Source organism: Notamacropus eugenii, chromosome 4 (genome assembly GCF_028372415.1).
Source record: "Notamacropus eugenii isolate mMacEug1 chromosome 4, mMacEug1.pri_v2, whole genome shotgun sequence".
Classification (NCBI taxonomy): Eukaryota; Metazoa; Chordata; class Mammalia; order Diprotodontia; family Macropodidae; genus Notamacropus; species Notamacropus eugenii.
In genome coordinates, this window is record NC_092875.1 from 179,096,826 (window position 1) to 179,241,004 (window position 144,179).

Genomic DNA, 144,179 nt, shown 5'->3' on the forward strand with positions numbered 1-144,179 from the left:
TTAGTAGTTTTTAATTATATTTAACTTATAATTTTTTTACTTAGTTATCTAATTCTTTCCTTCTTTTCCCCTCTCAGTTAAGTAAGATCTTCCTTTCTCTCTTCCCCTTCGAATTTTTTTCTTTTCTGTACTTTTTTTTGAAAAAAGAAAAGATTTCTTTTTCTTGTTCTCTTCATTCTATCATTTTCCTTTTTGTCTATTCTAAACTTTCGTTCTTTGATTCATAGTCCTTAGTCTCTGCGTTTCTCATAAAATAAAATCTTCTGAAATATCTATTTTGAATCCCCTCTTCTTAACAATTTCTGTTACTACCTTGTAGGTAATGTTGTGTTTCACTTCTAAGAGAGGTATAAATTCCTATGGGAAATAGATAGAAGGGATAAAATATTGCTCCCTCTCCCACTAACCCCCGCAGAGTTTTTTTTCCTATTACTGATTGTGCAGTTCATTTCTATCCACTGCCTTACCCCACGATCATTGTATTTTCCCTTTACCATGAAATCTCCTCTCTAGGTTCATGTATGCTCACCCTTCTAGATATCAGTTGCCTTAGGACCTCTGATTCCTCTTCTGGTGAAGTAGGATGCTGTCCATGGAAGTAAAACATGTCTGAGAGGTAGTAGTCTTTCTAAGATCAAATCCCTGCTGGTTTTACCCTTTGTCCAGTTCCATCTTCCATTAAAGAATGTCTTTCTTCCCTTCCCCCTAGCCCCCCCACCATGGGAGGGTTCTTCAGTTAGATCTTCTCCCATCCCTGAATTGAGATTTACCCCTTACATTTGACATGTTACATTCCTCTCTTTGCCTCTTCACCCATCTTCCTATAGCATCTTTTCTTCCTGAGAGACTGCAGGTCATTTTTTCTTCATCCATTCTTCAGTTTAGTACCACAAAAGCATAAATATTGACTCATCTGTAGGTGAGATGTTGTGAAGTTTAAATCTATGCTGTTTCAGGCCAGTTCTTCCACCATCACGTCTACTTAAGTTTTGATTCATCCATATTTCCTTGTGTATTTTTTTTAAAATCTAAATGGTCACTTTGTTGTTAGTTTGTTGTCACTGCTTTTAATTCCATAGGTAATACTCTCTTTCTAGAGTTTTGTTTTGGTTTTGGTTTTTTGTTGCTCTTTATTTTTCTGGGGTAGTTTATTTTTTCACATGTACTTTCATTGCTAGTTATATTTATAAGAATAGCTAACATTATATAGCACTTTAAGGCACCCAAAGTGCTTTACAAATATTATCTTATTTGATCCTCCTCCTAACTACCCTGTGATATGTAGGTGCATCATTACTCCCATTTTTTATAGATAGGGAAACTGAGGCAGACAGATATCAAGTGACTTGCCTAGAGTCACACAGCTAGTAAGTATCAGAGAGGCTGGATTTAAATTCAAGCATCTATGACTCCAGGTCTAGTGTTTTATCTACTGTACTATCTTGTGTTTGTGTTGTCTGTGGTATTTGCAAAGCAAATAACATGTCAATGTCTTTTTTTTTAAGTTGCTATTAGAATGCTTTAAATACTTCTATTTCACAGAACATCTATTGTTTTTTCATTAATGCATTTGTTGTTCAGTTGTTTTTCAATTTCTTCTAACTCTTTTTGATCCCATTTAGGATTTTCTTGCTCAAGATATTAGAGGGGTTTGCCATTTCCAACTCCAGCTCATTTTATAGATGGAACTAAGGCAAACAGTATTAAATGACTTGCCGAAGGTCATATAGTTAGTAAGTTATCAAAGGTCAGATTTGAACTCAGGAAGATGACTCTTCTTTGTTCCAAGCCAATATCTATAAAACAAATATAGGCTTATATAGCTTTGTACTCTCTCCACTAGATCCTCCATTCCATTCTGGGACCTCACTATATTGATGGTAGACTTAGTGTGGCTACCTGATTGACCTTAGCTACTATGGCTTAGAGCTCCCAAACTCAAGAGAGCCACAGGTCTTAGCTAGTGAAAAGGGATGGGGATGATTACAGGTCTATACTCCACATTTTGCTAAAGGAACCTTTTATTGCAAACATTCTTTATGAATGCTATATTGTTGTGAATCAGAATCATGAGACCCGACATTCTTTAAAAACACTGAGTGACCAAAATAGCAAGGAAGAAATAAATGATGAGTACAAATATGTTATAGCGTATTACCAATGACAGCTTAAATTGTAGCTACCCAAAAACTGAATGAACTGCCCCCTAAGTTTGTGAGTTCTCTATCATTAGGAGCTTTCTGTAATCACCCGGTTGACTGCCTGGCAACAGTGTGACATATGGTGATCATTGATGATGAAGGTGGCTGTACTAGGCGATAATTAACATCCTTTCTAACTGTGAGATCTAGGGAATGATTTTGATTTTTTATATTTTTGATATAGTGAGAACACAAATGCTCCAGGATAAACTTATTTTTTTTAAGGAGTGTTAAACTGGTATAAATGAAGCATGATGATAACTGGATAGGGCATTAGACTTGGAGTCAGACAGACCTAGGTTACAATCCTTCATCAGACACAGCTAACTGTGCGGTTCTGGGCAAGTTACTTAACCACTTTGTGCTTCAGTTTCATCATCGGTAAAAATGAGATCTACCTCAACGGCCTCTGTAGTCCTTTATATCTCTAAGTTCCTACATTCCTGTTTTACCACAGATCAAGGGAATGCTGTTTATAGAATTTACCTGTATTTTTAGCAACAAAGGCAGCATGGAAAAGTGCAGAAAGAGCTGACCTTGAAATTAGAAAAATGTGAAAACAAGTCCCATCTCTTGACACTTATGACTTTATGACATAGGGGGGAATCATTAGCCTCTCAGTGCTCGAGTTAATGCTCTGTGATTATAACTTCAGGGAAGGGGCTGTTCCAGGTTGGTAGAGGGAGTTTCTGTACCAAAAGATTCTGTATATCAGTGAAATCACAGTCTCAGTTCACAGTTTCTTTGTCTTTTTGTAAAGCATTTGACAAAACTTCTTTTGCTACAACTGTATGTTTGTACTTGTGTGTGTGAATGTGTATGTTTGTGTACACACAAGGTAGAAGTGTAGACTAGGAGATACTACAATTTGATGGATTTGGAAGTGATTAGATAGCTAGACCCCAAGAATAGTTTTGTCAACTTGGAAGGAAGTAGTGTCCCAAGGATCTGTGCTTGGTTAGGTGCTTATTTAACACTCTAAAAAGTAATTTGGATAAAGGCATAGATAGAATACTTATCAAATTTGCAGGTGGCTAAAAATTGGAAAGATCAGGTAACATATTAGATGACAAAGACAAGGTTTAAAAATACCTTCCTTGTGTTTATTGTTTGATTACATACATATGTATGTGTATGTATGCACATATATCAATATCTATTTGACAAAAATGACCATACATTTGGCAGATTTATGATATATGTGAGGTATATAACATAAATAGAATCAATTATCTATTAATTATATACATATATACCAACATGTGACTTGATTTATAGATATATATATAGTGTTCATATGTCTATTGTATATGGATTACATATACACATATGTGTGTGTGTGTGTGAATGTGCAGCTAGGCAGCACAGTGGACAGAGCACTAGGCCTGGAGTCAGGATGACCTGAGTTCAAATCTGGCCTCGGACACTTACTAGCTGTGTGACCCTGGGCAAGTCACTTAACTCTGTTTGCCTCAGTTTCTTCAACTGTAAAATAAGTTGGAGAAGGAAAGAAGATTTTGTGATTCCATATCAAGTAGAGTTAGACCAAAGTTAACCCAGAGTATTCAAGATATTGCAAATGTTGCAAATATTCCACCTTCTCCCTCTTTCCCCCTTCATTTAGATAACAGAAATTGAAGAAGAGAATGAATATTTGGTCAAAATCATCCAAGTGAACCATGAACAGAGTTAAACTTAAAGAAATAATGGCTGGCTCTGGTCCAGATCCATACTGCTCCAGAAAGTCAAAGAGGAAAGGGAAAGGAGGAGAAGGGAAGGAAATAAGCATTTACAGTGCCCCTCCCTCTCTCTATGCACACATATAAAGCACATATACGTACATGTGTATCTATGTATAGATGGATGTAGACACTTTTCTAAATACTATCTCATGTGATCCGCACAACTCTGAGAAGTAGGTGCTATTATTTTCAGCAGCTTACAGATGGAAAAACTGAGGCTGACAGAGACTGAGTTGTCCAGGATGGCACGAGTAACTATTTGTGGTCAGACATGAACTCAGGTCTTCCTGATTCCAGGTCCAGTGTTCTAATGAACAAATCTCAAGATTTCTGTTGTGTGTTAATACAGGAGTGCCAGGCCTAGAGGCCTGAGGGCTACCCGAGTCTTACCTTACCTGTCCCAGGTCTTCGGTTGGCCAAACCGGATAAACGTATGAGAGAAGAGACTTTCCGGAGTCGAACAAGGGTTAAGCTTTATTCAGGGTCCTGGTTACAAGTGCAGGAGAATTCTTCCTTAGGAGGGAGAGAGAAAATCTCCCAAGGAGGCAAAGATCTTATAATAAGAGATTGGAAGCAGAAGTGTAAGGGGGGAGAGAGGGGGAGGGGAGAGCGGAGAGAGGAAAAGGGAGAAGAGGCCTTCTGTCTGTCAGGGCCCCTCCATGCTAAGAGCGCCTTCAGGCTTTCCTGATTCTAATTAAGCTCTCCTGCCGCATAGTTTGAACCTGAATACCATGCCTGTTAGATAACAATAGGTGTGCCCAGATCCGGGACAGTCTCGAGGGGGATGCTCCTCCCATCACGTTTCTCACGGGAAGAGGCGGAAATACACGAGATTGCTCGGTCTCACTCCTCGATTCCCTGCTGTTTTCTGGGGGGCCTCATGAGAACTCTAAGATTTAGAAGTTCCCACCTTTACCCGCCCGAGACTGTCCACATGGAATTGAGCTTCCACCCCCAACACAGGAGTCTAGATGTAAGAACCTGCACACCATGCAAAAGCCCATACAATAGAATTGGCAATGTAAAATTAATGGGTATAAAAGAAGAACTTAAACCCAGCCTGTAGGAAATAGAGAAAGACCCAGTGTGAAGACTGCTAGTGAAAGGTCTAAGTAGTGTGGAGTCCCTCCAGCCCCAGTGCAGTCTTTAGCTTTGGAGTCTCTGGAAGGAAATAGACTTGCAGAAGAGCTCTCTGGGTAGTTTTAAGTTCAAATTCATATAATTGTAATGAAGCTTTCTGACATGACAGCAGGTTCATTTGCATATTCATGCCCATTTGGGGGATGCTGTTTGACTGTGTAATAACAGTGAAGCTTTGCATCTGTTTAGAGAAGCCTGGCTGCTTCACAATTCTAGTTTTGCATAGTGCTTCTTCAGAATACATACTGCTTATCATCTAAAAACCCAAAAGGGTTGGGGAGAGCTCAGAAATTCATGTTTCTCAGGCCCTTATTGGGAAATTAAGTCGAAAAATCACATCTCATCTTTAAATCAGATACAGCTCCAAGAAAAAAAAATCAAGCAGACTTAACTTCTAATCCTAGATCACTACTCCTCTCTCTCAGGTGCACATCATTTCATCATCTATTTTTAACAGGGAGGGATATTTTGATGAATCTGTGATGTCTTCACTGTACAGTAATCCCTCTGATCATGCAAATTATAACCTATTCATGCCTCTTCTCTCTTTTAAAAACATGTTTTAATCATCAAGGATCTGTTTTCTCATCTTTTCACCTTCCTTGCCACACAAATAAGAGCATAAGAAAAACAAAACCCATTATAAACATATATAGTCTATCAAAGCAAATTTCCACATTGACCATGCCAAATTTTTTTTTCATTCTGCATTCTGAGTCTTTTGACTCTTTGTCAGGAAGTGGGTAACAGGTTAGTCTTTAGTTTTTTGGAATCCTGGTTAGTTAATATATAGATAAGAAGAGTTCAGCACAATAGTATTTCATTGCATTTATATACCATGATTTTTCATCCATTATGAGCATCCCTCAGATTAATCTTTCTTTTAACCTACTCTTTCTAAATCCCCCTTTTCCTTTTCCCTTATTTTTCCCCTTTGAGTAAAATATATTCCTGTGCCCAACTCTCTCTCTCTCTCTCTCTCTCTCTCTCTTTTACTGTCTGTCTCTCTCTCTGTCTCTGTGTGTATGTGTGTGCATTCTTCCTTCTTCTGACCAGATGAGAGTAAGGTTGAGTTTCAGTCACTTTCCACACTGTCTCTTTTTTCATTTGTCTAGCTGTCTACTTATGCACTCTGATTATGTGAAATAATTTCTCCTAACTTTTCTTTTCCTTTTCTCCTCCCCACTTGTGTTTTCTTCTTCCCTGTTCTTTCCATTCTTTTCCTAAGATCATTAAGAGAAAACAGAACCACTCCTAGGTCTTGTCTGTCTATGAAGCTTGATGATGATAGGGTAAAAGGGAATGCATGAGTCATCTCCCCATATATGAATTTAAGCAGTTTATCCTTGCTTAGTCCTTTGTCATTATTCACTCATGTTCATATAATTATGTTTCTCTTAATGTGTGTGTTTGAACTTCAAAGTTTTTATTCAGTTCTTATCTTCTTCAGGAATGTTTGGAAGTCTTCTATTTCATTAAAGATATTTTTTCCCCATGTTGTATTATATTCATTTCTGCTGAGTAAATTATTCTTGGCTGTAAGTCCATATTTTTTGCCTTCTGGAATATCATTTCAAGCTCATTTTCATATTTCACTGCTCATTTACAGTGATGGCTGCTAAATTGTTTGTGATCATGACTATGGCTCATTGGTTCTTGAATCCTTTCTTTCTGGCTACTTGCATTTTTTTTTTAATGACCTAGAAGTTCTGGGGTTTGGCAATGATGTTCCTGGGAGTTTTAATTTTAGGATTTCTTTTAGGAAGTGACCAGTGAATTCTTTTGTTTTCTATTTTGATCTCTGATTCTAAGAGATCTAGGTAGTTTTGAGATTTCTTGTTCTACGATGTCTAGACTCTTTGTTATGGTGTTCAGGTAGTGTTCAGGTAGTTCAGAAATTCTTAAATTGTTCTTACCTTCAATTTGTTTCTTACTATTTAAAATTTTTTCCCCCAGTATTTGTCTTTGTTTTAATAAATATTTTTATTGCCTTATGGAGTCATTGGCTTTGATTTGACTCACCCCAATTTTTAAGGAGTTGTTGCTTGGGCAAGGTTTTGAACCTGTTGTGCCCAGCTGCTAACTCCCTTTCCAATTCTTCCATAGTAGCTCTCATTTTTTTTCCATCTTTTCCCTCAAGTGTTATCATTCAATTTGATACACACACACACACACACACACACACACACACACACACATGCACACAATTGTTTTCTAAATTACTGCTTCATCTCTTTCAGGAATGTAGTGTAGCTGCCTAAGTTGTGTTTTCTTTGAGGCTTTGCTTATAGATGTTTTGGAGTCATTCTCTTCTCCATTTCTATATTGAATGTCCCTGCCAACATAAGAGGTCATTATGTGGCAGGGGAGGGGTTTCCCGATTTTTTACAATCTACTTCCAGTCTTTGGACTTGATTTTAGGGCTGGGTTCTTCTACGCTTCTGAAGGGAAGATCTAGGTCGGTCCTACTGCTGCTTTCTTGGGGTCACTGAGTATTAGTTATTCCAGGATCTCAGTGACAGGCTAGGTACTTGTAAATTTTCATTGCTTTTAATGTGGTCTTATTCAGACCAAAATCTGATTGCTATCTAATCCCCCTTCTTTCCGCTCCCTCTCCCAGATATAAGTTCTGCAAGTTAGTGACCTAGGTTTGGGTCTGTGCTAGAGTACACTGGTGCTGGACTCCTCCCTTATCATCCAACTGGAAAGCTATTTTGGTTCAGAGCAGCAGAACTGTAGGCTTACTTGTGGTGTGAGATTCTTACCTTGGTTATTCCTCTGCAGGTTGGGCTAGAAACTGGAAGTAAGACTGACACTGAATGAGCTCTGATCCACACTATTGCTATGGTTACTGACTCCTGAACTTCCTACATTGCCCAGAGCCTCCCTACTCAAAATGCCATGACCCTGTGCAGGTCTCTTTCTCAGTCTGCCCTGGATCTGTGACCTGGAACTGGGTAGCAGACAACAAAGCTGCTGGTTTACTCCTTTCCCAGTGGCAGTGCCCTGGTGCTGGTCTGGAACCTCTTTTTGCTTTGGCTCACATCCTCTCCCTGGATGATGGGAGTATTCACCTGCAGTGTGCTCCTGCCTGACCCAGGCTCCAGTGCACACAGATCCCCCTTCTGTCTCCCTCTGCTCTGCCGGGCTGCACAAAGCACTGCTTTTAGGTTTCCACATCAGGATTCATTTTAATGCATTTTCTAGATCTGTTTGGAAAAGTTTATGAACAGCAGCTCACTGTACTGCTCTTACCACTATGCCATTTTAACCTCACCTGTCTCTGTCAATGTCTTCTTATTCTGTACAACTCTCATACATGTTCTCTCATCAGTCCTCACAGATGGTCCACCAGTGTGCTGGGGGCCTTTCTGCCAATCCAACCAACTAGGTTGCCACAAGTTGGGCGGAATCAGGAAGACCTGATTTCAAATTTGACCTCAGACACTAGGCAATTTGACCCTAGGCAAGCCAATTAACTTCTGTCTTCCTCATTTTCTTCAGTTTTAAAATGAGGAAAACAATGACACCTACCTCAATGTTAGGATCAAATGAGAAAATATGTGTAAAAGGCTTAGCACAATGGCTAGGACATAATGGGTGCATTGTAACTGCTTGTTCCCTCCCCGTTCCACTGTTTCCTCTTATACTTATCAAGAATGATGTTACTTACCTAGTTTATCTTGTATATTTCTTCATGGGTAAGGGGCTTCAGAGTACTCATATCCACCAATGTACCTCTCCATATTCCTTTGGATGACCTAAATTTTTAATTCCTTAGAAATTGTGTTTTTTGTAGTCCAAAGAATATTAATATATTAAATAATATGGGCCTAGAAAATAATTAAAATATTAAATAATAAGTAAGATATTAAAAAATATGGGCCTAGAATTAATTTTGTCTTCTTTTTATTAGAGAGGAAGCATAAGAATGATTGATCAGAATACTGGACTACGGGGTTTGGGTTCCCTTCCTTCATGACCCCTTAGGGTGGCAGATAATGATACTGTATGCTCCTACTCCTCATCTTATCTGTCCCCCCAAACATCTGTGGCATATATAATGAAAAAAAAAAAACCCCTGTACATGTCTCTCTGCTTATCTGTTCAAAAAGAATTGCTTTGTATCTTTGCTAAGCTATTAGAGAATTTCTTCTTACTTTTGGATAGGCCTGCATGAAGGAGGAGGAGGAGATTTTGTTTCAGCATCTGGCCATGTGAGCTGTAGGCTTCTTTCTATTCAAAGAAACCATCCCTTCCCCCAATTGCTCACTGTCCTTTCTTTTCTGTCCCTTTATCTGCCCTTTCTCCTTATATAAAACATTTGGCAGCTAATAAAAAACAAATAAGATGATTTTCTAGGCTTTGGGACATTAAATATAGTATGAAATTTCCCTATGCAGTCCAGCCTATTCTCCTTTACCTGTTAAATTCTGGTCCTGTTCTTTGCCCATCTTCAGTATACAAATAGTCCTACTCTGGTGCTTTATTGTGACATGAAGGTGACACTGGGTTATTCTGTCATGCCCTAGAAAAGCTTAGAGTACACTTCACACAATAGACCATGGCTTCTTAAACTTTTTCCACTAGCAACCCCAGTATTTCTTCAACTGTGGGTTGCAACCCCAGTTGTAGCTGCAATAGACTGTCTTTGTCTTCTGAGGATCAGTCTCATTGAGTATGGAACAGCTCATTGCCATTAGAATGAATTATTGAATTATTGGCCATGGCAAGCCATGGGACAAGGAGAAATACAAAATGGTCTTCAAGTCTGTGTGGCTTCTTTTTATTTGTACATCAAAAATGTCAAAGTGGTCAAAAATGGACAGATGGAGTTAAGAATCATAAAGATTTTAGACTGTAAGAAATACTCTGCTGAAACTAAATGTGAAATCCTGGTATAGTGAATAAGTAGTAATTAGTCTACTGTAGCAACCCTTCTGGACTTATTCCTTCAACTGGGCACTAACATTCACAGGGATGCAGCTATTGCTGCTTCTCATAAGGGGAACACTGAGCACCCCTAGGTTTTTTTTTCCTGTGGCTCATCAGCTGCCAGTGGTACCAACCCTAATACTGACTCCTGGCATCACTCATGGCCAGAAGTAGCTATGTTCCTCATTAACAACCAACCAGTTGAATTCCATTAGCTTGCAAGGTCCTGGGGAGAGTGAGTTCAAACTTAAATGATATATAGCAATAGGTACCTCCTGACTCCTGACCCTGGGAGCCCTTTTCACCCTTTGTGGAGTCCTTATGAAGTCCCATAGAAGTAACTCTTGGTTCTGAGGTTTAGTGTCTTTAGTCCAGAGCTTGCACTTCTCTCAGTCATGAGGGGTCTTACTCTCTAAAGCTGTCATAGTCTTCAGGTGACATCTTTTAACATCCATCTGCATCAGTTTATCACCAGTCATACTGTTTCTGCACTACTGCTGTGACTTGCAGTCTCTGGTGGGACCTCTACATCTTTCAAAGTCATCAGTTTAGTAGAGCCATCTCAGAATATTCATTTGACTATGTTCAGGAAAGAAACAGAGGCGTAATGTGCTCACACACATGGTGGCTAAGTGGGGTAATGGAGCCAGCTGCTCTTTGCCACCTCCAATCCGGTAGCTCATAGTCAACCTGTCTGACTCTCCACTGAAAGGACAAGAGGCTGAGAGATGGATAGGCTACGGCTTTTGTGTGTACAGACACTCAATTTTAGCTCAGGAATTCTTGAGATATCAGTTCTTCTGGCTCCCCATAATTTTCATCATCATAATCTGATCCCCTAAATTGTTCTTGGCCAGAAGTAAGCTCACCAGTTTCTGTGTGATTGGATTGAATTTAGTCAGTATATAACTGCATATGCTCTAAGGACTGACCCTCACATTGGCCAGCCCAATCCATTATACTACAGAAGTACTAAATTACTAGTATGAAGCTTTTCACTATAAATGAAAGCAGAAGACAATAGAAAGTTGCAAGTAAATTGAAAGCTAGTTCAGCTGTTCTCCTTGGAGAGGAAAATAAAGGAGTTGCAAGAATTAGTTTTATTGTGCATCCAAAGGCACATCATTTGAAAGAAACATCATTTCAATTTACTCTTGATAAACTCATATTGATTTCTTGCTTTTGGAGAGGTAGAACACTAGTAGCTAGGGGAAATAGGAAAGGCTGTACGTAGAAGGTTACATGAGCTGAATTTTAAAGGAAAACAGGGATTCTAAAAGGCAGAGATGAGCAGGAAGTGTATTCTAGGCATGGCGGACAGGAGGAGTATTATTTATAAAGAGCAGAAAGAAGGGCTGGATCTATGAGAGAGGCAATGTGTAATAAGGCTGGGTAAGCAGGTTGGATCAGTTGTGAAGGACTTTCAGGGTTAGAGAGAGGAGTTTATATTTGATCCCAGAACGAATAGCAACTACAGTTTACTAAATAGGAAAACAACATGGTCACATATGTATTTTAGGAAAATCCCTTTGATAGTTATGTGGAAGATGTATTGAAGAGTAGAGGCTTTAAGTATGGAGAGTAATTAGGAAGTCATATAATTCACATGAGTGGGGATGGCAGCCTCAACTAGCTCGATGGTTTTGTGGGTAGAGAGAATGGGACAAATGCAAGACATAGCCAAAATGATAAGACTTGGCCATTGATGACATATTTGGGGTAAGAACAAGGGGTTGAGTGTGACTCCGAGGTTATGAACTTAGGTGATTGGAAAGATGGTGATTGGAAAGATGGAAAAATGGAAATATGGAGAAAGGGGAAAAATTTAGGTTTGGAGGTAAACATAATAAGTTCAGTTTTGTACATGTTGAGTGTAAGATGCCCATGGTATAGCTCGTTCAAAATGCCTGATAAGGAATTGTTGATGTTGAACTGGAATTCAGTAAAGAGATTAGTCCTGGACTCATGACACTTAGTAGGCATTTATTAAATAAATGTTTGTTGATCAATTTTTCAGTCAATTTCAATTGTTTTCAACAAATTAATTTAGAATCTTAGAGTTGGAAGAGACCCTCGAGACAATTTAATTTAGCTCCTTCATTTTAGAAATAAGGAAATTGAAATCTAGAGGGGTTAAATGATTAGCTTGAGATGATTCACCAAGTTAGTTGGTGACCAAGTCACTAGATTTTCTGACTTTAGTAAGCATGATCTAGAATACAGTGGAGATTGAAGAGTGGCCAGATAGGAGGAAAACCAGGAGAGAATGATGACCTGAAAACCTAGAGAAAAGACAGTATCAAAGAGAAAAGGGTAATGATTTAATGTCAAAGGCTACAAAGAGATCAAGAAAAATGAAGACTGAGAAAAAGTCATTGGATGTGGCAATTAGGAGATTGCTGTTAACTTTGGAGAGAAAACATCCAGTTGAATGATGATGGGGTCAGAAGACACTGTAGAGAGTTAAGAAAGTGAGGAGAGGAAGTTGAGACACCTACTGTAGATATCCTCAAGGTGTTTAATCACAAAGAGCAAAAGAGATTAGGACAATAGTAGTGATGGGGGGAAGGTTAAATGAATGTTTTTCAAGGATGGGGGAAACATGGGGATGCTTTCAAGTAGTAATGAAGCAGATGGTAGACAGAGGTAAGTGATAGAGTGGGGATGATAGGGGGTGCAATCTGCTGGAAGAGATGTAATGGAATTGGATCACTTGTGCAGATACAAGGATTTGCCTTGGCATGGAGTATTTACTATATTTATAGAACTTAATGTAAGTAGATTAGGACATAAACAATGATATACGTTAATGTAATTCTATTTGGACATAATAATAGCTCAATTTAAGACTGGCAAAATGCTTTCACATAAATTATCTAAATTGATCTTCCTAACAATTCTGTAAGGCAGATAGTTGGGTAGAGCAGTGGACAGAGTCAGGAAGACCTCAGTGCAACTCTTGCTTCAGACACTTACTAGTTTTGTGACCCTGGGTAAGTCATAGCCTCTGTTTGCCTCAGTCTCCTCATCTGTATAAAAGCATCTAATTGTGAGAATACAATGTGTTATTTGGAGAGTACTTTATAAACCTTAAAGCACTATATGAATGTTAGTTGTTATTATTAGGTAGGTGATATTATTTATTAACCTCATTTTATAGATAAGAAAATTAGTCTCAGAGAGGTTAAGTGACATACTCAGGTTTACACTGCTAGCAAGTATTGGCAGGATATGAACCTAGGTCTTCCTAGCTGTAGGTTCTGCACATATCCATTATGTCAAAAAATGTTTCCAAATAGTATTGTGTGTTAAGATTTTGTGTTAACGTTTAAACAATTGATGTAGTCATCTTCTATCCTCCCCTCACACTGTGGTTGTCCTTTGAATAGAAAAGTGAGAGACCAAAACTAAAGAAGCTGCCCTTTAGATGACCATGCGTCTCCATCCTTATTTACCCTCAAATCACTGCAATAATGGCAGTAAGCATAGAGTGAGAAATTATTTATGTTTCTGAGATTTGGTGGTTGGGTATATTATATAATTAACCATTGAATGACATACATTTTAGGCATAAACTCGTGGAAAATCTGGTAAGTGTTAAGGTGAACACTGCTTTGAAGCTTTCCTAAGCCCTTGTAATAGGGAGCTCACTCTGAAGCAACAGGAGTTCACTGAAGTGAATATTTTTTCATAATGTCACTACACCATAGCATAAAAAGTATTCTAACTACATGCCATGAAATTAAAACAACAGACCATGACTCATGGTGAATTACAGCTTTATCTTACATTTACAAAGACTTTTTAAAAATAAGTAACACTAACATTTATACAGAAAGTAATGAATACCAAATCTTTCAAATATTTGCGATGATTAAAGAAGTCCTTTCATTTATGCCAGCAATACGTTGGGAGCTAACAGATAAAAACAGAACACAGAGATTGGGAAATACAGAAATCAGGTTTAAGTGTATGACAGACAGATGACAGATTTAAATCATACAGATTCACCTAATTTTAGAAATTCTGATTGTCTGTATTCTAGAATCCCAAAGATATCATGGTAGTATGGGATTGGGGAGAGAAATCTGCTATCATTTTTAAGAAGTTAGAAGATTAAGAAAGTTTTAAAATATTTTAAAGGGCCAACATATTGCTAATATTTAAAAGGGGAGAAAAGCAAACTTGGTATTTAGACTTGTCAACCTAAATCCTAAACTGATTGGGGGCAGTTTAAGGCAGGGCAGTAGTGTCAAAAATCATGTTAAATCCTTGATGAGAATATGGGGTTACCAACTAGACAGGCTTCATAAAGAGCTGTCATGCTAATCCAAGCTCATTTAAGATAAAAATGACTGACCTGTTAAAAGTCTAGACAATATGTAATCTATATTGACTTTGGCAAATTTCATTAAGGGCTAATATAAAATACTTTTTAATGTCATTTAGCTTCATAGATTTAGGACTGGATGGGATCTGAGGTACAATGTCCTCATTTAACCTAGAGGTTAAGCTCAAGATAGATTTGAGTCTCAGTCTTCTAACTTCAAATCCAGTGTATCTGACATTATATCAGAGTTAGGAAATATATTGAAGACCATAAAAGAGTGTTTTTGGTGGCTCTACCTCAAAGTGCAAGGGTGGGATGGAGGGATAATGGTGATATTTTGGGAAGGGTAATCTCTAGCTGAATATCACTGACATTTTCTCCATGATCTGGGTCACTGGCAAGAATGCCTATTAAACCATTCTGAAGATGCCACCTTCCAGGGCAGGGTTGGGAAACAGGAAATTGAGTCAAATTTTACATTATCTTGATAAATAGTATAATCTAATGAAAACATTTATTAAGTAATTTGTTATTTGCAAAGTATAGTGCTAGGTTTTGGGATTTAATGACAGCAGTCCCTTTCTCGAGGAGCTCACTCTCACACACTGCTATAACCTAAAAACAAATAATGTAAAGTAATTCAGGGAAGGGGAAAGCATTTAACAACTGAGGAGACTGAGGGAAGAAGGTGGCACCTGAGTCAAACTTTGAAAAAAGAGAAGGATTCAGAGCAAAAAAAGCTGAGTAGGCAGCTGAAGGATCAGTAAGTAGAGTGGCTCAAGAAGGGAAAGCCAAACTGTTTAAATACACGATACAGAAAATGGGCCACGTGCTGAAAAAAAGCAGAGAGAATCTAAAAATTATAATGGATATACTGATGTGATAACATCGTAATTTCAAAGAAGTGTGGTACAGAAAGGACTGAATGCATTACTTAAAGAAACATGATATATTAGCTGAATTTAACTCATTAATGTAAATAAGAGAATAATGCAAACAAGGTTACAAGGGCAATTTTTAACCTAATTGGATAAGAAAATGTTTTCTAATATTCAATATTATCTATTTGAAGAGATATTTCATTTTTAAACTGTAAATAAATCTTAATTATTCATTAAAGTAGTTATGGTAAGACCTCTACCTGAAAATTTGTAAGTCTTTAATTAGTGCTACTGACACAACTGTAATTTCTTTATTGGCAATGACACAACTGTATTTCTTTAAAAATATCCAATCTTTTAGATTATAACTTTATATCAGTATTTCCCATAGTAAGTTTGATTTCATGAGGCTTTACTCTAAATAAAAGCTGTGAAAAGGCAGGACACTTTAACTTAAGCAATTGGGCATGATAAAAGAAAGAATATTTTGAAATTCTGCAACAGGTTACTGGGTATTTGTGTAATCAGCTTTTTTATTAGGCACTTTTCCCCAAAAGGACAGTTTTATTTATCCATCTTCTAAGGCAAAAAGGGTGTAACTGATGATTTTTCAAGGTTCATTAAAAAACAATATGATAAATTTACAAATCTATGTGTTGTCATCTTGCTTTTTGATATGGCAATTAGATCAATTTTAAAAGACTAGAATTTAACTTTTCAACCCACAAGTGATTAATTTTAAAAAAAGATAAAGTCTTGAAAAATTGGGTGATCAGTTGTCCTAACTTCCTTATCCATTAAGTAACTATCATTGGAAATAAGTGATAACCATGTAACAACTGATAAAGTTAAAAATCATATCTAATATGTTGCAAGGCCTCTTGATTTCACCTTTGCAATGTCCTTCTTTCCCGACATTGCCATCATATTGGTGCAAGCCCTCAGTACCTTCTGTGTGGTCTACTACAATGTTTAAATAATAGTTTGTGTACCTTAAGTCTCTCCTCACTCCAATCCATCCTCCATTTAGCCACCAAAGTGACTTTTCAAAACCACAGGGCCAACCATGTCAACCTCTCTCTCCCCACTTAATGAGCTATAGTAGTTCTGTCACCTCTATGATCAAATGTAAAATTCTCAGGAATTCAAAGCCCTTCATGACCTAGTCCTGCCCCTACCTTTCTAGTCTTTTTACTCCTTACAAATCTACATACTGTGATATTGGCCTCCTGACTGTTCCTGGAGCATGACACACCATCTTGGCTGAAAGCAATTTCTCTGGTTGTCTCCCATGCTTGGAATGCTCTCCCTTCTCATCTCTACCCTCTGGCTTCAAGGCCCAATGGAATTCCTTCTGGGTACGGGCAGCCTTTTCTAATCCCTCTTAACTCGAGGGCCTTCCTTTTCATTACTTATTTTTCCTATACATAGCTTGTTTGCTTGCTGTCTCCCTCACTAGATTGTGAACTCTTTGGGAGCACGGGATGTTCTCTGCCCTTTTATTTTTGTATCCCCCCTGCTTAGCACAGTACTTGGCATATGGAAGGCGCTTAATAAATATGTATGGAGTGACATCTAAGAAACCTATGGGAAATAATCTAGCGGAACAGAATTGATTTGATCAATATTATTTGTATTGGGAAATCAGGTTTGGTCACATATCAGACATTTGAAAAGCTGTTAGTATAATTACAAGTGAATGGCTAAAAAGTCAGATTACTCTAAATATAAGCAAATTGTAAGAGGTATATTATTTCAACTTCTACTTTAATGGATAGAATACCTGGGCTTGGAGCTAAGAACACCTACTCAAGTTTCATTCCTGGCTGCTGATGCCACTTATGGTCTGTGTTCCCTCAAGCAATTCTCCTGCTATATGTTTCAATATCTCTCTATATGACTGGCTTTGTAATAAAACAACCTGGGTTCACATCCCACTTCTGATACTATTTATGTGACCTTGGACAAGATACTTATTCCTGTTCAGCCTTAGTTCCTCATTTGAAAAAGGAGAGAGTTACACTTTGTGATCTTCCAGCTGTGACTCTGTAATACTATGAACTTACCTATTAAGAAAGGCTGTGATCTGTTGGTGGACACAGTTCCCTACGTCTTTTCACCAATACTTTAATATTATAAAATATGAATGATTCCATTTACACTTTGGTATAAGTTCTTTATGACTTGGGGTGGCAAATCTTTACCCTTGCCCCCACCAAAATGATGTGACACTCCAAACATAGTGAGGCTGGCACCTGGCCCATGGGCATAGCCCTTCCCCCTTTTTGGACCTAACAGAGTTTGTACCCTGCTGGCATTGCCTTCAAAAACTCAGGGTCATCCCAAAGTTACACCCCTATTTTAATGACACATTAAAATAGCATTTTAGTGGAGGTCACTGCACATTAAATAGCCCAGAAAAATCTTTTTCTTCTATGTAAAAGCCTGTACATTATTTTTAATACATGAAAAATAAACCAAACTTTCAACTACTTTAACTTCACTGTATCTTTTATTGTTTCAAAGCTGACTCACATTTTGTGAGAAAAGCAAACTATAATCATTTTTCTACTTTAGTTCAGTGAATGAGCCCTTCTGGGATAGTTTAATTATTCATAACTGTCCTCGTGGGCAAAAACAATTCCTTCCATTGATATGCATTTAACTGTTGCATAAAGGTAACTCTTATGTATATCCTAGGCACATTTCACAGAGTAATTAAAAGGCATGCTGTCATTGGAAAATAGAGTTTTAAGTTATAAGTGAGAGAAAAATCCCCCAATTTTTTGTTTCATTAAAGACAATCTAATTTCCATTTTCAACTTTAATACATAATTATATTAAGACATTACAAATCATTAAATATATTTTATTTAAAATAATCATTCTCCTAAGACTTTAAGGTATAAATTTGGTCACCAGTTATCATAACAATAGAAAAAAACTAGTTTTAATAACTCAAACCAAACAACCAAACAATAAAACAACCAAACAATAAAGACAAGACAATCTACAAATTCCGTATCAATGGTATTTTAGATATGACATGAATATGATATCCAAACTGGTCATGGTCTTGCAATGTCCTATTTCCAATTTCCAGTAGAAATTCTCAATAAGCTGCCAAGTACTTCGGTCCTTCATCTTGATATTTCATTCTCATTATGTGCTACACACTGGCTTTGTTGAATGTTTCAAAAGTAAAGTGAGTTCAAGTGCTCTGAAGAGAAGGTTGATTTCATATAAAAATGTTCATATTTAAGCCACAATATGCAGCTTGCCTCCTACTCCTTTGGTTTTTATAAAGATCCCTTTGGAAAGTGAATTGATAATTGTTCCATAAAAAAGTTCCATTCAGACAGTGTAAATTACTGCCTACACTGTTTGTGCCAACGTCCTTGTCTTTCTGTCATCCAATTTTTTATTTAGTAGGTTAGATAATGATGGGAGCTTGATTTTGTCCATATTTTTGCTGTAAACATTTAGAAATATACCAAGTACAACTAATAAACCAGACCACACATACCTAAGAGGGAACAAAAAGAGTACAAGAACATCAATGTAACAATTCATTGTAAACAAAGGAACTTGGCTACGCACACATAATAATTACTTTCAAAGACAGAAGTTTACTAAATTACTATATTATTTGATATTATCATTATATATTTGGTATTACTTTTATTATAAAGTAACTTCAAGGGATTGGAAAAAGAAAAGGCATCTAAGCCCCTCAACTTTAGAAGCTTTGTGACTTTTGGTAAGTCACTTGCCAACCTGGGCCTTGGTGTCTTTTTATGTAAATTGAGGGGTTGGGCTTGTACCAGAGCAATGGTAAAGGAATTTGAAGATCATCCCTGCTTCTTATTAGGCCTATGTGACCTGCTTTGAGCGCTGGCCCAGCCCACAGCTTGAGTCAGATGGAGCCCATGGTGGGAAGAGCTTGCCAAATGGGTAGAGTAGGAAGAGAGAGTGAGGCAGAGTTCAGGCAGAGCAGCTAGCATGATTAAGAAAGGATGGAATTTTGCTTAAGGGAGTTTGTTTGTGGGGAGGTCTAACAGAGGGAAGGCTTGGGGATGTTGGTGCTCCTTGTATTGGTAATATGTACAAACTTCCTTATTACCACGGTGGAACTGGCTTTCTGGTATCTGAACAAATATTTTGGTTTTGTCTTTAAGGAAGAGTTTATATTTTGTGAATTTACCCTGGAAATATGCCTGCATATAAATAGCAATTGCTGTGGGTAACACATTGGTGTTACAACCAGGACTCGAATTTAAGAATACCTCAAAGATTAAATGGTTTCAACTCATGTAGTACATTTTTTTATTCATAAAGCAAAGAAAATGGAGATAGCAGATGAACTATTTTGTATTTCAAAGCAAAATTATAATTTTTTCGTGTCTGAATTAATTTGTCTGGTTCTTCTAGTGTCCTAGCTTCTTCTAGTGTTCAGGTTCCTCTAACTTCAGTTCTAAAATTGTGACTTCACTTACTGAGATCTCTATTGTACTGCATCTTTTCTCTCATCTACAGAGAAAAGCCATTCTTTGTTTTTAGTGCAACATTTAATTTTGAACTTTTCAGAACAATGGTTTGAAGTTCAAAACCCAAACTTTCCAGGAGGTCTGGAAAACATAATCAAAGGATGTGCATGGCCTCAGAACTTAGAAATTGGTCACAGGTCACTTAAAGCAGAGCTTCTTGAACTGTGGGTTGAAACAAAAAAATGTGGTAACAGTAAAAGGTTTCTGAATGCACAATGATCAAAAAGTAATTAAAAATCGATCTGAGGTGTTTCTGATCAGTGCATGCTCTCAGGTCACTCAATGCCAACCAATGCTACCCAAATGCAGGAAAGGGGTCAGGAGTGGAAAAAGTTTAAGAAGCCCTCACTTAGAGAATCTAAGAAACTACTAGATAGGACGTTAAAAGACATGAAAGAAGGTATCTTTAGGAAACAAAGAGAAACCAGGGAAATTTCCAAACACATTGTATGCTATAGCTATTTTGCTCAACAGGTCTGTGTTTGTGTTAACTGACAACCGAAGTATAAGAAAATTTGTATTTCTGCATAGATAGAAATATGTATGAAGGCAGCTAAATGATGCAGTGGATAGGGTGCTGGGCCTGTAGTGAAGAAGATTCATCCTCCTGAGTTCAAATCTGGCTTCTGACACTTACTAGCTGTGTGACGCTGGGCAAGTCACTTAATCCTGTTGGCCTGTTTCCTCATATGTAAAATGATGGTAATTCATTCTAAAGGAACTGAAACAGATTTAAAATTCAAATGACTATGATGTCTAGGAGTTTCAAGTTGCAGCTTCTGCTTCTATGAGTAGGTTTAAGACAATGCTGATTCCAAGTGGGATCAAGGATCACTGGTATCACTGATATAGATACTTCCTACACTGACAAGTTGCAATGTCTGTACAAGACACTTCTTGAGACCAGCCTGGGGATGAACTTATCTTGGCTGGGTTTCACATAACAGATTTAGTAAGAAGTGCCAGAGCATTCCTCTGCTGGCTCAGCCTTCAAAATCTCAGGACTGCTGCCACACCATGATGAAGTATTAAAAAGTGACTCAAATGAAAGATGAGCATGTATTCTATATAACAGAAATCTACTACCAAGTCAATCTTTTAGGCACTTCTACATAATTTCCCTGCACTAGGAAGAAAAATCCTGAATTCTTGCTTTAGAAAACAAGCACTTATTCCTAGTAATATATATAGCATACATTACTAGCATTCAGGATTTCGAGTTATGCTCACTACTTTCAATAGAACCCATTTAATACAAAAAGTGAATTGAGTGGTAAAGAGATATCTCGACATAAGAGGTTCAAGAAAAAGAGTTCATTAGAAAATACTTTCCAAAGCATAATAAAACACTATTAAAATTAAGACACCAAAGAAATTGAGAAAAAGTACAAAAGAGTTAATGTTATTTAGGAGAAAATTTATATTATACTATAAAGAAGCTGAGAAAACCATAGAAGACAAAAGTACTTACTGAAATGTGAATGGCTTTGCAAAGAATATAAAGGAAAGCACAATGGTCATTGCTTTTCTTCCTGTTGTTACTAGAGGAAAAACAAAAGATTAGTTTAATATGCGCCCACTTTCTTGCCAATGTCTTACACAACTTTCACTGAAACTGTTATAAGAATACAAAACAGAAACTTGATATACAGAAGTATCTAACAAGGTCTCCATTGAATGATAAATATAGATTGTTTTCTTCTATATGACCTTTGAATATTTGCTCTAAAACAATTAAATGATTATAAACATTCTAAAATGTAATTTATTTACTTCTACATGATATTTCTTAAAACAGATTATCTTTTAACAGGTAGGAAAGGAATTATATCATTGATGTGGAAGTTATCTCTAAGTCAGCTATCTGTATATAATCAGAACAGTGATTCAGAACTAACAGTAAAAAGAAAAGAAAAATAGGGGAGAAAGATGTGAAGTTAACTCTGATATGACTTACTATGAATTAAAGAAGGAAATGGAAATTTTAAAAACAGGAAATGGACAACAGAAATGACATCATGATAATTTCTTTCAGAAGTTTAGCCAAGAGAATTAATTGTAACAACAGATTAATTGTAACCATACAATAATAGTGACAATAAAGAGATCAATGATGGAGTGAATATACTGTGGTCCATGAATGTAATGCAATAAGAAAAATTCATTATGAAGAATTCAGAGAAACTTAGGAATCCTTTCATGCATGAACTGACACAGGAGGAGGCAGGCAAAGCCAACAGAACAATTTATATAATTGTAATAATGTAAAGGAAAATGAGAGATTTTTTTTTCTTCTAATTTCTGGTCAATGTAGAGACCAATTTTTAGTCTACCTGCTCTCAGCAGACAGGAAAAGGTGGTGAGATCTACTCTGTAATGAGGACTACGAAGTGAGACATAGACAATGTGTTTGTTTTGCTTTACTTTGTTAAAGTTGCGTAACAAAAAAGGCAGAAGACAGGGCAGACTGGGAAGTGACATTAAAAAGCAACATTTTTTTTTAAAGCCCTGCCAAGGAGCAGCCCTCTTTGTGGTTAGACAAGGTCATTATCAACATAACTGAAATCCCCTTTATTTATTGTAGAAGCTGCCAGGTTTTTTTGTGATCCTGATTTTGGATTATGATATTTATTGGACTTGTACTTTGGGGGTTCATTTTACTCTTTCTAACTTTATTTGCTTTCTTGCCACATCTACTGATTTGGGCATTATTTTTCATTCATGATTTATTAAAATACAGAGTTTGGGCTTTTAGAAGTTAAGCTTTTCTGGGAGTCCAATGACTTAAAAATTATCTCTTTGATTTATCACTTGTTTTTGTTATCAGATAACTTAAACATCTATTTTTCCTAATTTTTCAACCTTTTGGCTTTGTTCTAATATTCACTGCTGAAACATGGACTCACTGATTGTCCTTTGTTCTATTCTATTTTTCAGTTATTCCATTTCTTGGATACAGTTTACCATTTTCTTTTTTAAGCTAACTTATCGTCCTTCAATTCTTTCCTCCAAAAATTTAAAGATTTTATTTCATTTTTTAAATATCTTCCTATTTTTTTTCTTTCTGGCACTCATGTAGTCTTTGTGGAGAAATCCACTTAATTTTTAAACCTTTGAATCTGCAGTTGTATGGAATTACTTGTCCATTTGGGGGGAACTCTAAATTTGAAAGAATTTCTTTTTTACATTTTGGTTGCATTTTCCTTGTTCTACTCATGTCTCCTTTCATAGTTCTGAGATTGGGCACTGTACCCTGCCCAGACCTGACCCTTTTTGCCGGGGTGGTGAGATTTGATGGTTCTTACTCTGGGTTCTAGCCTTAACTTCCACCTTCTAGGACCCAGTCCACCCTGGATCTTTGAAGCTTGAAGTACTAGCTTTTCAGGGGCCTCTTTAGAGAACTCTGAGGCTTTCTGACCAGCCTGGTGGCTGGTTCCCAGAGGAGCCCTCTGCTCTTGCTGACTGAACACAGAGCTTTGCAAATTCTACGTGTTCCATCTCTGTTCATCCTCATGTTGGTTTTACTGGAGGGACTGTTTTTCCTATTGCCTGTAGGCTTCTGGCTAACTTTTTGTGAGGTTCTAGGGTAGAAGTCACTGTAGTTTCTTACTGGATTTCTTGATCATTATTTGGTGTAGTGTGAACTTTGGAATTTAGCTGTAGTAGGTATGTGGGAAGTGCATGGTTTACCATTTCAGATAGCCATTTTGTCAGGAAATCCAGACAAATTTTTCATCAAATCCAAGTGAGAAAGAATGTACATGTACAAAAATATTTATAGCATCTCTTTTCCTAGTAGCAAATTATTGGAAATTGAGGGGGTGCCCCATTAACTGGGGAATGGCTGAAGAAGTTACAGTATATTAATGAATGGGACACTATTGTACTATAAGAAATAATGAGAGCATAGATTCAGAGAAACCTGCAAAGACTTGTATGAATTAAATATAATTTTAATTAAATTAAGTGTCCACTGATGGGTTGAACATATTGTGGTCTATGAATATAATATAATAAGAAACATCCAAAGTGAAGTGAGCAGAACCGGGAAAACAATTTATATGATAATTATAACACTATAAAGACAAACCACTTTTATAAGACTTAGGAACTCTGATTAATATAATAACCTACCACAATTCTAGAGGACTCATGGTAGAACATACTTTCTACTTCCATGTTAGTCTTGAGTACAAAATGAAGCATTTTTTGTAAGCAGGGCTGGGAGGGGGTAGCATTGCTAATGTGGGAACTTGTTTCCCACATACATTTTTTAACAGGGTTCATTCTCGAGTCTCTTCTCTCCTCACTCAACACTCTTGGTAATTTCATTCATAGGGAACACAGGTTTAGATCTGGAAAGGTGGAAAGACCTTCAGAAATTGTCTAATCCAATCCCTTTCCCACTCATTCTCCAGTTTTACAGTTGGGGAAACTGAGGTCCCAGGCAGTTATTTAAATTTTGAAAGGTCACAATGGAAGTGAATAGTGAAGGAAAGATTTCAACCTAGATTCTTGGACTCCAAGTTCAGTGTTCTTTCTACTGAACCACAATGATACTTCACTAAGCTTCAATTAATACCTTTAAGCAAATGACTCAAAAAACCCAAAGTTAGCCTTTATTTCTCTCCCAACAGCCAAATCCAGACTCACATTTCTAATGCTTACAGAACATCACTGACTTGGCTTACTGGAACCTCAAATTCAACATGGCTTAAGTTTAACTTAAAATAGCTCTCCTCCCAAATCTGTCCTTATCTGATGTGAATATTTCTTTAGTGGTACCATTGTCAACCATGCTCTCATGTTTGAAATATTGATATTACCTTCTTTTCCCTCCACCATTCATGCCATAATAGTGACCAAGTTCTTTGATTTTTGCTGCTGCAGTATCTTTTACTCCTATGCCCGATTCTCTGTTGCTGGTACACTACAATAACACAGGACCTCATTATTATCTACCTGGGTTATTTCAACAGCCACCTCCCTGACGTATGTTCCTCTTCTACTCTACTTGCTTCCCTCTAGGGAAGCATCCTATAATGACAATCATACTTTTTACATGCTTTCCTCTTGCTCAAAAATTTTCAAATACCTCCTTAATACATGCCACATGTATACACAGACACAGACACAGACACAGACACACTCCTTTGTTTGGTTTTTAGGGATGTTTACAATCCAGGACCTTCCTACTTTTCTAACCTTAATTAACTCCTCTCCATATACTCTGGGCTCTACACTGATTATTCTCCAGTTTTTATGTAAGATGTCCAGCTGGTTTCTGTCCTGATGTTTGTTCATGTTGAATTGATCTACACTTCAGTCCTTTAACAAAAATGCTACTCCTTCTAGGAAGTCTTATAAAATTTCCAAAGTAGGTAAAGACCTTTTCTACTTTGCTCACATAGCACTTGCTTGTGCCTTTTTAATATATTTATAATCAATTATTGGCCACTTAATGCTAAGTTTTGCTGTTATATGTTATAGAAATTTGTGTACCTCTATTAGTTTTTGGGTCCCAAGAGGGCAGAGATTCTATTTTTTCTAAACTTTGTATCTTCCCCAACTCCTAGCTTCCTCCTCTGCATATGGTAGGTACTTTATAAAAGTTTGCTGAAAAGAATGACAAACTGGTATTTAACAATGTAGGCAAATACATATTCAAAAGTTTTAAAAGCAAATAAAATATTCCCTATGAATTTTAAGTAGAGTGGCAAATTATTTAACTATAGACATTTCTCAGCAACATTTTGTACCCTAAAATTTTTATGATAATTCCATGTAAAAAATTCTAATTGCAGAACATTCCTTGCTTATTCATGGTATGCACCCAATAATTACTTATTTTAAGGTTAAGTAATGTTTTGTAACACTGTCTGAATTTATGTATATTAGAAAAAGATTTTTTCCATTATATGGAAAAAGCAAAATAAAAAAGCATAGTTTTAATTAGAAAATTGAGTTTACAGATGAATAATTTAAAAACACTTAAATTACTTCAGTTTTTTTAATTAGTATTACTTCTACTCTTTCACTAAATCAGTTATTAATTAAAATATTTATAACTATTTCCTAAGTTAAATGCCTTTTGTTCTTTTTTTCCAATTAGGTTTGATAAGTTCTTACTTTCCTAATAGAAATACAATTTCCATTAAACATTTTCACCAGTCCCCACACTCAATAGGTGAATGAATAAGAAACAAGGGAATATTGTTTCATAGCACAATAAATAAACATCTTCTAATTTCTGTATTTTTAAAGGACTGAATAAATATTTAAGATCAGAGAGAGAAAACCCATAAGAAAAGTTTCATATAAAGGTAAACCTTAAAATTTTCATATGTGAAATGTAATTTTTTAAGCTTGATTAAATATTACTTTACTGAGCTGAACTGAAAATAACTTACAGAAATAAACTAATGAAAGACTAATTTTTCTTACTTCTTTTTATTATTGTTAAGTAGGTCTTTTTGCTGTATTTGTGTATGTATATATGAATGTATAAGTGGATATTTGTACAAATATGCACATTCACATTTGTATTATTTTCCATATACATATGTATATTGTGTAGACACACACACATATATATGTATGTATATATATATATATATATATACACAACTATATGTAGGTATACATACATACACATGCATCTTTCATGATTGCCACAAACATGGATAAGGAAAATAAATTAATAGTTTCTTATTTATTTATTTTGAAAAAATAATCAAATACTCAAAGAGGTCTATGATCTCATCTATGTGGATGTTTCTTTTAACCAGACACACAGCAAGTAATCCATGACTGCCCATCCTGTACAACTCTTACCCATGTCATCCCCTAAGTTTATTACTGGAAGTCCATCCAACATGCTAGTTGTGGTCTTCTTTGGTTCTCTGACATCATGAAAAAGTAGGAGACTATATAATATGCCCTGTTCCTACATGTTTGGCCTATCTTTTATTTGATCATACATCTCTTTGATGGCATCCTCTATTCTAGTTGTCCTTCATAATTCTTTGTTTAGAGTATTGATATCTGTTCATATACAAAACTGCATTTTTCTATTGTCCCTTGCAATAAGCCTTAATTTGAATTCATTAGAACTATAGTGTTCAATGATGTGCAGCAATACAATATCACTAGAAGGATGTTGATATGTAAAAAAAAAAAAAATGGGCCTTTATTTCAGGGAGCAGCTCAGCGTAAACTTTCACAATTTCTCAAAGGTAATCCAGCCCATTCCTCCTTATAGACAATGCTGAGCCTGATTTATACACACATATGTATATAATACTGGACAAGAATGACCATTTTTCATTTAACTGAATATCAGAGAAGACAATAGGCATTCTTAAATTACTTGGTTTTTCTGATGTGAATAGTTAGGCCAAATTGGATATCACCGAGAAAGCTTTGAACTGTTCTAGGCTTTGATGTAATCATCATATTATCATCAACAAATAGGAACATCTGGGAGACATCACTATCTATGGGAATCCCTCTTCAATTTGGACTTTGCATTATATCTCCTTTAAGAAAATGGTTAACAACTTTCACAAGCATAAATTTCCTGTTTTATATCTTGCATGATAAAATTGATTACAGACTATGAACAAGATTACTTTAGTTGTTACTTTCAGGAAATAATATGATTTTGACATATGCATATGAACCTGTAGGAGGAAAGCCTTTAAGGTGACTACTTGTGCTACCAAATTACACTTTTTTGTAATCTACATAGAAGTACCATAAGATCTTTTATTCTATAGTTCTTTCAGTCAACTCTGCCATGAAAAAGACATGGTTTATGGAATATCACTCAATAAAGTCTGTTTCTATTTCTCATCAAGGGTGCATCTTGATATATGTAGAGATTATACATTTATCATTTTCATAACAACTACACACACACATATATAGGAGATAAGGAATATGGGTCATTAGTTACTGTTGTTCTCTCTAACACTTTGGTGTGTGTGTGTGTGTGTGTGTGTGTGCGTGTGTGTGTGTGTGGAGATTTTCCACTCATGCATAAAATCAAGTTTAGGCAATTACAAGCACTTACTAAGTGTATACTATGTGCCAGGCACTGTGCTAAGTACTAGTATCTTATTCTTAATCTCTTCCAGATACTTTGAGAATTAATTCCCCCAAACTCTCAAAGATGCGTCAACCTCAAGACAAACCACTTTGTCTATCTGATACCACCTAGCTGCTCTTCCCACCTTTGTTGTAATTTTTTCCAGTGTAGTGTGGTACAGTGGAAAAAATGCTAGATCTGGAATCAGAGAGCCTGTATTCAAATCCTGCCTATCATTACTCACATCCAGTATTTGCTGATACCTGATATTTAATACCTATATGGCCTCAGATAAGTAACTTAGCCTTCTTGGGCCTCAGTTCCCTCATCTTTAAATGAAAGGTTTAGCCTCTATGACCTTGAGATTCCTCCCAGCTCTGGAGCTATGATCCTATTATTTATTTCTGTTACTGCGTATACTGATTAAGGGATATGAAACAATGATGTCAAGGGTTAAAAACATGATGGTCTTGCTGCCCTTGATGAGAAAAAGAGTTCGTCTGCAGATCTTTTCCATCTTTCACTTGTTGTCATCTTCTTTCCACTTTCACTCTTAAATGCCTTCAGGATGATTTTATTTAGTTAGATCTCTAGTCCAGGTTTCCTTAACCTGCTTCTCCACCCTCTATAGGGTGATACAACCCATAATCTCTCACCAGGCTCTGTACAATTTTATAAATGAGAATATATTTTATACCAGGGTTATACTCAGGTGCTATAGCAAAGTGAAATGATTATCAACTAATAAATCTCTAGACTTTTTTGGTCTCATTGTTATGGCAACTGATTTATTTTAAACTTCACAATGTCATTATTTAAATACTGTTATGTCTTTACCTCCATCCATTTTTCATGTCAAGAACTTGTTTCAATAGGTCAAGCTAAAATTGTTTTAATTGCATGTTGAGTTCAAAGGTAAGGTAAGGATTTTGAGACATGGTGATGAGGAGGCAGTATGTTCTCAGGTGTCAATGAGTCAGCACAAAGTCATAGAAACAAGGGAAGGAGTGTGATAGGTAAAAAAGTTTCGTTGGACCTAAGAGTTTATCAAAGGGCAAAATGTGTAAGAAGGCTGGTAAAGCATAGCCAGACTATGAAGGGCTTTAACTGCCAAAGAAAAGAATTTACATTTAATCCTTGAGGTAACAGGAAGCCACTGGAGCATATTTTTCATTGTTGGAACTCTACCATCTAGGCTCTGTCACATGATTTTCTCCCACAGTGATTTTCTCTTGCCAGTTTTCCTATGTTATCTTGTGCTTTTAGTAGGAGAAGGAAACCTGTGAAGCAGTTGTTGCAGTTTCAGGGGCTGCCATGAAGACTGTATAGTGTGAAAGATACTAATCTATCTCACAGAGTTTTGGTATGGAACCTAGAGCTATTTGCAGTTTTTCACATTTGTGAGAGTCTAGTGCCCCTAACCCTGCAAATGTGGAGGGAAGACTATATAACCATAATTATCCACCATAATGTAGCAAAGAAGACAGAAAGGTACAATTAGAGAGGCAGTAGTAGAATAAAGAGATAACCAAAAAAAGCAAAAAAAAATAAAAATAAAAATAGAAAGGAGAGGGACTACTTAGGAGAAGAATGGTCAAATGTGTCAAATACTGCAGAAAGATCAAGAAGGATAAAGACCCAACACAGGCTATCAGATCTGTCAATTAAATGGTCTCTGGTAAGTCTGGAAACAGCAATCTTATTTGAGTGATAGGGTTGGAAGCCAAATTGCAAAGAGCTGAGAAGTAAGTATTAGGAATATTAGCAACAGGTACAAACTTTTTATTCAGAATTTGAAAACTGGAGAAGGAAGATAGCAAAATAGCTTAAGGGGATAGTAGTATCTAGTGGGAGGTTTTTAAGATAAGAAAGACTAAGGTGTGTTAGCAGGAAGCCAGGAAGGAACAAGGAGAAAATAAAGACAGAGAAAAAGGGGGAGGGATGATGATGATTAGGGGGGACACAGTCTTCTAAAGAAGAGGGGAGAGGACAGAATCAAATGAGACATTATCAAGTAGTGGATAGTAGAGAAGTAGATAGGGCAATGAGTCACTTGGAGTCAATGAGATCTGGCCTCAAGTGCCCCCTCAGATACTTACTAACTGTGACCTGGGCAAAGGTGCTTCAAGCTTTCTGCATCTCTTATAAAATAAGGAAGCTGGACTTCATGATCATGAACATCCCTTCCGCCTCTAACTATGATCCCATGAAGTAGTGGAGTTGGTTTTAGGAAGAACGGCCATGTTTTCTTAAGAGATAGAGGAGAAGAGAATGGAAGATGAAGTCAAGGGGCTGTGAAATGGAAAAATGAGAGAAAAGGGGAAGCTCGTGAAGAATGGCTTGGCTTAGAAAAGTGTTAGTTAAGGTCTTCAGTAGAGAGCGCAGGGGATAGGGTGGTGTAGAAGGCTTTTAACAGTCACTCTAGGGAACAGGACTGAGAATCAGTTGGAGGGAGTAAAGGATTACCTTGTCATAGTGAGGTATCAGTTAGACTGAGATGAGAAAACATATATTTACAGTGGACTCAGTCAAGACAATTGAGTGGCTTCCTCCAATTTTGTCTAGCAGTGTGTGAGTAGGAGTAGAGGAAATAGATAGAAGGGGTAAGTCAGGGCTAGGGTCATACAAAGAGATAAATACATTTCCTAACCTCAAGAAACTTATAATCTAATGAGTACACTGGAAATGAAACACTTAGCATAGTGCCTAGCACATAGTAGGCACTTAAGGAATGTTTATTTATTGAAGGGATATCAGTTAGTGAATGAATCCTGAAGAATGTAAATTGGAATAATAAACAAATTTTACAATAGGTATATTTTTAAGGTTGATGAACAAAGGAGAGGGAGAGAGTCCCTACTATGCTCCAGAGCTACACTGCTGAGACATTATTCAATTTGTATGCATTTTTCCAATTAATTGATAAAGTTTCAACTCCCATTAAATTCAATTATCATCAGTATGGAGATGATTCTCCGATCAATTTATCTAACCTTAACCTCTCTCCTGACTTTCAGTCTTACCATCTCCAACATCACATCTATTAAAGTGCCTACTATGTGCCAGGCACTGTGCTAAACACTGGAGATATGACACAGTCTCTGCCTTCAAGGAGCATACAGTCTAACGGAGTAGACAACATACAAACAAATATATACAAAGCTATACCCAGGACAAATAGGAAATGAGGAAGGCTCTAGAATTAAAACAGGTTGTGGAAGTCTTCCTGTAGAAGGTGGGATTTTACTTAGAACTTAAAGGAAGCCAGGACATCTCAAACTGCATGTCTCACCCCAAATCTTCCCCTCTTCCAAACTTATTTATTAATATTGAAGGCACTCCTTTCTTCTAGTCATACAGGCTTGAAATCTTGGTGTCCTTGTCTCTTCAGTCTCTCACTCCCCATATCCAATCTGTTGCCCTGCCATTTCTACCTTCATAATCTGTTGTGTAAATCCCCTTCTCTCCTCTGACACTGCTACCCTCTGGTACAAGCCCTCATCACTTGATGCCTGGACTATTGCAATTATTTGATGGTTGGTCTCTCTTGTTTCAAGTCTCTTCCCATTCCAACCTTCCTCCACTCAGCCTCCAAAGTGATCTTCTTAAAGCACAAGTCTGATCATATCACCTCCCTTAAGTCAATACAGTCCACTGCCTCTCTTTTACCTTTAGGATCAAATACAGAGTCCTCTGTTTGGCTTCTAAAGATGTTTATAATGTAGTTTCTTCTGTCCTTTCCAATCATCATATTCCTCTCTATATACTCTATGCTCCAGTGACACTGGCCTCCTTGTTGTTCCATCTCCTGATTCTGTCCCTTTTCACTGTCTGTCCACCTCTACCCATGCTTAGGATGTTCTTCCTCTTCTTTTTTCCCTCTTGACTTCCCTGGCCTTCTTCAAGTCTCAGTTTCTGCAAGAAGCCTTTCTTAGTTCCCCTCAATATGAGTGCCTTCCCTCTGAGATCTTTTCCAATTTACTCTGCATATATTTTCTATATACATTTGATTGCATGTTGTCACGTTAGAATGTGATCTCCTTGAGATAGTACAGTGGTACAGAGTAAGTGTTGGAGGTTAGTTCACTGACTGAATAGCACACAGTGAATGCTTGTTGACTTGATCTGACTTTACTTGATTTTTTGATAAAGGTAAAAGAATGACAATATAAGAGTGGAGAAGAAAATTTTAATTGATTGGTTTGTAAATTACAATGATATTTTAATTACTTTGATGATAGAAAGGGATTGACTGGCTTGAAAATATAATTCTATTATCTTTAAATCTTAAAATGTTAAAATACACAAATGATAATACATCAACAAAATTCCATGATACATGGTGTATATGTATGTATGTTTTGGGGAGGTGGGATAGCTGGGAAGTAGTATCTCCTTCTGGTGATAGAGATGAGCAATAGTCTATAGATTACAGTTATAGAGAAGCTGGGGCACCAAGAGGTTAAGTAGCTTGCCCAGGTTCACACAGCTAATATGTGTGAAAGGACAAATTGAATTCAAGTTTCCCAGACTCAATAGTTGGTCCTCTCCCCAATCTGCTATATTGCCTCTCACTGACCATTTAACATGACATTTTAGTAAATAATATCACCCTGTTTTATTTTCAAATATGGTAAGATTTTAAAAACATATGAATTATATAAAGAGCAAACGTAGCTTTCTTTAGAAAGCTGAATCAACAACATATATTAATCACTCAAGAAAAAAGGTCAAAGGAATTAGTTATTTCTTTGTGCTACTAAAAAGTGGATACTACTCCAGCTTTTGAAGAATAACATTTAGAAATCTGTTAAAATTCTTATATTAAAAAATCAAGCATATAAGCTACTCATACCTGTTACAGCAAGAAGTGCACCAAAAATTTTAATCAAAGCCAGAACAAAGGAGATTCCAAAATACCCAGTAAGGGAGAAAAGGAATGCATAACCATACGTCTGTAGTGGATGCTGCAACAACAAAAAACCTGTTAGGAAAATGCAAAACAAACCCTGAGGTATTACAATATGAAATAAAATACAGATTTTAATCAACTGCTTGAGCAATAATAAGCTGTTCAACAATGCATTCAAGCAAAGATTCTTATTTAATTTTGATTAAAGAATGAAAAAACTATAATGAAATTAAAAATCTACAACTCTGGCAGTGATTGAAAAAAATTAATTTGCTAGGTTGTAGTAAGGACAAAACACATTAAAATATGAATCATTCAATCTAAATTTTTGACGTCCTAACACAGGTCATGGCAAGGTTAGATTAAAGGAATTTCCAAATTACATAAGTAGCTGTCTTTTCCAACAAGGGGAACTTTAAAAGTATACAGAAAACTATTTAGTGGCAGATGTTTGTTTAAAAAGTGACTAACTGGCATTTACCTTTGAACAAAATGCTACTGCAGGGCTTAATCCAGTAGTGCATGTCAATCCCAATAAAATGTACACAAAACCTATTGAATAGGAATACAAAACCTGGAATGGATGAAATAAAGTGGATTTAAAAAAAGATTACCTAGTGATAAGATCAAACCAAAGATAGGAAATTAAGGCCTTTCAATATGTGGCTCGATTAATTTATTCAATTAAGTCTACAGCACAAAACATTTTGAAGCTAACGCATCAATGTTACTGCATAGACTAACATACTAAAAATGTTGATGGTTGATAGTAACTCTTTATAACCTTACAGACCAAATTAAAAAACAAAACAAAACCCTGCAGTACCTAATCTCTTGTATGTATTTAATAATAATATGTGGGAGCAGCTGTTGAATTAGAAGATGACATCTTGGAATAGGATACCAATATTTAAAGAAAAATATACATAGCAATGTTAATCTTTCTAGAAACACTTTAAACTGATATTCATAACAAAAAGAAAATAGCCAAGCACTGCATGGCAAGACTTCATACAAAAACTTCTCTATTCCTCCATCGACCTATATAAAAGCTCAAGGTTTGTCTGCCTAACAATTTCAGTTCTTATGCAACTGGCTGCTGCTTACTCATTCCTTCTGGCCAAGAATGCCCTATCTTAAGCGAGGAGGATGATGAACTACAATTTATTCTGAATAGAGTTTATAAAAGTTTGGCCAAAGGACATATACTATTTAGTAGCTTTTTGTGCATAATTCCAAAATTATACTTATTGGCACCAGTTTTCCTATACTATTTTCCCCATCTCTTCTTTGCCCTGCCCTGTATGTCCTCACATGAAATTCATATATGCAAAAAAAACCTTAGACCTGGGAGGGAACTTGGGGCTACAGTACTCCTTGTATTACCCCCATATTACAGCTGATGAGACAAAGGCTAAGAGAGGCTAAGCAGTTTGCACAAGGCCACACTCCTAATCAGTAAAACTAAGATCTCCCTACTCTCAATTCCATGCTCTTTCCGTTGTGTCACACTGTTGGAAATCACTATTCCATCTACTATTTCTTTTACTTCCATCTCTACTCCTATTAAGATGAGGATAATTGTAAGTCATATACAGTCAAGCTTTGGTCATACAAGCAGCACAGATTAGAACAGTTCAGAATTCATGGTTCCTAATGGTTCAAACTTATGAAATTTAATTCAGTATTTATTAGGCTCCTATTGTGTGCAAAGGACTATGCTAGGCATATACTAGAAAGGTTTTACTGGTCTGGTCCAACAGAATACTTGCTGATTGCTCTTTCTCTGCTCCTTTGCTGGATCTTTATCCATGTTAAATCTGCTAAAAGTGCGGGTCCCCAAGGTTCTTTCCTGGGCCTTCTTTTCTTGCTCTATATACCACTCCCTTGGTCATCTCATCAGTTCCCACTGTTTCAATTATCATCTCTACCAAGATGACTCTGACTCTGGACTACTTGTCCAGCTAGCCTAACCTTTCACTAATTTCCAGTCTTGAATCTGGAATGTGGGCAGCCATCTGACACTGGGCCTGGAGTCAGGAAGACAAGCTCTGGCTTCAGACGTTCATAAGCAGTGTGACTTACATGATTTACTTCAGCTCTGTTTCCCTCAGTTTCTTCATCTGTAAAGTGGGTAATTATAGCACCTACCTCTTAGAGCTGTTGTGAAGGTGGAATGAGATAATAATTGTAAAGTGCTTAGCACAATGCCTGTCACATAATCAGTACTAATTACCTATTATTAGTATTATTACTTCCAACTGCCTTTTAGCCATCTTGAGCAAGATATCCCATAGAAATCTTAAACTCAACTTGTCCAAAACTCAGTTCATTACTCTGCCTGTCCCCCAACTCATCTTCCTAACTTCCATTCCTATTGAAAGTAACACTATCCTTTCAGTGACCTAAGCTTACAATCTAGATAGCATCCTCATCCTTCCCCCTCCACCCCCAATATCCAATCAATAGTCAAGTTTTGTCATGTGTACCTTTGTAGTATCTCTCCTATAAAGCCTCTTCTCATCGCCTGACATTGTTACCAGCCTTGTGCCCTCATCATCCCAGTGCTAGACTACTGCAATAACCTGGTGGTCTTCCTGCCTCACCTTACCATATTTCAGTTCATCCTTCACTCAGCTGTTAAAACATTCTCTCTAAAATTAAGTCTGACCGTATCACCCATCTATTCAATAAACTCCAGTGGTCTTCTGGGATCCAATATAAAAAGTTCTGTTTGGTTTTTAAAGCCCTATATAAACTGACCTATTCCCACCTTTCTGGTCTTCTTACACTTTACTCCCCCACTTCTACACACTTTCTGTGATCCAGTGACACTAGGCTCCTTGTTGTTTTTGCTGGCTGACCCCAGGCCTGAAACACTGCCTCCTCTTCTCCATCTCTTAACTTCACTTGATTCTGCATGCCTTAGCTAAATTCTAATTTCCTCCTTAATCTTAGGGTCCTCCCTCTGAGATTACCCCCAGTTTATCCTATATATCTTATCTGTACCCAGTTTGCATGTTGTCTCACCCATTAGACTAGATTGTAAGCTTCTTAAGAGCAGGGTTTGTTTTTATGTTTTTGTTTTTGCCTTTCTTTTTATCCCCAATGCTAAGCATAGTGCCTGGCACATGGTAGACATTTAATAACGTTAGTTGACTGACTTACTTATTATCTTTCACAATAATACTCAAAATCAATTAATCAATTAATTATGTAAGTTGGTTAAAGGGTTATGGTTGTTACTTGCAAATAAATTTATTTTAATTCTGTCAACACTCTGGAGGTTACTGGGGGTTGTTCCATACTGTACTTAACTAATTTATGATGCCTTCAAAATCTACCAGAAGAATCTCATTTAATGTGTTTATTCTCTGGCTCCCATTAATGAATTTGGTCATTATTTTGTTTTCTGGCCAATATTAATTAAAACTCCTACTGAACCTATCATTTATTTAAAATCATTTCATTCTTCTGCTCTAGGATTTCTAGATGCTTTCTTAATTACTAATATTCTCAATTATTAGTGATGCTCAATGCTAAGACAATTTGTACTTTATTTTCTTTTTGGTCCTGAAATATGTTAACAGGATAGCAAATGCTTTAATCTTTGTATCTATATCTCTCCAGGTACTTGGAGAACATGGAGACTGTAAAAGCTGGTGACTGTTCACTAGAAAACTATGAAGAGCTTCTGGGCTTTGTTCAGCTTTTGAAATCCCATATTGCTCATTATGATAAAGCACTTAATTTTACAAGCTCTGATTATTTTCTAAAGTAATTTCTAATGAGCTTAATCACCCAATTCAGTTCAGTACTAAGAAAAAGCTACTAACTCTGATTAGCTAAAATTTTAATGACTATGTTTCTGTTACCATTTGTATATAGATGAATTTTTATCAAAATAAAAATCCATTATAATTTTCCATTTTGTATAGAAACAGGCCCATTCTATGCTGTACCTTGAGACCATATCTTATACTAACCACTTGTATCTCTGTACTTAGTTACCTTCTGTTACTATTCTTCAGAATACTGTCCTGAAAAAAATCTTTTCTACTATATATTTTTTTGAGTTACCCAGATTGATAAAAGGTTATTTGGGATTTTTCTTCTTATTATTATGTTGGTCCTATGTATGTGAAATAAGGGGCATAATACTTAAAATATCTGAATACCCTCAAATGGAAATTGTAAATCAGGTTTTAATAACATTTAATATAGTTTTCAATAAAATCAGAAAAGAACTCTTCTACATAAAGAATGTTACAAGTGAAGTTCTTTTGAATGCTTTGAGCTTGTGCAAGACAAAAAAAAAAAATTCTGCTCTTTAGAAACATCCATGTAGTCACACACTGGCAAACAGTGCCAGAAGAGGTCACACAACTGAGCCAAATGAGTCATGAAGGCCTCAATTGGGCCCTCACTGCTGCAAAGCAATCTTTTGCTTCCACCCTGATTCTCTCTCCCACTCTTCATAGTCGCTATTCCAAATCTTCTCTTCTGTTCTCCTGATATTTCCCTCATTACCCCCTCTCTGACCCTCTCAGCTGAAGACTTTCCCTCATACTTTACTGAGACAATGGAGGCCATTTTCTGTGTGAGCTTACTCTATATCTCAGTACCTCTTGACATCACCCTCCTCCCCCTTTCCTCCTTTAATATTTGTTGAAGAGGTAGTCTTTCTTCCCTTTAGAGCTGATTTCCCCTAGATCTTCTCCCATTCTATTTCTTCTGGTAGAAATGCCTTTCTTCCCTGTCTCTCCAATCTCTCTAATCACTTCCTATTGACTAGCTCATTCCCTACTACCTACAAACGCAACCAGATCTCCCCATCCTTAACAAAACCTTCATTTAACCAGACATCTATATCTGCAAGTTATCATCCTATATCTCTCCTCCTTTTCTCAACTAAATGGCTGCAAAAATCTGTCTATACTTGTTTCTACTTCCTCTTCAATCACTCATTTCTCAACTCCTTGATGTTTGGCTTCTGACCTCATCACTCAACTTAATATCTTTCCAAAGTTACCAAAGATCTGCTAGTCGACAAATCCAATGGCATTTTTTTTAATCCTCAGTATCTGATAAAGTTGACCAAGCTCTCCTATGAGAGACTTCTGCCTCTTTGGCTTTTTATGACACTGCTCTTCCTGGGTTTTCCTTTTACTTGTCTGATTTGTCCTCAGACTCCTTTTCAGGACCATCATTTATGTCACATTCAACTGTGGACATGACCCCAAGGCTCTGTTCTAGGCCCTCTTCTCTTTAACACTCCTCTCTTGGTGACCTCATTATGTCCAATAGATTCAGACCTATGTACCAGACCCCAATCTCACATCACCAACTGCCAATTACCTATTGAATATTTTCACTGGATATCCTACAGGTATCTTAAACTGACTGTCTAAAAGTTAATCCATTATTTCTATCTTCCAAGTCTACCTTTCTTCCTAATTTCTAATTTCTAATACATATATACTCATGACCATTGGGTCATTCTCAACACCTCCTCCTTCCTCTCCTCCCCTCAATAAGGTGGTTGCCAAATCTATTTGCTTGTACTCCCATGACATATCTTGAATATGTCAACTCTCTCTTTTTACATAGCCACTCCCCTACAATTCCTGGCAGAGAGTAGGTACTATACAAGTATCAGTTGTCATCATCATTATCAACACCACCACCACTTCTTGCCTGGACTACTGCAATAACCTTCTAATTGATCTCCTTGTCTCACCTCTTTCATCTCTAATCCATCTTTCACATAACTACCAAAGTAATATTTCCAAAATACACACCTGAACAAGTCACTCACCAGCTTAATAAGCTCCAATGGCTGCTTATTGCCTCTAGGACCAAAGTTTTTATCTTACGCATTTAAAACCCTTCATAACTTTGTTTGAACCTACTTTTCCAACCATTTTATAAATCCTTCCCCATCATGTACTTCTTTGTACAAAAAACTTGGCTGTCTTACTTTTCTTTAGATATGACTTTCCATTTCATCTCTTCATCCTTTAGCATGGCTGAAATGCCCCACAGCTAGATAAACTCCCTCCTCACCTTTGTCTTTAAAAACCCCTTATTTGCTTTAAAGTACAGCTCTACTGCCACATCCTAACTGGCCTTTCCCAATCTCCCAGCAGTTATTGCCTTTTTTCAGAAATTTCCGTTAACTCAGGAAGCAAGTGTTTAATTTATACTTGAGCAAATACAATTATTTTTAACCAACAATATCTTTATACTTATTGGTTCATTTTTACATGATACAGTACAATTGGTATACTACAGGATTTAGTCCTAACATAAGATTTCACACAATTAATTGCCTGGTTTCTGAGACTAAATTTGTTTACAATTGGAAGATCTGGGTTACTTAACTTGGGAATGACTTCCTTCTTCTGACTATTTGTTCATCAAGATTCATTTACACCAGTCTTAACATTTTATATGTGTATGTATGTATGTATGTAGTTTGCAAACATTTGCTTCTTCCTTCCCTGCCCTCCCAAATATATATTCTTCCAGTCACATTTCAATTAAAAAATATTCAGTGGTAGTTTGGTTAAAAGTTACAAATTATATACATTAAATCTCTCCCCCCTGGTATAAATATTTATAAAGTTTAAATGTAGCTTTATAAGACAGGGGGCAGAAAGAAGGTCTTCTCTATGACTTTCAAAGAGAGCAAAGATGATGTAGATTCCCTGCTTCTAAACTGGAATCCCAGTACTGCAAAAGGAGGCCATCTGAAATTAAAAGAGATACATAAGATCTCTTTCTATTGGTAAACCCCCATGATCCTCATCCTAGGATTTCTGTTGAACACTAGGGGATAACAACAATAATAATGTCCAGTCTTAAAAAACCAAAGTATTCCTTCTAATTGTCATTTATGTTTAGATGATTATTCTTTACTTCTGAGATATATAATTTCATAACTACCTTGTAAGCTTATGAGGCTACAGAATTATCATCTAACATTTCCAGCTATGAAAGACAAACGAAAGGAGCTCCAATATCATATCCAAATATACACAAAGAAGCTTAATGATGGATCAGGAAAACAGGATTCAAGTGTTTGGAGATCTAGTCTAGCAATCTAACCACAAAGCATACTGCCTTTCACTTACATGATGGTGTAAGCACATATATCAATTTTCTTTTTCAAGCTATAAAAAATAAAAAAAAATACTATGTTTTAGGAGTAAAAACAATTGTAATTATAAATCCAAACATCTTTCAAAGAGAAACATTTACAGACTTTAGGAGTTTTAAAGACAATGTAATAAATATATTTCCAATAAGATAAACTAAACAGGGGTAGACTATTTACACAGCATTTTTTTTCTTAACAAAAAGACTTATCAGAGTTCCTTTAAAATGGTTAGTTTCCCAGTGGATTTAAAGTGATCTGATCTAGTAAAAACAAAATTCACCAAGAACTTTTCAGTAAGACAGTTACTACATAAACCAAGGTACATTCTTACATCTGACTTTTTAAATTTGAAAATACAACAGTTTGAGTTCAAACTTACCATTTCTGAATTTGAAGCATTGTGCATCTTCATAGCTTTTTCCTGTACATTTCCTATAACAGCATCTGCACAGAGGGCCAGGGAGATAAGGACCACACCTTCCAGAAAGTAAAAGATGAACAGAAAAGTCTCCTTACTTCAATATAAGAAACACAATAAAGTATTCAGGTTTTAAAACTTGTCCTTAAATTTGAAATCTCACATAAAGAGAGAATAGTCTTGCCATGCCATGTCCATTTAAATCTCATGTAAAATTTCCTTTACATCCAGTTTAACAGCCACACAAAAAGACTAATCTCCTTACTAAAAAGCCTATCTTATATTGGACCTAAAATCATATCTTTTGGCTTGAATAATGATGACATTTAAAAGAATTTATAACAAAAATGATTCAAGCAATGATAAGATTTTTCTTATGTATCTGGCTTCCTAAATTGACAACATTATTTGAAGGATTAAGCTCTATTTTTAAAAGAATAAGCAGCAAAGCATAGTAGATAAGTGGGCTGTTCTTGAGCCAGTTAAGACCTGGGTTTGAGTCTAACCTATGAATCATACTGGTTGTAAGACACTGGTCACTTAACTTAGTGCTGCCTAGGCAATTCTCTAAGACTTCCTAATTTGTGGTCTGTGAACTTGTTTAAAAATATGTTTATTTTGATAACCATGTTTTTATATTGTTAGTTTCCTTTATAATCCTATACATTTCATTTTATACATTTAAAAATGCTATTTTGAGAAGGGTTTCACCAGACTGCCAAAAGGATCCATGACAAAGGAAGGTTAAGATCTGCTTTAAGCTGCAGAGGAGATATTCTAGCCTGCACTTACAGGGAGCTCCTCACTGAAAGCCCTTATATCAGGGAGTGAAAGCACAAGGTCAGTCTCCATCCCTGTTGTTGAAATAATGATATTATTTAATACACTAATATAGACTTACTGTCTTGGAAACATTTTGGGGTGTGTTCCTCTTGAGCGGGCATCTGTATGCAGACTGAATACTTCTACGTGATATGAGCTAGGCTTCTCCTCACTCTGCAATAGCCCCATAGCACTAACAGTGGCCTCTAAACAGAATGAATGGCTTTGTACATGTTTTAAACGATGATGATTTTGTTTCCCTGTAAGGAAATTGTTTCACTGAGAACAGACAAAGAGGGAAGGCACCTCTTGTAAACGGAACTTCAAAGCAACAGCACACCCCTAACAATAACTTCCTTTTCTAAAAACTGTAGTAGAATCAAAACCTAAAGTCTCTGAAGTTAAGTGACTACTTTATGGAAAGCCCTGTGCTAGGTAGAAATTGAGGAAGAAACAAATTTCAATTAATATAAGAGATCTACCCTAATGGAACTTACAGTTTAGTGGGGGAAAATGATACACACACACACACACACACACACACACACACAGAATTACAATACAAAAGGATACATTGCTCCATGCATTAAGAGAGAAATTTAAAAAAAAAAGGATGGAGGTCCAATGGCAAAATGATCCATACTGACTAGGGGACAGAGTATGGCATTTGGTTTGCATTTGAAAGGATGTGTAGGATTTCAACAGGGGAGAAAAGGGGGACATTCCAGGTATAAGAAGCAGCAGTAGTAGAAGCATGAGAACAGCGACTTGAAAACTGGGTTAAAGAGTTTTAGCTTTACTCAGTAGGCAACATAGAGCCAATTAAATTTTTAGAACAGAGTAACATGACCAGAAGTCTCCTTGCAAAGGACTTAATTCCACTCCTAAGCACAGAAATTTAAAGCAGGCAAGTGCTGGGGCTTTAGTTCCTGGGGACATACAATATTATTTTTGACTATTCGGTGTCTATACGCTATGATCCTAAATGGGCAACATATCCATTTGTGTAACCCATTTTTGTTGCCAAGACAAGCAAGCAATCTAGTCAGCCAAGAGACTTTGAATACTGATTTTAAAAAAAGATAATGAAGTTGATGTAAATAATTAGAAGTAACCTAAATAAAATACTTTTTAATTGTTGTCCCATTAAAGTTTATGCCTATATTGTTATTCCTTTGAAATTAAATTTTATTTATTTTAGACTATGGATTGATCCTTTTTCTCCTGGAATTCCAGGAGCAAACTTAGTTGTGAATTCCTATTTCTGTCAGGCATATCTTTTTTGAGGCTAATGTAGGGGCACTTAAAGGAAAAATGTTTCCTACACTCTGTTAGTAAAAGTCTAAAATTCAATACTTTCCTTTAAAAGCAAGAAAATAGAATAAATACGAAAATTAATCCAGAATAATATTTTAATTCTTTTATAATATTCTTAAAACATGAATGGGATTTTGGAATCATTTTAGAATGCCTATTTATTTCTAAATATACAATAACATTTATCCCAATTCTTCTTAAGAAATTATAAACCTAATTTACAGAATTCTATATAGCATGATAAGGGAAAAATTGTTCATCCAATGAAAATACTAAATTCATTTGGGTTTTATCATCATATGTATGAGACACCAAGGAATTTTCATTCTATTTAATCTTAAAGATTATATTCTCTTTCTTAGGCAAACTAGTAGGATGTAAATACATTTGTCCTTGACAATGTATACATTTAAAAAATTTTTATTAAATCAAGAGGGCAAAGGAAGTTCATACTATTAACAGTTTGTGTGTATTTGTTTCCAGTTATCCCCAAAGTATATATGTATATGTATACATATATACACACACATAAACATACATATATACATACATACACACATGGAAACACACAAAACTTAAAAAGTAATTTAATATATAAGCAATAATTATGGGATTATGACCTAAAATTAGAAAGGCAGCAGGTTGTACTGCATTGATGTTGGAAAGGAGTCTGAATGACCTCAGTTTGAATCTTAGTAGCTAAGTGACCATGGTCAAGTCACTTAAGTTCCCTGAGCTCCATCTTTGTCCTCTGTACAGTGGAGATGATAATGTCTGCTTTGGTAACTACTTTACCCTTGTAGGGTTCTTGTTCAGTTCAAATGAGATCATGCATATAAAACAATCTGCAAACTTTAAAGTTCTATAGGAGAGTCAACTATAATTATGAACGTGGGGCAAAACTGTGGTTCACAAGAGGTCAGAATCCAAAGGCCACTGAAACAATTACATTATTTCCAATGACCTTTGTAATCTAATTCTTTAATACAGAGCATACGACAAGCTTATATCAGAATCATGTGAATTATTGTTCTGGCCCTCTACCTGACCATCATCCAAATTTCTTATAAAATTTAAATAACTGTTAAGCAAAGGCAAAAATGATAATGAAATACAAGAATACAAAGAGTTTCTTACCTGTCAAATTGAAATTTGGTGCAACTGTGCTGTCAGCTAGAGTAAACCATATTAGGCCAAGACTCATACACACTGCAGCAGACACATCTGCAATATTGTAACGCTTTCCTATATGGAACAAGAGTTCATAGATATCAGACAGTCCCATTTTAGGCATATATGCTTAATATAGTTTTGTGCTTTGAACTCAATAAAGTCTTTCACATAAATCCTTTGATATACTATCATGGATCTTCAAGGCTATGTCAATGGAACATAAGCTCTGGCAGGCCCTTACGAAGGGGGCTGAGCAGCATGTATTTCTGTCATCAAGGCCCACCCTAACTAAGTTCACAGATATTTATCAGCAGAGGGTTAACTACTAATTGATGAATTGTATTTGCTGCAGCAACTTAAAAAAAAATGTATATAAAGACCTGGAAAGGTTGGAATGGAATACAAGTGCATGAAATACTATACTGTATAAAATATAGCAGATATCCATTTTCCAAATTCAAATTTCAAATTTCAGATTCAAAGACTAAGACCTGGTTTATAGTTCAAATTTGGTCACTACAAAGTATGTGATCTTGGGCAGTCACCCAATGACCACCAAAGTCCCTTTCTAACACTGAAATTCTGTGATTCTCTGTTGAGAATAAATAAGACACAGCTCTTTTCCTCAAGTCTGCAATCTAGTAGATGGAAGAAAAGAATTTTCAATGACCTTAAAGGGGGCACGTTACTATTAAGTGCAATGATTTCTGAACTCTGAAGAAAACAATACATATACATACATGCTTATATGATTCTTCCAGGTAGTCAATTCCAGAGATTACTGGAGTGATGATTTAGGGTGGTATGGCCGCTAAAACATTAAAATCCTAGAGTCACTGAGCTTCCAACTATATGTGATATAGCTGCATGATGTATTTATTAACATGATCTTAAAAATATTACTCAAACATTACCTATACTTTAACATCTACATACTAACACTGAGGTGTTAGGTAGGGAAATTAAATTTGAGTTTGGACACTGACAAAGACATTGAGTATTAATGGTTTTACCACATTTAATCAATCAACAAACATTTATTAACCACATACTGCTTATAAAGAAAGCACTGTGCTGGCTTCTGGGAGGACAGAAAATTTAGACAAAATATAATCCTTACCTTCAAGAAGTTAACTGTCTAATAGGAGTTAGACACCAATATGGATAATTATCATATTCAACATTACAAGAAAAGTTTATTAGAGAGTTGCAAAACAGAGTACTATGTGAAATTAGATTATTAACACTCAGGAGGATAAGAAACTGCTATGCTACAGTGTGAACATAAAGCCAAATGTTTTATTATTTATGTCTCAGTATTTTGGGATAAAACATTAGTAGCAATGTGGCTACTTATATATTTTTAATCATAAATTCTTTTTCCAGAAGCAAAAATAATATGTAAAAAGTAAACCTTTATAAAAAGTTTACTTAACACCTAATTATCTTAAGGTAGATTGTTCTTAGAATATTTTATCTGAAACAAATAGTGCCTTAAATTTCTTAGCACTAATACTTCCTTTATTAACTCTTATTTCCACATATAGTTCTATAGGGACTAGAATGAGTCAAAAAACAAGCTTAGGGAAAGAACAGCTTTATTTGGGTTAATTCTTTACTCAAGTGTCACACCTTGTCCATTTCCAGCACTGAAGAGGGGGCACTAATGAGAGTGGACTGATGGGGAGAATAGGATAGGATAAATAATTGTTAAATTCACTGTTTTTTTGAAATATGGTGAATTCCAAAAGGAAAAAGGGATATATTTTGTATATTGATGTACTTCCCCACACCATCAGGACAGATAAAATTCTTTTGGCTACATTTATTCTCCTTTAACTGAAAGAATAGAGGGCTCTACTAATGTCTCCTCTTTTTAATACCAACTTTTAATAATGTAAAAAATATAACATTGTATTTTTATAAATTGTACACAATTTAGGAACAAAAGGGAATAATTAAAGAACAAGTGAAAGCATTCTTCTAAATTTCAATTCTGAACAATTCTTATTCATTTGGTAACTGGTTTTCCTTATCAGACTGTTTTACACATAATCAAGAAAAACTAAAATTCAAGAATAAGGATGAATATGAATTCACTCAAATAATTTAATAAAAAAAACATAACACCAAAAAGTTTTCTAAATTTAGGAAAAATCCTGATACTTGAACTGCCTGCACCCAGGTTTGAGAGGTATGTCAAATACTTCAGGGAACGAGGAACATAATTGTCACTTTGTTTTGATAATTATGCTCTTTTTGTAATATAGCAGTTATAATTTAAAAATTGAAAACGAACATTTACCATGTTTTAATGGAAGCTAAATGCTTTTTTTAATGTCAGGTACTATTTAAAAAAAACTCTAATGGACAATCTTTAATTAGCTCTAAGGAATATTAAAAATCAATCACTACCTTGAATAAAAACTCCTCCGAGCATAACCGGAATCAATTTGCAGCACTTGAAGATGACTTGGGTGGGGTAATTCAGGTAGCCTAGGGAAGTGTTTGACAAACCCATAGTACCCACGGTTAGAAAAGCTATTATCGTATAAGTTTTTCCTGGTATCCTGTGAAACACAATTAACATTAAAATGAAGATTGGGGATGAAATTAATAATGAGACAACTCAAGATGTGTTCACAAAAGGGAAATGATTTAGTAAATAATTTTCTAATTTTTGCTAAGCATTGCTAAAAAGTATCATTTATTAAGCCAGGGCATATTTTTTAAAGCTTAAAATTATGACCCTTGTATCTTTGAATCACTTTATGGAAATATGTTGGAAAAATAATAAATTTGATTTTCATTTTAAAATTATGAAACATTTGTGAAAAATTGCTTATGAAGAGGGTTTTGTAAAAACAAAATATAAAAATTAATTTGCTTTTTCAATGAAGGTATAGATATGCCTTAAGTTATATTCTTCAAGACATAATACTTTTGTTTACATATATATATGAAGTGTGACAAAATGCAGGAAAAAATTACCTAACTCACTAAAATTTCTTTTGTTGTGGGGTGGTTCATAAAATGCCAAATAACCAATCTAGTATTTTACTTTTAAACTTCAAATGGGCTTACTATAGATATATATAGTCTAGTGTAGGTTCAGAGTACATTTTTGCCAAGAACTGATAAATACAGAATTAGAAAATCAAAACCCCAAGTTTATATCAGGATAACTAAACTATCTAATTCAACATCTTTAACTTATACATTTTTAATGTGCTTTATCTTTGGTAAACAGCATCCAGAAAATAAAAGTATATGCCAGCCAAGTTGTTTATTGATTTCATTTACTTTCATAAATTCTTAATTCTTGGGAAGATGTTTTAGTTGAAACTTTTACAAAGTCTATATTGATTTTACAGATTTCCTTTATTAAAGGACACGTGATCATATGTTGAGCAATGACACTTATAAGGTAACTAGGCTGAAAATATAATACAAAATACAGTCAGTTCTCAATTATACTGGTCAAAGAGGCTTCGGGTAGGGGAATAAATAAAATAGTCATCAAATCTATCTTAAAATATTTTTAAACTTTTCTTCACTAAATATTTAACCATAAAAAAAAAAAATTCCTCTCTTCCTTGCTTCTCTCTTCAGCCTTTGGTCAAAATGCTTAATAATAAACTAGTTCAAAAAGAGAATAATAAGAAAATTACAAGGAAACAAAAGGCATGCAACATCCATAAATAACATTTTTGGTTCAAAGAACAGCATCAGCTTTAATAAAAACTTAAGAAATAACACATCTTTATTTTACAAATATCTAGAGAGGTGCTGTAATTTAGGGGCTGTACGTGTCTTAATGTTAAGTCCAATTTTGGATAGTCTTATTTTTCAGCCATAAAATATACCTCGGGTAGACATTTAATGAAAAATTATAATTCAATGTTACACTTATTTAGTTGATAAACTAGTTTATTTATTTATTAGTTTACTTAGTTTACAAATTCCTCTCCCCAACATTCTTCACTTGTACTTGAAATATGAAATCAAATACTCTTATTTTAAAATACATAACCTGTGGGTTAATGTAGTCCTACCAAATGGATGATACTTAAAGGTTATGAAAACTAAGTCTTGAAGTTCTTAAAATGCCATTTGTAAGGCTAAAATTGGCTACAGTAGTTCTTTTGGAAAGTTAAATGTTAAAATTTGAGTTAGTAAGACTTTCATCATCTACATGTCATGTTTCATTTAATAAAATAGCACCAGTGACTTTCTATCTTATGAGCAACTGGGAAACCAATGGCTTTCAAACATCTCCAAAATATTTCAAATAGTATCTCTAATTCTCTGTGAGAATTTTGTTTTATTCTTTAGCAAAAATTAATAAATAAAAATAGAAAGCATCACTTTGAGGTTCTACAAAATCAGCAATGGAAATCAAAAGGGCTAAAATTTTTGCAACTCTCTTAGCAGATACATCTGTAATGTTTCTACTTCATCAACTTCAGATGAACCCTTAACAATACATTGCAGCTTGGGAATTTTATATATGGAACCAACAATAAACACAAGAAGCCTGAAGAATTTTGATAATTATTGCTGAAATCTATTTCCTACCATGCTAATTAATTAAATATGCACGATTTTGGAAGGAAAAAAAACTAAGGAAAAAAGCTGTTCTTTTGATATTAAGTACTGTGATGTATCCAGCTACATTAGTAATAAAGTTTTGTTTTTACTTTAAAATTAGATATTTTTATCAATGTTAGTAGCAGAATCTATGTATTGACTATCAAACACCAATAATGACTGGCACATAAATGAATTACAACCTTCTTAATCTAAAAATATACATTTAAATATAAGGATATATGATAACAGAAAACATCAGAGAACACGTACTTCCAAGATTATTTCACAAATCTGAGACTGCTAGAAGCGTGATATGTCTTAGGAATAGTTTATAAATAATATTTGACAGAATTTTAAGATTTTTTTTCTAATCCAGGTGGCTGTGTGAAATAAAAACAAAAAATTATGAGTATGAAAATAGTAGTTTGAACACACCCTGTCAAATATAATTTAATCATCACTGTGAAAAATGAGTGATATTCCACGTTATCATTTTATTAGCAGTTTTATGTACTACAGACTTCAGTCTATGATTCCACACTTCACTGAAACTTTTACACAAACAAAATTTCATTGAAATAGATTATGCCTACTTAACATATACGAATTTGAAACTTATTGACTGTCATTTTATTTTAAAAAAGCAAAATGAGTCAGGAGTCAAATCCTATTAGAAGTATGCAACAACAAAATTTTGTATTTCTCAGTAAATTTCTATAAGAATTACTTGAGGAACAAATATTTTAAAAAGTGAAATAATGACAGAATTGAAACAGTCCAAAAAGTACAGAAAAGCAGGTAATTAAAGCCAATTGCTATTAAGAAGCTAATAATTGTTTTGAAAATTTTATCTTATATTCTTGGGTATCAAATGTAACCCTTATATGTAAAATTCTTAGAAGACTAATGGAAACAAAATTTCATCCATAATTGAATTAGAGAAAAAAAACCATACCTTCTCCTTTTGTCCTGAATAAGCTGAAGTTCTATTAGTCCAAATATGGAGTAAAAACCAAACTGAACTAAAGTAAGGTACCAGCCAAAGGGTTTAAAACCTTCCACTGAAAATATCAGCTCCTGTCAAGAAACATATGAAATCATTTAAATTCAAATATGATTACCCACAAAAAATTAAAATACTAGCAACTCGAGACGCAATATTAAAAAGCAGAGCTCAAAGAAAATGAATGACAACAACAAATAAATAAGACTATAAGACTTCTGAAACAGATAAGTCAGACTGAGCTTAATCAAACACAGAACCTGACAACCACTCTACAGAAGACAGTAGTAATACTGTAGAAAACTACTCTCCATAGAACTGATATTGGCTGATACACAGGTAAGTCCCCAGTCAAAAAGAAGGAAAGGGTTTATAAAGAAAAATATCCCTGGCATTTCATTCTTCCCTCTGAAAGGTTAATATTATATAATTACTGCAACTGAAAGAATCGCCAAAATGACAATCAAAGTTACCTTATTCCAACATTCCCAAGACACTGATTAAATGGGTAGCATAGTTTATTAGAATACAAGTGTGAGCTCAAACTTATTATAATGATGCTTCTCTAAAAAGACACATGAGTTCAACTCAATTATTGCTAAGACATATCTTACTGATCATGCATTTTGTAAAATCTTTTGATTTGAGTCCCAGTAACTTAGAACTGAAATATTTTAGATGTGGAGTGAGATTTGGCATGTCTTTTACAAATATCAGTATACTAAGTAAGTTAACAGCATAAATAATTCCCCTTGGAAGGGGGATGTTTAAACAGCTTAAGAAAGCTGTATTAAAGCACTTTAGAAACACTTAATTTATACATAATAAATTTACTCATTAGACAGGTCTCCTCTTGTCATCAAAACAGTTACTATAACAAAATTAAAAAGAATTTTCTTTAAAACAATCCTATAATTCTGACTTCTTAACAAACCAGACTGATCTTACCATAATTTGTCTGATCTGGGAGATCTGTATGCTCATGACTCAATCTATAAGAATGAGATTTTGTTGTTGAAAATAAGCTTAGCAAATGTGAATACTCCTTGCTTTAAATATCCTCAACAAATAAATAACTATGCTTGAAATAAAAAACAGAAATCAGAGAAGAGCATTAAAGTCTTTTTGTTTAAAAACAAAAACTAAAGCAACAAAATACTGAATTAGATGGCCACTGATATTAAATAGATTTTAAAGTGCCCTTTGGCATTACTGTTGAAAAGGAACCATTAATTCCTTTGTATGCATCAATCTGTAAAATGTCTTGGTTTCTTCTGGATGAGAGGACATAAAATGAAATCATAGCTCTCAAAAGTATGGTTTTGCATTCAAAATAAAATATGACTGTCACTATGTGTAACTAAACTATCTGATTTATCATTACCAAAGACTTTAAAAAAAGTCTTACACTATTTCCACATAAAAGTATTTTCGTAGGAATATGAATTTCAAAAACACAAATGGCAAAAATGACAATCTATGATTAGGAGCTTTTTAAGTAATTTTGTTGATTTTTGTGTATGTTACTTTAAAGTAAAGGAAGTCACATTTTATTTCTATTTGTTATTTAAACAAATGTTTCCTCAATAAAATTTTTCAAATTGCCAATTCCTGTTCTGCTGCAATAATGGTGGTATAACTCATTACATAAAAATGAGACTGTAGTTAAAACATCCTCAAACTATACAGAAGCCTTCACATTTTGCTGCATTTAACCATGAAGAAACTAATAGCAAGCTAGTCATGTAATCCTTCTAACAATAGCCATCTTTGAAATATCAATTTTAATCAAACCCATGCCTTAGTGGTAAATTTCTTGTGTTGCATATTTATCTTCTAAGAAATGCTAAAAAACAGATTCTGGATGGAGCAGGTAAGTGAACTTATTCTAATAGGGTTATTTTAATGATACTTTTTAATGCTTCTTTGGACACAGATTTCATTATGGTGAAATTACTATAAAGTATAAATATTGAAGATTTTAAAAAGGATTCGCTAAACATTTTGCTATGCCTGACAGGATACTTGCTCTTTGTGCCTCTGCACAGATTAGTTGACCTATTTTCTCTGGCCTTATACCTCTTAATCACTTTTTTTCTTTTAAAACTGATCAAATATCACCTTCTACATGAATCCTTTCCTGACCACCCTCATTACTCCCTCTCTTAATGCCTCCTCAGATTTACTTTGCATTTATTTTGGATATGCTTATTTGTAAACAAGTTGTCTCCCCTAATAAGACTATAAGATCCTTCAGGGTAGAGATTATGTTTCTGTTGTGCAGCTCTAGAGAGTAGCACAGTCTTGTAAAAGCTGTCCCTTATGCTTAGGACTTTCCTCTGTTGGATCAACACATATGTCATACCTGCTATACTGTCCTGAACCCTCTTCACTTCCCCATTTATAAGATTTCACTTGCTGATTTAATCACTTTCCATGGATTTAACTATCGTCACTATGTGAATGATTCTTAAAAGTATTTATCCAGCCCCAACCTCTCTGATCTACACCTGCCTATTAGACATCTTGACTGGATATCCTGTAGACACCTTAAACTCCACATGTCTGAAACTTAACTCATTTTTTCCCTCTAAACCCTTATCACTCCCTTCCAAACTTCTCTATTATTACAGAGACAAGGTTCACAATCTAGGTATCATCCTTGAGTCACTCACACCTCCATATACAATCTGTTGCCAAGAGTACTTTTAACATCTTTCAAATATTCCCCTTCCCTCCTCTGACACCACCACCACCCTGGTGGAGGTTGCCATCATTTCATACTTGGATTAGTTCAATAACTGACTAGATGATTTGTTTAACACAGTCCATACTCCATGTATCTGACAAAGTGGTTTTCCAAAAGCACATGCTCAACCATGCCACTCTTCTACTCAATAAACTTCAATGGCTCCCTATCACATCCAGGGTCCTGGATTAAAATCCTGTTTAATGTTCAAGGCCCTTAGTAAGTAACTTCCACCCTCTCCTTTCCTTATCTTTCTAGTCATTCGTCTTATACCTTACACCTCAAAAATCCTTCAGTTCAGTTACACTGACCTCCTTCCTGTTTCTTGAACAAGAAACTCCATCTTCTGGCTCCAGATATTTTCACTGGCTGTCTCTCATGTATGAAATGTTCTCTTTCCTCATCTTTGCCTTCTGGCTTCCCTGGCTTCCTTCAAGTCTCTGCTAAAATCCTACCTTCTACAGATGGTCTTTCAAAATCCTTTTAATGCTAATGCTTTCCCTCTGTTGACTTATTTCCTATTCTGCATATACTTTGTATGTAATTGTTTGAATGTCTTCTCCCACTAGATTATGAGCTCTTTGGTGGGTAGAGTCTTGCCTTTTGCTTTTCTTTTTATCCCCATGGCTCAGCACAGTACAGTGTATAGTAGGCTCTTAATAAACATTTACTAATTGACTGGCTTGTTAATTGATAATAATGATCCTGAGGATACTCAGGTTACAAATGACCTCCTTATTACATTTACTTTAAACCTATTCACACCTCCAAAGAAATTTTTAAATCTCTAGCTAAAAGTAGTTTATTAAAATCAAATTTTAAAACTTTTTCTATCATTAATAAAAATCAATGCAAAATATAGCTCAGGTTTTTATGAAAATCATAATGTTCCTTTACTTGAATTGTAGAATTAACTTTTTCCTATCAGAGACAGCAGGAAAACTAATGTAAAAAGTAGATTTGACAAACTTTTGTCTACTTAAAATCTAGGATTTACTAAGTCAGCAAAATGGTGTATATATATATATACACACACACAAATATGCATGCAAGTATGTATATGTATGTACTATCCTATCCCATAAGAATAAGTGGCATCTAGCATTAAGAAATAAATGAAAATGTGATTTTTTTTCTTTACCTGCAAATATCCATAGATTAGGTAAAATACAAAAACTCCTGTAACACATATGAAAAACTGAGTGGGTTTGTTAAATTTGCTGAGATTTATGCCAAGGACTACAATGTCATCTATTGACTTGATGTGGGGCGACATAGTTTGGGCTTTGGAAGAGATACTGATAGAAATATATTTCTTGGAGTTGTTGAATTTCAGATCCATTGTTCTTGGTTTGATGCATTCAGTGCTTACGGAGCTACCTTCCTTATTGCTGAAGTCTTCCTTGGAATGCTGACCAAAGTCCTAGAGAACAAGACAAACAAGAGAGGTGTGAAATTCAGACCATATGGTGAAATTATATTTCTATTAGGCCACTAGATTTATTTTATTTTATATTAAACATTATATTTAAGAATTACATATGCTAGTCTCATTCACTCTCAATATAAAAGTATTTACCCTTCATAACCATCAAAATAAGTGTGCTTATGTTCACAATTCATCTTCTCCTGTTTAAGATGATGATGAAATCACAATATTAAACAGCTTATGTCATACTCATTTCCATGGCAACAAACCAATAGCTAACACCAAATTACTAACTTAATTCTAGGATTATACATTTCAGATAGCAAATGATACACATATGTATAAAACTTGTATTTTTAACATTATACCAAAATAAGAGTCATATTGTTAAATACACTGTTTCCTATATCTGTTTCAAAATGAAGGACAAAAATCATATTTTCATTTTTGATGAAATTCTTTTTAAAATAAAAATATTTGAGGGCAGAGCCAAGATCACAGAGTAGTAGCAGGGACCTCTATAGTTCTCTCCTCAAGCCTAGCCAAATACCTATAAAAAATGACTCTAAACAAATTCTGGAGCTGTAGAACCATAGAATGAAGGATTGAATCAAATCTCCAGCCTAAGACAGCGGGGAAGGTTGATGGGAAGCATATATCACTCTGCACTGGGAGCAGAGCACAGTCAAGTGTGGGCCACCTGAGCAGGCTTAGGGGAGAGGACTGAATCTCTGGCACCTGTGGCAGTTTCCAGACTTCACAACCCCAAAACACAGAGGACAAATTGAAAGTTCGGTGGAAAAAAACCTATCCAAAAACCTACCTGACCTATGTGAGAGAGCAGAGTGGTATGGCCTCAGCCCCAGGAGAGGGGGGAGGATCCCGACCATGGCAGGGGAAGCAGCAGCTGCTGTCTCTGTAGCTCTAGGCCCACAGATTGTGGGGGGGATCAAGAAGCTGATAGTATACAACCCCAAACCCTACTGGAAGCAGAGAACTACCTTCATAAAGAGTTCAAAAATCAAGTAAATGGCTGGAAAAATGAGCAAAAACCAGAAAAGAATCAAACAGCGGAATTTACTTTGGTGACAAGGAGGACCAAAATATACAAACAGAAGAAGACAAAAAAGTCAAAGCTCCTACATCAAAAGCCTCCAAGAAAAATATGAATTGGTCTCAGGCCATGGAAGGGCTCAAAAAAGATTTTGAAAGTCAAGTTAAAAAACAGAGGGAAAATTGGGAAGAGAAATGAGAGTGAGTCAAGGAAATCATGAAAAATGAGGCAACAGCTTGCTAAAGGGGACCCAAAAATGCTGAAGAAAACAACACCTTAAAAAATGGACTAACCCAAAAGGCAAAAGAGGCCCAAAAAGCCAATGAGGAGAAGAATGCCTTAAAAAGCAGAACTGGACAGATGGAAAAGGAGGTCCCAAAAGTCACTGAAGAAAATAATTCCTTAAAGATTAGAATGGAACAGATGGAAGCTAATGACTTTATGAAAAATCAAGAAATAAAACAAAATCAAAGGAAAGGAAAAATAGCAGACAATGTGAAATATCTCACTGGAAAAATAACTGATCTGGAAAATACAACCAGGAGAAACAATTTAAAAATTATTGGACTACCTGAAAGCCATGGTCAAAAAAAAGAGCCTAGACATCATCTTTCAAGAAATTATCAAGAAAAACTGCTCTGATATTCTAGAACCAGAGAGTAAAATAGAAATTGAAAAAATCTACCAATCACCTCCTGAAAGAGATCCCCAAAGGAAAACTCCTAGGAATACTATAGTCAAATTCCAGAGCTCCCTGAAGAAAATATTGCAAGCAGCCAGAAAGAAACAATTCGAGTATTGTGGAAATACAATCAGGATAACACAGGATCTGGAAGCTTCTACATTAAGGGACTGAAAGACTTGGAATATGATATTCCAGAGGTCAAAGGAGGTAGGACTAAAACCAAGAATCACCTACCCAGCAAAACTGAGTATAATACTTCAGGGAAAAAAATGGTCATTCAATGAAATAGAGGACTTTCAAGCATTCTTGATGAAAAGATCAGAATTGAATAGAAAATTTGACTTTCGAACACAAGAATTAAGAGAAGCATGAAAAAAAGTAAACAGGAAAGAGAAATCATAAGGGACTTATTAAAGTTGGACTGTTTACATTCCTACACGGAAAGACAATATTTGTAACTCTTCAGACCTTTCTCAGTATTAGGGTAGTTGGAGGGATTACATACATAGAGACAGAGGGCACAGGGTGAGCTGAATAGGAAAGGATGATATCTAAAAAAAAAAATTGGGAGGGAGAGAGGAATACACTGGGAGAAGGAGAAATAGAATGGAGTAAATTATCTCTCAAATAAAAGAGGCAAGAAAAAGCTTTTTCAATAAAGGGGAAGAGGGGTGAAGTGAGAGGGAAAGAGTGAATCTTATTCTGAACGCACTTTGCTTAAGGAGGGAATAACATGCACACTCAATTTGGTATGAAAATCTATCTTACACTACAGGAAGGTAGAGAGGAAGGGGATAGGCGGGGCTGGAGGGGGATGATAGAAGGGAGGGCAAATGGGAGGAGGGGGTAATTACAAGTAAACATCTTTGAGGATGGACAGGGTCAAAAGAGAGATAGAATAAATGGGAGGCAGGATAAGATGGAGGAAAATATAGTTAGTCTTTCACAATATGACTGTTATGGAAGTGTTTTGCATGACTACACATGTATAACCTATACTGAATTGCTTGTCTCTCAGTGGGGATGGGTGCGGAGGGAGGGAGAGAAGTTGGAACTCAAAAGTTTTAAAGACGAATATTAAAAACTGTTTTTACATGCAACTGAGAAATAAGACATAGAGGCAATGGGGTATAGGAATCTATCCTGCCCTACAAGAAAATAGAGGAGAAGGGATTGAGAGAAGAGAGGGCAGATTGGGGAAAGGGGTAATCAGAATGCATGATGTCTTGAGGTGGGCGGGGGGGCAGAGCTGAGGAGAAAATTTGGCACTCAAAATCTTGTGGAAGTGAATGTTAAAAACTAAAAATTAGTTAATTTTAAAAATTTGAAAAAAAATATTCACCTAATTTTTAATGTGTAAATTTTCAAAGGTACCACAAAGAATACAGAAAATAACTTTTGGGATTATATAGTTATGTAACTTTTTTAAGTGGCACAATAGTCCAAGTCATGAACTATTTCCATGAAAGATTCTTTGTCAACATCCTCAGTAATTGGCACCAGAGAGAATCCTACAAAACCTACTTTTGACAAATGCTACCTGTGTGACCCTGAACAAGTAACATTGTCTATGATCCTCAGTTCCTCATTTTAAAAATGGGCATAATAATGCCTTTAGTACCTACCTCATAAGGTTGTTGTGAGGTTCAAGTCAGATAGGGTATTTAAATGTCAGCTATTTATTATTTTTATTACTACTTTTTAAAACCTACTAAAAAGAACACTGCATTGTAACACAAGTATCCAGCAATTATTCATTCATAATATTAATTACACTAATTTTTAAGGCAAATGAAATAATTAAGAAATGCATATGCTGATTGAAATCTTTGGTCATGCCAACCTATGGAATTGACAAAAAACTCAACCAGTCCTCAGAGATTCCCATTTACTTCTATGGTAAGAGTATCAGAGGATGGGTAGCTGAGGACTACCCATACTCTGGGTCTGTGCACAGTCAAATTCTTCTCTTTTTTAGAATCTATTCAATCATGAATTTAACTTGGTACTGTAAAAGTGTTATCTTTCTTCAATGCCCAACAAGAAACTATGCTGCTGCAGAAAATGAACCCTGAATAACTCATACTTTCATCATACTATGAAAGAAAGCGGTAGCTAAGTGGAAGAATGGCTTGTAAGATTGCCTCTGAAAGTAATTGACAAAGAGGCAATGAGAAGCATTACTTAATAGTCTACTTTGCTAAGTTGTCTTATGGTGAGTGTATATAAAAGGTAGCTGTAGTTTATGTGGCAGCTTCTGTTGTACTGGATAATTTAGGGGAAATTATATTTAAAAATATGTATTTATATATATTTTTATATTTGGTAAAATTACATAAAGGTAGATAAAATAGGTAAGTTTAGGAGTAAGAAACCTCATATCTGTATATCATAAACATTTTTTTTACAAGGGAAGTTGAAAGACATAGCAATTACCAATTACTAACATTAAAAAAAAGAATCTGACTTCATCTTAGGAAACAACTGGTTACAAATATGGGAGTAATTTGTGAATTATCTTTGCACAGTTAAATCATCAGCTAATTTGAGCAAAGGTCAAAATTAAGAACACATTAAAAGAAACAACAGACATGAAATTACAGTGTTCATCTGCAGTAGCTTCAAGCCAATCTCCTCAAATGAGGCATTAACTCTGAAAAATGGAAAATATATAAAAATAAAGATAATTACTGTAGTTATAAAGTATATCATAGAGATACAACCAATATAAAAGAATTATAATGAGGTCAAAAGAGCTCTAAGAAAAGAGCTGAAAAGTGCTGGACATGGCAAGTACTAAAATAACACCACCAAAAAAATCACACTGATTATTTTTTATAGGTAGGAAACAACTAGTTACCAATATAGGAATCAGTACAGATCTTAAATATTTTAGTCACTTAACCCATTCAGAATCCATCTTCCACATAATAATAATGCTTTCAGCTGATCAATAAATAAACATTTATTAAGTATCTACTATGTGCCAGGGTACTGCACTGGGCCCTGGGGATATGAACAAAGGCCAAAGACAGTCCCTACTCTCAAGAAATTCCTAGTCTAATGGGGGACACAATATTCAAACAACTATGTACAAACAAGCAAAAAAAAAAAGGTTAAAACTGGAAATAATACAGGGAAGATACTAGAATTAAGAGGAATTGGAAAAGACTTCCTATAGAAGTGTAATTTTAGCTGGGACTTAAAGGAATCTTTGAGGCAGAGAACAGGAAGAGAATTCTAGGTATTGGGGACAGCCAATGAAAATGCCTGCAATCAGGAGATAGTACAAGGAACTGAAAGAACAGTATAACTGTGCAAAAGAATAAATGGGGAATGAGAGGGCATAAGGTGTAAAAAGAACGGAAAGGTGGCAGTGAGCAGGTTACAAAAGGTTTAAATGCCACACAGAGGATTTTATATTTGATCCTGCAGGCAAAAGGGAGCCATCAGAGTTTACTGAATAGAGGAATGACCTGGTCAGCCCTTCGCTTCAGAAAGACAACTTTGGAAGTTGAATGGAAAATGGACTTTAGTGAGAAGAGACTCATGTCAGGGAAACTAACCAGCAGGCTACTGAAATGGACTAGGTATGATGTGATCAGGGCCTGCATCAGAGAGGTAGCAGTGCCAGAGGAAGAAAGTGGGCATATATGAGAGATGTCACAAAGATAAAATTGATAGGACTTCACCACTGATAGGATATTGGGTGGGGGGGTTGAGGAGTCTAAGACAACATCTATTTTGTAAGCATGAGTGACTGGGAGGATGCTGGTACTGTCAACAGTAATACAGAAGTTTGGAAGAGGGAAGGGTTTGGAGTGGTGGTGGGAAGTAATGAGTTAAGTTTTTTACATGTTTAGTTTAAGATGCCTACAGGACAATCCAATTCAAGATTTCCAATGGGCAGACAGAGATGTAAAATGGGTAGTCAACAGATAGGTTAAGGCTGGATAAGTGGATGAGGCATCAGTATAGAGATAAATGAAACCATGGGAGCTGATGGCATTACTAACTGAAATAGCATATAGAGAAAAGATAATAGTACTTAGATACAGCCTTGTGGGTCAACCCCAAAGCAGGTAAGACTTGGAGGAAAATCCAGCAAGGAAACAGGGGAGGAAATAGAGGCTGTGGGTCTTAATTGTGAGGATAGTGTAACTTTCAACAATGATAGGGAAGTCTGAGTTGGTGGTGTCTTGGGGGAAAAATTATGTTTTTTTGGATATGCTGAGTTTGAGAAGTCTATGGGACATCCAGTGTCATAAATCTGCAATTATATATAAACAGTCCAAGAGGGGTACTAAGAGCCACAAAATAGGCAAAGTCACCAAAGAAGGCCTCCAGGGCTTTGAAGAGATATCACAAAGAATAAGTAAGAAGATATGAATCAATTATAATCTCCATTGATGGAGGGGGTAACAAATCCTTGAAATTATTGATTCATCTAAATATTAAAGGATTTTTAAAAAAATCAATAAATTGATAAAAATTATATAGTATGGGGAGATTTAGGCAATGCAAAAATAAAAGATCAGTAAAAATTTTTTTTAAAAACACATAAAAAAGCTGTTTTCAGTAGGGACGTCTGAATAATAACAAAACTTTCAATAGCAATAGCTTCTATAGATGTAAAAATAATTTTCTTCCCTTTGTATGAATTCATTTTAAATTGAAAATTCACTTAAAAATGAGAACATATGAAAGCTTTTTTTTAGTTTATGAATAAACAGAAGAAAAGTCAAAACAAAGTCAACTATGGAACTCAATTTTTTAACATTCAGCATGTTGACATGGCTAAAATAGAAACACAGAATTTCCTTTAAAGTACCTTCAGAGGTCACCTAGTATGACCTACTGCCAGATATGAATTGATCTCTAAATTTCCAAATATGCTGACTACCCTTTTCTCCTGGATATTGCCTCCTCTCTGGTTTTCTGACACTTCTACTAATTTTCTTCCTAACTATCTTACTTTTCTTTGTTACCTTATTAGGTACATCATGCCACCTAACTGTGGGTATTCCCCAGGTTTCCTCCTAGACTACCTTTTCTATTTTTCCCCCTATAATATAGAATCTATACTCTCTTTCTTGATAACCTCATTAGTTCCAATGGGTTTAACTTTTATCTCTATATGGATAACTCTCAGATTTACATAAACATTCTCAGTTTCTCCCCAACTGTTAGTTCTGCATCACCATTTGCTTGTTGAACATTTCCAACTCGATGCCCTGGACACATATCAAACATGTACAACATGTACAAATCTTAACTATCTTTACTCCAAAACCCTTCCCTTTTTTAAACTTCTTTCTCTCTGTTGAAGGCACTATCCTTCCAATTTCCTAGGTTTGCAATCTTATCATTATCCTGGATACCTTATTTTACTTCACCTCCCAGATCCAATCAGTTCCAAATCTTGCTGTTTCTACTTTCACAACATCACTTCTATCTGACCCTTTCTACTCACAAGAGTTCCAATCTTACTTCAGGTTCTCTTCACTTGTGGCCTAAATTATTCCAAGTCTCCTAACTGATTCCCTGCCTTCAAGTTTCTTTCCACTCTAGTCCATTCTACAGATGTAGGCCAAAAGTAATTTTCCTTAAGTATAAATCTGGTCATGTAACTCTCCTGCTTAATCCCAGTGGTTTCCTATTACCTCTAAGATAAAATATAATCTCCTCTATTTAGTTTTTAAGATTCTACATGTCCTAGACCCAGCCAATCTATCCAGCCTCACTGGTCATTATTCCCTACACTACCCTCTGTTATCCAGCTAACTGGCATCTGGTTGTTCCTTACTTATAACACTTCATCTCCCACCTTTATGCCTTTGCACTGGACTTCCTGAAGTCTGGAATGCTCTTCCTCCTAACATGTACCTCATAGAATCTTTCTCAAACTATGCTTTTTTAACTACTTCTTATATATTTGCATCCCTTAAATTTATATTGTGTCTATTTTAAAATATTCTTGTCTACTGTGCCCTCTGAGGGAACTCTCACTTTATAATTAAACTTCATTTGAGACATCTTCCTTTTTTATACTTCTTCCATCTTCTGGCACTCACTGAGAACTGGTTCCCTCTGGAAGCCGTTACACTCTTGGCCAACTTTTTCAGTATTCTCTTATGTCTCCCACTCATTTGTCCTGGTTGGGGAGTCTGAATTCTCTTTCCTCTTTTCTTACTGCCACTTCTAAGGTCTCCTTCTACCATCACTCAGCAATCCAATTTAATCACACAATTCTGATCTTGGTGGCCATTATCTACTGATATGCAAGACATTCTCTCCTTTCTCACTGAGTTCAGTTTTTGGCTGGCAGTCTTCCTCTTTACCCCAAATCACAACCTCATACTAGGGCACTTCAACATACATACTGATGTTCCCTTAAATTTCTTAGACCCTCATTCTCTCAGTTCCATCTCAGTTACACAGAAGGATGATCATAAAGAGCTTTGTAAACCTTAAAGCGGTACATAAATATTATTAAGTTATTATTCTCTTAATCTTGCCACCATCCTCAAGTGTGTCCCTTCCATGTTCAAGAGCTTCTTTAATTAATCATTATCTTTTATCATTCTATCTATCCCTATGCCTTTTTTCCAAAGGTATTTTGTGTCCTCATCATGATGTCCCGTCTTGTCATCTCAGTTTTTTCCCAGACTAGCCCCTCAACTCTAAACTTTCCACTCTTCCCAATCTCAACTTGAATTAACTCTACACTATCCTTTGCTCTAGAATCCCTTGTCCCCTTATTCTATCACCAATCATTCCTTACCAAAATCTAAAACCCTAGATTACTTCCATCACCCTCCTCTTTTATTCCTACTTAGCTATTGCTGAACAGAGCTAAAATGAAACTGTACAGAAAGATTTCATCAAAAATTAATTTATCTAATCTCAACTGGGCCCTCAATGCAACAAGGCAATCCTTCTACTTTTCCCTAATCTATCCACTATCCCACTCACCACAACTGTTCCAAACCTTCTCTTCTCTCCAGTGTTCAACAATATCCTACTCCCCCAACCCTCTTCCAGCTGTGGATCTCACCTCATACTTAAACTAAAAAACCTCAGACTATTCTTTGAGAGTTCAGTCTTCTCCCCTTTCTCAACTTCACTTCAATCAACATTTATTAAATGGCTACTATGTACAAGCACTGGGGATTAAAAAAAAAGAAAAAAAAAGAGGCAAAAGACAGGCCCTGCCCTCAGGAACTCACAGTCTAATGGAGGAGACAACATGCGCCCACAAATACATACAAAGCAAGCAATATACAGGACAAATAGAAAATAATTAACAGAGGGAAGATATTGGAATTAAGAGCAGCTGGGGAAAGCTTCCGGGAGGAGGTAGGGACTTAAAGGAAGCCAGAGTTCAGTAAAATGGAGGAAGAGCAAGCATTCCAGGCAGAAAACTGGAAAAAAAAAAAGCTTAAAGCTGAGAGAGATGGGAGTGTCTTATTGGTGGACCAGCCAGGAGGCCAGTATCAATGGATCAAAGAGTATATAGTAGAAGATATAAAGGTATAAAAAGACTGGAAAGGTAGGAGGCGGATAGCTTATGAAGGGCTTTAAATGCCAAACACAGCATCTTGTATTTTCTCCTGGAGGCAACAGGAAGCCAATGGAGTTTACTGAATGCGGGTGGTGGTGATGACATCATCAAGACTTGCATTTTAGGAAAATCACTCCAGTGACTGAATGGAGAATGGATTGGAGTGGGGTGAGATATGAGACAGGCAGACAAATCAGCAGACTATTGCAATCAAGACATAAGTACCGAGGGACTGTACTAGAGCTGTGGCAGTGTTAGAGATGAGAAGGGGGCTTATTTTAGAAATGTTGCAAAGGTGAAATCAATGTCTTGGCAACAGTTTGGATACTGGGGGGAGGAAGAGAATGGAGGTGAGAGAAAGTGAGGAATCAAAATGTCTCCTCACCTGTGAGGCTGAGGGATGGGAGAAAAGTGTTCTCTATAGTAATAGGGAAGGTAGAAGAGGGGAGGGTTTGGGGGGAAGAGAACAAGCTATGTTTTGGACACTGAGTTTAAGAATGCCTCCTGGACATCCAGTTTGAGACGTTCAAAAGGCAGCTGGAGATGTGAAACTGGAGGTCGATACAGAGATTGAGGCAGCAAAGGTATATTTGAGAATTATCAGTATAAAGGTGGTAATTAAATCTATGGGAGCTGATGAGATCATCAAGTGAATTAGAGGATTCATAAGGTTAGAGGGCATGATCTGAAGGAGGATCCAGCAAAAGAGAAAGAGAAGTCATATAGGTAAGAAGAATAGGAGAAAGTGGTGTCTAGAAAACCTAGAGACAGTATCAAGTATGAAGAGAGTGATTAACAGTGTTAAATGCTATACAGAGGTCAAGAAGAATGAAATTGAGAAAATGTCACTGGATTCTGCAACTAAGAGATCATTAGTAATTTTAGAAGTTTTGGTAGAATAAGGTTGGAAGCCAGGTTGAAAGAGGCTAAGAAGAAAGTGAAAGGAAAATGGAGGTACCTATTATAGATAGCCTCTACAAAGGGCAGAAGTGATAAGGGACAGGGACAATAATGTGTGTGTGTTCGTGTTCATGTTCATCCTTCGTTGTTGAAGAAGACCATGCCATCAGAGAAATAATGACATGACTTGCACTTGACTTTGTTTTCGAGTCATGGAGGGCTGTGCAGGTCACCAGCCTCACTTCTCCTCCAGAGTCATCTGCATCCAGTGACCAGATATTCATCAGGATGACTGGAGACGATCCAGGATGAGGCAACTGGGTTAAGTGACTTGCCCAAGGTCATATAGCTAGTGAGTGTCAAGTGTCTGAGGTGAAATTTGAACTCAGTTCCTCCTGACTCCTGCACTGGTGCTCTACCCACTGCACCACCTAGCTGCCCCAAAGGACAATAGTAAGCACCGATGGAAGGATCAAGTTGAGAATTGTTTTGTTTTTTTTTACAGGATGGGAGAGGCATTTGCATGACTGTAGGTAGTAGGATATGAACTAATAAAGAAGAGGTTGAAAATAAGGGAATGAGGAAGACAGAGGGGGCAACCTGTTGGAGGAGATGGGATGAAATGGGATTGCTTGAATAAGCAATGGACCTCCCTTGGTAAGGAGTAAGATCACTTTATCATGTGAAACAGAGATAAAGGAGGATAATCTCTGATAGCATCCCCTATGTCCTCTTTTACTCTAGAATCTAAGGAAAAATTTGCCCTTCTCTTTGTTAAAGATAAATACGTGTCCTTGATCTCATAACCTTCTCTACTTTATCTAGCAAACTGCTTCCACTATCATCCCCCTCTCTATAATTTTTAATTCTTCTTCTCTCCCCTCAAACTTTGTGAAAAATCTGTCTATGCTTGGAGTCTTCACTTTCTCTCCTCTCTCTTTTACTCCCTCTGCAATCTGGCTTCTAATATCATCATTCAATTGAAATTGCTTTCTCCAAAGTTACTAGTGTTTTTTTATTTGCCTTTCACTTATGACCTCGTCAGCTCCCATGGATTTAATTATCAACTGTCATTGGCATTTTTATGTAATTAACAACCAGATCTGTGGATTCAGCCCTATCTAGTTTCTCATCTGGTCTCCAAATTCATAATATAAACTGTCTACAGGACATTTCAAAATAGATGTCCAAAGATATTCCAAATTTACAATTTTCAAAATAGAACCCATTATCTTTTGCTCCAAAATTAATCCTTTTCCACACTTTATTATTATAAGGATACTATCCTTCCATCACCCAAATTTGTAACCTCAGTATTCTTTTGAGGATTCTCAATTCTTTACTTATAATACAGATCTAACTAGTTCTCAAATCCTGTCATTTCTATCTCCAAACATCTTTCACATATAACCCTTCTCTTCACTCAGTCACCATCTTACTTCAAGTCCTTCTTCTGGAGGCATTTCTCAGTCTTCCCAGATCTAGGATCTTTCCTCTATGTTGTCTCCACCATTAAAATATCATTTCTGTGAGGAGACTGATCTTCTAAACTTTTCTTTATATCCTCATTATTTAGCATCATGTGGCATATGGTAAGCATTTAATAAATGCTTACCGAATGATTAAATAATGTCCCCACATCCAGTCCTGTCTACTTTCAATTCATGGTGCATAATCCTGTCATATTAACTTCCTAAAAGGTAGCTTGTATCATGTCACTACTTATGAAATCACAGTGATTTTGCTGTTTAGTGTCTCTGTGTTTATCCAAGCTATTTTTTCACATCAGGAATGCCACTCTTTTCAGAAGATTACTTCAAATTCAAGTTAAGAACTACTCCTTATCCCTGAAAGCCTAATGACCTTTCCCTAAAGCATTCTACCATATCACATGCCTCTAGCTTTGAAGCAAATTATATAATTCACTTTATACTGTAGCTGTTTTAATAACCTCAATTAGAGTGTAAAGTCACGGAGTGCAGGAAGAGGAAGTATGGTGTGATAGAGTTAGTAGAGAGGGGTGGAGCCAAGATGGAGGAGAAAAGGCAGGGACTCAACTGAGCTCTCAAAATTCCCTCTAAACAACTTTAAAATGAACTCCAAATGAATTCAGGTGCATCAGAGGCCATAAAAGGACAAGGTAAAATAATTTTCTAAGCCAAAACAACTTAGAAAATCAACAAGAAAGTCTGCCATACCAGGGTGATAGTGGAACCCAGTCCACTGCAGGTAACACCCTGGCAAAGACCGCAGCAAGCTGCATCTCCTAGCCAGGAGCAAGCCTTGGGGGCAACTGAATTGGCAGCAGCAGCTTCTGGAGCTCAGCCCACAGATAATAAGGGGGTCAAATGGAGATTACAAGTCCCTTGCTAGCCCTGGGTGCAGTACTCTGTTGCACTAACCATTCTTGGATCGGGGTCACAGTCCTGAGATGAAGTCCCAGGGTGAGGAAGACACTAGCACAGCAAAGTCTGCACCTTTGGGGGGAGTAAGGACCCTGGTCATAGCCACAGGGTGTAAAAGCGTGCTTGTGGTTTCTCAGAGACCAGAAACACAGGCCAGGAGAGTGATGAACACATCTCTCTAGACTGTACCACCTTAGAAGATCTGAAAACTTACAAAGTCCTAGAACGAGCTCTGAAAACAGCTGCACAAAAAAATCTGAAGTTTGGGCCTGTGTCCCCTCCATCCTGAGAGGAGAACCCAACTTTAACATAAAATTAAAAGTCAAGAAATAGTCGAGAAAAATGAGCAAACAACAGAAAAAGAACCTGACAATAGAAAGTTATTGTGATGACAGGGAAGATCAAAACAAAAACAAAGAAGAAGACAACAAAACCACTACATCCAAAAACTCAAAAAAACAGTTAATTGGTCTAAGGCCCCAAAAGAATTATTGGAAGGGCTTAAAAAGAATTTAAAAATTATGTAAGAGAGACAGAGAATAAATTGGGAAAAGAAATGAGTAATGCAAGAAAATCATGAAAAAAGAGCCAAAAGCTTGGTAAATAAGGCACAAAAAATATTGAAGAAAGTTAACAGTTTAAAAAACAGAATAGGCTAAATGGTAAAAGAGGCACAAAAATCCACTGAAGACAATTCCTTCAAAAGCAGACTTAGCCAAATGGAAAAAGAGGCACACAAATTCACTGAAGAAAAGAACTTCTTACAAAAGTAGAAGGTACAAAAGCTCACTAATTCCTTAAAATTAGAACCAGGCAGGTGGAAGCTAATAATGCCATAAGTCCTCAAGAAACAATAAAAAAAAATCAAAAGAAGAAAAGAAAATAGAAGAAAAATGTGAAATATCTTACTGGAAAAACAACTAACCTGGAAAACAAATCCAGGAAAGCGTTTAAAAATGATCATACTATCTGAAAGTCATGATCAAAATAAAGGCCTTGACATCACCTTTCAAGAAATTATCAAGGAAAACTGCTCTGATATCCTAGAACTAGAGAGTAAAATAGTAACCAAACGAATTCACAAATCTCTTCCTGAAAGAGATCCTCAAATGAAAATTCCTAGGAATATTATAGCCAAATTCTAGATCTTCTAGGTCAAGGAGAAAATACTTCAAGGAGACAAAGAAATAATTCAAATCTCATGGAGCCACAGTCAGGATAACACAAGATTTAGCAGCTTCTATGTTAAAAGATAGGAGGACTTGCAATATAATATTTCAGAAGGCAAAAAGTTAAAATTACAATGAAGAATCACCTACCAGCAAAACTGAGCATAATCTTTCAGGCAAAAAAAAAAATGGATATTCAATGAAACAGAGGACTTTCAAGTTTCAAAGAGCTCCATGACATCAGGGAGGTGATGCCATGACATGCAAGTAAATTGGAGTTAAGTGAGGGAGGGCTGTGCCAAGTCACCAGCCTCACTTTCTCCTCCAGAGTCATCTGAGTTCAGTGACCAGACATGGATTAGGACAACTGGACATGACCCAGGATGCAGTGGGGAACTCCGGCCTTTTCAAGCTAAGGTCTTTTAACAGATCACAGTTTGACTGAGGCAAAGCATATTCAGTGATTATGAATTAATAAGAAATGAGGTCAACAAAATGGCTTCTTAAAAAAAATAGATCTGGGAGAGGAAGACCCTGAGAGTTTCTGTCCAAAACAGAAACAATTGCTATTTACATTCATCCTGAGCCAACCCGGGCCCAAATAATAACCAAGTAGACTTGGCTTGGGACATATTATTGACCAATCAATAAGAAGAAGAGTGGGGTTAAGAATGGTCTTTAAGAGAAAAGGAAAAAAATAGTAGCCAAATAGTAAAAGAGGCACAAAAATAAACTAAAGAGAAGAACTCTTTATAAAGCAGAATTGGCCAGACCATAAAAGAGGTACAAAATCTCATTGAAGAAAATAATTCCTTAAAAATTAGAATTGGTCTCTAAATACATCACTGCTGTTGTTTGTCCTTTCTTCTCAAAGAGAACCATAACATCAGGAGCATGATGAATGTTAATAGCAATTGTTTTGGCCAGAAACCCTGAGGATCTTTCTCTCCCAGATTTTTTTTAAAGAGGCTGTTCTTTGCCTCCTTTCTTATTAAGCCTTAATCATTGAATAGGCACTGCTAGAGTCAAACTGAGACCCATTAAGACCTTAGCCATTGCCAGTTGTCCTGCTCTATATTTAGCCACCGAACCCAAAAGGCTCCTGAGGTGAAAAAGGGGCTGTAACCTTGTATAGCCCTCCCTCACATAAATCCAATTCACTTGCAAGTCATGGCATCACCTTCCTGATGTCACAGTCCTCTTCAAGAAGCAAAAAGCAAGCAAGCAACAATTTGGAGTTTCAAGTATTCCTGATAAAAACACCACTGTTGAAGAGAAGATGTGACTTTCAAATATAAGACTCAAAAGAAACATCAAAAGGTAAATAGAAAAGAAAAATCATAAGTTATTTAAGAGGGCTAAATTCCCTACATGGGAAAATGATACTTGTAACTCCTAAAAACTTTCTCATTATTTAGGGTTTTCAGAAATCAAAGTTATCTATAGCAAAAAGAAAAAAATGTTCTAACTCACTATGGATTAAAAGAACTTTGAGGCACCTGTAAAAAAAAAAAAGCAAGCATCCAGGATGGTCTGCCATCACAGGTTCTTTGATCTGCTTTTATAAAAGGAAGGGCAACTTCTGAGGAGTCAACGACCACTTTAATTAAGCACATATACCATTCACTTAATTCAGGGGAAAAAGTCAGCACTTCAGAGAAAATACAAAGAAATAATAATCAACAAACATGGCTTCCCACTGTCTTATCATAAGCAATACATACATTAACAGATCAATAGACAGATGCAACTGTGTGACCATACATACAGTTACTAGAGAAAGAATCACTAACATCTGGATTTTCAAAGCACAAGGTGGGTAGGAAGGGGAGGAAGAGCACTGCTCCATACTGGCTGCCCAGAGTCTCTTCGGGCCAAACAAACATTTCCAATGAATAAGCCCCAAAGTAAAACCTCACCTCAGAGCATTTTATACATTTTTCAGAGCCAGAAGGTATCACAACCCTTGAGAAACAGTGCATCAAAAATTAACAAAAGATGTGGGCCTTCCCTAATCAAGCTTTCCTTAATGAGCAGGCCCATTAATGGGTGGGGAAGGTCTTTGACTCTCTGATTAGCTTTTCACACCCCACCCCTATCAGATTGGCTAATATGACAGGAAAAAGAAATGACAAATTTTAGAGAGAATATGGGAAAATTGAGACACTAATGCACTGTTGGTGGAGTTGTGAACTGTTTCAATTATTCTTGACGAGCAAATTGGAACCTTGGCCATAAGGTGATAAAATGGGACATACCCTTTGATCCTACAATACCACTATGTATGTATCCCAAAGAGATAAAAATGAAAAAGAAAAAGGACCAAAAGGTGTAAAAATATTTATAGCAGTTCTTTTTTGGTGGTAAAGAACTGGAAATTAAGGGGGTGCTCATCAATTGGGGAATGGCTGAACAAGTTGTGATACATGATTATGATAGAATACTATTATCCTATAAGAAATGAAATGGATGCTCTCAGAAAAACCTGTAAAGACATGTACTAATGCAAAAATGATGGAAAAAAAAAAAAAAGAGAACCAAGAGACCAATATACACAATAACAGCAATAAATTATGACGATCAACTGTGAATGACTTAGCTATTCTCAGAAATACAATGATCCAAGACAATTTTGCAGGACTTATGATGAAAATGCTATATGCCTCCAGGGAATGAACTGATGGAATCTGAAGGCAGATCAGAGAATACGTTTTTAAACTTTATGTTTCTTGTTTTTTGATCTGTTTTCTTTCATAATTTGACTAATATGGAAATGTTTTGCATGACTGCACAAGTGTAACCTAATTCAAATTACTTGCCTTCTCAATAAGTGGTCAGGGTAGGAAGGGAGGGAGAGAATTTAGAAATCAAAATTTAAAAGAATGCTGAAATTGTTTTTACATACAATTGGGGAAAAATAAAATATTAAAGAGGGGAAAAACACAGTATAAAATTAAAATGTTGATAAGCAATATGCCAGATCCAAATTTGGACAACAGAAATAGTTTATATTTTTTAAAAAGTTAGCAGAAATATGCGTTTGTATATTTCCTCTTATAATTATTAACTATAAATGTGACCCTGATTAAGTTGTTTAACCTGAGTGTCAGTTTCCTCATCTGTAAAATAGGAAAATAATACTTTCAACATTTACCTTATAAGGTTACCATGAGAATAAAATGAGATGTGTATAAAGCTTTTTGCAAACTTTGAAGAGCCACATATAGAGTTACATAACTTTGTTTTTATTCTCCTAGTACAGTCCAGGGTACTCACTAAACTTTTGTTAATAAAATGTATTTCTACTTGTATAGAAAGAAACTCAATTAATGAAAGTCAGATAAAGTCCAGAAGAAATGGAAAACCAACCAAATAGCTGGAAAAATAAAGGTACATGAAGAAAAAGTAGAGGAAAAAAGTAGGTCAGAAGAGAGTAACAAGTCACTTTTAATGTGTTTTAAGTACTATGTCAGATTCTAAGAAAATGAAAAATAACCCACTGCTGTGCTTCCAATTCAGATTTGCTGAAAGATGAGGTTGAATTAGGTAAGGTTATTTATTCTTCTGGTTTAACACTGGGATCCCTTTATGAAGGCTACACCTTGGAATCTCCCTAGAGAGCTTTAAATAGAAATAACCATACCTACATATGTGTGTAGAATACTTTTCAAGGTAACTTTCGGCCAGCTTTATTAATTTTTTTATTCTCCTTTGGCATTAAAAAATAGTTATATCCTACTCTACTTTGTTTAGATAGTCTTTTATCAAGAAACTTCTGAAAAACTTGTCAATTTATAGCTTTGTAATTACCATGCTTATGACAAAACTATCTAACAAATATTTACCTTTGAAATGTCTAAAAGTCAGACTTGATTTCAGAAAGAGTAGTCTTGATGACACTTATTTTCAAAGGTATATATTATAAAGTATAATAAATATATTATCTGAAGTTTAAAATTTTTACATACAAGACGTAATAATATGATGTCTGACATAACCAATATTGATTAGTGTTATTCTTCAAATGACCCTATGGACTTTAGACTAGCTTTCCTGGTGTAGACTCTAGAAAAAAATCTCCAGGAGTAAGGCCAAAATCCACAAAAGTCAAGAAGAAAAAATGTGCGACATTACAGACCCAACTCATGTATAAAGTATACATTTAGCTGAGATTTAAAAATTAAAAAAAAAAATGTGCCTTTTTGTTTCTTTCAGTAAGTTCCTTCCCCTTGCTAAAGTTATTACTTACTTTCTCTCCTTTTTTTCTTTACATTCCATTAAATTACCCAGGGGAAAGGTGAGTCCACTAATATAGATAATATAATAAAAACACAGAAAAGAGGGTTGGCTTAGGACTTTTTTAGTAGGACTATTTGCAGTTGAGAGGCAGGTAATCCAGTCATGGGAATCAGCCGGACCCTGAGGCAGCATCCCTCTCTTAGTCACTAGGGAAAGGACATATATAGACAGCCTGGAACTTGGACCTCACTTACTACCTGAGCTTGTTCAACAAATATCTATTAAACACCAAAGCACAATTAATTTGATGTCTAAGTTAAGCAGTATTCCTAATTGGTTTGTGTATTCCCTCCCCACCCCCAATACTTCCTCTACTCACACTTCTTACTCAGGGTTCCGATCCTGTATACCTGTGTTGGACATGTGAACCTAAGGCCCTCTAGAACTTGATGGAGAACTTAGGCTGAAAAAAATGTAATGGATATGAAACTGAAAAACTCATATATTTACCTTGGGCAACAGTTTCACTAATTTCTAGACAGTACCTTGAAATCTTCACTTAACAGCCAGAATAATTTGTTTCTACTTAAAACAATGCTATTAATCAAAAACCTACTTTTCCATTCTCAAATACCATCAAAGATCAGATTTTATACAAAGCTTGCCTTTGATGTCTAATGCCTAAAAGATGGACAATTCTTTCATATCCTATCCAATACTAATTTACACTAGATCTTACCAGCCCTGCTATCATCATCCATGAATCTTCCCCTTCCCTTTGTCAAGCAAATGCCTTGTGAATTCCTTCCACATTTGGTGCCTCCATCTCCTATCATCTCTTCGAAACATTCTGCAATTTGGCATCACACATTATCACTCAACTGAAAAAACTGTCTCCAGTCACCAATGATATCTTAATTGCCAAGTTATTTTCTCAATCATCATCCTCAACCACTTTGTGGCACATTATCCTATTGATCACTTTCTCCTTCTGGATAATCTGTACTCAATGGGTTTTCTTGGCCCTGCTCTCTTGGTTCTCCTTCTGTCAACCTGACTGTTTCTTCTCAATTTCCTTTACTTCATTAGCATCCATGTCCATCATGCCTAGCAACATCGAGTATGTTCCAAGATGCCATTCTGGTTTCTCTTTTCTCTTTGAAGTCTTTTTTTGTACACATTAACTTGTGATTGAGCCAAATTAGCCTACTTGCCATTCCCCTCAATGCTTCAATCTCTCATCTCTCTTTGTACTGGCTGTTCCCCATGTCTTGAATGTACTTCCTTTTCATGTCCACCTCTTGGAATGTCTGAGTTTCTTCAAAAGTCAACTCAAGTGCCATTTCCTGAAGGAAGTCATTCCTTATCTCTGAATCCCCTAATAATTTCTTCACCAAGGTTACCTTATATTTTTCTTGTATCTTTTATATACATACATACGTGCAACTTAAGCTCTTTAAGGTAGAGAGTGTTTCTGCACAGAAAGCTAGGGTAGCACATTGTTGCTTACTAGCTATATGATCCTGGGCAAGTCTCTTATCTGTCTGCTTCAATTACTTCATTTGTAAAATGGAGATGATAATAATAGCATCTATCACACTTCTATGTTGTGAAAAGTAAATGTTTGAAAAGTTCTTCACAAACCTTAAGACGTATATAAATGCTATTATTTTCCTTTGAATCTCACGTGCTTATCACAATTCCTGACATACATCAGGGACTTAACGTTAGGTTAGCTGGCTGATTCTCAAATTGGCTGCATCTCCCATATATTAAATCAAACATACCAATGTTTATAGTAATCAAAGAGAACTCTGTCGAAACCCCTTGTTTTGCATTCAAAGCAGATACTTAATAATGCACACTATCATGTTTTTGTAATTCAGTATCATATTCTGGAATATGCAGCACAGATACAATACTCATACAATAACAGTAGATTATTGAGCCAACATAATACACTCACAACAATAATACATGTACAACAATACATTTAGACTTCATGTTTTACATTTGTGTGTAAGGACAGAATGCAATTATCTCTAAAGTAAAATGTTATGGAACAAATCCTATTTTCACACTTTTAAAATGATATAATTAGATATGTATCCTCTGGTTCTGTGTATCCTGACCTGCTGCTAGGGGAAGGTGAGAGAATACCATATGGTAATGCTACTTCCTGCTTTGTTAAAGTGAACAAAATCCTCAGCCCACGTAGAGTATTTGTGAAAGGAGAGGAAGAATTTTGCGGCTGTAGTGGTGTTGTTTTCTGTTGTCAACATTCTAGTGCATGAAATAACCAGACTCCCAGATCAACCTGCCACCATGGCTCTAGGCAAATATACCATACATGAGTTTGACATAATGTATATCAAATTCATTTCTGAATCAAGGGAGGGAGAGAAAGAAAGGGAAGGCAGGAGGGAGAGAAAAAAGATAGGGAGATAGAGAGAGATAGAGAGATAGAGAGAGAGATAGAGAGAGAGAGAGAGAGAGAGAGAGAGAGAGAGAGAGAACTGCAATGGGGTCAGTCCAGGATCCCTCTTAGTCTCAGACTTTTTGTGAATCACTCCAGGGTGGTAGATAACAGATGGTGCAGTTCTAACCCTGGCATGCTTCTGAAGCAAGGATCTGGGAAAGGGATATGCAAAAAGCCTCCAGGGCAGATATTCCGATACTTAAAATCCTAGCAAGTGGGGAGAGAGGGAAAAACTATTTCCTGAAGCTCTGTCAATGCAAGGAAAGGACTGCATAGCAATGCACTGTCAGGGTTCTAGATTAATCAACCCATTGACAAATAACTTTTGGAAAAACTTTTCTCTTTTAATAATAGCAAAATTTCTTTTATTGAGTTGCTGCAAAACACTGATACTTGTACTTATTTTAAATTGATAATGGCGAAGTGACAAAGAATTAGAGTGATTATGTGTAATGGAAAGTATCACAAAGCAAGGACTCCCCTACTTCTTAGCATTGGTTCTTTCCTATGTTTTCTTCCACTATGTAGATTTTATACCTGCTAAAAACTCTGAAAATGTCATTTCTTTTAAAGTTGTCACTTCATCCCAGCAGAATCTTTTGGGTAGTTAACATTACAATACCACATTCATTAAGCAGAGGCAAAAGAAGTCAAAGGAGCTGGATTACTAAAAACATGTTTCTGTGATCCCAAATCAGACAAGGGAACCAGGAAACCAGAGGCAAGTAATTTAGGACGGAAGAGGCAGACAGTCGGCAGGAGTCTAATGTTAAGTATTATGATGAGATAGCTTTTGTGTTTTTGTTTGAACTTCCAGAATGAAAAGTCTTTTTTCAGCTAGCAGTGATAGAAAAACTGTTCAATAAGCCACTCACTAAATGTAATAAAATTTAATAACATAATATAGATTCCAAGCACAAACTTGTAGGAACTCTAAGTTTAGAAGGATTTATACCATTCTTAACATGACAGGCATGAAATAACAGAACAATTTAAAATAACAAGTTTGTATATGTTTAGAGGCCTTATAGTAGTTAAAATGCACAAATTTAACAAAAATGTTTTCAGAAGCTAAAAAGTATACCGTTTTAGAAACAAAATTCCTGAATATAAAGAAATAACATTTTGGTTAATTTAGGAAGACTCTCAATACAGGTTTTATTCAGTAACAAAAATTATTTAAAGAAAGTCATATTCTATAATGAATAATATTAAACCAAGGAACTATGCCCACTAACATGTACTGGTATGATCATGTTTAATCCAACTGGGAGGTTGAAGTTCTAAGATATTAGATTAATAGCTTCACTTTGGGAAGTTGTGAAATACTATCACTGTTTTATTTCATAACCCTATTAATTTCTAAAAGGACTTAGGAAAAATCCTAATTGACATATACTCATTTGAAAAATTAATTTTGCTTTTATAATTTCACAATGCTCATAACTGGTAATTCTTATAACCACTTAGTGTTGTAATCATATGAGAGCCCCCACACCCCGGAAAACAGAAATCTTTGATATAGTACTATAAAATGTTTGTAAAACCAGGACTGGGAATCCACTGCCCTAAGGCTTACTATTAAAGTCAACCAAGAAATTTAGGAACTGAAGTTTCCCAAGGGCAGAGTAAACTTCTGATATTTCTCTAGTTGAAGGGTTCCTAGCACTTGGGTTCATAGGATTTAGAGCTGGAAAAGACTTTGGAGAGCACTTAGTCTAATCCCCCTCATTTTATAGACATTAAATAGTAGACATTTGTTCAATGATTTCTGAATCAAACTGAAGTTGAAGCTGAGAAAAGACCTGCTCAAAATTATATGGGGACTAAAAGTAGCAGAAGTGATATCTGAAACCAAGTCTTCTGCCTTAAAATGAAGTATATTAAGTCTATTGCATCACACTGCAGGTTTTGATGGGTCAGTAATATTACAATGAAAATCAACCCTCTGAAAGGCCACACTTATTATTTAACTACTTAATCTGGTCCCATTTTTTTCTATCCTTAAGGTTTTTTTTTTAGTCCTCCACAATGAAATAGTAGATATTCCAAACCCAAATGACCATGACATTAGAAGCAAGCTTGGTTCTAGTTACATAACTCAAGTTAAATGTAGATGTGACTGAGTATGGGGAAGGGGGAAGAAGGGGCATGTCTTAGAAATGGTCTCTATGATCACTGCTCATAGTGAACTACATGCAAAGCTAATATTATCAATATTCTTTTATTGTCTACTGTTTCAAAGTACAGTTAAGATTCAACACCAACCTTGTTTTGAGGAATTTTTTTTTTTCTGGTATGGACTTGTGATTTCATGGGTATGGGGAACTTTTGGCAAAAAGAAAAATCTATTTTGTTACTAATGCAGAGGACTGCTTCTGAAAAAAGGTCTAGTTTAGTGCAAAAGCTGTCTAAACTTTTAAGGACTTTTTAAAGTGCTTACCCTGAGAGCCAAGACAAACGATTGTTAGTGTTTCCCCTCTCCCCTATACAACAAAATAACAAATATTTTGCCACTTTGGTCGCAAAATCTTAAGTTGATAAGTGGGAGGATGGGAAATCTAAGTGATGGAAATCCAATTATTTTAAGAACACACCCAATTAGACTGGGAACTCAACGGCAGGGATCGTCTCTCGCCACTATTTGAATTTTCAATGCTTAGCAGAGTTGGTGCTTAACAAATGACTGCAGATCAGACTTAAATATCTCAGTATACCACGTTAAAAATCACCAAATATGTACAAAATATACATATATACACAAGTGAGAGCACTGAGTGTACGTATATATATATGTACACGCACATACACATTCAACGCTCTCATCTGTATCTACACTTAACATATAAATACATGTGCATCTACACAGACAACGCTCGCTTGTATTTTTAAGAGGGCTTCATACGCAGACAACTGTCAGCTACTTTAACAAGACATTTACAGATAACTTTCATGGCACAAAATTCAATTCCTCAGCAGGGCTAAAAGCGGCAGTCTTCCGCACCTGTCCTTCACACGGAAGCGCTCATAGAGACTTTTCGCCCCAGAACCAGGAAATGGCAATTAAATACTGGCTCCAGCGACTACACGGGACAGGGGGCCAGACCATAAAACCTGGACCAGCCTCGAGGTGTCAAAAAACCAAGGAGCGCTTAGTGTGACCACGGCGGCGCCCAACAGGTGTAGGCCCAGGTGGGAGCAGGGGGCCGGGCTACAGAGGGAAGCGTCGAATGGGAGACGCGGCGGACAGGTCTAGGTGGGGGGAGGACAGGGGTGTCTCCCTGCAGGTGGGCAGGATGCCGAGGCCACGCCCACCTCAGGCAGAAGCGGTCACCTGGGAGGGTGGCCGGAGCCCAGGTGGATCCGTCGCAGACCCCCCAACTCCGCCGAAATCACCTTCTGCCGCCGCCACCTCTGCTACGGTCTGCATCCCGGGCGCCCGCGTCTCACTTCCGCGTGTGTGCGTGCGTGCGTGCGTAGTGCGTACGCATCTGTATGTGCGCGCGCGCGTTCTCGCCCAGAACCAAAAGCGAGAGCGGCGCCGGCCCCGCCTACTGCCATCCCTACAGTTGGGGTCTCTCCGTTCGGTCGCCCTCCCCCCTCCTCGGACCCTGGGGGGCGCGCGGGGTTCGTTACCTCGGAACTGATACGCGCTGTGTTGGCTCGCTCTCCGCGCCGGGGTGAAGGACGAAGCGCGGCGGAGGCGGCCGCTGAGGTAGCGGCAGCGAGCCGGCCTCCGCTCACTTAGCTGCTGACAATGACGTGGGAGGATGGCGAGCGCCGATCGGCTCGAGCGTGCTCATCCTCCTGCTCGGCGCTCCCCGCCTTAGCTGCCAGTCGCGGTGCCTCGGGGAGGGGGAATCGCGGCCCCGGAGCTCGCACGTGGTTCCGCCCCCGCCGCCCCAGGGCCCTGCCTTTCGTGGAGGTCGCTCCTTCTGCTGCTCAGACTGCCGGCTCTGAAATCTGCCCCACCATTACCGACATGGGAGTACCTCAGTTTACCGTGATCGCGAGCAAAACCTTGATCTGCTTCTGCTCACCTCCAAAGATCCTCTAGTAGATGATTCTTAGGTAGCCCTTGAAGGTTTGCAAAGCACTTTGTATGCTTTATGATCATAGAGCTGGAGGCTAATAGTGAAAATAATAATTACTAATATTTATAGAGCAACCTGTCTCTGAGGCACTGTGCCCAGCGCTTTCCAAACGTTATCTCATTTGATCCTCACAACAATCCTGGAAGCTGTGTGCTATTATTATCCCCATTTTACAAATGAGGTAAGCGGAGGTTAAGTGACTTGCACAGGGTCATGCAACCACTAGGTAATCTAAGGCTGGATTTTAATTCAGATCTTCCCGACTTCTCCCCCAGTTATATCTACTGCATCTTGAGCTCCAGCTAGTTGCTTTTTTGCTATCTTACTCCTCATTGTCACTTCCAGGTCCAAAAAAGGTTTGAAGTGGCTTGCATAAGGTTCCAAAGGCAGTAAATGGGAAAGTAGGAATTTGTGCTCAAATACTGGGACTCCAGCCCTCTGAGATAGGTGTTATTTCTGCTATTTTAAGAGATGAAAAAAATGTTTCAGAGAAGTGTCAGAGGCTAGGTTTGAATCCAGATTTCTTCTGATGCCCGTTTCTTTCCACAGCCACTTGCTTCTCTAAATAAAGGCTGGATAATAAGTCCAATACCAATAGAGGGCCAATATTGGAGTCTAAAAGATGGGGACTCTTGTCCTGTCTTACACAAACTAGAAATGTAACCATAGGCAAATCGTTGAAGCTCTCAATGCCCAAGACAACTCTTTAAGGTTACAGACTATTTTACCTGAAAGTATTTTTTGTGTGTGCATTTGGAGTTTACTTTTTAAGCTTTTTAAAATTGCATTTTTAGTTTATTATTTATTTTATTATTATTGCATATCACAAAAAGCTGATGTAACTAATCTGTACCATAGATTCAGGCATTCTGACATCTGTCCTCAGTACTAGAGTGCTTTGTTCTTAAAAGATCTCTGAAGTAGCTCAGGCCAGGTACCTGTAAATTTTTGTTGCATCCTAAGAGGTCTGATCTAGGACAAAGTCTGATTGCTCCCCTTGTCATTTGAGTTTTACAAATTTCTGATCCCTCTTTGGATCTGGGAAACTCAATTTTATGTTTGCCCCTAGTTGGTGTTCCAGTAGATGCCAAGCCTAGAGGCCTGTATTGGGCTACCCGAGTCTTCCTTACCTCACCTCCCGAGGTCTTCGGCTGGCCACGCCGGATGCACGTATGAGAGAAAGGACGTTCCAGAGTCAAACAGGGGTTGAGCTTTATTACAGGGTTTCGGTTACAAGTGCAGGGAGTCTTCTTTCTTAGGACGAAGAGGGGGAGATTTCCTAAGGAGGCTAAGCTTAAGGGATTGGAAGTAGAAGTACAAGCGGGGAGAGAGGGGGAGGGGAGAGAGGAAAGAAAAGAAGCGGAGCCCTACTTTTCTCTTTGGCTTCACACGTGCTAAGAGAGCTTTTAGGCTTCCTCAATCCTACTTAATCTTCAGCCACACAGTTTGCATCTCAATACCGTGCTGTTAGGTAACTAGGTGTGCTCCAATCCGGGACGACCTCGAGGGCAGGGAGACTCCACCCATCAGGTATCTCCGGGGGAGAGGCGGAAATACCCGAGCTAGCCGAGCTAGCTCGGTCTGACCTTCTCGAACCCCCGCTGTTCATGGAGGGCCTCGTAAGACTCTAAGATTTAGAAGTCCCACTTTTACCTGCCCGAGACTGTCCACACGGAATTGAGCTTCCAGTCCCAACAAGTAGACAGTTAATACTCCCCAACCCTGTCAGTTACCTGGAAGGTTCTGTAGACAGAACTGCAGACTGTCACTTGATCTGAACTCAGTACCCTGGTTTCTCAGCTGCAGGTGTTAGACTAGGTTGGGGGGCTGAATTTGCAACCTTAGTTTGGGGCTAGTGACTTACAATTGCTGTTTACTTCAGTTCCTGCTCTTTTTTGGTCTCAGGTCAGTGAGCTGGATCCACTGGATGGGTGACTGTTCCTTGCCTTGAAACACAGTTCCAAGTCAGTCCAGTGCTCATATTCAGATTTTTTTCCTGTCTACATTGGATCTACAATCTAACTCTGGGATTAGAGAACTAGCTGCTAGTTGGCTCCTAGTTCTGCTTGTTTGACTAGAAAAATGATTTGCTGTGTTTCTTCCTTAGTTCCCAATCACTGCTTCATCTGGTGTTCTTAAATTTTTATTGGAATGCTTGTAGGGGACAGCATGGTTATACTGCTTCCTCCTTCTCCACAGTCTTGGCCAGTCTTCTTGAAAGTTGCAGTTGATAGGTATTTAAATAGAAATGCACCAGCCATAGGAACTTCTGTTAGCAGTGCATCCCAAGACCATATCTTTGCACCAAAAGGAGAAGCCCATCTTGGATCTGGAGTTCCTGGTCTTTCATCTAGTGTTTTGTCCCACTGGATGTTATTTGTTGAATATCATATGGGAATTGTTTTATTTTATTTTCCTGGTTTCAGGACAAGCAGCTACTGGGGAATGAAATACCTTTTTGATACTATTTCTCCACTTGGTGACTAGGAGAAGCTGCAAGAGTATATCTGCACTTTCCCAACTCACATTCCTTTCACCTTATTGAGAAGCTATGTTGATCCAAATCTGGACTGGGTGAAGCACGTTACTCCTCATTTACTCCTCCCTGAATTTAGCTACTGCTTTTACAGGCAGATTGTACTATGGACTCCAATTGCTGGTATTTTAGCATAGCACTGTCAACCTTTTGAAGATCACAGTATCATAACCGTTCTGTGTCTGACATTCATTCTGTTAAGATCAGAAAAAAATTACCAAATGGTGATGGAAGAAACAGAAGCAGCTATGGGTTCAGGGCCACATGATTTGGGTGGAAAGATAATGCAGCTGACAGTAGCATAGAGCCAGCCATATAGGCTTATAGCATTTATTTCTTTTCACTCAAAAACTATCAAGAAGAGAGCTAATGAGCTTTCATAATGCTTGTATTTTTTGTATATATAATATATATGTGTGTGTATATATATATATATATATATATATATATATATATATATGTATATACATTCAGCAGCCAATGAAACAACTTTTCATCACTACATAGTAAGCCAAAAGGAAATAATCAAAGGATACTTGTACATTTCATGAACTATGGAGAGGGGTGGGGGTGGAGAGAGAGATCCCCTCCATTAGGAATTATCACAAATTTCTGAAAGCAGACATCAAATTTCTCTCTATATTGCCAGCTGGAAGGACATACTCCAAGATCTGTGCCCACATTGGGCATTGTGATGTGGAGAGCCTTAGTTGCAAAGAAGAACAACCTTCCTTTCAATTTCAGGCCTCCCATCTCCTGCTGTACCTGTCCTTTGGGTGTAGAAGAGTGGTGCTCTCCCTTCAGTGATGAGTATTCTCACATCTGGTTATACCCTTCATGTCCCTGTACTCCTGTAGAGCATTCAAACCCCATTTCATATCCCTAGCACCTGATTTTTCAGTCCCATCCCCAAGAACTCTCCCACTCAAAAGTTTCATTGTAATTCCACCCAATCCTTCCACTGTACCCTTTGGAATACCTATTTTGTAGTCAACAAATTTCCCTTCATCTTAAATCTGTTCCTCTCCCACTCTTACCATTTACTAGCTCTTACTGAAATCTGGTTTGTCTTTGATGACACAAACTCTCTGACTACCCTTTCCAGTACTTGGCTGTACCTTCACTCATTCTCCTTTGCCCACTGGTCAGAGTAGAGGAGTTGGAATATTCCTTGTTCCGCCTTTGTCATTTCCTGGTTTGAAGCAAATACTGGCATCTGATAGACTGTGTGATTTTAAGGAGAAGAGACAGACAAGTTGTGAGAATGACAAAGGCAGCATGTGGTACAGAGTGCTGGACTGATCATAGACTTATCCTTTCCAAGCTAATACTTGCATTCATCAAAAGTGCTGCCCCCAAGGCAAAATGACTACCAGAAGAATTAATGTCAACAAATTGGAGCTCTTCTCTGAGCATGAACAGTTTGTTGCTAACTTGGAAGGAAAGTTGAGTCAACACAGTTGGCAACAGTGGAGTGGAAAAGGAGTGGGCAGCTTTCAGAGATTTGGTGTACAGCACTGTATTTGCTCATCTGGGTCAGAACACTCACAAACACCAAGACTGGTTTGATGAAAATGATAGGGAAATTTAGAAACTGCTAAATGAAAAAATGAGAACTCTACAGGATATACCAGCAGGATAGTTCATCCACCTCTAAGAAGACAGCATTTAATTCTATCAAAAGCTAAGTACAAACAAAGCTTAGAGAGATACAGGATTCTTGGCTCAGTAAGAAGGCAGATGAAATTCAGTTTTAAGCTGATAGTAACAATCCAAAGCACTTTTATGATTCCCTGAAAGCTATTTATGGATCGAAAAACCTATGATGCATCACAACTACTCAGTGTTGATGGAACCACATTGATTAGTGATAAGGACATGATCCTAGAGACATGGGCTGAACACTTCCATAGTATTCTCAACAGACCATCATCAATCAATGCTGAGGCCATTGATCATTTACCTCAGGTTGAAGTCAATCCCTCTTTAGCTAATCTTCCAGTGAAGAAAAAGTTTGGGGGCCATTAGGCTCCTTTCATGTGGCAAAGCACCTGGTGCTGATTCTATTCCAGCTGAGATTTACAAAGTAGGGGGACCATTGCTGATACAAAAGTTGACTGAAATTTTCCAGGTTATATGGCAAGAGGAAATTATCCCCCAGGAATTCAAGGATGCCTCCATTGTCCATCTCTGAAAAGGTAAAGGGAATAGATTGTCCTGCGACAATCACAGGGAGTCTCTCTCTTAGTCATTGCTGGCAAAATTCTTGCTGAAGTGCTTCTTAATAGACTGATTCTTTGCCTGGAAGATGGTCATATACCTGAGAGCCAATGTGACTTCAGAAAGGGCTGAGGAACAGTCGATATGCTGTTTTCTACGTGACAACTCCAGGAAAAATGCCAGGAGCAGAACAGAGGTCTGTACACAATGTTTGTAGGTCTGACCAAGGCCTTTGATACTGTTAGTCATGAGGGTTTATGGAAAATTATGTCAAAATTTGGCTGCTTGGAGAAGTTCATCAGTATTGTACATCAATTTCATGATGGCATGTTTGCCTGGGTTTTGGATAGTGGACAATGCTCTCCTGCTTTCCCAGTCACCAGTGGAGTGAAACAGGGCTATGTGGTTGCTCCCATGCTTTTTAACATGATGTTTTCAGTCATTTTGTCAAATGCTTTTAATGAGGATGAACATGGCATCAAGGTCAACAATTATATTGATGGTAAGTTCTTCAATTTGAAAAGGCTACAAGCCAAGACCCAAGTGGAGGGAGTGTTGGTGCATGATTTTCTGTATGCAGATGATTGTACACCCAGTGCAACCTCTGAAGCTGAGATGCAACAAAGTATGGATCAATTGTCTGCTGCCTGTGCTAATTTTGGCCTAATAATTAACACCAAGATAAAACAGGTGCTCTATCAGCCACCACCACACCATCCATACTGGGTTGTCTACCGGTGCCATACCAGAAAACTGAATTGCTTCCATTTGAACTGTCTTAGGAAGTTTCTAAAGATCAACTGGCAGGATAAGGTACCAGACACTGAAGTCCTTGCTTGAGCTGAACTGCCAAGCATTCAAACCATGCTTCAGAGAGTGCAACTCCAATGGACTTACCATGTTATTTGAACGCAAAATATATGCTTGCCAAAAAGACTATTTTATGGAGAACTTACATGGGGCAGGCGATCACATAGTGGTCGGAAGAAGTGATACAAGGACACTCTCAAGGTTTCTCTCAAGAACTTTGGATTTGACTGTGCAACATGGGAGACATTGGCGGCATGCCCACATCAGAAAGGGTGCTGTACTCTATGAGCAAAGTAGGATTGAGACAGCTCAAAGTGAATATAGGATGTGCAAATTTGGAGTATCCACCCCAAATATTCATGTGGACTATCTGTGCCCAACCTGAGCATTCTGAGCTCGTATTGATCTGATCAGCTGCAGTCGGACACACTGAAACTTCACTTTATCATGGTGATGTCATTTTGGTCCTCTTCAAAAATGAAGGACAATAACCGCCACCACCATCAGGCAAATAGATCCATGTTATCCAGCTGTTCTTCTGATGGCCACAGCTGCCTTGCTACAAGTTCTGCAGGATGCTTGGATGGCTTACGTATAGGCCTTTCAGGCTTAGTGGCTCTGAAGGAATGGAAATAATTTTGCTACTCCAAACTTGACTTTGATGAGCCCATCAGTGCAGTATCAGTACCTGTGTCATTAACAGCCAGAAATTCAAAAGGAATAAAACATTGTACCATAGAAATCTGACATAAACAACACTCCTCTCTCGGGCTAACATAATATTTTAACTAGAAAAAGGGTTTTATTTGTGAGGCTGTCATTGTGTTAAAGAATGGGTAAAGAAATACCAGATGACTTCTCTTAATTAGTTGCCATGGTCATTGCTGCTTCTTAATTTTGGGGTTTTGGTGAGACTTTGGGATTTATATTTTTAGAATTAACACCAGACATGTCTGGAGGCTATGTTCCTGATCTTTTTTTAAAAAAAATATTATATTTTTTCCCCGGTTACATTCATCTTTAAACCTTTGAGTTCCAGATTTTCTTTCTTCCTATCCCCCTTCATTGAGAAGGCAAGCAATTCGATAATACGTTATATGTGTGTAGTCATGCAAAACATTTCCATAATAGTCATGTTATAAAAGAAAACATAGACCAAAAAAACCCTCAAGAAAAATAAAGCTTAAAGAAATAGTATGTTTCAATCTGTATTCAGACACCATCAGTTCTTCCTCTGGGGATGGATAGCATTTTTCATCATAAATCCTTCAGAGTTGTCTTGGATCATTATATCACTGGGAATAGCTAAGCTTTTCACAGTGGATAATCTTACAATATTGCTGTTACTTCATACACAGTACCTTTCACTTTGCATCAACCCATGCAAGTCTTTCCAGGTTTTTCTGAGAACATCTTGCTCATTATTTTTTTTTCTAATCCTTTTTATTCTTAATAGTCATCAACAAACACAAACACTCCAAAGAGTAACAAAAAAGTGAATCACATATGAAACTGTGAACTTGTATTATGTATTGTTGTATTTGTCTTTTGTTCTTGAAGAGGACCATGACATCAAGATGATATGACTTGCAGTCTAATTTGAGTGAGGGAGGGCTGTGTAAGGTCACCAGCCTCACTTTCTCCTCCAGAGCCATGTGGGTCCAGTGATCAGGATCCATCAGGACAACTGGAGATGACCCAGGATGCAATGGGAGACCCTGGCCATTTTAGGCTAAGGTCTTATTATATTCTCACTTTGAGTGAGATACACCCATTCAATGAGTAGTCGTCTTTAAGTAGTTACTCAAGGGATGGCCCCTTTAATAAAAAAAAAATCAAACTGGGAGGGGAATACCCTCAGGGTTCCTGGGTAAAAGAGAACCAGTTACAGTTTAGTATTTACATTCATTCTATGTTAGGAGGGTGGGGCCTGTTGTCCAGTCTATGAACTCCAGAGTGAATTGGGTAAACCCAAAGGAAAAAAGGCAGCTTTTGGCCATGGAAGTGTACCTTCCCCTGGATAGAGCATCCTGGGCAAGGAGGGAGAGGAGAGGAGAGGAGCTGCCACTCACAGGTTTTTTTTCTCCATCCATCCTATACTGCTCCCCATTTATTCTGTTCTCTCCTTTGACCCTGTCCCCAAAAATGTTTGCTTCTGATTACCCCTTCCTCCCTTTTGTCTTCCCTTCTATCATCCCCCTCTCTCTTATCCCCTTCTGCCATACTTTCCTGTAGGGGAAGATAAGTTTCCATACCCAATTGAGTGTGCATGTTATTCCCTGTTTAAACTAAATCTGATGAGAGTAAAGTTCACTCATTTCCTTTTCACCTCACTCCTCTTCCCTGTCTTCTAGAAGCTTTTTATTGCCTCTTTTATGTGAGATAATTTACTCCATTCTCCCTCACCCTTTCTCCTCCCAGTACAATAGTCTCTCTCACTCCTTAATTTTATTTTTTAGATACCATGTCTTCATATTCAACTCACCCTGTGCTCTCTCTCTCTGTCTCTGCACACACACACATAAACATAAACATACGTGTATATATGTGGGGGGTGTGAGGGGCTGGGTGGGTGTATTCTCTCCAATTACCCTGATACTGAGAAAGGTCTCAGGAGTTACAAATATCTTTCCATATAGGATTATAAACAGTTCAACTTTAACAAGTCCTGTATGATTTCTCTTTCCTGTTTACCTTTTCATGCTCCTCTTGAGTCATATATTTGAAATTAAAATTTCTATTTAGCCCTGACCTTTTGATTAAGAATGCTTGAAAGCCCTCTCTTTCATCGAATGCCCATTTTCCTGCTGAAGGATCATATTCAGTTTTGCTAGTCATTTGCTCTTATATATCCCTGGTTCATTCTCTTGCTGTTCCTTCAGTTTGGGGACCATATGCACAATTTTCTTCTTATGGAATGGCTTGTAATACCAATAAATACCCCTTCCTTTCACTAGAAGTCTAGATTCTGGTATCCCCTTCTTCCCAAATTACTGGAACGATTCAAGAACTTATTTCTGTAGAATGCTGAGCTGAGTTTCTGAACACTGCAGGAAGTCAACACTGCATAAGAAATGCCCTTTCCTGCATATAGTAGCCTAAGGTAAGGTTGAGGAACTCTACATTGGGCTGTGCATTCCTTTCTCCACAGCTGCCATCTCCCAGACTGAAGGATTATACTACTTCCTCTCCATAGCTAGTGACAGGAACACTCAGCTTGGATTGATTGAGAGTACAAGCAACTCCAATATTGCCACAAGGCAGTCAGTAACTGCTTCCAATGGGGAATTCATACACATGCATAGTTTTTCCCATACTCTTAGGACCCAGATCCACTCTTGACTCTGCTTTTCTCTAAACTGTTCAGCTCTTTCAGGAACTCTCTGACAAGGACAGACTCTGCAACTGATAGCTTTAAAAAGCCTCTGGCTAAAAGATATATAGTTCTAACTTATATAATCAATGCTTATTAATTCATCTCCCATTGATCTATAAGAGCTCAAGCTAATTAACTCGGTGTGCTGTATATAGGATACAGGACTTGAAGTCGCGAAGATCTGGATTCTAATTCCATCTTAGACACTTAGTTTAAAATGGTTAGGTCACTTAATCTCTTAACATCTCAGTTTCCTTATCTGTAAAATGAGGGGTTGGATTTAATGACCTCTAAGGTTTCTTCCAGTTCTAGGTCTATGATCCTGTGATTTAAGTCAATGTCCTTGTCCTCAATCAGTTATTTTTTTGAACATATTGAAGTAGATATTCCCCAGGCTTATTAATGAGATAGTCAATGAGCAGGGCTAAACCTTAAGAATAACTATCTCTACTTAGGGTGCCTTGTCCTCCTTGATTTTTCTCCTTGCTTTCTCTTCCAGCCTAGGGCTATCCTGGCACTTATTCAGGATAGATGGGTGATGAGAAGAGCTCTCACCACCAGGGATGCCCTTTGCTCTTGCTTTCACCCTCCCCTTGCCTCGATGGTCCCATAACTCGTCTAGTATAGCTGAACATGAAGAATAACACCAGTGGAGTTGCTCTGCCCCTATCACTTCCTCTTTGTCAGGGCTGCTTGACTGCTCACAGGGTTTGAATGAGATAGAAGTCAATTCCACTCCTGATAAAATGGAGAATGACCAGCTCTTGCCATTTATTCTACTAATGCCTCCTAAGATCAGCCTTACCCCTGCTACCTTCACAGTTTCTTGCTGCTGTCATCATATAACCATGTAAGTAAATTAATAACCTGTTAGCCTTACCATTAGTACTACTGCTACACTTTAGGACTTCTGGACCTTTTTAATCTGCCATTTACATTTGTCTCCCTCATTTAGAGAGTAAGTTCCTTGAGAACAGGAACTGTTTAGCCTTTTCTGCTTGTATCCACAGTATTTAGCACAGTGCTTAGCACATAGAAGATGCTTAATAATGCTTTATTCATCCATCCATTTTTCCATTCATTCATTCTTTTCATAGGAAGACTCAGAGTCCCAAAGACTCACCTCCTGTAAGTTCATCAATGCAATTCAATATGACAAGCATTTATTCAGTTTCTGCTTTGTGTCAGCACTCTTTTAGGGACTGAAGATAAAAAAAGCCAGAATGAAATGGTCCATACAAATCTCTTAAGAGTTTAAATCTTCGTGCTAATCCTCTTATTTATCTTAGCTTATTTAGGAGGCAACTAAATACAGGGCTGGACCTAGAGTCAAGAAGACCTGAGTTCAAATCTGGCCTCAGACACTAACTGTGTGACTCTAGACAAGTCACTTAATCTGTTTGCTTTAATCCCCTGGAGAAGGAAATGGCAAATCACTGTTTACCAAGAGAACCCCATGGATAGTCTGATCCATCATGTCATGAAGAATTGAACAACAACAACAAATCTTATTGATTCCTTTCACAACCAAGACACCATTTCATATCCCAGTTCCTATGAATTCCTGTCTCATTGTCTTTGTGTGTCATGTTAGAAAATAAGAACGAGGTGGAGAAACTTAGTATGTGTACTTGAGATAGCAATTAGAGTATTGTTAATGAGACAAGGGCAGAGGAGCCCAGACAAGACTGTGCACCAAACATGGTATCAAGGACTCAACCAAGACCCAAAGGACATTTAGGTAAACTTTGCACTCCTTTCAATTCTGGTGTACCCTGGTCATACTTGTTCAATCTATATGTGAGTTATGGTACAGTATATGAGAAAGTACAGAAGTAGTTGGTAAGGCTGACTCCCAGAAACTTTTAAGGGGCCAGTTGTTGTGGCATCAGGTTTTCCCCCTACAGTTTTCTTTTTTGTTGTGTGTAGCTCTGGCAGCTGTGCTACTGAGCAGGGCAGGGCAGTCAGTCAGGACCCTATGTATTATGTGTTGCTGTCTTCCATGTTGGTTCTTAAACTGAGAGTTAGCATACAGAGTACGAACCAGGGAGGATTTGAGCAGTGATGCCAGTTCTTACAAATTTAGCCCCAGAGTTATGCGTCTGACCTTAAATGATTGCAGTCAGTTCCCCTTCATTGGGACGGATTATCTAGCAATGGGACATGGATACCCAAGCCATTGTCTTATCGTAACCCTAATTTATACTCTGATTCTTTAAAGAATGGGGCCAAACCATTCTCTTTCTGGTTTACCAGAACTCCACAATGATTGTCTACCTGAACCTTCAATGACTGACTGCTGTCAGACTATGTTGTTGTGATGCTTGATACTTGTTTTCTGGGGAAAACAAGAACAAAAACCTAACATTTCTTTCTACCATTGAATCTCCTCGATGCCAGCCATGGCCTTAGAACTCCAAATATTGTCAGCAACTTTCTTTCTTTTCGTATCTTAACATCATCCTAGCTCCCTCCCAATGCCCACTTCTAGAGAATCCCTTGCTCACTAACTCTGACTAGGCTTTCCAATATATCCATCACCCATCAAATCCCAGTACTGAGATTATACTCTCTATCTTATATGATAGTGGCACTGGGGCCTCATGATATTAACTAGAACCAATCCAAGTCCAACTCCATAGTTCTTTGCAAACAATTTGTCATGTGTTTAAAATAATTGAAAAGTAGGTACAGATAGAGTACCATTCAAGAAGTATGGGTGGATTCAGTCTTATGTTATCCATTTAGTAATTCAACATGGCCTCATGATTTTGAACAGAAAATGGTGAAATCAAGAATTCAGAAATATTTTGATATCTGTTCTCTTTCAGCAATCTGTTTCAGTGCATACTTGGAAGGTTTCATCATCCTTCTAATCTTACTATTTATTTGAAGGTGACAAAGCCCAGTTGTAAAAGCTCAGGGAAGATATATTGTTCACAAATTACTTAAATTCAACATAGGTAAATGCAGACTCACTTTTTAAAAAAGTTCAACAAACTGTGTTTTGAAAATAACTTGCAACTACTGTGAAAATATGTTTAATGGGAATGTTTGTGTAGACCTCATATAAGATTGCTTGTCATCTTGGGGAGGGAAGGGAAGAAAATTTAAAACTTATGGAAGTGAATGTTGAAAACTGAGAACAAATAAGTTAATAAATTTGGGAGAAAACAAAAGAAAATAGCTTGCACAAACCTGTGATTCTTCCAGCAGAGATTTGAGATGAAACAAAAGGAGACAGGAACTTGCCAGAGCACTTCCCAAATCCCCTCCAAAGTACTTTAAAAGATGCCTCAAAACTAATTCTAGAGTAACACAACGCACAAAACGACAGGATAAATAATTTTCTAGCCTACGACAATTCAGAAGAGCTGCAGGAAAGGTCTTTCTCATTTGGGTGAAAGGGGAGCAGAGCACTATATAGATAATATCTGGGCAAGTCAATGGAAGGCTCCCTAATCCCAGCACAGATCAGTAACTGAGGCCCTGTGGCACTGCCATAGCAGGCTAGCACCAAAGTGGGGCAGCTGTGATGCCTCCAATCCCTAGTGCTGCTTGTATGACCAGGCCTGGAGGCCCTGGTGCTTCAGGTGAGCTGTCAGTCCCAGAGCTCTGGAGCAGCAGATGAGCTTCCAGGCCCAGAGACCCTGGCAAAGCTGTCCAGTGGCTAAGTCCTTGTTCCACAGCACAAGAAGCATAGGACAATATCTCCTGTACCCCGGGAGCAGAACTCAAATTTAAAAGTCACAAAATAGGCTGGAAAATGAGCAATAAACAAAATCCTAATCATAGAAAGCTACTATGGCTACAGGAAAGATCAAAACAAACTGAAAAGAGGATAACAATGTCAAAACACCTACATGCAAAGTTTCAAAGAAATATATGAATTGGTCTCAGGTCCCAAAAGAATTCCTAGAAGAGCTCAAAAAGAATTTTAAAAATCAAAAAAGAAAGGTAGAAGAAAAATTGGGAAAAGAAATGAGAGCTATACAAGAGAATCATGAAAACAAGTCATCTTGGAAAAAGAAGCACAAAAAATGGAAAAAAGAAAACAACTCCTTAAAAAGTAGAATTGGCCAAATGGAAAATACTTACAAAAGTTCCCTGAAGAAAACAATTCCTTTGAGATGAATGAAAAACTTCAACAGAGCTTCTTGGTAATTAATAACCAATTTATTAATTAGGCTGGCAAATAATAAATTGATATTCTCAGTAACCAAGCATGAAGATCACTGAGTGCTAAACTCTTTGGAAAAGTGGGTGCTCCTGACTAGTGATCAACCCTGACTGTTGAACTATTAATGAGAGGGTAGATGAGGAGGTAGGCTGAAAGCCTTCAGCTCCTTCTCCTGAGAACTGGTTTGATCATGAAACTCAGCTGCCTTCAGCTATCTGAACAAAGCTATCCATCTCCACACAGACTGCTGAAGTTGAACAATGGTGGTGGTAGGTTCAAGGGCATGGGCCAATTCTTTAGCGCTAGAATTCACCTAGATTAGATTCTGTGTGCTTTTGGTCAGAAATAAACTCTCCTACTTGAGTGGGGTCCCACCAGGGATTGAGGAGAATGTTCCTAGAAGGTTAGGTTAATCTTATCATCAGCCCTGTCCTTCAGAGACTGAGGGACCTACACAGACTGGTCCCTAAATGAGGAAAATGAAAGAAAAAATCCTCAATCCTAATTTAATAATTAGTTGTAGTGGAAAAATAATAATTTCTCTCACTTTGAAAATCAGAATTTTGCAAGTAGAAGCTAACGACTGTGTGAGACATCAAGAATTAATCAAACAAAACCAAAAGAATTGAAAAAAATCAAAGAAAATGTGAAATATCTCATTGGAAAAACAACTGACCTGGAAAATAAATCCAGGAGATAAACTTTAAGAATTATTGGTCTGAAAGCCATGATTAAAAAAAAAGCCTACACAGCATTGTTAAGAAATTATCAAGGGAAACTGCCCTAATATCCTTCCTAGAACCAGAGAATAAAATAATCATTGAAAAAAAATCTACCAATCACTTCCTGAACAAGACCCCAAATTGAAAACTCTCAGGAATATTGTAACCAAATTCCAGAACTTTTAAGTCAAGCTAAAAATATTGCAAGCAGCTAGAAGACATAGTCATGATTACACAGGATCTAGCAGGCTTGTACATTATAAGATTGGAGGACTTGGAACATGATATTCCAGAAGGCAAAGGAGCTTGCCAAGCTCCAAGCATCACCTACCCAGCAAAACTGAGCATAATTTTTTTAGGGGAGGTGGGAGAAGGACATTCACTAAAACAGAGGAATGTCAAATATTCTTGAGGAAAAGACTACAGCTGAACAGAAAATTCAGTTTTCCAATACAAGACTCAAGAAACATAAAAAGTAAACAGGAAAGAGAAAACAAGTTATTCAATGAGGTTAAACTGTTTACATCCATTCACGGGAAAATGATACTTGTAACTCTTAACAATTGTATCACTGTTTTGGCAGTTAGAAGGAATTATATACTGACAAAACTGTAGGTATAAGTTGCTGTGATAAGGTGATATTAAAAAAGGGGGTGAGAAAGACAATTGCTCAGGGAGAAGACAGAAAGGAGAGACAGAATGGGAAAAATGATCTCACAGAAAGATATGAAACTAGGAAAAAATTTTCTTCTAAAAAATCCTGGAATGAATTTGCTGGACTCATAAGAGAGTTATATTTAAAAGCCTGAAAAAGTATTTCATACACTAGTACACATCTTTATTCATGCCTACATAGCAATTAATTTATATTTTAAAACTAATTTATTTGGGATAGTCTTATCACATAGATGGAAACATCTACTTTATTGAGACAGAATGGAATAGGAAATGAGTCAAGTCCATTTTGAGCCCTCATCCAAGGGAACTTAGTTACTGAAAAATCAAAAGAATATCTGTTTGAAGGAGCCTCACCTGTAAATCATTCAGTGATATTTGAATATGATTTAATTATATTAACTTAATCAAAGCATTTGTTTCTATATCCTCAATGCATAGAGCTATCATTTGACTAAATAAACCATGTTTGATTTTTATTTGTCCCTTTTGTTTTGCTATATTAGGTAAAAAATAGGGTCAAGGATTCTATATAACTATGTTGATATTCTAAAAATCACATTAATTCATAGGTAGTAAGTTAATCAGAATAATAGTTAAAGATTGCCAGGCCTAGAGGCCTGAGGGCTACCCGAGTCTTCTTACCTTACCTCTCGCAGGTCTTCGGCTGGCCAAACCGGATAGTCGTATGAGAGAAGAGACCTCCCAGAGTTGAACAAGGGTTAAGCTTTTATTCAGGGTCCTGGTTACAAGTGCAGGGGAATTCTTCCTTAGGAGGGAGCGAGGAATCTCCCAAGGAGGCAAAGATCTTACAATAAGAGATTGGAAGCAGAAGTGTAAGTGGGGAGAGAGGGGGAGGGAAGAGCGAAGAGAGGGAAAGGGAGGAGAGGCCTTCTGTCGGTCAGGGCCCCTCCCGAGCTAAGAGCGCTTTCAGGCTTTCCTGATCCTAATTAAGCTCTCCAGCCGCATAGTTTGCACCTGAATACCGTGCCTGTTAGATAACAATAGGTGTGCCCAGATCCGGGACAATCTCGAGGGCGGGGAGAGCTCTCTCCCATCACGTTTCTCACGGGAAGAGGCGGAAATACACGAGATAGCTCGGTTCACCTCGATTCCCAGCCATTTCCTGGGGGGCCTCGTGAGAACTCTAAGATTTAGAAGTTCCCACCTTTACCCGCCCAAGACTGTCCACATGGAATTGAGCTTCCATCCCCAGCAAAAGATAATATGCTGCGTATGACTTATAAGTGAAAACAAATACCCAGTGCAACTCAGAAAATGTACTTTGAAAATTGATAAATTGTTTATACAAAGGTCTTGCTTATACAAAAATTTAAAACATATTGCTCTTATATTTTGTGTTCCCTCTGCTTACAATCTAGATTTCAAAGAAGTGGAGGATTATAGGACATCAAGAGACTTTAGCCTAATCTGCTAAGACTGGGCTTAATCCATAGCATTAAGATAATTGACTACAGTATTCTTAAAATTCTTCCAACATAAAAATTCCGTAACTTTTTTTGGATATGTTTCAGGTAAGTACATATCTGATTGTTTGAATTAACATATTTGAATAGAAAGTGAAGTCTAGAGATGTCTATATTGCCAATAGTGTTTTTATTGATCTAGTTTTAAAAACATACAGACTCACAATTATGTAGAGAGGAGATAACTAAGGATAGTAGTCTTTAGTCTGCTATTTGGGATATCAGTGATGAAGATAACCATAAAAAGGTTACCTTGCTCTACAATGAGGGGGCAATAGAGACATAAAATATTAGGTGCACTCCTTTCATTACTAATGACTGAGAACCCTATGTTTTCTTCAGCGTGTCAAAAGAGACAGGAGTCCATTTATGTTCACCTACTTGTTTAAGATATCCTAAGGCATCCTTACTATCATTGTTTGAGGGAATGGGGGATATGAAAGAGTAAGGCTCGAAGCAATATAATTTTGCTGTGTTTTTTTCCCCCAGCAGTAAACTGGAAGACTGTTAAAGGCATCCTCAAAAGGAAATTGCCTTTCTAAGAGAAATTTTGTTATTCAGTATTTTAACATGAATTGTTTCTTCTTTGAAGCATGTCTGTTATATCTTTGGTGGCCAACCTGATTATCCTATATCATAAAAATTTAGTACCTTTCTACTGCAGTAGTTACTGGGTTAGTGTTCATTTTGAAGGTATAATCAAGTCCATAAATTGCTAAGCCTATTGTTAAATTTAAGGCAATAATAAGAAATCTTTTTCCCTGTATGCCCCTCTTTTTCAAAACATTTCCTTTATAAGTAGTTTGAATCATTAGTCACTACAATCAAAAAAAGATGGAAGGATAATCAAGCTACATGTATTTATTCTGATTTTACAATAATGTTTTCAGCTACAGAAATATCCTTTTTGATTACTTTATTTGTCTTTATTAAAGCTGACAGTTTGTGATTATCGTGCTGTAAGCACATCACAATCATATTCAAATAACTTTTGATCTGCTAAAATTTTGGTTAATTTGACCATTTTGTAATACCTGCTATGGAGTTAATGTGAAAGACAAATATTACTTGAGTTACTACTGATGATGTGTTCTTGCAGTATAAACCAGATGGATTTATTACAGAGAAAAAAAAGACCCACTGGAACAATATTAGCTTAGAGAAAAACTGGAAGCATTTCAGTTTTGTCAACATTGGCATGCCATTATGGAGAAGAGACCATTCCTCTTTGCTTTACTATTTTTAATTTTAGCTTCTATGATCAGAAAAGTATAAACGAAATCCAACCAGCCTGTTTTGCTGGCATACAAAATAGCAATCCTTGTAATTCTGACCACCCCTGTAGCAGCATGGATGGCTGAGTGACTGGGGGCACAGCTGGCACCATTATGTGCTTGAACATTAGACACAAGCTGTATTTCCAACAGTATTCTACTTAGCATAAACACTATGAAGAACACCTGGTTCTGTGGAGATGCTCAGTTCATGGTGGGCTTCACTGTAACAGATAATGTTCAAAGTATCTTAAAGGCCATTAGTGATGAGAGCACTGAGAGTACCAAGAGCTATGCACATGGCGGCACTTCCCTATTAAGGATTCTTTGGATGACAGTCTACACAGATCATTAACCAGCATCACTGCTGTTGGCTGGAAGACATGGGAACATTCTCATTATTCTATCAAATCCAATAGATAGCCAAGATAGTTTCAGTTTGGAACAGTCCTCTACTGCATAGCCAGATCTGAAATCCCTCTACCTGTTGGGACTTGACGCTTGTTATGCTGGGATACTTCAGGTCTTGCCCATCAGACATAAAATCAATGACACATGCTGCCATATTCACTATTAGAAGGGTCGCTAGATTTACTTAGACAAGTTGAATAGCCAAATCCCAGCCTTTGAATGGTATTGGCCCTGTTAAGCCAGGTGGTCCCTCTGAAACACAATCTGTTAAATAAGACAGAAGGCTATGATGAAAAGATCCATCCCTGGCTCAATTCTGTTCTGTTGGGATACTTGTTTTGCAAAAGACAAAGGCTCTGACAGCTGGTTTGTTAATAAACCCTCTGGAACAAAGTAACTGCTAATAAATAGTTGATTTGTTCTAATTTTGAAGGTATTAATACGTGTGCCCCATTTGGAATGGCTTCGGACATCTATTGATTTGCAGGTGAAAATGATCAAAAATATATGTTTGTTTGGAGGTAATCATTTAATCACCTTTTAACTCTATGAGGTAGCTAATAAGTATTAGTGAGACATATTTATAAAAACTGAATGTCTTGGTGCCTTATCCTCATGGCCACTGATACCAGTTGCTTTTACTCATAGAGTTTCTCAAATAGTGCTGAAACATTGCTCCTACCCTTGATTAAATTGTGATCTTGGGTGTCGTTAATCTCTTTTATTTGTAGAATGAAATAGTTCATAGACTCATAGATTTTGTGGTGGAAGGGACAGTTAAGGTCATTTGGTCTAGTCTTTTAATTTTTTTACCAATGAAGAAACTGAGTTCAAATGTTTTTCCTAACATCACCAAGTGAGTAAGTGGCAGAGCTGGGGTTTGAACCTAGGTCCTCTGCCTCCAAAGTGTTCACTAATTCCACCAAACAATCCATAAATAATTTCTAAGTTCCCTTCCAGTTCTATGATTCTGATTTAACATTTAGCAAGCACATTTAGCTCTTGCAATTTGTATCCTTTCAATACTAATCGTTGAATTACAAATGCTATATGAATAGATTTACTACTGGACATTTGTGGCAGGTGCTGTGCTAATGTCTGCGAATTTCCATCTGTCACTGGTACACTAGAAAGTGATTAGATGATTTTATTATTATCCAATGATATACTGGCATTCAGTATTGGCAGAGGACAAAAATTGGCTGTATTTTCTATGAATAATCTATGTTCATCAAACTTGCAATAAGATTAGCATGTCTAGAAAAATGATTTTGGTCTTTAACCTCATCATTTTATTGAAAATATTGCTTAGTAACTTTACTAAAGTTTTTGCTAAAGTGAACTCAAAATATTTAATTTTTTCCAAATACTCCAAATGAGATTATGTTTCTAAATTCGTAATGTATGGACCAAATCCATGGAATTAACTTGAAACCATACTTTGAAGCTAAGTAATACCAAAGATAAAAGGCTCATTAAAATGTTTCTTAGGGTGCATGGGACTATTCCAGTGATCACTTTGTCTTCCTTTTTCTACATTCCCAAGACTCATTCTGGAAGGTAGAGGCCAGGGAAAAAATAGAGTAGGGGGAAGGGTCTGAATCTCTGAGGTGGAAACTTAAATACTGGAGTTACTTGACTATCTACTGTGTATTTCTCAGTCTGCACATGAAGCTTCAATATAGACAAAAATGTCCTAACAGTTTTAATCCTGCATTCTTGGAATTTCTGAGAGGGGAATATTTATTTTACATTAAAAAGAATCAGAATCAGTCAAGTTAGCATTTTGACTTTTTGAGATTCAGACCATATCCACAGTTGGGGTGGAGAGGGAACTTCACATAAAAGATGTTTGTCTTGTCAGTTCAACTTTCATTATTGGCCTGTTTAGCTTACTGCATGGTTGACGTGATAAATTGTGTCACTTAAGTCATAAAAAGAGAAAAATCAGAGAAAGATAAAGAAGAAGGAAGAGTGAAGAAAGCAGAAAGGCAAGGTGAACAAAGTTGGATGTTTTCCTTTTCTATTCCATACTTTAAATATTCTTTTTATGTTCATAACTCTCCTTTCCTTGATTAACAACACTAAATTTGTTAAGGGCAGTGTTTGTATCATTTATCTTTGTATTGTTTCACAGTGTCTACAATACACCCTTGAAACCAGTGGTAACTCAACAAATCTTTGTTGAATGAATGAATGGTCAGTCTAGTCATTGCCATTTTCCTTAATGTTCCAGGAATATACCATATTCATTCCTCTCTGAGCTTTTGATTTTAATGAACAATCCATTCTCATCTTTTTAAAATCTAATTTCTGGTCATTTTTAAGACTAAACTGAAGTTGCTCCTTCTCCACGAATCTTTCACTATTCTAGCCCAATTAACTTCCCTTTATATTCCTATAGCATTTGCCATCTGAACCACAAAGTGCAACACTAAATTATATACTTCTTTGTATAAGCTGATTTTTTTCATGTATTCAGTTTTCAACTATTTTGCTTCTTGACTTTAGATAGTATGTCTCATAAACTTTCAGTCATTCCCACATTGCCTATCAGATAATGGAACAGAATGAGATAGAGAAAAGACAAAAGAAATTTAGAGTTGGAAAGAACAGGTTTGAATACTGCCATAGATACACTAACTATGTGACCTTAGACAAGTTACTTAATCGCTCTGAGACTTAATTTTCCCATCTGTAAAATATGGTATGTAAAGCACTATATAATTGTGGGTTGCTATTGATAATGGAGACTTCCTGTTGTATATAACTTTTTCCTTATAAGCAGTCAACAAATTTGAGAATTTTAGGCTATAAACCTGGGCAAGTAAAAGTTTACGTATTCATGATATGTATTATGTTTTAGACTAAGAGATGTATGTTTTAGAGGGGATAGAAATTGAAACTAAAATAGTTGATATACTCCAGAAACTGAAGTGTATAAAATGTCTCATGATAGAACATTTTGAGAAGAAAGCTTTTTCTGTGTTTTGTACAGTTTGTGAGGCACAGTTAAATTGGTTGCATAGCAGGAAGAAGTACAGCCCAGCACTCTCATCAAACCTCCTTCACAGAGATCTAGAAAGCACACCAGACCAAATTCTGATCAGGATATCTTGGGGAAATAGAGAGGTCTGTGGACACTGGATCCAGGATCTGACCAGGAACAGACCACATATGGAGTATTGTGGTACCCAAGGACCAAAAGAAGACTGAAACTGGGTACCAGGGCAGAAAGCAATGGGGCAAGAAGAGATCCATCCCCAGGGATCACTGAACTGGCTGTGTGGGAGTGAGTATCATCTGGCATCTCTATTGTCTACTACCTAGTACTAGGTTAAAGATCCAGGGAGCACTGAAGAGGGGACCTGTACCTGGGGGTGGCAGAGAGTAGTGGTCACAGAAGCGCAGTTACGTTTATAGGGCCCTAATTCTGTGCTGAGCTAGAAATGAGTTTAGAAACAAATAGTAGTTATATGGTTCTGATCCTAGAAGCTGAGCAAGGACTTGGTTCCAGCCTTAAATCTAGGCTGAAGCCCATGGTGCAGGGATCTGGGTAAGAATCCCAGAGCAAAGGGGAACCTACAGTTTAGTAAGTCTGAAGTTGAATGGCCTCCCTGTGGGCTAATAGTGGCTGAGCCCAGCAACAATGTACTGAAACTTCCAACCAGGAACAAGCCTAAAGACCCAGACCTGAGAAACTTGCAGAGTTCAAACCAGGTGGGCAGTGAGTAGATATCACTCTAGATTGCATTGCTTTGGGGGCACTGAAAGCTTGAAGGTCGCCTGACTGAACCCTGAGTTCAGACATTCCTCCCAGAAATACACAATACATATACGTATATATATATATACATGTATATATACACATATATACATGCATATATATTTTATACACACACACACACACACACACACACACACACACACATATTCCAGAGGTAGGCCAGAAAAAAGTGAACAAACAAAAAAGAATCCCACCATAAAGAGCTGTTATGCCAATAGAGAAGCTCAAGACACAAACTCAGAAAGAGGGAATGAATAAAATATATATAAGCAAAGCCTCAAAGAAAAAAATGTAGCTTGATCACAAGTCCCACCAAAATTCCTAGAAGAGATAAAACAATAGTTATATGTTTTAGATAAATATTTAAAAAGCCAACTCTTTGAGACTCCATTAGGGGTTTTCTAGGCAAAGATACTAGAGTTATTTGCCATTTCCTTTTCTAGCTCATTTTACAGATGAGGAAACAGGCAAATAGGATTTGAGGCTGGATTTGAACTTAGGTCTTCTTGACTCCAGGCCTTGTGCTCTTTCCACTGCACCACCTACCTCTTGTAATGAGAGTAGCAGAGAAAAGAAATAGGAAAATAAATGAGAGCTATAGAAGAAAGATAGGAAAAGAGAATGAAGAGTTTGAAACAAGAGATACAATAACTTTACTCCAAAAAATAATTCCCTGAAAATTGGAATTGAGCAAATAGAAGCTACTGACTCCATTGAACATTAAGAAATGACAAAATAAAGTTTAAAAAAGGTGGAAAATAGAAGAAAATGAGATATTTTATAGCAAAGACAATTGATCTGAAAGCAGATTGAGGAAAGATCATTTAAACATTGTTGGATTACATGAAAGTCATTGGCAAAAAAGAGCACAGACATATTTCAAGAAATGTTAAAGGAAAACTGGTCAGATCTCTTATAACTAGTGGGTAAACTAAACTGAAGAAATTCACTAGTTACTTACTGAAAGAAATCCCCAAATGAGAGTTCTTAGGAATATTATAATCAAATTCCAGAGCTACTAGGTCAAAGAGGGGAAATGTTGCAAGCAGTCAGAATTAAAGTTATTGAAGAATCACAGGATCACATGTGAATTAGCAGTCACCATTATAAAAGAGTAGATAGGGAAAATTTGATTTACAAATAGAGGAGTCAAGAGAAACATAAAAAGATAAATGAGCAAGCAAATATAAGGAACTAGAATAAGGTTAATTGTTTACATATATGGGGAAGGTATACATGTATCCCTCTATTATACTCAGAAATTATTGAAGAAGTCTAATTAGACTAGGCCTGGGAGTGATCTGTTGTGGTTTGATGGAAAGTAAGCACAGTGAGGAGAACGTGGAAGGGAGAGAAACAGTAGTGGCACTTTATCTGACATAAATATGATGTACAAGCAGAAATTTATGTAGTAAAGAGGATGGAGTGTGGTGGGATCAGGCTAAAGACAAATCTCATTCTCATCTGGGCAAAGAAGGAAAGAATATGTAATATTGGGTACGGAAATACATTTGAATGGGTAATAGGAGGGACAGTTATCAAAGGAGGGATTAGTGAGAAGCCAAACAAACTCTTAAAGAGGGGGCTGAAAACAAAAAAAAGTATAAGACTACTGGATTGAGGGAAATACATAACTAATAATCACAACAATGTGAATTGGATGAATTTGCCCATAAAACCTAAGAAGATATCAGAATGGATTAGAAACCAGAATTCAATAATACACTTTAAGAAACACATTTGAAAGAGGACATACATAGAGATAAAATAAGGGGCTAGAGCAGAATCTCTTATGAAAATACTGAAGTAAATAAAAGTGAGGAGGGCAATCATCTTAGAGAAAACATAAAAAATAGACCTAATTAAGGGAAGCAGAAAAACTGCACTTTGCTGAAAGGTAGTATAGACAATGAATATCAATACTGAATGCGCACACACACACACACACACACACACACAAACAGATAGATGCTATGTGGTTTGGTCTATACATGTATAGACCAAAAGGTATGTATGTATACATATATGTATCTCTCTATATATGCATGCATGCATGTGTATATATATATATATATATATACACACACACACACCAAATGTCAGAATCTAAATTCTTAAAGGAAAAGTTAAATGAATTACAGAGAGAAATAGATAGTAAAACTGTAATAGTGGAGTGACTCAGTTGCTCATCTTAGAGATAAAGCTAAACAAAAAATAAAAAAGAAATGAAAGTCCTGAACCGAATTTTAAGAATATTAGCTATGAAAAACCTCTGGAGAATATTGAATGGGAATAGAGAAGAGTACACCTACTTCTCAATTGTGCATGTCACCTTCACAAAATTTATTATATGTTGGAGTATAAAAACCTTGTGAAAAAATGCAGAAAAGTGGAAATATTAAATGCATCATTTAGGGCTCTTAAATAAAGGGTCTTTGAAAAGGATTAAACATTAATTGGAAAAGAACTTAATCTTAAAGAATAGGTGGTCAAATCAATAATTTCATTAAGGATAATGACAACAACAAGATAACATAAGACTTTTGGGTTGCAGTCAAATTCCTACTTAGAGAAAAATTTATATCTCTAAACACTTTTATCAAGAAAAGGAGGAGAAGATTTATGAATTGGATATGTAACTGAAAAAAAACCACCCTATAAAAGCAACAAATTAAAACCTGCAATTAAACACCAAAATAGAAATCCTCAAAAATCTAAGGAGAGATTCAGAAAATTTATAACTAAAAACCCAAGATTAAAACAAGATAAGCCTTTAGCTAACTTGTTTAAAAAAATGTGGGATCTTGGCCATTTTAGGTTAAGGTCTTATCAGATTCTCACTTTGAGTGAGATATTCCTATTCAATGAATAGACCTCTTTAAGTAGTTACTCAAGGGATGGCCCCTTTTAATAAAAGAAAAAAAAAACTAGGAGGGAAAGACCTTGAGGGTTACATCAAGATGATGACATCATTTGCACTTGACTTTGATTTGAGTGAGGGAGGGCTATGCAAGGTCACCAGCCTCACTTTCTCCTCCAGAGCCATCTGGGTCCAGTGGTCTGATATTCATCAGGACGACTGGAGACAGCCCACTTTAGGCCAAGGTCTTAAGAAAAAAAAGATGAGTCTTCCTGACTCCAGGGCCATGCTCTATCCTCTGTGCCACCTAGCCACCCTTGCATCCTGGGTCATCTCCAGTTGTCCTGATGAGAATCAGGCCACTGAACTCAAATGGCTCTGGAGGAGAAAGTGAGGCTGGTGATCTTGCACAGCTCTCCCTCACTCAAATCAAAGTGAAGTGCAAGTCATGTCATCATCTTGATGTCATGGTCCTCTTGGAGAATGAAGGACAAACACAGCTTGTGAGTGAGTGGTTTTTCTTCTCCTCTCCTCTCCTCCCCTCTCCTTGGGTGCTCTATCACTTCTGTGGTCAAATGCTGTCTTTTCTCCTTTGGGTTTTCTTGCTCAAAGAATAAGCCGTAAACCCAATTTACTCTGGAGCTCATAGATTGGACACCAGGTCCCAGCCCACCTAGTACAAAGTTAATATAATTACTAAATAGTAACTGTTTCTCTTTTACCCAGGAGCCCTGGAGGTTTTCCCCTCCCAGCTTGATTTTTTGGTTATTTTTTTTCTTTTATTAAAAGGGGCCATCCCTTGAGTAACTACTTAAAGAGGGCTATTCATTAAATGGATGTATCTCACTCAAAGTGAGGATGTGAAAACATCTTAGCCTGAAAGGGCCAGGGTCTCATATTGCATCCTGGCTCGTCTCCAGTCATCCTGATGAATATCAAGCCACTGGACCCAGATGGCTCAGGAGAAGAAAGTGAGGCTGGTGACCTTGCACAGCCCTCCCTCACTCAAATCAAAGTCAACTGCAAGTCATGTCATCATCCTGATGTCATGGTCCTTTTCAAGAATGAAAGATAAGCACAATAAAAAAAATAGAGAAGAAAACCAAATTACTGATAGCAAAAATAAACAGAAAGATGAACTTAACAGCAATGAAGAATAAAGTATTAGATATTATTTTGCCAACCATAATTGACAATTTAAATGAGATAAATGAATATTTACAAAAATATAAATTTCATATTAACAGAGCAGGAAATGAAAGACTTGGGTAAACTTCTCTCAGAAAAATAAATGAAGCCATAAATGAAATCCCAATGAAAAGAATTTCAAACCCAGATGGATTTACAAGCAAATTCTATCAAATATTTAAAAAATAATTCTAATAACATACAAATTGAAAAAAGTAGCAGAAGGGAGCCTACCAAATTCATTCTATGACACAAATATGTTACTGATATCTAAAGTAGCTGAAGTCAAAACTAAGAAAGAAAACTACAAACCAACAAACCTAATGATTACTGATGAAAAATTTTAAATAAAATATTAACAAGGAGACCATAGCAATGCATCACAATGATCATATACCATGGTCAGGCTGGATTTATACAAGAAATACTGGACTGATATTAGGAAAACTGTACACATAATTGACCGAGTCAATATCGAAACAAGAAAAATAACATAATTATACCAGTTGATTTAGAAAAAGCATTTGACAAGACACAAAATCCATTTCTTTTGAAAATGCTGGAAGATGTGGAAATTAACAGAGCTTAAAATAAATAGTATCTATCAAAAAACAAGAACTGGCATTAGAAGAGGTGATTCTAGAGGTCTTTCCAGAAAGATCAGGGTAAAAGCTAGGTATCCATTTTCGCCATTATTATTCAGTGTAGTGCTGAGAAATGCTATATTTGTATAACAACAACCATAACAATAAGACAAGAAAAAGAAATTGAAGGAATGAATATAAGCAAAGAGGAAATAAAACTATTACTTTTTGCAGATGATGTGAGAATTCAGTCAGAGAATCCTAGAAAGTAAACTAAAAGACAATTGAAACAATTAACAATTTCAGCAGTGTTGAAGAATATAAAACACACCCACAATAATCATTAGCATTTTATACATTCCCAACAAAATCCATCAGGGAGAGATAGAGAAATTTTATTACAATATAACTATAGATAGTGTAAAATACTTGGGAGTCTACCTGCTAAGATATATGGGAATTGTATGAACACAATTACAGAATACTCTTTCCATAAATAGATTGATCTAAATAATGACAACACTGCCAAACTAATTTACTTAGTCAATGCCCAATCAACTAACTACCAAAATATTACTTTATTGAGCTAGAAAAAATAATTACAAAATCAATGCTGGGGAAAAAAAAGTCTTTAATATCAGGATAATTAATCAAAAAAAGGTGGGAGTGAAGAGGACCTAAGAGTATCAGATCTTTTACTTTTAAGCTGTAGTTATCAAAACAATTTGATACTAGATAAGTAGAGAGGTTGATCAGTGGAACATATTAGGTATATGATATATAGAATACATTTGCAACAAGTTTTTTCTGTTAAAGGTGTCATTTCTAAGATACATAGAGAACTGAGCATAATTTATAAGAATAAGAGCAATTCTTCCAATTGTTACATGTTTTAATAATATGAATAAGTCAGTTTTCAGAGGAAAAAATCCAAAGTATCCATAGCCACATGAAAAAATGTTTCAAATGAATGGTGTCTAACTCAGAAAGGGATCCCCACAGGCCACATATGGACTTACAAAATCATAAAATAACATTATCCATGTTCTATTACAATTATATTTTAGTCTGATTTTGTCCCCACTGATCTGACTGCTTGAAGTCTGTGGGTCATTGATTTTGACACCTCTGATCTAAATCATTAATAATTAATAAAATGCAAATTAAAATAACTCTAATGTACTGTCTCACACTCATCAAATCAACAAAGTAGACAGAAAAGAAAGAAAAAAAACAGTTACATCTTTTAGAGACTATGGGAAAACAAGCATATTAATACATTCTTGCTAGAGCTACAAACTGGTCTAGGCATTCTGGAAAGTGTTTTGGAACTATACTGCAAGGCTATTAAACTATGCGTACTTTTTGACCCAGCAATACCAGTACTAGTCCTATATCCAAAAGAGATCAAAGAAAGATAAGGACTCATATCATTTGGGCAATGGCTGAACAAGTTATGGTATGTAATATGTTGCAGTACTATTATATTTTAAGAAATGATGAAGGGTATAATTTCAGAGAATCCTAGGAAGACCTGAGTGAACTTATACAAAGTAAACTGAGCAGAACGAAGAGAATAGCTTACTTACATAATAACAATAATATTATAAATATCAACAACTTTAAAAGTCTTAGAACTCCAGTTAATACAATGACGAACTATAGTTCCGGAAGACTCATGATGAAACACGCTACACATCTCTAGACAGAGAGCTGATGGACTCAGTGTAGACTGTAGCATTTTGGGGGGGGGGCGGGGTATGGCTAATTTATGAATGGGTTTTGCTCAACTGTACAAGTTTGCAATGGTTTTTGCTTTTCTTGCTTTCTCAATGGGGAAAGGGAAAGTGGGAGAGAGATTTACAGCTGAAAATAAAACAAAATTGAATTTAAAAAGTAGAGCTTAACAAAAAAAGAAAAAATATTTAGACTATATCTCAGTGCACTGAGAAGTTAAGTGACTCGTTCTTGGTCATATAGTAAGTTTCGGAAGCAGAACCATCCTTCTGATGCTAAGAAGGGCCCATAAGCCTCAGTGCCAAGCTAATTGGATAATTAATAATTATTGTAATTTTTTGTTAGAACTTTGGCATCAAGTAGACACACAATGTCAGTGTCAAATGAAATTGAAATAATTATGCCATTATTTTGGTTTTAATATATTTCATAATATGTTTTTAAATGAAAATGAATCTTTGAAAAACATTTATTATTTATTTATCTGTGTCATACTGAGGATAGGAATAGAAACAGAAGCTAGTTCCTTTTCTCAAGTCTCTCACATTATAATTGTGGAAGACAATAGATGGAAAGTTCAGTTTCAAGGCAGATGGAAAGGTATAGAAATCCCAATGGTGTAGCTAGAGATTGAGTGGCAAGGCCCACATGTTCTTAGAACGCACCCGGATATCTGTCCCACAAGAGAGGCCCACTGACATTCAGGTTTGAATGTCTTTTTGAAATCATCTATTTCCTCATTTCTTACAGCATAATAATAGTATGCCATCAGATTCATATACCACAGTTTATTCAGCCATTCTTCAATTGTTGGACATCTTAGTTTCCAGGGTTTTTGTTTGTTTGTTTGTTTTGTTTTTTACCACCACAAAAAAGAACTACTGTGCATATTTTCTACATATTGGACTTTCTCCTATTTTTTAAAATCTCTTTTGGACGTAGGCCAAGCAGTGGTATAGTTGGGTCAAAGGGCAGGCATTGTTTAGTAACTTTTTATGTATAATTCCAGATTGCTTTTCAGAATAGTTGTACCTATTCTGGTACACCAGAGTATACCCCCCCAGATTCACCAATATGCATTAATATGCATGTTTTCCTACAGCCCTTAATCATTTTCCTTTTTTGTCATCTTTGCCACTCTAATGGGTATGAGGTGGAATCTCAGACTTGTTTTGATTTGTATTTCTCTAGTAGTGATTTGGAGCATTTTTTTTTCATATGGCTATAGATTGCCTGACTTTCTTTCCTTGACAACCATCTATTCATATCCTTTATCAACTGGAAAATATCTCTTTTCTTATAAATTTGAATTAGTTATTTATATATCTTGGAAATGAACTTTTTTTCAGAGAAACTTGCTGCATTGATTTTTCCCCAGTTGTTTCCCTTTGAATCTTAGCCTTGCTAGATTTGTTTATGCAAAAGTTTTTCAGTATTATATAATCAATATGATTAATTTTACCTTCTGTGGTCCTCTCCATTACTTGTTTGCTCAAGGACATTTCTACTTTCTCTTATCCCTATATATGATACAAATTTAAACATATTTCTATTATTTCTTTATAATGTTTACATCTTGGTAACCTATTCAGTTGGAACTTATCTTTGTATATGCAGTGGCACATTGATTTAAATTTGATCTAATTTGTTCCTTACAGATGTCCAGTTTTCCCAGAAGTGTTTTTTTTTGGGTCAAATAGAAAGTTCTTATTTTAGTACTGGGGTCTTTTTGTTTATTAAATGATAGAAAAATAGATAACTTTTGCTTCTGTATGTTGTATACCTAAACTGATCCCCTGATTGATTATACCAAATTGTTTTAATAACTACTGCTTTGTAATGTAATTTGAGATCTGGCACTGCTAGACCCTCCACATTCCTATTCCCCCTCCCATTATTTTTCTTGAGGCTCTCATCCTTTCCCCCCTCATTCTGAATCTTCCTTCCTTCCTTCCTTCCTTCCTTCTTTCCTTCCTTCCTTCCTTCCTTCCTTCCTTCCTTCCTTCCTTCCTTCCTTCCTTCCTTCCTTCCTTCCTTCCTTCTTTCCTTCCTTTCTTCCTTTTCTTTTTCCTATAAAATAATCTTTTGGTAATTTGGTTGGTATGGCATTGAATAAATTAAGTTAGGTAGTATTGTCAATTTTATATGTTATTTTATTATATTGACTCAGATTGCCCATGAGCAACTGATATCTTTCCAAATATTTGTGTATGTCTTTATTTCTATGAACTTGTTTGTAATTGTATTTAAATAGATGGTTTCAAAAAGACTCAGAAAATCTTAGGTGAAGTGATGCAAAGTGAAGAGAGCAGAATCAGAATATTATATCATCTAATATCAATATTATAAAAATGGACAATTTTGAGGACTTTTATAAACTGATGAAGAATGAAATGAGTAGAACCTGAAGAGCAATTTATGCAATAACAATAACATTGTAAAAGCAAACAACTTTAAAAGCTACGAGAATTAGGATCAATGCAATAACTATTCACAATTCCAAGTGCCAGTGATGAAATGTGCTGTGAAGCATGATGAAACAGACATGAAAGATTAAAGAGCAGAATGAGACGTATATGTGTGCTTTGTTTGACTATACATATTTGTAGCAAGAAATTTGTTTTTCTTTTCTTTCTCTTTGTCCCAGTGGGATGGGAGGAGGGAGAGAAAATAGATGTCTGTTAATTTTTTAAAAATAGAGAAGTAGGGATGCAACAGATGTGAAATGCAAGTACTTTCAGATGAGGTCACTTTATTTTTGGTTTTGCATAAATGTTTTACTTTGTTATAAGAGACCTCTCATGAAGTGGGATGTTTGTTTGTAATATAAAAACAAAACACATGAACTTTAAAATAAGAACAAGCCTAAAAACTGAATCAAATTATAACTAGGGAGAAAATCCAAAATAAAACTGGTGGGAGAAAGATAGAATTACATTTGAAGTTAGAAATATATTTTGGGGATTGTCTTTTATTACCTTCCTCCTCTCAAAAGCAGATCTTGAATATGACTTTAGCTATCCCATCTAGAATACCTAGACCATGTACAACCACTATGTAACCACTCTCTTGTCCTGAAGCTGTCAGTATTTAACCTCCATTTCCTGCCCCCTCTACAACTTCTCATACTTATTTATGAATGTACCTTCACTTAGCACTTACCTTTTGTAATTTCTCCTTTGAAACTCTCCTCCTCCTCTCTTCTTCTTCTTCCTCTTCCTCTTCATCTTCCTCTTCCTCCTCCTCCTTCTCCTCCTCCTCCTTCTCCTCCTCACAACTTAAAAGAATTTAGGAGTATAAGGGAAACTCTTTTTTAATGATGGTACCTGACTATTTATTACCTATGATATAACTGACTAGTAAGACATCTTACTAGCGTCTACCTATTGAAAAGAAATTTTTTAGTACCAAACAGTTTTAAAATATCATTGTTCACTAAATTCCTCTTTCACTTTTAAGTTTTAATAGCTTAAAACTTCACTAAGCTTTTGGGATATCCAAATGCATATATGTATGTGAACAATATAGGCATATGTATATATGTATACATGTGCATGTGTCTTACATATATATATTATACATATGCACATATATAGAATATCATAAATATATACACACACACACACACACAATGTGTGTGTGCCTATATAGAGGAGAGTATGTAGAGAGAATATTATATATATATTTTACATAATATTTTATATTCATGTTATATATATAATCCACATGATATATTTCTATAATTATATATATATGTGTAATTATATACTCTCTAAAGCTGTAAGTTGCAGAGCAGGTGCAAATCTACATTGGTAGAAGGAATTTCCTCTCTAGGAGGTCCCCATATTAAAAAAATTATAGGTTTGACCCAAAATGCACACATATACACATACATCTATATGCACATGGCTTTACATTTAAGGAATTAAGTATCCAAGCATGGACAGTGAAGGAGTTACTCTTTTAGTTTACCAAGTAGCTTATAGAGAAATACATTAGCAAATTACTTCCTAGTAATTGTAATTTCTCAAATAATAGGAGACTGAACTGGAAAGAGCTAACACATTTGCAAAATATCTATCTTACCTATGAACATGAGTAGTTAGTTGTGGGTTAAAGAACTGTGGGAATAAATTAAACAATTGATTGTTTTATTGCCTCATGCCAGTTTGTGAGTTCCTGAGTACAATGAGTTCTGAGTGGATCTTAAAATGGCCTTGTATGCAGTAGCAAGCTGATCAGAGAAAATGAGATCTGCCTCATGACAGACTGACTCTCAAACATTACTTAAAAAACAATTTGTTAGCCTTTGGCATTTACCATTTCCTGCCTGTTAGAACTCCTTTCCTGAAAAGAAAAAAAAAGGAAAAGCTGGATTTTTTTTTCTTCTGGTCTGACATTTATCAGAAAACACCCAGAGAGTGTTTTGGGGTAGGCAGCACCTAGGGCGCTAAATTAAACAATATTGTATGACACAGAAAATGGATACAAATCTCGTGCTGTATATACAGCAATTCCTTCCTCCCTCACTGAGTATTAATTGCCACAGAAGCCTGTCTAGTTCTTTGCAGGAGTCGGCAAAGGCAGAACATTTATAGGAATTAATGCTTGGTGGGTCTACAACACTGGGACCCCAAAGAACTAAAAAAGCGTGAATAAATGTATTCCAATTACAGTCTAATGCAGGTAATGGGTTTATAGTACTTAGAGGGCTGGATCTGTTCGGTGACAGCCTGCAGACATTAGGGGCCCCTCATGACTAGCCTGCGACGGAGGCATTATGGAGTGAGTTTTACTTTACGGTCTTTTCCATCAGATCATCCCCTTCTTTTCACACACAAGGTTAATTCACTTCTTGATCACATTATTTCCTCGCTGCTCTTTGACAATATAAAAATTCTGCGTGGACAGCTCAATCCCTCTTCCATCTCAGATTTGATTGTTATGGTACTGCCTGGCGTCCCTCAGAGGCCTCCAGCAGCCTTTGCTGCACTTTATGACACTTAAATGGCTAGCCTACAATTTCTCCATCTATTCACGAAATGCTGTTAATAACTCATTTCCAAAGAGGCCCTTCTTTATGTCTTGGCATTAAAGGATTTTTTATTAGGTGCCAGGATCGGTGACACACAGCCCCAGTAACCAAAGAGTTAATTAATCTGTTGAAATTTATTGCCTTTTATACTGCACTCAGTGTGACAGTCCCTAAGAGAAACAGATACTATATTTACAGCCCTGGCTGAAATATTCAGTAATATAGTCTGCATACTGACCCACTCCATCAGTGTGTGCCTTTTGCTGGAGTCTCCATTAATCAACTAAGATGGATTTGTGTAATCTATCTTCTTTCTTATTCTGAGATTCCAATAAATATTGAAATAATAATTTATTGATTACCCCACAATATAAATGTATAGTAAAGGCACCCAAGATATTTGCATGGTAATACATTTTGAAAGTTCTTGGTATTCTGTGGGCATGAAAAGAAAAAAAAAGGCATGACACTGGTTGGGAGTGATATGATGTACTCTCATATCTACAGCCTGAACATCGTTACATATATATGTGTATATGTTGTGTCTATATATGTCTATATACTTGCACAATACACATATGTATATATGTGTATGTGTGTATGTATATGCATGTATATATGTGCATATATATGTTAGGAAGAAGAATGCTAAAATCATTTTTGAGTTCTCACAAGGATAAACTACAAGGGATATCAAGTTACTGTTCTGAACTACATCTGATAGTCAATTCCCAATTATCCACATCTGGCTTTTTCACTTTGTGCATTAGCCTCAGCAAATTTTCATTCCCCAAATGGCTTCTCTGTACAACCAACTACATTCTCAACCCGATCCTTAGAGGACATGTGCTAAGGAAATATAAGAAACTTTTATGAGATGGGGGAAGAGGGTCAAATAAGCAGGAATGCTTTCTATGTCTTCAACTCATCCAGAACTTTGGGATAAATTATTTTTCCCCAGCTCTGGAGGCTCCATAGGGACAAGGCTTAGAAGGAGTGTTTTGGGCTGGGCATTGTAGTGCATGCTAGAATTCGAGCTGCCAGGGAGACTGAGACAAGCAGATTTCTTGAGCTGGGGAGTTCTGAGATGTGGAGGTTTAGACTGTTGGCTTTTTACACTAAGTTCATCCTTAATATGGTGAACTGCTACAAGAGGCGTTTACCTACAGATAGATGATTTAACCTAGGTTAGAATTAGAGTAGGTCAAAGCAATCAGAGTGGGACCCAGCCTGAGGCGTTTACCTACAGATAGAAGATTTAACCTAGGTTAGAATCAGAGTAGGCCAAAGCAATCAGAGTGGGACCCAGCCTGTGCTGAAGTAAGGAGATCTAATCTTATAAAGAAGAAAAAGTAGTAGTACTTTAGGTATTTTTGTGTGTGGTTCCTTTCTTGTGTCTTAGGTGAATCTAAGAATTTTGGTAAGTCTTTACTCATGCTTACTGAAGCTTTTGTTTTTATTCCAATTTTATGCTCAGCAGTTATCTGACTTTTGTTTCATGCAGTATCTGACCCAGAAAAGAATAGAAAAATGTAGGCTTTAAATTGCATTGTAGTAACACACTTAACTGCACACAGAGATGCCCCATCCTGTAAAACCAGGGCTGTTCAGCTTTAAACCCCAATTCATTTACATTTAGACATATTTGATGTGTATCAGGTTATAAGGCAGGAAAATATAACTAGTTAAGCCAGTTGAATGCAGCATTTGTGATTCTTCAGTTGTACCCTTATTCCCAACATCATGCACTGTGGTTTGTTGCAGGTGCAGTACTCTTGCTTGAATTCAATCATGTGCAGTTAATGCAACCCATTTCCAGTCTCCATAACAATTTATCTCAGTTTTGGGTAACTCTTTATGGCCAGGATAACTCTGCAGCACAGATGAAACTGTAATGCTCTGGATATATTTTCTAGTGCTTCCCTGATAAGGTTAACCAGATGGTGAAGTGTAATGGCTTGGCATATCCAAGTTTGACATATAGTAGATCATTCCCAAAATGGAAGTGCAGGGGCAAAGGGGTGATAGCTTTTTAGTTCATCTTCTTGATCTAGTAATTGAAAATACTTTTTGAAAAAATTTTAGTGGTAGTAGGATGGGGCAAAGAATTGTCTAGAACAGAATTCCCTTGGTATCTCTAAACCTGTTGTCTGTATCCATATCTTAATAGAACAACAACAGTAAGTCTCTTTTATAACAATAGCTACAAATTCTTATGGAAATGACATGTTATACTCAGTTAAAAAAACACATTTTAAGAAACTCTAAGAAAATGTAAGCTTTGTTGTGATTTCAGAATAGAATATATTTCCTTTTCCTGCTTTCACCGTTGAGATTGCTCCACCAACCAAGTCATATGGTGTTCCTTTTATGTCAGGCCTCATTGAGATACCATCTAAAATCAGCCATTGTCAAAATGCTAGAGAAATAAACCACTTGATTTACCAGCCATTTGGACTCCATGCCCTGAGTAACAATTCTTAATCCTTAGATAGTTACTTTCCATAGGTGGAGGGCATGGTATTTGTTTCAGAGTTGATTACTGATAACTTGTGAACACAATTTTGGCAATGGAATTTTTTTCAATGGCACTTGTTGTCAGGTATAAGTAAACAGGCAAGGGACAAGCAGGACTGCACATACAGTGGCCTTATTGCTGCAACCTCCATCCTAGAGAAGGCTGAGGAAGGCAAGAATGCCATTCAAAAGCAAGTTCCAGGATTTCAAAGGGAATAAAATCCACTTACTTTTGCTGCATAGTGCCCTCTGATGTACACAATGAATGAATGGGTAACTAGCTAAGGATTTCAGACCACAAAAGACTGGCAGGAGCCTTGAACAATTACTGGGTTTCTTCTGGAGACTAGGCATATTTCTTTGGGCACTAAAATTGCTAAGAGATAACATATTATTATACTATTATAATTATTCTTAGTATCTTCCCTCTGAGAATGTCTCTAATTTATCATATATGCATATATCATGTATATGATAAATTGGAGATAATCTTAGAACAAGTATTTATGTGTATGTAATGTATGTATGTGTATATATGTACATATACATATATACACACATGCATACATATATACACAAAATATAGCTCAACTCAGAGGTAAATACAATGCTTTCTACCTTTGGAAAGTAAGTATCCAGGAACTGACAATTTTCACTCAGGTTAATCAAGTGGTTTAATTCTATGACATTTTAACAGTGGCTGATTTTAGGTGATATCTCAGCATGGCATGACATAAAAAGAACACCATGTGACTTGGTTTGTGGAGTAATTACCATGAAATCATAAAGGGGAAAAAATATTTTATTCTGGAATATTTACAAAAAAAACCTCACTTTGTTGTTGGAGTGTCTTAAAATGTGTTTTTAAAAAGTAACTATTACATGTTATTTCCATAACAATTTATAACCATTGTTGTGCATACACATTCCCAATATACACGCACACACATGCACACTCAATATATACACATAGGTATGTACTTGTTGTTTAGTCATTTTTCAAATGTGTCTGACTCCTTGTGACCCCATTTGGGGTTTTCTTGATCCTAGAGTGGTTTGCCATTTTTTCAGCTCATTTTATAGATGAGGAAACTGAGTGCCAGGCATGGAGTTAGGAAGATTCCTCTTCCTGAGCTCAAACCCAGCCTCAGACACTTACTAGATGTGCGACCCTGGGCAAGTCACTTAACTATATTTACTTCAGTTTCCTCATCTGTGAAAAAAGCTTGAAAAGGAAATGACAGATCACTCCAGTATCCTTGCGAAGAAAACCCCAAATGGTATCACAAAGAGTCAGACATGACTGAAGTAACTGATAAACAACAGCAAACTATATATAGTATACACACTCACTCACACATATTTATACAATATACACACATAACTATATACATATACATACCCTTCTATAAACATATAGCTGTATAATGAATACTTATATGTACATGTATATACATACTACATATGCACATACATACACACATATAGAGTTTGCATATAGTTGTTTGCATGTTTTCTCCCCCATTAGACTGTGAGTTCATTGAGAACAGGGACTGTCTTTTCCCCTTTTTTGCATCCTTAGTGCTTAGCACAGTGCCTGGTACACTGTTGGCACTTAATAAATGCTAGTTCATTGACTGATCATCTTAGTATTAGGACATTTCACTTATGACTGTTAGCATATTCTGTTTAAATTCTTCCCAGAATTTCTGTTTATCCACAGATATTTATTAAGTGTTTACTATTTGCAGGCTATTATTGAGTGAGGTACTTTGTGGGAGTTATGAAATGAATGAGAATACTCATTGTCTTTAAAGAATTTATAATAATGTATGATAAAACTGAATTACAATCTAATAGGGAAACATAGGACCATAGATTCAGAACAAGAAAGGACTTTGAAGGCCATCAAATCCAATTTCTTCATTTTATAGATAAGGCAACAGAGGACCGCTGAGGTTAAGTGACTGAGTCATTTAATGGAGTATGGGGAGTAACCAAGCCAGGATTTAAATACTTTAGATCATTCACTTCACCTGTATGGGTCTAAGTTTCCTCTTTTGTAAAATGAGGGAGTTGCACGACTTAATAGCTAAAATCTCTTCCAGCTCTTTGATTCCAATCTTTTTGATTCAATAGAAATTTCTGCCAAGATGAAATGTAGATCACAACCAGTCTATGAGTCAACAGTTAAATCACGGGAAATTGTCTATGGCTTATAAAGGTTAAGTGACATGCCCAGGTCTTCCCGACTCCAAGCTAAACATTGTATTCACTATGCAAAGGCACTGCCTCTTCAATAAGGGAACTATAATAAAGTAGAATATGTGTCATTGAGAGATATTAAATGCTGTGGTATTCTGCTTATAATAGGAAAGGCTTCATGGAGGAAGTGAAGAGATTTTAAAGGCAGATGAGATCTTCATAGACAGAGTTGGAAATGAATCCTACTGGGCAGAGAAGGGAACAACAGAGTGAAATGTGTAGACCATGCAGCTTTGTCTGTGGAATAGCCTAGGCCTGAACACAGGCTACTAGTAAGAGATTAAGGGGAAGGTACCTGGAAAAAAACTTATGAGTTTGAGCTTTATTTGGTAGGCCATGGGTAGTGATAGCAGGCTACTGAGCCATCCAGGCTACCACAGATAAGAATGTTTGAGAAAATTAGTTGTTATAATCAATAGGTAGAGTTATCCCATACAGTATAATTTTCTAGATGATATGTAGAGAAATAGCATGAGAAATAGCATGATAGAGTAGATAGAGAGCTGACCTCAGAGTCAGGAAGACCTAGATTCAAATCAAATCTTTCCTCTGTTATACACTAGCTGTGTTACCTGGGTAATTCACTTAACTTGCCAGTATCTCACACCTGTAAGTTACAGAGAAGACTCTATATTGATGAAGATTTCCCATTGATACATCCTTACATTGATGAAATTTACAGGTCTGTTTAAAAAAATTAGATACACTATAATTTGTATTAATAAGCAGTAAGAGCTTTTGTTGTAATATTTGGACCTGTTGGTTTAGGTGAATCCCAGCAGAAGTAGTTAGAATGTAATAGGGTGAAAGGGAGTTGAATGAAATGCCACCCCCTACTCCCTAGCCTAAGTGCTTCTGTGGTGGTAGAGGTAGTGAGAGAGTATTTGGGAACAATACACCTGGTAAATAGGTAATAGAAACTGTTAGAGTGAGAGGGATTATAGTCACCCAGTCAACAAGCATTTATTAAGCACTTACCATATGCTAAGTACTATGTGCTAAGTGCTGGAGATATAAAGAAAGACAAAACAGTCCCATTTTAATGGAAGAGACAACATACAAATAACTATGTACATCATAAGATCTGGATAGAGTAGATAAAAGACAGGCAATCTGAAACAGGAGGTAGTGATAGCTGGGGTGGGGGGGCGCTGGGAAAGGCTTCTGGAAGATTATTAACGTATCATGAATTTATGAACCCCAGCAGTGATATGACTCTTTAACTCTACTACTTGTCCCTCTTTGCCTTCTTTCTCTCTCTCTTTTTTAATAACCTTTCTCTTTGGTTAATAATTATGTATTATTTAGATTTCAATTAATTAGTCAAGCAACAAACATTTATTTAGTGCCTACTATGTACCAAAAGGGTACTAAGTACTGGGGGACATGAAGATAATCTACAAAATGTGGAAACAAAGGTTTGCCTGAATGTTTGTGGAACATACAAGCTCCCAATAAATATGGGCCTTAACTCTGCCCTGGTTGGTCCAGTTGTCCTTATGAAATTGTATGAGGTAGCTGCTATTAGAAATAACTAGGTAGTAAAGTGAATAGAATGTTGGGACTGGAGTTATGAAGCCCTGAATTCAAACCCAGCCCCATGTACTTACTATCTGTGTGCTCCTGGGCAAGTCATTTAACTTCTTTCTGCTTCAGTTTCCTCATCCATAAAATGGGGATAATAATAGCACCTTCCTCTCAGGGATGTCGTGAGGATCAAATGAGAACATATCTATGAAGTGCTTAGCATAGTGCCTGGCACATAGTAGGTACTTAATGTTTATTTTCCTCTCTTCCCTTCTTGATTCTCTTAGTAGTGGATTCTGAAATAGGAACCATATGTAGTTTTTGAGCAGGGGAATGACATGATTAAGTGGTGTTTTAAAAATGGGGGAGATATTTGAGATAGATAGGATATGTCTAGAGGAAAGGTACTAGTCTTCCAATGATATATGTGAAAGGAAAAGACAATCTGAAATAAGGTCTATGCAGTTCTATGCAATCTGAAATAAGGTCTCCTACCAAAGGCTAATGTTTTTCCCCATTCAATTTACCTGGTGTTTACTTATCTAGATATAGATTCAGTGCCATAAATAGAAGGAAAACTCAAGGTCAGGGGATATTTCATAATTTGCCTTTGTATTTTAAGAGCCTAACATAATGTCTTATATATAATAGTCACATCATTAAAATGTGTTGATTCAGTATGAGAGACACTGTGGTGGTTGTATCTCACCCTCAGGAAGCTGCTTAGCTTCCTGCACCTGAAAAATGAAGGAATCCCATTAGTTGACATTCAAGGTTCTTTTCATTTCTAACATTTTACGGTTCTATTGATCTCTGTGGTCCCTTTCAAATCTAAGACACTGTGAATCACTATAAGCTAAGGTCAAATCCATACATCTGGTGATTAAGTAGGTTTGGAGGGAGAAAGGAAGATCAAAAGTCTGCTTAGTAAGGTCATTCATTTAAAGTATATTTTAAAACCATTTTTATTTACTTTTTCTTGAGAGGCAATATTATGTAGTGGAGAAAACATTGGTTTGGGAGTTAAAAGACCTGGTGTTGAACCAAGGCTTTGATGTTTACTATGTGTATGACTATAGGCAAGTCACTAAACCAACTTGAATCTCCCATTCCTTTTCTTTACAATGGTAAAACTTTTCTTTATGCCACTCACCCTCACAGGGATATTGTGAAGCAGAGGCTTTATAAACCTTAAAACAGTACGTGAATATAAGCCATTATTGTTATTGTAGATTGATGGACTACTTTGCCAGGAATGCTTTTTAACAGTTGCATAGCCCTTAGTGTCCATTAAACTTGGCATTTAAAAAATAGTGAATTTTTTTGTCCATTTAGTATTTAAATTCTTTGGCATTTCCTGGCAGGCTCTTTAATTTGATCTCCTTTTATAGTAATTCTGTTTTCTGTTCATTTCCTTTACCACCTTCTCTGATGAAATATCTCCTGGAATGTGAAGTTCAGAGCAGAATCTTCGAATCATAAAAAAAAAGGTAAACAGAGGTTTGCAGTTATTCATCAGTTTAGGTTAGATCAGTAACCAAATGCATTATTTTGAAGAGTTGAGTAGCCTCTAACGGTTGCCACCTCCTATTCCCACAAAATTCTGTGTGCCTCTAAATATAGCAAGAATTTAGCTGTTCATGAAATTCTTGGGAAATAGAAACCCTAAGGCCAAAGCTATAAATCCTGGTCCAGAGCTAGAGCTTTTTAGAATCCTGGTGTCCTTCTAGTCATTTAGACTGAAACCGAGGCAGGCCAAGGAAAGCTAGAGTAGTTCCTGATACAGGAGACCATTGGAGTGATGACTTTTCCAGAGGGACTGTCCCACTGGGGTCTCTGGACATTGAAGGAGGGACTCTGGGAATATCCTTTCTCACTAGAAATTCTCAGTCTCTCTAGGGTTGGCATGAGTATGCAGTGGACCACTTGGGCAACTTCATATCTCAATACACCCTTCGCCTTCACCTGGTCAGAATCTACATGCTTAGAATGGCATCATGAGCCCCCAAGCTTTCCAAGAGTCTGAAGTGGAGTCAGGAATTTTCCTGCAGTCTAAATAATTATCTAAAAAGGAAAGTGACTGTCTCTTAGCTGCAGGCTGATCATAGGATAATGATAGGACCAATAAAGCAATTCACCAGCAGAGAATCATAGATCTTTAGAGATACACTTTAAAAAAAAAAAAACAACCCTTCATTTTAAAGATGGAGGAAGAAATTAAGACTTAGAAGGATTACATGAGTTGGCCAAGGTCATGTAGTTAGCTTGGTATGGAACCAGCACTGGTCCCTAGATTTTTAATATAGCTCCTGGTCATGTTCTTTTCCACTATCCCATGAATAATGTGTGTGTGTGTGTGTGTGTGTGTGTGTGTGTGTGTGTGTGTGTGTGTGTGTGTAAAACACTAAGTTTTAGTAAGCTTGATTTTTTTTTTTTTACTACGTAGTTAGGGAACTAGGACTTCTCATAGCAATGAAATTTTCAATATAATTGAAGCTTACTCTGTAAGTAACCTACATATTTCAAAACTTTTAAACATTTTTTTGGTAAAAATCTTTCTAAAACATACACTATCCTATTATCTTATAAGAGTTTGCAAAATATTATTTAACATTTTCTCAATGATTCAGAGTCATCATTATGAATCTCAATTTAATAATAAATTCTCTGGTTACAAAGACCTTACATAACCAAACTGTGTTAAGAAATCACAGAAAATTTTGTAAATCATCGGAAAGGTACCTATAAGCATTGATAGCTAAATATGATTAGGGTATCTCTGGGTATAGTTTCTATTTGTCCTCACTCCATTGGAGCCACACAGGGAAGGCTTAAAAATTGTGGAATAGTCTGAGATTTTCTATTAGAATTCTCAGCTTTTCTTTTCTTTACCTCTTTTCTTCTTCACTAGCAAATTCTATGTCTGTTTCAGATACCTAATGTCCTTCAGTTCACTTCTGCTCTATCAAAAAAGAAGAGGATCTTTTATCTATTTATAGTTTATGACTTATTGATTAATTATACTTCAGTGTGATTTAGTTTACTTCAATAAGCATTTTAGGCCTTTTATTTCTATCTGTATAAGGAAAGGATTTCATCCTCAGTTAAATATTATCTTTGTTGTTGTTGTCAGTTTTTTTTAAGTCCAAACCTGTGATTTCACTATTCCTTAGGTAAGGACAGATACTTTTCAAACCTAGAAGGTTCCCTGGTTTCCCTTGTGAGGTCCAGGAAATAAGTTGCCTAATAGCAGGAGGCAGAAGAACCAGCTTCTTAAGTCACCTGATAAATGAGTAAGAGAGAACTCAAATTGTATCTTATAGCAAGCTATGTACTCTTTTCTATACTCTTTAAGTGACTCCTGGAGATAGTGGCATATGTTGGAGCTCTTTACAGTGGGAGCAAGGTCCCATAGAGTCTATCCATCTATAGCTGTACTATAGCTGATAAATAAAGATATGGGCATATAGAAACAAAATTTAAACTTAGGGTTCCTCAATATTCTTTGTTTGGCTTATGCCACTACCCAAGGTTTCCTTTTGGGAGGTCAGGTCTCTATGACATAAGGAAATAATCTTCAGACCCTATACAAATGCTCAGGATAATAAAACAATATGATAACTAATATGTGTATGGTGCTTTAAGGCTTCAAAATACTTTACATACATGATCTCATTTTATCTTCACCACAATACTGTTACCTAGGTATTATCATTATGCCCATTTTCTAGATTTGGAAACTGAGACTGAGAGAAGTGAAGTGATTTGCCTGGAGTCTCCTAGTTAGTAAGTGTCAGAAGCAGGATTTAACTTGGGTTTTCAGGATTCTGAATCTTTTCTACTATATCATCAAGGCTTTATTTAACACCTCCAAAAACTATACAAAAAGACATATCTAAATACATTAACAGCTAAGCTTCACTTCATCAAAGATCAGCGTAATCCTTTAGATTTAGACCATTACCCTGGGTGGGTCCCTCTCATAAGGTAAAAGCATTTGGAAATGCTAGAGAGTAATGTCGCACACCCCTACTTTGAGTGACAACCCTTCCCTGCCTCCCACAGACCTATAAAGCCCTCCATATTAATAGCACTACCTTGGGATTTAGGTTTTCCCCACAAGGGGAAGTGCTCAAAGTGACTAGAGATGTGACTTTCTGTTCTCTGACTCCCCAAACCTGCACTGTATGCATAAATCACAGTACCATTAAAGGTCCCAGTCTAATTATATGCTCCACATACTGGCTCTTTTCTCTGAAGCTCTGGTTTCCTCTAAGACCCGAAATGCCTACACTAGATCCCAAAGGGTTACAGAGCAAAAGGGATCAGAACTAGAATAGTTTATACTATTATGACAACAGTATAAAAAAAAGGACCAAATTTGAAAGACTTAAGAACTATAATGAATGCAATGGGTAACCATGACTCTAGAATAATGATCATAAAGAATACTACCCACTCCTGAGAGAGGGAAATGGACTGAATATATGAAATCATATGGTCATGGGCAATGTAGGAATTTGTTTTGCTTAACTATGTATATTTGTTAGAATTTTTTCCCCAATGGAGGAGGAGGGAGAGGGAGAATGAAAGGAAGAGGAGAGGGAAAGGGAGAGAGGAAGAGAAGGACACGGGGAGAGGGAGAGAGAGAGGGAAAGAGGAAAGGAAGAGAATAATATTTGATAATTGAAAATAAACTTTAGAAAGAAAAAGAATTCCTCCACTTGGTTTCCTTCATTTGAAGCTGGTTCCTTAACACACATGGTTCATTGAAGGAGTACATGTCTCCCCAGGCTTCTGTTTCTCCAGGGTACAAAATTAATATGTATCTGATTGGCACCTTTTTATATACTTTCCCAGATCTGGTTCTCTATCTTTCTTCTAGCTTTCCAACTTCTTCATTTAAATAGCAAGTCTAAAGGTATAGCCCAGGTATATGAACTGAATACAAATCCACCAAACATCCTAAATGTAATGTCATTAGGGAAACTCAAGACAAAGCAAAGGATTCACATGACATTCAAAAACTGTCAAGGAAACTTCATACCTTACTAAGGGGATGTTATCAATGCAATAATTCATTAGTTGAAGACTTCATACATGGGGAGACATCATTCATTTTAACCTGGATTTTTACTTGTGCCTTAGATTTTGTGGATATACGACATAATGGAAAACACTTTCTAGACTCAAAAAGCTTACATTCTAATTGGGGGTGCAGCATTCAAATGGATAACTAAAGAAAATATCCTTTGAGGAGAGAACCAGGGGTGTGCTGGAGCCTACTGAAACTAGTTCAGGAGAGCCCTTGTCAAATTTTAGTATGATCATTTACATCTCAGAAACTGGCACATGCTACAAATGAGGTTTAGTTTATCACTGTTTTGTTCGTTATCCAGAATTAAGAAAGTGATGGAGAAAATTGTAATAATATTGATTAAACTTAAAACTGTGTTGTACATGCATTTCTCCACCTCCAGAGAACTGTGAACCACTTGCCAGCACAACACTGGAGAGAACAGAAAAGTAGGGGCATCAGTAAAGAAGGCCCTGGATGTTTGAAGGAAGCTAGGGATTCTAAGAAATGGAAGCTATGTATGTCAGGCATGGAGGACAAACTACCTATGAAGACAAAGAGATAGGAGATGGAGTGATATATGTGGAGTCAGTTTGTCTGGAATGGAGAACATGAAATTAATTGGGAAAGATCAGCTGGAGCTAAATTATGAAGGACTTTAAATGCCTTACAGAGGAGCTTGTATTTTATTCTAAAAGCAGTTAAGTGTTTGGATTCACTGGAGTTACTGAAAATTCCTAAGCACAGGAATCATATGATCATAACCTGTGTGGAAGATTATTTTGGTAGCTATGTAGGGGAGGATTCTGAAAAAGAACTGGAAATGAGGAGACTATTCAGGAGACTATTGCAATACTCTGGGAAAGAAGTGATGAAAGTCTGAACTAGAGTAGTTGCTTTTTGAATAGAGGGAAGGGGAAAAATGTGAGAGTTGGCTATGAATAGGATAAGTAAGATGCGACAAGTGATTGGTGATAGTGGGGAATGAGAAAGAGGGAAAAGGATGACTCTGAGGACATAAACATTGGTGATTGGGAAGGATATTGTGTCCTCAATAGAAACAGGAAAATTTGGAAGAGCAACAGGTTGAAGGGAGAAGATTATAAGTTCTATTTTGGGCATATCAAATATAACATAACTATGGGACATTCTGGAAGGCTTGTCCCAGCAGGCGATTGGTGAGCTGGAGTACAGGAGGGTGATTAGGACTAGGTATTGATATAGATATTATTTTCAGAGAAATGCTAATTGCATCCCTGGGAAATGATGAATTCATCAAGAGAAGAGAAGAGGATCTTAGGACTATAGTTGTATGAATATGAGATTTATTTATTGTTAGTGGCTTGGGCACAGAAAACTAAACAACCAAGGATAATGGAGAAATTAGGCAGATAAGAGGAGAATCAGGAGACTGTCATTAGGTGAAAAAGTGGATAGAGTGATGGGCCTGGAGTCATGAGTCCCTGAATTCAAATTCACCTCAGACACTTTGTGTGATCCTGTGTTTGTTAGCGGTATAAGAGAATCATCATCTAAGAGAGGTTCTCACTCTAAAAATTCCTGTGATTATAGAATGCAGCCTTGGTATATGGTCTCTTTCAAATACTAAGAAGGAAGATAGGATAGGGCATATGTAGGAGTAAACACCAGTGATTGGGTCCCCAGGAATCTAGATAAGCTCACACTCAATATTTGTTCCTTTGCCTTTTTTTCCCTAATATGACAGTGAATGATACACAATAAGAAGATGCCTTGGACCGGATGCATGCTTGACTTCTAGTCATGCTTGGTATTCAAGATCCTACTACTGCACAAGGTTCTTGTGGCAAGAGGCCTCATTCTGCTTGAGGGTTTCGTCGACCCTCCCCACCTATGGAGAGTTGACTGTTGCTTTCCTCATAAAATTCAGTGAAGTAATATGGAACAAGTGATACCTCCACACGTAGTGGTTAACTTCCAAATCTAGTACAAAGTCCTCACCAGTAGACAGCAGCAAAGGCTTTTATGCTTTGTATAAAGAGATGTAGGATCATAGATCTAGAACTGGAAGACACCTCAAAGGTCCCTGTAAAGTTAATGAGATTTGACGATCTTCTACACCCATTAATAGGCCTCAAGTGGAGCCCACTGGGGAAGAGACTTACCTTAGTGGGTAACTTGCTTGTCAGAAGGCTCACACCTTTTGCTAATTTCTAATTAGGTGCTGAGTCACAAGGGTTGTGATGCCCTCTGGCTCTGAGAAGGGTATATATACTTCAAGGTGAGGTTTTGCTTTGCTCCTTTCTTAGAAGAAGGATCTTGTGATTCCCTGGATGAGACTCTGAGTGGCTATATGTTCCATACTGCTCAGATGTCAAGGCTGTCTTGATCCAGGGATGTACGTAAAGTGTAGAGCAACATTTCTTTGATTCAGGTGGTAGAGCCCTGTCTGTTGGTCTTTATTTTTCTGCTTATATTTTCTCTGAAGTTCAGGGTGCTAACTTTTCCCCTGAACTTCAAGTGAAAGTAATTTAAAAAGATTGTTGACCTCTTTAAAGTTGTTTTCCTTTAAGAAAAACAGATCCAAGAACCTGTGCTGATCATCCTGGATGTGCCAGAGTGCTTGCTGTTGCAGTCATCTAATCTAACCCTCTCATTTTGCAGATGAGGAATCTGAGACTCAAGATGTCATCTATACTAGAACCAAGAACCATCAGTAGGACAAATGTGGACCCAAGACAATTCTGGGCTGGGACCACCACATGTACATTATGTAACAGGAAAGATATTTCTTTATAATTATAATTACAATGCATACATACGTGTGTGCTTTTCTGAGTGTATTACAAAATTAAAAAAAAAAAACAACCAAAAAATTAGTTTCTAAAAATTCTACCTTTAAGGCAACATAATAAGAACACTTTGCATTTATACAGACTTAATTCCAGAGGACTGAAAGGTCTTCACAGAATCTCATTGTTTTATACAACACTCAAGGCTAGTACCCATTTTATGTAATATAGAAGCATGCATATTATGTTGTGTGTTGAGTGATAGGCAATAATCATTGGCATACTTTTAAAAACTCAGGCAATTTCATCTTCTTGTTATCCTTTTTAATCAATCATCTGAAGATTTTAGGCTATATCTATATCCCTCCAAATAAGAAACTTAATGAAATTTCAACGATTTCTCTCTGCCCTCCACATTTTCAAAATTCCAGAATTTAGTTCCTTTACATTTGTAAGAAACTTTACAAAGAGTAACTGAATTAAATCTGTGTTCAGTGAGCAGCCTTTCTTAATAGGAGATTGTGGGTTTCCTTGCACTGAGGTCATTGGTAGCGAATATGTTTTGATTTTCAACTAAATATTCAACAGAATATCATCCTAGCCTCCACCAGCATTTGAAAACCCACATACTTAGGGACTGACTGTCCATGCTATATATTGTCACTGGTTTTGTTTCATTTTGTACAATTCCTGTTAACTTTGGCTACTTAAAGATTGCCTGTTAAACAGATAAGTACACAATTATAGAATTCAGAAATAAAGCTTAAAAAAAACTTAGAACAGCATGAAAACTTAGTTTTACTAGACATTTTCTCAAATAGAATGATTACTTTCTTTAAAAAGTATCAATATGCACTTGAGGTGGGGGAGGGTGGAGTGGATGGTAATGTTCAAATTCATTTGAACTTTTTATTAACTTTTCTGATTAAGGGGAGTGTTCTTGAATTTAGGCATACCATCTTTTGTCAGCAGCCTGAACTTCATACCACAGACATTTTTAATAACAAGAGCAACAACTTTTATATAGTGTTTTGTAAAGCTTTTAAAATGAGTTTTCTCATTTGAGTCTCACAATAACTCTATGAATTAAGTGCACATGATAGAATATAATTCTGTATGTCCATGGCCAAAAAGCATCAGCATGATTTTTTTTGGGGGGGTGATGCTCAGGTGGAATGGCAGAAAATGTTAATGAAAACAAACTATTTAAATTATTCTGGTTAAGGGAAATATTCTTGAGTTCAGGAATACAGTTTTTTGTCTGCTCCTAGACTACTGGCAATGCCAAAGAGGTTTCAGAAAAGGGAATTGTATTTCATTTTAGAACCTGAGGTAAAATTTCTGGAGTTGATTTGTGCAATTTCTCATTCTTTCTTGTAAGAACTACCATTCTGTATTCCTCTGTCTATAAATATTGTTAGTTGAAAACCAAAATATATTAACCCCCAATGACCTCCATGCAAGGAAGCCTATAGTCTCCTACTAAGAAAGGCTGCTTGGTGAACATTGATTTAATTCAGTTACTTCTTGTAAATTTTCTTACAAATGAAAAGTTCAATAGCTTTGTCTCACAATAATTGTCTCAATTATATGCAGATTTTAGCTCTGCTATTCCAAAAAAAAAAAACCCAAACCCAACAAAGCTCTAAAACAAATTGAGGTTGCATTGTTTAAGGAATTATTTTTGTGGCTGAGATGATCCTAGCTGTTTTCTTTAGGTACAATGAGAAAGTTCAAAGTCTCCTCCAGCTTTGGCCAGAAGAGGGAACCAATTGACTGCATCAGGAGAATATTGTGATCTGCAACCAACTTTGTGACTTCCCCTTATGGCCTCATAAAATCAGACCTAAGGTAAGGCAGGCTCCATCTCTCATATGTCACCCAGCAAAGTCTTCCTGGCCTGACTGTAGATGCCTTCACAACGTATTTACCTTCATCCTTTTGTTTAACATGAATAACTACCCTGGTTTTTCTCTGAGACATATGCATTTATCAAACAAGATAATATCTATAAAGCACCTTAAAACTTAGAGTACTATATAAACATAGGCTATGATTATTCGTTTTATTGCTATTTGATACTTATTCACAGTTTGAATATAAAACCTAATGGATTTTTCTGAAAACTAATTAAATAACCAGAAATACTAGTTCTTTAGAATATGACATTTCCCCTCTGATAAATGCACAGTATTTGTGGATTGTGGAATTATTACTTTTCAGTTTTGCTTTCCATAGTTAAACACAAAACACATGAATATTTAAAATTATAGATTCTCTATTGCTAGTATAAATCAGAGCTCACTGCATTTATCTCTTTTCTTTCCCTGTACTTAGAGTTTATTTAGCCAACTTTCCTTTATTTTGCTTTTACTTTATCTCCATTTTAATTAATGACACCAATTTAAAGCACTTGAGAGGCATCATGGTAAAATGGAGAGAGAGCTGACTTTGAAGCCAGAAAGACTTGGATTCAAGTTCTGCTTTTGATACATACTGGTTGTGTGACTGAGCAAAACCACTCAACCCTTCAATATTCCTTAAGTTTAGTCTCTTAAGATTGTACTGTAAACTGCAGAGAAGGTGCTGATACGTATAAACAGTTTTATCACCTGGGAGTTCCCTATGCCAAGTGCCATCACAGATTTAGTCCATACTCCTAATTTACAGCATATGCACCAAGTTTTCTTTGCTAAGTACGTGTCTGCAAAGGCAAAGTCAATTTTCTGGAAGATTCTGTCTAAACATTCTGTATCAGGGGAGAAAATCAGCCTCTGAATTATTGAGATCAGTAGTTTCTCTTGATAATTGTGCCACTTTCCCTTTCACTCCATCTGGCTTACAAAGGTTATACTCATATCTAGCCCCAAGGGCAGAACATGAAATGACTTAACTGTTTCTTTTTACTGATCCATTTGGTCCTTAACACACCTTTTTAGATGGAGGCTCATCACAACAGGATTATTCTGTGGGTTAGAGTACTTCTGAACACACCATTTTTGTTGTGCTACCCTATGAGTGCTTTAATTTTATGTATATATATATATATATAAACTATAGTCTTAATGGAGATTACTATGAGGCTTCCCAGTTAATCTCAACGTTAATTTTGCTCTTCTTCACAAATAAGTAGGTGGGGAGCATCATTCTATTCCAAATTATCTGCTTCCATATGTGACTGTTTTGTTCATGTCATTTATTTTTGCCTACATTTTGGTGGTTGCGGTAGCAGATGAGAGCTCAGCGTTTTTTTGTTCATTTGGCCACTGCTATGATTTCTCTGATACTGGAAATACATCCTCATAGAGCATAGGATCACTCTATTTACCCAATGGCTACTAAGAAAATATTAATAAATATGATTCTGATAAATGAACCCTCAGAAGCTGAACTTTAATAATCCAAATGGCTAAGCAATTTTGTACACACCATTTCCCGTCATGGAAGTTTGTTCACAATAAATGATATAAAGCTGATGATATGGTCCTCAGAAGCCTCTCATACTGTTAGGGGGAAAATGAGGCAATACAGTCTTGTCATCATCGTTAAGGAAAATAGGAACTCTACTGATAAGCTATAAATCTCGTACACTACAATGCCACTTCAGTATGTAATTTTGACACAATGCTATCACTGTACTGGGGAAGAAGGAAAGCTAAACAATTTATTATAAAATATATAGCCAGAAAGGGGTTTAGAATAATTTCTTTTTTAAAGAGTATCTTTAACTTTTTAAAGTAGGATTTAAAAAAAAGAATGTCAGTGCATAAGGACACAGCAACACAATTTCTACTAATTCTAAGAAGTATTGGATAATTAAAGTGAGGTCAAGTGAAGGGCACATCAAGTCTTTTCTCTCTTTTCTTTCTTGGAAAACTCTTGTTTAACTCTGGGAGACTTATCTGAAGGTGTTTCTGATGTTTTGGAAGGTACACACACTCAAAATGATGAATTTTGTCTGGTAAGAAATTCATTATTCCTTTTAAACAGCAATGTACATTTTGATACATACAGTAGTAAATTTGAAACGCAAATCTCAATTGTTTCCTCTTTTTTTTAGAAGAAAGAGACACATTTCCACTAGGAGAAATACAATTCAGACATTCCCAGAAAGTGAGACATCTAATGTCTTCTTATTTGTTCTTTCATGTTAACTAATAGGGACACCAAAACCCAAATTAAAAGATAAAACCAAAAACCCAGTCATTAACAGAACATATCTGTAAATGCAGTAGTGGTTTCCGAGATAAAATATTGATGAGTTGGTCAAATGTTTTCCAATTCAACACAATAATGGACTCTATGACCCAGGACCTGAGCCAGTGAAATGATTCCCAGTCACATTCTAGTTTTTATCCACTAGGGGCTGCCCTAATGCCCTTGCTTAGTATTGAGAAAGGGTTTTTTTGCTTGTTTGTTTGGTTGGTTTTTTGCCTCTTTAATTACCAGAGAGATCTTTACTAAAAGACTTCAGGACAAGACAATCTTTTTTAAAAAGTGCTATTAAAACTCATGTCCTATGATGAACACTTGAAGAAACTGGGCATGTTTAGCTTGGAGAAGAGAATGCCAGGCAGAGAAAAGACATATGTTTTCCAAAAGGAGGAAAGGAATCAGATTTGTTTTATGTCACTGTAACCAGTAGGTCAAAGTTAGGGAAAACTAGATTTTTCCTTAAACATAAGGAAACAATTCTCAGGAGGAAGAATTATCTAACAATGGAACAGGTAGTGCTGGAGGATGGGGAACTTTCTTTTTTTCTTTTCTTTACTGGATGAATTGAAGTCAAGGCTGGATAGCCACCTGTCAACTATGGAAGGGATTCCTCACTGAGTGGGGAGCTAGGTTATGTGACCTGGACAACAAGGATTGAAAGACATCTCCTTTAGTACTGTCCCTGAAGGGATTCCATAATCAAATGTACTAAATAACTAAAATTTTGAAAAGAGCTAGATCCAAATCTAAAATTTTATGATTCCAACCTCTGACTGTATGATATTTAAGGTTGATAAAGATATATACTGCTCAATTTGATAGGTGGGAGTCACTATTTGTTATGGAAGAGCACATTTTTTCCTGAATGCTTCAAAAGTTTTTCTTTTTTATTCTATTTTTTTAGGGAGTGTGGAGGACAGCTGCAATTGATGGGAATAATAGAGAAGAGTCCAGAGAGACTACTTATTAGGGCAATTTGAAGTGATCAATTTGTACTGGAATTAAGAACAGATTTTGAATTTATGGTGAATCTATAAGCAGGGTCCTAATACATAAAGAAAGAGATAAAACAAGAATTTATATAGTGCCTACTATGTGCCAGGTGCTGGGCTAAGCAATTTTGTAAATATTATCTCTTTTTATACATGCAACAATCCTGCAAGGTAGATAGCATTATTTCCCCATTTTACAGGTGAGGAAACAGAGGTAAACAGAGGTTTAAATAACTTGCCCAGGGTCACATAGCCTGTCAGTATCTAAGGTCAGATTTGAATTTAGGTCTTCCTAACTCCAGTGCTCTATCCACTGTACCATCAGTTTGTCCTGCCACCTTCTCCCTCTCTTCCCTCTGTCTACCGCTTCTCTCTATGTATTTGACTAATCATTTTAATATACATTTGACTATCTTATCCAAAAGATCTCAGATCAATTCTTTGCAGATGAAATGCTTATGGAGTATCAATAGTAAAGTGTTTTCAGTAGAATTATTCATTCTCACAAATAGTTCATATTATATAAAACCATTCTGAATATGCTAAATAACAGTGAGGAGAAGCAGCTTTCCTTTATCCCCAAGCTGCTATCATATTGCTCTCTGCCAGCTTACAGGGCTTAAAAACACATGATGAGCACATGCCAAGAGAAGCAAAACCACTGATCATCAGACAGAACTAATGACCAGGTTCCATTCCTAGCTCCTTCAATGACAACATGTCTTTCTAATGTGTGAAAATGAAGTGAAAATTTGGATACCAAAATTATTCTGTTTACTATATAGAAATGATAGTGTGAACAAGAATGAATTTAAGCTTGTCTTGTGTCCCCTCCCAGTCCTCTTTTCAGTACTACTCTGATCTGGCATCCCCTCCCTTAATGCAATCCACTTATTAGTATCTGTCCTGGAGAGGTGACCCTCTGGGGCCTGCCTCTCTGTGGTCTGTGCCTCATGCACCCTTCTGATTACCCATGTCTTGTCACTGCGACATCCCTTCCTATCTCCACTCAAACTGGATCCGCTGCTCCTTATATCATTCCCTCTTTGTGCCTTCCAAAATCATAGTTAATTAGCTAGCTTGATCATGGAGGTTTATAAATGTGCTAATGGGAGAGATCTAAGGGAACTCCAGATTTCTCTTCTCCCATATAATGTATGGTATTTGCATTTTAAAATCTTTCTGAAGATAGTGTTTAGACTTTATTTAGACTTTATTGGTTATTTTTAATTGTATACATTTGAGGCATGATAGAAAGAGAGAGAAGCAGGGAGTCTAGGCAGATGCTACTAGCTGACTGTGGCAGGGCAGTGGAGGAGAAATTCTTGGGCAGTGGATCCTTATGGAAACCTTAAATCATAATACATACATACGTACAAATATATATGTATTTATATAATGTGAATCCTTAAGTGGATCCTTATGGAAACTTTAAATCATAATATATATAGCCACCTATTTATCAAAGCCAGTCAGAGTGCAGGGCATTCATGCAATTCAAAGCCATTTTCCATCTGAGACCTCCATGAACAGTTTTGTTCTTTAGATCAGTTACTTTCTAAAGAAGCTTAAAATTCAGTAAATAAGATTGCTTTCATTTTCATAACTGTACTTGAGTATTTGCAAAATTTGAAATATTCTAAAGAAACAGGAGGCCTGGGAAGGGAATGAAATACCAGATAAGTGGAAAAAGCTGCTACAATGTTCAGGTCCCTTGGACTCCCAGTTTAGTCCTTGATTTGCAGTATTCCCCCATTACCCCTTGATGGCAAGGACAATTTTGTTGTCTTTATATCTCCGGGAGCTAGTGGAGGGCCGGTATATAGTAAGTAGATGTAGATGTTTATTGAAACACTTGTGGAATGAATGAACATTAAGTAAAAAATGTTATGGTTATACCTTAAAGAGTGTCTTTAAGTGAGTCTTAAGACCCACAAATTCAAATTCTAACTGATCAGGTCTCCACGGACCAAAATGAAGAAAATCACTTGGGACAATTTGTATAGATAACCAAACCAAATCTCTATTTTGACCTGAATTATCTCAAGTGATCAGCATGCAACTGTTTTTCCTTCCCTACACTTCTTCTTCCCCTTTTCCCTGCCCCCTGCCCTTGTATCCCCACACCTATCCTGCACTTGCCTTAATTCTGTTAGAGAACATCATTGCTGGTATAGAATATTACTGGCTTCCTTCTCTGGAAGAGAAAAACCAAAACCAAAACCAAAACCCAAACCTTTCACTATCTGCAGCAAAGAGGGAAGGCAAAAATGAAGAGGAAATAAAAATGGAGGCACAACTAGCCAGAAGATAAATTAGATATATAAAATAGGGGAGTGTGTGATAAATAGGGGAAGAGCTACTGCTAATATTCATCTCCTCTCAAGCTAAAAGGCTAAAAAATAACAAAAGCCAATTGGTTCCTCTCAGAAAGAGAAAAGCAGCTCAATTCTGAAGTGGGCAATTTTTCAGATATCATTTTGGAAGCTAGAGAGAGGATTAGAAAAGATGAAAATGGTGCTGTTTTCAGAGACAATATAAAGACTTGAAAGGAAGCAGCAGGCCACTTGGTTAGGATAGTATCTGAGCCTCTCCAAGGACAAAATCTATTGCTTTGATTGTTTCATAAGTTGAATAGCATTGTAACAAGCACATTCTTGTATATTTAATTCCAATGTGGAACCTGAAAAAAAAGTAACAAATACTTAAAACAAACAAAAAAATTCCTTAGTTGAAGAATATGATTTCACATGCTACTTATTTCCTTGGAGTAGGTAGAATGTGCTCAGTATTTTTTCAATTAATTCTGCTATACTGAGTAACACAACAAGAAAGACAAATCACTGTATTTTAAAAAAATCATGACATAGATCAAGACATACACACATGTGTATACAGTATATGATACCTCAGAATTCCAAACCATGTAATCCTGGAAATAGAGCTGAAACATTTCCCTGTAATGTCTTCCACAAATCTTCAAACCCTAATCCATAGCTTAAGTAATGCTTGTGTCAAAATACCAAGCTAACTTTCTGCAAAAGGCGTCTTTGAACTGGTTTTTACTTGTTGAGCTGCTTTGTGTGCTTGAGATTATCCACTTGTCAGGATGCCATACTGGAACAGAGACGAGGAGCTGGAGGACTCACTCAGCTTGCCCTCAGGACAGCGAAGCTTTACATATTTGATGACAATGGAATGCAGTAGTGTCTTGTATCAGGTGGAGTGTGAGTGTGTGTGTGTGTGTGTGTGTGTGTGTGTGTGTGTGTGTGTGTGTGTGTGTGTACGTGCATGCATGCCTTCTCCCATATGTGAGTGTATTTTGTTCTCAGGCTTCTGTTTATAAGTTCATATCGCTTGATTATAAAGTAAGCATGAAGAAAAGGAACATGTTTTTCAACCACCATTCTGTTTTCATTTTGGACTCACTCATCCTATGCAAACCTGATTTCCTCACATTTTCATTTCTGTAAATTGTTTATTTAAGAACCAGAAAATCAGAGAACAGAAGTTAAAGAGAGGCATAGCAGAGCTTGTTTTAAAAACCAAAGCCCTACATTTCATGTTCTCCACTGCGTATTAGAGTTTTAAGAAGTAAAACAAATCCTGAAGGCCTTTTATAGATATTGGATAGATGGATAGTACTTTTGAAAGGTTACAGGAAGAGTCTGTTAGGGCATTAGACATTCCATAGATCTGACAAATATGTGCCTGTAAGTTTGCCCTAGAATTCCACAGTGTCAAAAGCTTTACTTTCATGAAAGAAGCTAACATTGTATAAAGCCTTAAGTGTTTCTTATTTGGGAACTTACTCCCATTAGAAGTAGGCCATGTGACTATTGATAAAGTTAAATAAAGCACCACTTCAAGCAGAAGACATTTTCTTAAATAGGAATATGTTTTCATAATGGTTACACTATAAAGCAAAGTACTTGGGCCACAAACCTTGACCATTCTTTTAAATATATTATTTTCAATGGGATTTCTGCATTTCTATTTAGTATCTGTACCTGAGAGTAGTATCTCACTAAAAAAGGGTAGCCATCATCTTATAGTAGAAAGAGCCCTTGACCAAGAGTAAGAAGACCCATATTCATTCAATCTCAGTTCTGTCTCTTACCATATATGATTTTGTGTAAATAATTTTATCTTACTTGCCTCAACTGTTAAATATAGGGGTTCAACTAGATGATATCCAAGAACTTTTCCAAGTATAACAATTTATGAGCCAGTCAAATGGATTTCTAGTCCCAACTATTCCTGCACAATTTTGGGAAAATAATTTTTGTTCTTGGTCTCAATTTCTTCATTTGTTAAAATAAAGCTGTTGGACTAGATGATATTCACAATCTAAAATTCTATGTTAAAAAAATCATTCAATAGGGAAAAGAGAAATTCCTAATCCAAAAGCCTTGTGTTAAAATCATACATGGCCATAGGTCTGTATCATTGTAAAGGACTGGATTTGTAGAAGTGAAAGAAAGAAAGAAAGAAAGAAAGAAAGAAAGAAAGAAAGAAAGAAAGAAAGAAAGAAAGAAAGAAAGAAAGAAAAGAAGGAAGAAAGGAAGAAAAAGAAAAAAGGAAAGAAGGAAGGAAGGTAGGTAGACAGGAAGGAAGGAAAGAAGGGAATGAGGGAGAGAAGGAGAGAGAGAGAGAAAAGAGAGAAAGGTAAAAAAGAAAGGAAGGGTAAAAGAAAGAAAGAAAGTCCTGTGTAGACTTCCAGACTCTATTATTTAAGTAGCCACGTAGCTTTGGACAAGTTACATTTTACAACTTGTAAGTCTCTTTGAGCCTCAGTTTCCTCATCTATAAAATAAGGATAATGGTACTGTTCTTGCTCTGCTTATTTACTTAACAAGATTGTTGTAAGGGTCAAGTAGAATACTATTTGTGTATGTACATATAATACATATATACATGTTTTTGTAAATGTATTGTTATTTTTGTCTAACTAAGCCTTCATTACATTATATGGTGGCAAAAAGGTTAAGAGTTGGATCCTTTCCAGCAGATGCAAAAGGTAACATTTCAGCAGTACCTGCCCTTAGAACAGCTTATGGTACCATACTTGTTTTTTATTTCAGTGTGATAAAATACAGAATTAAGAGAGTATAAAGAGGTAAAAATAATATGACCCAGCTTATGATAGTGCTCTGCAGTAAAAGGAAATGAATTAGCTGAATGTACTGAGCAAACATGGGGGCAGTTATACTAGCAGCATGAAATAGGAAACAGGGAATTGTAAAAGTAACTGCAAAACAAAGCAACAAATGCCAGGGAGAGGAGCATTCTGGCAAATAAAGACATGTCCACAAAACTAAGATAATGTCACAGCTGAGGAAGGAAGTTACTAGAGGTGGGTAGAAAATGGGACCAAATCCACTGAAGCTCAAGGAAGTTAAGGCTAAGAGTCTTATAAAATACTTGCAATCTCCCTTTTTCAGGTCACACTCCACTAGGACGTGGAGATCTAAGTTTAAATTCAGAGTCTCAATCCTCTACACTGGCTTTCTAAGAGTACAAACCTTCCAGGTTAACTTAAGGCTAAATACAGTTCCATCTAGATACAGAATGGAACTCATTAAAAATAAACAATATTCTCCAATTCCTGTCCCTCCCTTGCCACCTTTCAGCTACAGGAGGCCCTAATACAGCTGGGTGGTGCAGTGGATAAAGTTCCAGGCCTGCAGTCAGGAAGACCTGCATTCATAATCCATCCTAAGATACTTACTGGCAGTATAAGTCACTTAACTTGTTTGCCTCAGTTTCCTCTTCTATAAAATGACCTAGAGAAGGAAATGGCAAACCACTGTACTATCTTTGCCAAGAAAATCCCTAAAAGGGTCACAGAGAGTTGGACACAACAGAAAGCAACTAAACAACTACAATAAACATAACCTTTTCCAATTAAAGGAATTGTGTAGGTGTGTATAGAAATGAGCAGGTTTTAAGAATGACTTTGAATGACTAAGTCATTTTGACTATTATAAATACCCAAATTAACTACAAAGGACACAGGAAGGAAGACACTATCTACATTGAGAGAAAGAACTGATAGATGTATAGAATGGTTTTACATATGCATAAATATTTGTGTCTAATGGTAGCCATCTGGGGAGAAGAGGAGAAAAAAAGGAAAAAAGGTATTATGATAAGAGAAATAGAAGTTGTACATAATACATTTGCATATATTTGCACATATAATCATCTTTTTTTTCTATTTATATACAAATCCAGTTTTTTTATATATAGAAGTTTTCCAGTTGAAACAAACTAATCCAACCGTTATTTAGCTTAAATGGTCTATTAGGCAAATCCCATTCTATTCTTTCTTCCTGGTTCAGTTGGCTGCTCCATAGTCAAGGTTTGTCTTTCCCAGTGCTCAGCTTTTGTCTCCTTCAGAGGCATCTACAAAATCTGCAAGCAATGGCCCTGCTGATCCCTCTGGTTGTGATGGAAGAGTTTCATGGTTCTTTCCAAAGTTAGGCACAGGGACTTCCTGAAAGTCCATAAGGAGGGGCCAGAGGATGAAACTCTCATACCATAGAGGTGGTTAATTACTGCAGTGGAGAGTGCACAGCTCTTGGTGTCAGAAAGATCTGAGCTTGAATCCTGCCTTAGATATACCCACGTGACCCTATTTGATCTTTGTTAGGATCAAACAAATTAATATATAATATAAAAATATGAAAGGAATATGACATTAAAATATTAGCTCTTATTATTATTATCTTTTTCCCAAATTTCCCCTCACTTTATTTGTCTGTGCAAGGTCAGTTTACCACCTGGCCCACAGAGTGACTTATTTTGTCGATACAGAGTTTTCAGATAACATGGACCATTTAATTTCTCCCTTCTCCAATTCATGCTATACCACAGTAGCCAAAATGATCTTCTGCATGTGTAAGTCTGACTGTGTCACTTCCATACTCTAAAGCCTTCAGAGGTTTCTCACACTATCCCTTCGTCTTGCCCTGCCAACCAGTTATCGACAGGATAAAATGTCAATTTTTGTGCTTGGCGTTTAAGAGCATCCATAACCTGGTTCCCAGCAGCTTAAAGGCAGACAGAGAAATAGTGTGTAGAGAAAGCACTAACCCTAATGGGAAGCATCAGGGATTGGGGAGCCCACCTGGGATCTGTCATTTGCTAGCTCTGTGGCCTTGGACAAGCTACTTGTCACTCAAGCTCAGGTGAGGATTAGAATGCTTTCACTTCCCACCTCACAGAAAAGCACTTTGTCAATGTAAAAATGCTGTAGCCAAAGGTGGACATTACCTACTTTTGCCATTTTATTTCATTTACTCCTCTTCATAGACTTGGTTACAGCTGAACTGTTCCCCAGTTTATCCTGCCCTCCCTTTGGTACATAGGACATCCTTCATACCTGGAACATAATCCCTTCATGTTTGGGTCTATGAAAATACTTTTTGTTTGTTTCTTTTCCTTCAAGGCTCAGCTCAGGTGTGGCCTTCATTCCCCTTTTCACATTCTACTTGGCCTCATACTTACTTGTATTCTTTCCTTATCCTCCTTCCTTCTCTACCACCTCCACTTCCTTAGACTGTAAACATCCTGGGGGAAAAAAAAGGAATATACATTTTTTTCTTTATATATTTACAGGGATTATACTGGTAAATTTTTATTTTATTTTATTCTGAACTTAAGAAATAAAGCAAGCATTTCCTTAACATAGTCAAATTTTAAAAAAAGATGATTATATGTGAAACTGCAAATCTATTTTGTACAACTTCTATTTCTTTTAAATATGTAATAAAGCTATCATGTAATAACTTTTTTCTTTTTGTCTCCCCTCTCCCCAGATGGCTTCCATCAGGCACAAACATATATGCATTATGTAAAACCATTCTGTACATCTATTTATCAGTTCTTTCTCTGAATGCAGATAGTGTCTTTCTTTCTATGTCCTTTGTAATTAAGCTAGGTATTTATAATGACTTAGCCATTCAAAGTTCTTAAGACATGCTCATTTCACACAGAACTGGAAGTTGCAAGGATGCCTGTCAACGGGGGAATGGCTGAACAAATTGTATATGATTGTGATGGAATACTGTTGTGCTATAAGAAATGATGAGTTCAATGATCTTAGAAAAAGCATGGATAGACAAATGCTTAACAACTAAGTTGGTGGGGGGCAGAGAGGGCAGGGATATAGGTAACACACACTTTTAGTGTGAATTTGCATAATTAACTTTTTTTGTCATTACCTTCTTAAGTAGAGACAAGCAACAAAACAATAAATCAAGCCTTGATTTGTAGCTTGCTGATTTCTCAAGTGTGAGCGAAGGCTCACATTGGAAATATGACAATTAGGTGAGCTAGTTCTAGCTGGCCAACAGCACATCCTGGAACTTTGATAGCTAAAAACTGCACTGACTTTTGGAACATCCTATATATTTCCAGCTGACAAAATCAGAGTTGCAAGTAATAGGCAAGCTATTAAAGTTATATTTTGTATTTCATCTTAGACTATTAATATGCCTTTTAGGAAGGTATCTTTTTTTCATAAAGGAAATGTTTGACCACATGTTGGAGAACTTCAAGTTGTATCGGCCCTAAGCATACCAAATAAATGTCTTAACCCTGAAGATTTACTGAAACTTTCCCTTGCCTTGTGAATATCTTTACCTTTTGTCTTTTTTCATTCAAAATCTCTTGTGAATATTATGTATAAATTGAAAAAGAAAAGCAAGCATCAGCACATGCAGTTACAATAAACAACGTTAAAAATGTTTTCACTTTATGAAAGACTCTCTGCTTGTTCCAGTTTATCCCATTTCTTAGGCTTTTAAGAAATCTCTTAAGAATATACAAAAATGCCTGATTTGATCTTCTGACATCTTTCATCCCTTTCCTTTCTCTACTCCCCCTCCCCCACACCACCCCTGCCCCCAGTACTGGATCTTAAACTTTTATTCTATTTTCTCTATCCAAAGTCAATCCAAGAAACATGTATTTAGACCCTACTATGTACAGAGCATTGAGAAATTCTCTAACTGACTACACTGTTGGTCAAAATTTTCCCTGAGTTATCAGATTTTAAATCCACCACATCCCAGTGAAAATCAATTTTCAGGCTCCAAATGTAAATCTCCTTAGAGTCAACTTCTAACAAAAGTCTGCTTCAGCACTGCCTCTCCTCCCAACTTCTGCCAAGAAACCATGTCTCCTTTTGGCTCAGGAGTAGTGTGGGTGTTTACTTTGTAGGGCAATTTGCTTGAAGGAAAACCTTTAGTCTCTCTAACATATAGAAACCCCTCCGTACACAGTAGTACAGGTGACAATCATCGTCAAAACAAGTATTTATCAGGGGGCTACTTTGTCCAGAAGTACCTAGTGAAGATTCATCTGACCAGGAACATTTTATGATTTAATAGTCCTGGCCAATCAACTGAACAGTTTTACTATTAAAAACATATAATGCTTGCCAATTGACAAACAGCTAAGCAGCTCTATTTCCGTCACCACTTTTTTTTTTTTCATTTGGAAAAACTTTGCTTTATGAAAGGTTTAAGAGGTTGGATGTCAACAAACAACTCACTTGCAGAGCATGGATTAGAAATCAGATAGTAAATTCAGATCTGGAAGAGATTTTAGCCATCTGTTGCAATCCCTTTACTTTGCAAATGACAAAACTTAAGTTTAGACTTGTTTGCTTTTACAATTAGTAAATGGCAGAGCTGAGATTTGAACCCAAGTTCTCTGCCACAAAATATGGTGCTCCTGCCTCTGAACCATGTTTCATCTCATCTTATGACTTATTTAACAATAAGATACACAAACAGGGATTTGCTGGAAAACATTTAAAAACCAGATCTCTGGGAGGAAGGAAAGCCTGAAGGAAGTATTTTTAAGTTTAATCTTCATTATTAATGCTTTCTCCATTATTTTCTTATGTAAGGGGAATGGGGTGTTCCAGGACGGCTAGCACCTCTGTGTGAGGATTTGCTGAGCTCTTTTCAGGACTACTCAACCACCTTTGGTGTCTGCCTTCACCCAGCTCTCACCTCTGGCTCCAAAAAGTTGTACCATGTGCAGCAACAGCACCCCAGTAAACCATCTTGGCAGATGGGCTAAATCAGGGTGAGGGTAACCAATGGGACTTAAATCTTTCGGTGAATTAAGGGGAATGTCTACCCCAAGCATGTGAAGACTTGTCTCAGCAGAATGGGCAGACAAGAACAATTTGTTCCAATGGCTATGAAAGTGGCTGAAGTAGGTGTTTGGAGTGTTTAGAGTCTGGTCAGACACTGAAGACACTGCATCCTGAGCCACCTACTTGTCTTGACTTTTGTTCTGTCATTGAACTTCAATGACTTTGAAAGAGAAAGTGTAGCTGACAACACTGTGCAACTTTGCCTCACTTAAATCCAATTCTACCCTTCAAGTCAAGACATTACCCTGTGATATCACTGGTCCTCTTCAAAAATGAAGGACTAACAGCATTTTCTTAAGTGTAGACAATCATCAGAACAACATGCCAAGCACTGATTTCTGGCATTTGCTAATTTTGGAAGTGTAAATGCTCATTGAAAATTTAACATTCAGCTGGAGAGCCAGTGAGGGTGACCTCACAAGCCATTGTGTGAGCAAAATATCACATATTTCAGCTTTCCATATTGTAAAATATGGTTATTAATTTTCATGCAAGGGAGAAGTTGGACAGTCTATGAATTAGACCTTAGTGAACCTGGTTTTTAATCCTAGCTGTATTACTTATTCTCTGTGTGACTGAGGTAAAGGCACTTTACTTTCTTCACATCCCACCCCATGTGAAATGAGGGGTTGGACTGAATGATTTCTTACATTCCTAATTATTTGACCCTGGCCAGTCACTTAACCTCTCTTAGGCTTAGTTTCTTCATATGTAAACTGGAGATAAGTTTATAGTTTTCAGGAGGCACCTACCTCCCAGGATTGTTGTGAGGATCAAATAAGATAATACATGTACAATACTTTGCAAACCTTAAAGTGCTACATTAATGTTAGCTATTATTAACAGGTCTGACCATGTCATGCTCCTCTGCCTCCCTCCCCCATTCAATCATCTTCAATTGCTTCCAGTTTACCTCCAGGATCAAATAATAAGTCCTTTCCTTGGTATTTAAAGCTCTTTATAACCTGATCTCTTCCTAACTTTCCAGACTTTACTCCCTTCCAAATATTTTCTGATCCAATGGCATTGACCCTCTTGTTCCTTGTTCAAGACATTCCATCTCCTGACACCATGCCTTTTCGTCAGCCCTTCTCAATGTTCTCTCTCATTGCATTTACTTCTTGGTTTCCCTGGCTTCCTTCGAGACACATTCAATTCCCACCATCTACAGGAAGCTTTCTTTTTCCATCCCTCCTCTCTCTTCCTCCACTTCTTTCTGCCTTCCCTCTTCAATTCCTTACCTTTATGTTGTATTTATCTCATATGTAACTAGTGGTTTGCATGTTGTCTCTTCTATTAGAATGTACACTCCTTGAGGACAGGACCATGGTTTTGTGTTTATTTGTATCCCCACCACTTATCGCTAGGTTCTAATAAGTTCTTAATAAATGCTTGCTTACTGACTAGTGTTGTTATTGTTATTATTATCATCATCATCATCCCTTCTGGCTTTAAAAACCATAGTTATTTTGGAAAAAATTTAATAACAAAAAGTTCATTCAAATAGGCACACATTTAATTGTTTCAGTGAAAATCCAGATGAAACCTCCAGACTGAATTGAAGCTTAAGAAATTTCTTTTTTCTTTATTGCCTACCAAGTAACCAAGGTATCTGGGATCCAAAGTGAATATCTTCTATAGCAGGAATATTGGTGACATTTGTTTTCATAAAGTGATTCTCTTCAGAAATATTTTTGGCCTCCACTCAGCTGTTAGCTGTCAGCAGCACAGCTGTTGACTCACCTTTCTCAGTGGCAAGGAGTGCCTCCCAAACAAACTGAAGGGAACAATTTTTAATCACATAGACTATTAGAGTGTTTTAATATGAAATAAGACTGCTATAATCAATTTCAAAGTATTGAATAAATACTTGACTTAGTTTGAAAAATTCAAGTGTCATAAGATATCATTGGTATAATTTTTATTTTTAAGTGATCTCATTCATAATTTTGTGTATTTCCTGTTTATGTTAACATCTGTCAAAATTTGCTGGGACAGACTTTGCTTGAGAGAAGACACCATTTCAAACAATGAACCATGTTGTCATGGTTGATACAACTTAAAATCAGGCTCAGGAGGGGATACATCTAATCAGGGAGGGATTTTCCTTTAATAAGAAACATGATAAAGAAATACCACATTAGTTCAAAGATACTATTGGGCTTACTAGCATTAGGAGAAAGAGTATTCGTCTTAGAATCAGGAACTTTGTAGCCTCTAAACATTTTTTTATAATAATGTTTGTTGCTACATTCATAATTTCAGTAACTGAAATACTAAAATTTGGTTAGAGGTTAGTGAAAATAAAAACAATTTTTTCCCCTAGCCAAGGTCATGGACTGCCTGAAATCCATTCTCAGGCCCTTTGGGAGCTCATGGACCCCAGGTTAAGTACCATTGGTTTAGATTAAGGCACCCTAAATGGCAGCATGAGAAAAGGAATTCAAAACAGAGAAAATCTAAGCCTGAGTTCTGCTGCTGGCTTTTGTTGACTGAATGGGTGAGACTACTATAGATCTGGGCAGTGGCTGAAAGAACTTAACTCTGTCCTTAAAGGGTAGGAGTACAGAGCTACTCTGTAGGTTGTACCAAAGGATGAAATTAGGCCTAATGAAACCTATTTCATACCAGATAAAGACTAGTAGATAGTAGTGAAGATCAGTTCAGCTGAATTTCATCCCAGGATGCAAAGTAGCTAGGGTAACTGAGCTGCAGAGAAATCAACTCTCTTGATGATATTACCCAAAGGAACCCTTGACTCTGCAGCACTGGAGGTATGCATATTCTTAGCTGTGTGTACCCCAACTATAGGTGCTCCTGCTACATGTGTTCTTTTACCCATTTTTCTTTTGGGCAGAACATATTGCATGTGGTTCATCCTTCATTCTTGAAGAGGACCATGACATCAGGGAGATGATGACATGACTTGCAATTGAGTTGGATTTGAGGGAGGCAAATTTTGATGGCTGAAACCTACCTAGGTAACCTGGGGTTTTCTGACTAGATTTCTTTCTTAAAAATCCATGCCTTAAAGCCAATTCATTCTGGTTCTCATTGATTGGACCACAATAGGTCCCTGCCCAAGCATCACTTAATTGTTATTTTTTGGGCCCTCTGATCTCAGAGTGAATGTAAATAGTAATTGCTTCTCTTTTGGCCAGCAACCCTGAAGATCTTCCCCTTCCAGTTTGGCCTTTTTTTTTTTCAAGGGATCATCCCTTGACTCACTTAAACAGGTCTATTCCCTGAATGAGTGTTGTCTCAACTCTGAAAGACCCTAGCTTAAAGAGGCCGAGGTCTCCCATTGCATCCTGAGCCATCTCCAGTCTTCCTGATCTGGCCACTGGACCCAGATGGCTCTGTAGGAGAAAGTGAAGCTGGTGACTTTGCACAGACCTCCCTCCCTCAAATTCAATTCAAATGCAAATCATGTCATCAACTCCCTGATATCATGGTCCTCTTCAAGAATGAATGGACAAACCACAACCACAGTCCGTGGGAGAGTGTGCCTCTGTGCATGTGTGTATGGGATCCTTTGTCACTTATTTTTAACGTTGTAGGTCCTTTGTTAATATAGTACAAGAAACAGTTAGGAGTTCACAAACTCTGACTTGGGAGTAGATGCTGAGCCAAAATAAAATGCCTTAGACCTGGGATTTTTTTAAATGACCCACCTGTGAAAGGGTCCCTGGGTCTACAGATAGTACAAATAAGAATATATAAT

General features: G+C 36.6%; 1 protein-coding gene across 13 annotated transcripts; it reads right to left on the reverse strand.

The window, feature by feature from the left end:
- Positions 1-17,722: 17,722 nt before the first annotated feature.
- SLC35B3 (solute carrier family 35 member B3) lies at positions 17,723-77,690 on the reverse strand. 13 transcript variants are annotated; one of them, XM_072603779.1, is made up of 11 exons: positions 77,273-77,450; positions 53,156-53,437; positions 49,218-49,339; positions 46,085-46,239; positions 43,634-43,741; positions 40,319-40,416; positions 33,259-33,351; positions 32,721-32,832; positions 21,248-21,317; positions 20,414-20,497; positions 18,662-18,755 (listed from the first exon to the last, which is right to left on the reverse strand). In XM_072603779.1, exons 1-10 carry the CDS (start codon positions 77,366-77,368, stop codon positions 20,440-20,442), a joined length of 1,194 nt encoding a protein of 397 aa, XP_072459880.1. In that variant the 5' UTR covers positions 77,369-77,450; the 3' UTR covers positions 18,662-18,755; positions 20,414-20,439. The 13 variants fall into 13 exon arrangements, 9 of the variants coding, with proteins under 9 accessions (XP_072459888.1, XP_072459879.1, XP_072459883.1 ...); XR_011965898.1 differs by lacking the exon at positions 20,414-20,497 and having other exon boundaries at positions 17,723-18,755; positions 32,721-32,849; positions 77,273-77,446; XM_072603787.1 differs by lacking the exons at positions 20,414-20,497; positions 77,273-77,450 and adding an exon at positions 77,575-77,690 and having other exon boundaries at positions 17,723-18,755.
- Between the last annotated feature and the right edge of the window lie 66,489 nt (positions 77,691-144,179).

What these genes read in the sequence shown, in the direction of transcription:
- SLC35B3 (XM_072603778.1), bottom strand. Translation starts at nt 77,368, where the DNA reads ATGCAGACCGTAGCAGAGGTGGCGGCGGCAGAAGGTGATTTCGGCGGA. An exon ending in ATTCAGGACAAAAGGAGAAG is followed by an intron (nt 46,240 to 49,217) that starts GTATGGTTTTTT and finishes TGTGTTTCACAG; the next exon opens with GATACCAGGAAAAACTTATA. An exon ending in TGCACTTCTTGCTGTAACAG is followed by an intron (nt 21,318 to 32,720) that starts GTATGAGTAGCT and finishes TTTTTCCTCTAG; the next exon opens with TAACAACAGGAAGAAAAGCA.